This window comes from Canis lupus, chromosome 29 (genome assembly GCF_048164855.1).
Source record: "Canis lupus baileyi chromosome 29, mCanLup2.hap1, whole genome shotgun sequence".
NCBI classification, from domain to species: domain Eukaryota; kingdom Metazoa; phylum Chordata; class Mammalia; order Carnivora; family Canidae; genus Canis; species Canis lupus.
The window spans coordinates 13181080-13324513 of NC_132866.1; the positions used below are offsets into that span (position 1 = coordinate 13181080).

At 48.5% G+C, this 143434-nt stretch overlaps 2 protein-coding genes and 1 long non-coding RNA gene across 5 annotated transcripts; 1 reads left to right on the forward strand and 2 right to left on the reverse strand.

The window, feature by feature from the left end:
* Nucleotides 1-61804: 61804 nt before the first annotated feature.
* LOC140620803 (uncharacterized) lies at nt 61805-80958 on the reverse strand. 2 transcript variants are annotated; one of them, XR_012020517.1, is made up of 3 exons: nt 79966-80958; nt 63366-63516; nt 61805-62448 (listed from the first exon to the last, which is right to left on the reverse strand). It is a non-coding gene; the product is annotated as an uncharacterized lncRNA (long non-coding RNA). The 2 variants fall into 2 exon arrangements; XR_012020518.1 differs by lacking the exon at nt 79966-80958 and adding an exon at nt 69845-70435.
* Nucleotides 80959-85402: 4444 nt separating this feature from the next.
* On the reverse strand, nt 85403-92412 carry EMX2 (empty spiracles homeobox 2). Of its 2 annotated transcripts, XM_072805155.1 has the most exons (3): nt 91236-92389; nt 89160-89344; nt 85403-86922 (listed from the first exon to the last, which is right to left on the reverse strand). In XM_072805155.1, exons 1-3 carry the CDS (start codon nt 91642-91644, stop codon nt 86755-86757), a joined length of 762 nt encoding a protein of 253 aa, XP_072661256.1. In that variant the 5' UTR covers nt 91645-92389; the 3' UTR covers nt 85403-86754. The 2 variants fall into 2 exon arrangements, with proteins under 2 accessions (XP_072661256.1, XP_072661257.1); XM_072805156.1 differs by lacking the exon at nt 89160-89344 and having other exon boundaries at nt 91236-92412.
* Nucleotides 91643-104386, forward strand: LOC140620623 (uncharacterized). The gene is made up of 3 exons (XM_072804748.1): nt 91643-91750; nt 92242-92791; nt 103002-104386. Exons 1-3 carry the CDS (start codon nt 91643-91645, stop codon nt 103148-103150), a joined length of 807 nt encoding a protein of 268 aa, XP_072660849.1. The 3' UTR covers nt 103151-104386.
* Nucleotides 104387-143434: the final 39048 nt, after the last annotated feature.

The window sequence follows — 143434 nt, forward strand, 5'->3', positions numbered from 1 at the left end:
TTGAGGTTGATGTGACTAATGGTCAAGCTTCAGGAAAACAGAAGTGGGACATGAGGTCAGAAGTCCAGCCTCAGTGGGTGGGTGCCAGGGCTACCTGCACCCTAGCAAAATGCTCCTTGGAAGGGCTGTGGTCACGATGATTCTCTGCCTCTCCTTCAGTATCTCTAGCATTGTTTCCTGGCCTTCTGTTTTGCCAAATACAGTCATGGAGGCAGACAGAGAGAAGAGCCATGAGACCAAAAATGCCTTGTAAGCATCCTGTTAATCTGTCAGTTGCAGCCAGATCTGCCTGTTTGGGGTCAACCGTGGAGCCTAGGAAACTCAGCCAGAGACCTGGATTCCTGGGATGGTCCTCTCCCAACTCTCTCTCACAGGGGATTCCAGTGACCCAGGCTGTGACCACTTCTTAAGGAGTAGCCATTTCTGAGAGCTTGGCTTCCCTGTCCCTAATGCCTCCCAGCAGGTGACTTGGAAGCATAGCCCCAAGCCATTAAACTTAATATCCCTGAAATGGGCCATGGCAAATCATTTATTAGTATCCTCTGCTGTTTCCCGCCCAGGCCCCCAGTGCATCATTAGGCCTCATGAAGCCAAGAGCCATCACTTTGCTTGTGTCCCTGTTGTAGTTTCTGAGAAAACAGGAAACCTGCTTTTTTTCTTACTACACAACAGCCTTGGCCTTTTCTGATGTTTTCATGGTGCCTGGAATGGCCTGTGAGTGTCATCCAAATGGAAAGGGCCACTGGGGGAGAGAGAGCAGTAATCACCCCACACACATACTCTCCCTTTCTCTCTCTCTCCCAGAGGCCAGTCGGGTCTCACACACATTCCACAGCTGCAGGTGCCCACTCCGAGAAGACCAGAAAATCTGAAGATCTGTGTCTTAGCTCAAGAGCCATCTCCCTCAGTCCACAGGCCAACAGAATTCTGCCTTTAGTGAATAATAGCATTACCAATCCTGAAGCAAAAAGGAAAAAAGTCTCTAATACTTCGCCTTAGCAGCTGATAATGTAAAACAGGGTGGCATTTGGAGGCCTAGGACGATGCCAGTCTCTGGGGAGAGAAAGGTGTTAACTTCTAATAGCTTTTCAGTAATAGCCAAGCATCTGCAGTCCCCTATAAAAAGGGGGGTTTTTAAAAATTAATAGAGCTGTATGTGCTTCACACTGAGGAGAATGCCAGATTAATAAGTGCATTAAGGGCCGCTTTGGATTGGAAATAATTATGGATGATGACAAGGAGCAGAGGGGGCACGGGTGGCGCTCACAGGAATGCATTTTAAAAAGCAGTTTAAAGAGCCTTCAGATGTTGGTATTATCCTGCGTGACCAAATTAAGAGCAAATGAGAAAAGTTTATCTGGCATTTTGGAGTATTGAAAGGCTTAGTGTTATAAATTATACAGGATGAGGATAGGAAATGGTGAGTAAATTCAAGTTAAATATTATTGGCAGTTTAAATAGCAACTGCTTTATAAGCATTAAATATTTTAATTTGGAATTAAAAGTCCAAACCACAACATTCCCCCACTGCTAAAAATATTAAAAGATTTTTTCAGTTATTTATTTGCCAGCACAATAATTAGAAATTGCCTTGATCGGGAATTAATCTCTACCATGTCCAATTTGAGCTATCAGTGTTGCGTAAACGTGGTTCGTCTGTGCCTTAGAATCGATTTAGAACTCCTAAGACAGGAAACGTCGAAACTCTTCCAATATCTTCATCTGCAATTGGAAGAGTCCCCTGTAGTCACAGCTTGGTTTCAATATTCAATCCAGCCTCATGTCAGGCCTCCTTCCTGGTGATGCTTCATACAGTGAGAGCTGGCCAGAAATAGAAACCAGGAAACCCTGGGTCAGGATTAGGCATGTCCAAGCAAATGCCAGGTTAGTGAAGGAAAGGTGCTTATGCCATGGAGGCAGCTTTCCCCAGAGTCCCAAAACTATAATCATGAACACTCATCTTTCTGATGATATGTTGTCATTGCTTTCCTAGAAGGCAATTTGGCAACATTTCATAAAATCTTTCAAAAGATACACACTTAATTTAGTTTGTAGTAGTTTGTCCTACTCAGATAAGAGCACAAAAATGTCTGTCCAAGTATATTTATTGCCTAGTTACTAATAATTAAAAAATTAAATAATCTAAGTGCCAAATAATAGAGAATGGTTTTAACAAGGCACAACATACCCATAAAATAACATATAATATAATTATTTAAATATTTGATGCAGATTCTTGATTTCCACTTAGAGATGGTAAAAGCATCATTTTCACTCTTATAAGAAGAAAAAAGCCAAAGATACAAGATTAGTGTATTTCTCAAACTCATCAGAGGGCTGAGGTCATAGGAGAGCCAAATAACTAAAAACCTGGAGAGAGACAGATACCTAGAGTAAGAGATATGACAGGAGCAAAAGTGCTTACCTTGGTCAGACACAGCCAGACACCCAAGCAGAAAAGAGAGAGAATGAAGCAGCAGAAATGTATGAAGGCTAAGAATTTTCCACAATTAATGACAGACACCACACTACAGATCCAGAAAGGTCAGACAACACCAAGCAAGATAAATATAAAACAAAAGAACACCAAAACAAACTACATAGGTATATGGAGGGAGGGAGAATGTCAAAGAAAAAATTCTGAAGACAGCCAGAGGAAAAAAATCTCTTAACTATAGAGAAAGTTTATGATAATTACAACAGACTTCTCAAAAACCATGCAAGCAGAAGATAATGAAATGACATCGTCAAAGTGCTGAAAGAAAAAAAAAATTGCCAACCCAGAATTCTAGACTTAGCACAAGTATTTTTTTAAGGGATGGAGTTTTGCTTTTTATTATTTTTAAACACTTTTTTAGAGTAATCTCTATACCCAATGTGGGACCCCAACTCACTACCCTGAGATCAATTGTCACATGTTCTACTGACTAAACCCCCGCACAAACATTTTTTAAATGAAAGAGGAAAAAAAGACATTGTCAGACAAACAGAAACTAAGAAAATTAACTGCCAACACACCTACTCTAGGAAAAAAAGCTAAAGTTCTTCAGGCAGAATGAACACCATCAGACAGAAACTTGGATCTAAACAAAGAAATGAAGGTCGCAAGAAATGGAAAAGAGAAGACAACATAAAATTTACTTTTCTTAATTCTAATTGCTTGAAAAGGTAACTGGCTATCTAAAGCAAAAATAGTAGCAATGTTTAGAATGCATAAAAGTAAAATGTATGACAAATTCAGCACAAAGAATTGGAGGGAGGAATTGGGAAAATACTTTTGGAAATCCTTATGCCATTCATAAAATGGTATGTTATGAAGGCAGACATAATTAGTTAAAAATACATATTATAAACCCTGTTTTCAATTTCAAACAATTGAAAAGAGGCATAGCTAATAAATCAACAGGAAAGAAAAATGCTAAAGTTTTTAAGTGTCCAATTAACCTATGAGATATAAGAAAAAAAGAAAAAGAACAGATAAAACAAAAGAAACAACTAGTAAGATGGTAGATTTTAACCCAAAATATTAATAATTATATCAAATGTGAGTGGTCTAAACATACCCATTAAAAGACAGTGACTGTCAGATTAAATAGAACTTTATTAAAATTAAAAACTTTTGCTCTGCAAAAGACACTGTTAAGGAACTGAATGTACTGGTCACAGAGTAGGAAAAATATTTGCAAATTACATCTCTAACAAGATATTTGTACTCAGAATATGTAAAGAACTTCCAAAACTCAACAGTAAGAAAACCAACAACCCGCTTAAAAATGGGCAAAAGATATAAATAAAAAATATTCAAAAGATTATATAAATGTATACTAAAATTATATAAATAAAGGTTATAAGTGAAAACCTCACTAAAGGGGATTCACAGATGATAAGTAAGCATATGAAAAGATGCTCAACATCTTTAGTTACTAGAGAAATGCAAATTAAAACTACAATCAGTTGGCATTATGCATTTATTGGAATTACTACAATTTTAAAAATTAAAAACTAATAATATCAAATGCTAGTGAGGTCACAGAGACCTGGAACTTTCATATATTGCTGGAGGAAATTCAAAATGGTACAGCCACTGTGGAAAAAAATTTGGCAATTTCTTATAAAAGTTAAATATACACATAACATATGATTGAGCAATCCCACATATAAGTATTTACCTAAGAAAAATGAAAATATATTCACATACATCCCAAAAACCCAGCACATATATGTTTAAAACAGTTTTATTTATAACTGTCAAAGACTTGAAATAACCCAAAATTACTTCGAGTAGTAAATAGAAGAAAAAATAAACCTGTGGTGCATCCATGAAATAGACTACTACTCAGCGATAGAAAGAAACAAACTATTGATGCATGCAAGAACATGGAAAATTTTTAAATGCCCTTGCTAAGTGTTGCAAAGTCATGCTCAAAAGGTGACATAGTGTATGATTCCATTTATATGACATTCTGGACAAAGCCAAACTATCAAAATGGAAAACAAAATGGTGGGTTGCCTACAAAGGAGCCATTTGAAGGAATTTTCAGGGGTGATGACCTATTTTGTATGGTACTAGAGTGATGGATACACAGCTCCATGAATGTGTCAAAAGCCATAGAACTATGCCCCAGAAAGAGTGAATTTAATTGGATGTAACTTTTAAAAATCAAAATGGGAAAAAAAAAAAATAAAATAAAATAAAATAAAATAAAAATAAAAATAAAAATGGGAAGGGTACCCCAAATAGAAGGCTAAATATAACAAATAAATCTGACCATATTAAAAATGAATCATATCACCACAGAAAGGGGGCAAGGAAGATAGAACTAATGTAAATCACTTCCCAAACAATATGTTGACTGGGTATTTTTAGGCTAAAGACAAAATAACTATACACAAGTACTGTCTTTTAGCTACAGTGGGAGTTTGCTAATCTGAAACTGCTTTATGTGTATAGAATAGTTGAACAATTAAGTAAATATATGCTAGATCATAGGAGCCAGGTTTCTCATGTTGGAGGAAGCTACAAAGAGGGAGAGTGAAAAAGCTAGAATGAACCCTGTGGTGTCGGATTAGAATAGCAGGTTTTAAGATACACTCAATGGGTGTTTTTAACAAATGAAGATAAATAGGAGTGTATGTGCAAAATAGTATGAATATATGTATATTTCCATCCATGAGCATTGCAAGAACCCCAGATGCTCTTGGCAACCCAAAGCACAAATGTCCCAAAGCACACAGGAAAGAATGAGGAGATGGTGGGCAAATCTTTGACCTTCCCAAAGCAAAGGGGAGAAGCAGTACAAAGCATTAGTCCAGCCATTTCCTTTATGATAGAATAGGGATGATAAAACATAAATTTGACGTGTATGTTCAGGCCCAAAAAGAAAATTGAAACCTTCATTCAAAATTTTTTACAATCTGAGTCCTCATCTCCAGGAAATAGTGGTGTTTTTTTTTCCCAGAGATTGATATTCATTTATATTACTCACTCTCTTTGGGAAATGATTCCGCTTGCTCAGATTTACAATAAATTTAATTTTAGCCCCAATATTCTAAGATTTCCAAGACAAAGCAGATGGCAGAGGCAAAGGCGGGGCTTCCCTAGAAGCAGAAGGGAGGCAGAAATGGGCCACATGCCCCAATTGGAGCGACTCTCTCATTACATGACTCCCAACACAGTGGACACAGGCGATGGCCCCTTGGAATTTCAAATCCAACCTCTCAGAAATTCATTTTTCTTTTGAAACAATTTCTGGCAGCTTTTGATCTTCTAAACTGAAAAAAAAATCAAAGAAATCTGTTTCTCTGGAGTATTAATAGCAAAGGAATTTCTGGATGCTGCAGAGTAGGAAAGGAATATAATAGCATCTCAGTTTTATTCATCTTCAAAGCAAACTAAATATAGTTTTAAAAAATAGAAGCAGGATACCCTACAGATTTTTGAAGGGATGGAATAAACCTCTTTGCACAAGAAAAGATGACATGAGATTTATCTTGAAGGACATTCACTGGGCTCTTGTCCATTTAATACCGACAAGGGGGCTGTCAGAGGGGATCTGTACTTTACAGCAGAGGTAAAAATACCCAGTCGTTTGGGGAACTTGCAAGCTCACCTACTTTCGGCGATGTTGGGCACTGCCTCCCTTACCCTGCTGGGACATCAGTGCCATCCATCCCCCAAGACACAGGACATAACATATTTCAGACTTTTCTTATGAGCAAATAGTCTACGCAATGTGCACAAAACCTGAGCAAGTATCTTCATGCTCCCGAACTCAGTCTTTACTGCCCTTATCTGGTCATAAGCATGGGGGTAGCAGAGGAAGGCATGTTTGTTTTTAGCCGGGGTGTAGATGGCAAGGCACATGTGTGTGCAGATAATAGCTCTGGATGTGCAACTATGAGCCAGATGCTTCTCTAAGGCACTAGAGATATGACAGTGCTTGCAAAGAAAGAAATACAGAAGCTAATTTCTTTCATTTTTTTTTTTAGAGAAAGAGAGAGAGACAGCATGCACTTGGGAGGGTAGAGAGGCAGAGGGAGAGAGATTGGATCTTAGGTAGGCTCCATGCTGGGCCTGATGAGGGGCTCAGTCTCACAACCTTGAGATCACGACCTGAGCCAAACTCAAGAGTCAGCCACTTACCCAACTGTGTCACTGAGGCACCTTCATAAGCTAATTTCTTTTTTTATTATTATTTAAAAAAATTTTTTATTGGAGTTCAATTTGCCAACATATAGCATAACACCCAGTGCTCATCCTGTCAACTGCACCCCTCAGTGCCCGTCACTCAGTCACCCCAACCCCCCGCCCACCTCCCTTTCCACTACCCCTTGTTCGTTTCCCAGAGTTAGCTGTCTCTCATGTTCTGTCTCCCTCACTGATATTTTCACTCATTTTCTCTCCTTTCCCCTTTATTCCCTTTCACTATTTTTTATATTCCCCAAATAAATGAGACCATATAATGTTTGTCCTTCTCCGATTGACTTACTCCACTCAGCATAATACCCTCCAGTTCCATCCATGTCGAAGCAAATGGTGGGTATTTGTCCTTTCTGATTTCTGACTGTGGTTTGTACTGAGAAAAACAAGTGATGATGATATGATGGAGAGTTCTGAGGGGTGGAGACGTAATTTAGAGATGATCTGTCAGAGGAAGAGACCTCCCGGCTGACAGCTGAAAGGCAAGGGGCCAGCCCTTCAATGAACTAGGGATAAGGTTGCTCCCATAGGTAAACAGTGAGTGCAGAGGCCCTGAGGCCTTAGAGCAGTGCCTCCCATATTCTGTATCAGTATTTTCCTTTCCAGCACACACCTACAGTGCCCTCATGCAACCATCCAAGAGTCACTGCCTGATGGCTCTCTGTTGAACGGTGACTTGGACAAGGCCAGAAGTGCCAGGAAGCAGCCATGAGCCAATGTTCAATAGGAGTTAATGGGAAAGCACCTCAGCTCCCTCATCCCTAGAGTGGTGTGTTCCACATCCTCTTCCAGAGCCTTCTATCAGGATTGAGTACCAATGCCTTTAGCAATAACCTGCTGAAGTGAGACATCCTTGGTTTGCTATCTTTCCCCAATCAACCACTGCTGCTTCCTAGAATCACTGCCCAAATCAACTCCTTGCACCTTAATTGCTAATCCCAGAGCCTGCTTCTCAGGGATCCAGACTAAGACAGGCTGAAAAGGATTTAGCTGATCAGTGGAAGGAAGATTGGCCTTTGAGGATGCCAGGGGCCAAATCATGCAGGACCTTGAGAAGATTAGTGTTTCCTCTTGTTTTACAGCAGGGAGTCTGTCTTCACAGCCCAATGATAAATTACTTTCGGACAAGGACTGGCCTTGAACTGCTCCTGTGTCTTGACCAATGCCACCCTCCCTTCTCCTGACCCTCCTCTCCCATAGAATCCTGAGCTCAGAGGATTTAGAGACCATTTATTCCAGAGTCAGCTCCATGGGGTCAGGTTCTTTGTTTTGGTCATGTCTGTATCCTTGACACCTACAACCATCTGACACATAGTATATATCTGATAAATATTTGTTGGGTGAATGAATCCTACAAATAAGAAAACCAGGGGTCAGAGAAGGTGAATGACTTGCATCGGGTTGTACCCAAGGTCAATCGGAATATGGGGTCTAGAAGCCAGTCTCTCCTGCTTCCAAGAGGCTTCCATTACACTCTATGGCTCTCCCAACACAGGGTTGATCTGGTCTGATCCATGATCATTTGAGGTAGACTGAGGGACACCCTCCACCAAGGGAGTATACAGGAATTGGTCATCACCTGGGACAGTTGTGAGGCCAGGCAAGGGCTCAATTAACAAGTGCAGACTCTGGAGTCAGGTTGGTAGGCTGGATTCTGATTCTGATTCTGACCTCAACATAAGCTCTGTGACCTTGACCAGAGGCTTTAGTGCTCTGAGTTGCTGATACAAAGACCAGCTCTTGTTCAGAGTAAAAAGAGTGATGGTGGAATCAGAGAAGGGACAATCTGACTCCTGCATTTTCACCTGGCTACTTGCCCCTAGAGGAAGCCTGGAAGAGCCAACAGGAGAGTCCCCCAAATTTTCACATATCAATAACCTGAAATATAAATACAAATTAATTTGTAAACAATTGTTACTGATAAAAATAATCTAGACAAAATATAGCTGATAAGTATTCAAATTGGACAGGTTAAAATTTATTATGGATTTGGAATTAACAAAATGTGAAAATGATCTGATCACATTTTTATCACAAGGGCTGGGGGGAGGGAGGGATGACTTGAGAGAGCAGAGAGACTTTTAGGGCAGTGGGACTATTCTGGAAGATGCTACAATGGTGGCTACGTGCCGTTATACATTCGTCCAAATTCATAGAACGTGCAGCAACAAGGGTGACCCCAAATATAAACTGTGGACTTCGGATGATGATGTGTCAGCTCAAGTTCACTAACTGTAACAAGACCACCACTGTGGTGCGAGCTATCCCTCCCCCTACCCCTACCTACTACACTCTATCCACCTGCTGCGGAGGTGAGGAAGCTGGTGCAGGGGTAGGGACGAGTGTTCATGGAAACTCCTCTTTTTCCATTCGGTTTTGCTGTGAACCAAAAACTGCTCTAAAAAATAAAAGTTAATTCATTTATCGCAAAACTTATTCCAGGAAAACCCCAATTGGGTAGAAACAACACCCATAAAAGAAAATCCCAACAAGGACTGCCATAATTTGTAAAACTTTCTAAGTGCCAAAAAACTGATCAATGAAGCAAATATCCACTGTAAAATGCACCTGGAAAAGAATTGGTACCGACAAAAATGGAAGAAAAGTAGGGCCTGTTTAATCATATTCAGTAGAAAAGTCATCAACCCATTAAATTGGCTTGATGGAGTTTGCTCTAATCTCTCAGCATAAGCGCATCTGTTTTTGTATCATTTGGATTTTTGTTAAAGTTTGTGTTCAAAAAGCTGCAGTCAGAGAATTCTAGGCGTCAACCTGGTAGTCTACACGTCCACAGGGTCAAAATAGCAAGGTCACAACTCCCTATACCCAACCCTGGTTGCAAGGGAAACTCATCCATTCACTCAAGGATTATTTGCTGAGGCTGGGCCTGCTGGAGACATGGAGTGTCTGCAATTGGATGATTTTAAAATCCCAGTCCCTGAGAGGCCCCGGATTGAGCGGGGGAACTGGGACCCGGGAGGAATGCTTAGCAGCAGCTGCAGAGACACTGCACAAGTGAGTCATCTGCTCCAGCAGGGTGCTTGCATGAGGCTTCACTGAGGACACGACATCTGAGCTGAGTCTTGCAGGATGAGTCTAATGACTCCAAGATGACAAAGGACAAAAAGACCCTTCTCTGCTGGCATCGGAGCCCGTGCATACACTGAGGGAAGGGCCCAGTGCAGGGCGTGAGGCTGAAGGCCAGGAGGCCAGTGAGGAGGCGAGGCGACGGTGCAGGGCAGGAGGATGGCAGGGGCGAAGAGGGAAACTGAGGAAGCAGAGGGTGGAGTGAAGGGGACGAGGTAAGACGCAAGGCGATCTCCAATGTCAGTGGGGGTGAAGTGCCTTGAACCAAGCGTGGAAACACAATGGAGGTGAGAGCAGGACGTGCACAACCATTTTGTTTGATTATTTAGAAAGATGTTGGCATCAGAACCCTTCCAATTACATCTTAAGGATTTAACAAAAAGCGACAACAGCAACAACAAAACCAGAGCTCTTTTCATTTTCGAGGTACCTGGAGAGGAACAGAGAGAGGCTACCTCCCCAAGGTTGCACTTAGAAGGCCCTAGGTTGGGGTCCCAGCCCATCTTTTCAGCTGAGGCTCGGAGATCGGGTGGGGCACAGAGCCATGAAGGAAGGCTCCAGAAGCCAGGTCGGGGGCTCCTGCAGCTCTGCTCCTCTTTCCACAGCCAGGAGCCTGAGGAGTAATGAGGACTTAGCGTTCTTGGCCTCCACTCCTGCCCAGCTGTCCGTTAGCTCCGAGAACATCGCGAGCCTCGCTCCTAGCAGCCAAACTCCCCCTGAATCCGCCTGCCCTAACCCCCTAGATCTTGTCCATGCTCAGGCTGGGCAAGTGCCCCGGATGTATTGGTTCTCTACTGCTAGAGGCTCTTGCCCTCCTCTGGCAGTCACTCACCGTTCACTACCTCCAGGTGCATCCGACACAACCTCGGAGCAGATAAGAGGAGAGAGTATACAAATCACCCGATTTGCTGTTGAGACCTAGATTCTAGCACAGCTGTGCCATCAGCCAGCTGCGCAGCCTTTGCAAGATCTCTTGGCCTCTCTCAACCACAGATCCGTCCTCCACAAATTTAAAGTCATACTGTTGACTCCATTGACATCAAAATGCCATATGAATGGAGGGAGGCAGTTAGCAAATCCACATTGTATCCTGAAAAACCTTTATGGGAATTCAAGGGACCCACAATACTCTTCATCTGTCACTTTATCTGCTGTAAGATAACTCCCGTTGCCATCACCAGCAGCTACCATCAACAACCCGGAGATATGGGGCAGGGCAGAGGGCAAAGCAGGCAGATGGACAGGACTGAAGAAGCTTCCCTCCTGTTTGTCCCCTCAGACCGTCCCTCCGAGCCTATGCACTCACAGCGGGTACAACCAGAACAAACTTGGTTATCTGTTGCCCAGCCAACACATTTGAGAAGTAGCACATTTAAAAAGGAGTAGGAGAAGGAGAAACAAAAACCTAGCAAAAAGGATGAGACAGAAACACTGAAAAGTAGGTGCAGAGTTCCACTATCACAGCCTGGGGACACAGAGGAAAGTGCATGAGCCCGAGGCCACCAGGGTAGAATTGTCACTGCTCCCAGAACAACCCCAAGCCACCAAAAAAGAAAACCAGAGACAGGGCGTAAAATTGAGAACAGCATACTCTGGTTAGGAAACCATGGCCTTTTAAGATATTCATATCCTTTAAAGTCAGCAATTCCACTTCTAAAACATATATCCTAAGAAAAATATCAAAAAAAAAAGAAAAATATCAGATGGGGCGCAGAGGCATATGCATAAGATTATTCATGACAGCAGTGTCTTTCATGGGGAAAGAGCTAGAAACACTCTAAGTGCCCTTCGGAAACCAATGAGCTAACACAGCATCTTCTATCCTCAAACCAGTTTCCAGAAGGGTTGTTGTATTTGGGTGTCCTCCACTCCACGGCTTTTCTACAAGGATCCATTCATTTTGCTCAAATAAATACATTTTCTTCAAAAAAGAAAGAAAGAGGGGAGTCTGGGTGGCTCAGTCAGTTAATCATCCAATTTTTGATTTCGGCTCAGGTCATGATCTCCAGGTTGTGATCTTTTGAGATCAAGCTCCACACTGGGCTCCACGCTCGGCACAGTGTATGCTTAGGATTCTCTCTCCCTCTCCCTCTGCCTTCCACCTCGTCGTGTGTGCACACTTTCTAAAATAAATAAATAAAGCGAAGGAAGGAAGGAAGGAAGGAAGGAAGGAAGGAAGGAAGGAAGGAAGGAAGAAAAAGAATATCACCCTAAACATATCACCCTAAACAGGATATTGGTGTCTGTTAGCATCAATAGAAAGTAACCATTCTAGGAATCACAATGCAGAGAAAATCATGTCATTAAAATGTGGCTAGATAAGATTGCCTGCTTACGGCTGTGAGCTTGAGGACTGCTTACTTAAAAAGTAAGAAAGACAGGGAAGAAGGGATGGAGAGGGGAGGTTGGGAAAGGAAATCATCAAGAAAGCAGGGAAGATATTAGGAGTGCCGTAGAGAGTGCCAAAAACATCCTCCTAACAAGCTGGCACTTCACCCTTGATGTAAACAAGAGGCTTGAAGTATAATTGAAATTCATGATTTACTGTCTCACTATGTGGGTTAGTATTATTTGAGAGTTGTTCTAGAAAACAAGTTTATGAAACAACAACCCAATGAAAAGTATTCTTCCGGTCTGGCTCCTGGTTCAAATAAAACAACTATAAAAAAGACAGTTTGGGGACCATGGGGGAAACCTGGTGATAGACCAGATGACCCCAGGGAATCAAGGTTCATTTTGTCAGGTGTGGTACTGGCATTATGTCTGCGTAAGAAAATCTCTGTCTCTTTTTTTTTTTTTCAACCAATGCATGCTAGAGGATGCAGGGGTAGAATGATGCAATAACTGGATTTGCCTCAAAATATTTCAGCAAAAGAAAAATGAAATATTTAATAAAGGATAGACAAAGCAAACGTGGCAAAACCTTGATAATCGTTGGGTCCTGATGATGGGTAGTTGAGGGTTCATTGCACTATCCTCTCTACTTCAAGTAGTTTGAAAATTTGCATAATAAGAAGTAAACAGAACAGATAAAAACAGAAACACCCCACTGTTCATGGGCCACCATGGCTTCCATAGCCCATGTCATTTTGAGAAGCTCAAGGACTGTCCTCCGAGAGTCCAACCCCAACTTCTGTGCACTATAATGAACACTTTATACATAGGAAATTTGACCATTTTAAATTACTGTGAGACTCTATAAAAATAAATAAAAATAATGATGGAAATCCATACGTCATGACAGGGAAGGTGTCCAAGAGAGATTGCTGAGTGGGAAAACAGGCAACAGAAGAGTGTGTCTGGCCAGAGCCCATTTATGTAACACTGTAAAGGCAAATCCCCCAAGAGTCTATAGGCGTAGAGAGTCTGGAAGCCAGGACGCTGGAATACTTATCTCAGGGTGGGGAGGTTCTGTTTTCCTTTGCTTTTATCTTTATGCTTGGCACTATTGCGTAAAATTTTATTTTTTATAATCGACTAGATATCATTCTTACAATCAGGCGAAAGGCTATTATCATTTTTGCAGGAAAAAAAAGAAATCAGAGAGACATGTCTACCTATATAATGAAATTATTTAAATATATATAAGGCTACTTAATGGAAAATTAAATTTCCATTATTACCCCTGTTGCCTGTGACACTGCACATTCGCTGTCAGTGTCTGGCGAAGGTGCTAGAACAGGACTCCTGTAAGCTGATCTCAGCACAGGGACGTGTGCAGGTCGCAAGGAAAAGTGTCGGTTTCCTTGACTTCACCCCTTCTCTCATGACCTCCCCTCTGCCTGGAGCACTGTCCTGGCTCTTCTGTCCTCCTCACTGGAGACTCGGCTCCAGGAGGGCTGGGTGCAAGGCCTGACCTACCTCTCCGCCTGGAGTACTGCTTCTTTGGCAGATGGCCACGTCCAGTGCCCCTGTGGGCACTGATCTCCCATCCACAGCATCTGACAGCCAAGGCCTCGTTCTGGGAGCCAGGAGCACAGCAGAGTGGACAGCAACCCACACCTGCTTCCCGTTCCCACTCTTATCAGGTGGATGACCTGGGGAAGTCTTTTCAACCTCCTAAGGCCTCAGTTGTCACAGCTGCAAAAGGGGAATAAATGGACCTAGTAACTAATAACTACGCGCCTCTCTGCAAAGTTAAATGAGATAACGTAGTGGATCAGTAACATATAAGCCATTCAATAATGAGATTGTATAAATACATATCATATAAGTCTACTTAATGGAAAATTAATTTTTTAAAATTTTTATTGGTGTTCAATTTGTCAACATATAGAATAACACCCAGTACTCATCCCATCAAGTGCCCCCCTCAGTGCCCATCACCCAGTCAGCCCCACCCCCCGCCCTCCTCCCCTTCCACCTCCCCTAGTTCGTTTCCCAGAGTTAAGAGTCTTCATGTTCTGTCTCCCTTTCTGATATTTCCCACTTATTTTTTCTCCTTTCCCCTTTATTCCCTTTCACTACTTTTTATATTCCCCAAATGAATGAGACCATATAATGTTTGTCCTTCTCCGATTGACTTAGGAAAATTAAATTTTAAAGCAGTTACTCCATCAGTACTATATACATGTTTATTGGTAATGCTGGGGACAGTTTTAAGGGCTTTGAGGCATTCAAAAACCAATGAATCACTATCCACTCTGATATTTTCAACAATTTCCTAAGGAGGTAATCAGAAGTTTGTACAAATCCTTGTACATGAATAAAGATGTTCCTAGTGTGCGACAGTGAACATGAGGAGTTCTTCCTATAGCTGGTCCTGCAGCTATTTAAGATGAGAAAATATGTTGAATAATATAGGAAATTCTCATGATATAGTGCCAAATTTGTAAACATCTACCTGCAGAAAAATGGAATCTATTTTTATAAAAAAAAAAGGTAAAAGTGTATGTGTATATATGAGTATGTTATATATTTATATCTGGACATATTATACATATAGAGAGAGCTACAGAGAGAGAAATAGAGAGCTCCAAAATTCCTCTCAAGACAATCACTCTCAAAATGATCATCGTGGCTATCTCTGGATTAAGGGATTACAGGTAACTTTTTGTCGTTTCCTTCTTTTTATGTATCTGAATTTTCTAAATACTTCGAAAAATAGTATATATTACTTCTGTGACATTTCTAAGTTATTTTTTAACCATTGCCCCCAACTCCCTGTCAATCTGCGTGTCCAGGAGTTAATGATAAAAGGCTGTTCCCAGGCCCCAGCTTCGGGCAGTGAGGGCCTCCGGGGTCATCCGACTTCCCCCCCACCCATGGACCGTCAGTGTCTACATGGAAGAGCCTGGTGTGGTTTTCACCAACAAATGGACACGGTGGATGAACAATTAGCCAGCTCTGGGCAGAGAAACTGCCTCCCAGGAGGCTCACACAGGAACCATGGCCTTGGGAATAAATGGGAACACTCACAAATTAATTCCCAGAAGGGGGGTCAGTTAGAAAACTTAGCATCTAGGAATCACCTCCTCCTCCGGCAGGTAACCTGATAGGCTGGATCTGAAGGTCCAGGAAGGGGACTAGCAGGTGGAAAGGGATAAGGTTGGAGGGCTAGGCCCATTCTCTCCCCTGCCCCCCACCCTCCACCCCTCCTCGACCCACTCCCACCTCTCTGTGAGCTCCTCCTCAATGTGCGCCTCAGCCGTCGTCCCCACTGTACAATTTTCTTGTCTCCAAAAAACCCACGGTCTCTTCAGGAATCGTCCAAATAAATGACATTGTAAAATGTCAGAGCTGAAAATATCATTTGGAGGAAACTGGTTCAAAGAGATTAATCAATGTGTCCCGAATCTCCCATCGGGTCGGTCTCGAAGCCAAGAAAAGAATTCACAAGCCTTTACTCTCAGGCCAGGGTGACCCTGTGCTCCACTGTTCTGCTTCCTGCCGTTGGCTGAGAGAAAGTCCAGGGCTGTCCTTAAGGACACGGACTCCAAGGCTGAATCTCTGGCTCCAAATTCCAAGTTGTGACACACACCACCTATGGGGTCTTGCGTGTCCTAGTTTTCTCATCAGGAAAATGGGAACAATAAGAGTAACTACATCATGGGTTTATATAAACAGTAAATGAGCTAAAGCCTATTTAGAACAGGGCCTGGCACATGGTGAGTGTTATGTAAGCATTTGCTATTTTGATAATTTTGTCAGCCAATTAGTTGTGTCTATGAGAAGAAGTCAGGAAAGTGCAGAGACAGACCAAATGATTCAGTAGAGAAAGCACAGAATCTTCTCAGAAAGCAAGAGGCCAGCCACACTTCCATCTTCTTTGGAAACATAATGTTTTCACCAAGCCATTTCCATCCATCCCTGAAGTATTCACTGAGCCAACAGGACAGAGTTCAGGGACATTCACATATATGGTCACCTGGTTTACAGTAAAGGTGCATCTGCAACGCTCGGAGGAAAGATGGTCCATGCACACCACAGGGCCAGACTGGACGTTTGCATGGAAAAGAAGCTGATGGTGACTCCAACCTCACACCATACATTAGAGCTGATCTCAGATCTAATATAGACCTAAATGTTCATGTTAAACAATGAAGCTTCTAGAAGATAACATAAAAGAATATCCTCATAGCTTCAAGACAGGCAAAACTTTCTTACCGGGACACAAAAAAACAATAATAAGCAGAAAGATTGAGATTGATAAACTGGTCTTTGTTAAAATTAAGAATTTCTCCACAATTAAAAAAATCAGAATTTTAAAAAGTGGGAAATCATATTCAAAATGAAATAACTCTTCTGATGATTCATGGTCTTTTGTCATTATTAGCAATCTATTAAAATGTAGCTAACTTGCTCAAAAAAAAAAAATTAAGAACTTCTGCTCAACAAAATTCATGAAGAAAACGAGAAGGCAAGCCTAAGAGACTCATATCCAGAATATGTAAAGAACTCCTGAAACTCAATAAGAAAAATGTCAGTAACATGATAGAAAAAGGTCAAAAGATTGAAAAGATACTTCACAAAAAAAGGGTGTCCAAATGGCCAATACACGTTAAGAAAAGATATTTAGGGGTGCCAGGCTGGCTCAGTCAGTGGAGCATGTGGTTCTTGATCTCAAGGTTGTGGGTTTGAGCCCCACATTGGATGTAGAAATTGCCTAAAAATAACATCTTCAGGGCAGGCTGAGTGTCTCAGTCGGTTAAGCATCTGACTTTTGATTTCAGCTCAGTTCATGATCTCCAGGTCGTGATCTGCACTGAATGTGGAACTTGCCTGGGATTCTCTCTCCCTCTTCCTCTGCTCCCACCCCCATTCATGTACACACTCTAAATAAATAAATAAATAAATAAATAAATAAATAAAATGCCTTTTAAAATAATAAAATAAGACCTTTTAAAAAATTAAAGAAATAAAACTGAAGTTCTTTTTAAAAAAATGTTCAACATAAGTAACTGTGGAAATATGTATTAAAATCACACTGATATACCATCACACACTCACCAGAAGAGTTTAAAAAAAAAAAAAGATAATATGAAGTTTTGAGAAGGATGTAGAGCAACTGGAACTTTCTCTCCTACCACCAATGGGAATATCAACTGGTACAAAAATATTAGGGGAAAAATTGGCAGGAATTTCTAAAGTTGGACATACATGTAACCTTATAACCAAGAAATTCTACTCTTAGGCATACACTCAACCAAGACATGTTCATTTGTGCTCCAAAATACAAGAATGTTCACGGCGGCATTATTCCCAATCGCCCCCAACTGGAAATGATCTAAATACACATCATCTGTACAAGAGAGACATACATTGAATACAAGCCATACAATGAAATAAAATGTTGAGGACGCCTCAGAAAGGGGGCTGTGCAGGCACCCAGAGAGTTCTGGAATTATACACCCACACCCAGACAGGAAACAATGGAGTGGGGAAAGGCTAACAGAACTGAGGATGCTAAAGGATGGAGAAAGGAAGAGACCCATGAGGTGTCTTGGGATGGCCTCCTTCCTGCCAAAATCTCTGGATCTGGGAGGTTTGTCAGCTGACAGCCCTGACAAGCCACCTTCGATCCCCTGTCCATCTTAGACATGTGCCTTTCCAGGGAATCCAACCAAACTCCGTGCAGAGCTTGTCAAAGCAAGGAGCGATGAGGCAGGCATGAGAGGTGGGTGGTGAGTGTGTATGTGTGTGTGTGTGTGTGTGTGTGTTACAGGTGTCTGCTACTGTGTGTCATCAACATTCAAAGGTTAACTGAAATTGTAGAGGAAGCCAAGAAGCCAGGAGCCAGAGAGATCGGAGGCACCTAAGTGACAAGTAGCAGGACGGAGTAGGAGTAGGCCTTCCCCTGGATGTGTGGCCCTTCCATGTGCCTTTGCGGTAGAGACGCCACTCACCTGTGAGAAGGATGGGGGTGTGCCGTGTTGCCTGACACTTCAGTTTGATCCGAGCCAAGCTAACACCATACCCAGAGCCAGGGAAATAGAACAGTTGGAGGCTCACGGTCATGAGTTCAAATCTTGGCTTTGTCACTTACCAGCGACATGTGGAACTTGGGGTATTTATTCAAGTCCTCCAAGACTCCATGTCGTCATGGATGAGTCAGAACAGGATATCCCCCATTCTTGTTGGATAAAGTAGTGTCTGTAACTCAGAGCAAGCACCTGAGGACAACAGCTCACATTCATTCACGGTTTCCTGTGTGCCGGGCACTATGTCTTTCACATGTTGTGCCATTTAATTCTTGCCTCTAGTGGTTCTAGAACCCCCTTCTTTTACAGAAAAGGTGATTGCATACTATGAGCTAATCTTGTCATCTCAGTCATACAACTGGAGGTAGGATTTGAACTTGCCTTTGACCTAGCCACTTTGCTCCCAGCCACTGCCCTACACACTGTCTTCCAATACGGGGGGAGTAGGGGCACTGTTACTTTATTATTAATCACATTTTCATTTTATCAACTTGAATAATTGTCAGCCCCTGTGATTTGGGGGCGGATGAGAGCTTGATAGGAGACTAGCTCCCTGGACAGCAGCAGACAGATGGGAGCATGTGGTCTTTGCTGCACTGGGGGGAGACAGGACCAAGGGGCCCTTCGTCCTAGGGAGCCCTCTCCCCGGCTCTGCCCACACTGGCAGGTCCACCTGTTCCCAAGGACAGACCACTGGTCTCCCGAGGTTAAGTCATCCCAGCCACGCCCTCAGCCCCAGGTTAGGAATTCGGGTGTTCTTTTGGATGGAGATTATCATTGCAACTCCTTTGGGGACATTAATAAATTCTTATAATAGTTTGATTTTAATCTCTGTTTTTAAAAAATGCAATAACACACACGCATGGATTCACACATGGATGCCCGTTGCCAAGATCCTGGTCTATGCTGTAATCATCTCCCAGCTGAAATGCTGTAATTTGCTCTTGGCTGGTCCTCCTTCATCTATCAGATCATTTGTCCTGGTCAAAATTTAGCCTCATACTTGGCATCGACCCTTCCTGGGCCTCCCAGTTCCCAGAGGATCCCCAGTTACCCCCTGCCCGCTCACCAGTTGGGGTCAGAGGCACCCAACCGAAGCCCCAGTGCCCTGGAGATAGGCTCAGCCAACCTCCCTCAGTACTCCCCATTACCCCAGTGTCACTAAATAATCAGTGATGTCACCTGCTCACCATGAACAGTTTTTCCACGATGAACTCTTCAAACCACTCACCTCCTGCCTCCCCAATAGAAACATCAGCCAGGCTCGCTCTCCCTTCACCGGGAGATACTCCCCGTGTGCTCAAACTCCCTTGGCCTGCCTCTTATTTCAGCAACAGCGTAAGCTTGGGAGCAAGATCCGTGGCTGAAAATATCACTTACCAAAGCAGTAAGTCCTAGCATCTTACGTCATTCTCTTGGTCTCACCCGTCACTCCTCTGCAGATGGTGGATCCCGTCTCTCAGGGATGCTCCAGGGGAAGAACAAGAGAAGTTCTGCCTTTTGTTTTGTTTTACCAAAGGGATTCAGTGTTCCCCTTCCCAGAGCCAATGTTCACTTATGTGTGTTTAGCACTAGCTCCCGCCTGCCTTTATTTCTGGTGACCAAATGTAAAAAGCTGACCAGGAGTGCAGGATGCACTGGTCTGCTAGGGCTGCCAGAAGCAATTGTCACAAACTCGGTGGCTTCCAATAGAAACGTATTAGTTCACGGTTCTGGAATCCCAGAGTCCAAAATCAAGGTGTCAGCTGGGCCTGCTCCCTCCAGAGACTCTAAAGGCGAATCCTCCTTTGCTTCTCCCAGCTTCTGGTGGCTCCTGGCATCCTTGGCTGGTAGCTTCATGCCTCTGATCTCTGCCTCTGTCTTCGCATGGTGAGGACACTAGTCACTGGGTTTAGGGCTCATACTAAATCCAAGATGAGTTCCTCTCAAGATCATTAACCAACTACCTCTGTGAAAACCCTATTTCCAAAGAAGGTCGTATTCGGCGTAGACGCATATTTTGCAGGGGGATATTATTCAACCTGCTACACAGGATGTGGAAGGATCTGGAGCCTCCCTTCCAAGATTCAAGCCCTCGAGTGCCCTGTCCTGCATACCTTCCCCACCCTTCTCCATGGACAGCTGCATCATTTCTCTTTTGGTTATAAAATATCTCTTAAGCGATTGGGGGTGTTTGTTAAGTTGCAATTGCTGTCAAAGGAGCAACTTCTTGTCAGTCTCCCAATCTGTGAAATGGGACCACCAATGCCACCTTCGCAAGTTATTGTGAAAAGCAAGGAGCAAACCAAGTGCCAGTCCCTGGGAGGTGCTCGGGCTGTAGGAGCTCAGGCCCCGGCTTCAAGTTCTCAGGCTCAGCATTCAGGATACGTTGAACTCACCCCTGAACAGAGGTAGAGCAGAGCATGAAAGCCAGGTGTGATCACACCTCACTTGAAAGGTGAGGAAGAAGCAGAAAACAACAGCTGAGTGACCAGTGGATTCTATGTCACGTCACCAGCTACCCCAATCCCCTCTCTGGGTGTTTCCCCCAGTGTATCCCATCCTCTGCTGGCCCTGGCAGGTGGCAAGAGTATTATGTCCAACCTGCAGATGAACAGAATTAGCCATAAGTGGCTTGCCGGACATGGATGTTAAAATCTTGGGGATCCAGTTTCAAGACAAGGGCCAGAGTGGTAGGTTTCCCATTGGTTCTGGGGTCAGGACTGGGGTTCTGGGTTGTCAGCGGTGCCCTGAGAGGGATGAATCACGACATCAAAAGAGATGTCAGAGTCCACCTCTTTCTACTGAGTTTTGTTTTGCAAAGACCACCATCCTCCAGGTCTGAAGCTCTGTCGGAGAATGTCAAAACTGCAATGTGAACTGCAGAAAATAAAATCAAACCAGTTGTTTACTTTCCTAAAGACTTTAAAAAAAAGATATGAATTCAACCTACTATTTCTTTTTTCATTTAGCCACTTCTATTTATACAGAGAGACACATGGAACCAGAGTTAGAGGGTGGTAACCAAGCCGTAAAAATAGCATCCCACCCAGAAGGGAGATGTGATCCGAGGGGTCCCTGAGCCTCGGCCGATCCTCTGACTCTCAAAAGACTAGAAGTAATTGGTTTGGAGATTTTTATTTTCATCACTTTTAACTCAAGGAGGTTATGTGGGGAAGGAGGAGACCCTCCCTCGCCACCCCCATCCCATCCTGTGCCAGCAACATCCACACCTTCGCCTCTTGAACCAGATCCCATGGAAATCAGAAAACTGCAGCGGGTGGGGCCGAGGGGGGGAGGCCCAGTTCAGTCTGCCAGACCTTGACTTCCACTAAGCCAACCAACCGGCAAAGAAGCAATCAACTCATCCCCGTCTTTCGTGTGTTCCCTGTCGGTTTTGTGGCTTCCCGCGTGTGAGGAGACGTGGGGTTTTCATATAAACACCAAGCTTGAACGAGGAGCGTATTGCTTCCCCCCTTCCAGAATCCGTGCCCTTCCCCTTCTCGACACTGCCACGATTTCTTCTGGCACTTGAGACACACATATGTTATTTTCAGTTCCACAACTTCGTCGTTTACTGTATCGTCACACACATGGCCCAGGCATTGCAAATTGCAAATAGAAATGCACGTGGGCGTCTACATTTCAACCACTGGACGCTCGCCACGTTTTTGGAGGTTGTGTGTGTGTGTGTGTGTGTGCGTGCAATGTAACTCAAGTGGATTGTCATCACAGCCAAGCAGCATGACAAAATTCTCCAAAAAAGTCAACGTCTTCTCAGCCCAGACCTCCATCCCACCCCAAACTCTTGCTGTTTAGCACCACTCCCTTGGTCCCCTGACATAATCTGTAAATGCTCGAACAGGCAAAATCCTATCATGTCCTCTTCTTACTCTTACTTGATGACAAAGGAGGCTAAGAAGTAAATAAATACACTGATTGGACTTTGCAATGATAGACATTTCCCGACAGGGCTTACTGCAGCGTACTGGAAACCCATGACAAGCTTCTACTCTGGGGACCTTCTGATCGTAAAGAAGAGATTATTTGCAAATGCAACCATGCTGAGCGGGTTGGTGCCCTTCAGGTAGCAGTGAGTTTGGGCCGGGTGCCAAGCTGTGAGAGGGGAGGCCTTTGAATACCCACCCCCCTGCAGGCCCCGACGGCGTCAGTAGGTGCCGAGATCCAGAGGCCTGGCAGTGGCACATGGAGATAGAGACAGATGTTGGGTTTTTCTCCCAAATCCTGGAGAACTTGCAGATACCTTGGCTCTTAGGAGATGATGGAGAGTAAGGCTGGTGACAACAAAACCAGCAACTTTCATTTAATGTGTGCTTCCTAATAAGCCAGGCATCGTGTCTCCTTGTAGTTTCATAATTGCCCCCACTTCACAGACAGGGAGACTGAATCTAAGACCAATGGAGCCTTTTGCAGAGATCTCGTCCCTTTGAGTCCAAGTCTGTGCACCACTACTGCCTCCTAACAAAACATCTGGTGCTTTGTGTGTTTCATACGAGCTGTTGAATCTAATCTCACAAAGCCCTAAGAGGTAGGTATATTCAGCACTTAAGAGATGAGACGATGAAGCTCAGGGTAGTTAAGTAACTTGGTCAGGGTCACTCGGAAGATAAATGAGCAGAGGTTTGAACCACTGTGGTCTAACTCCAAAGCCCGTTTCCTAACACAGGAGTCGACAAGCTCTTGCTGTAAAGGGCCAGATAGGGGATACCTCAGGCTTCCCGGCTCATCAGGTCACTGTCACAACTGCCCAACTCTGACCCTGTAGCGTGCCAGCAGCCATGGATGATGTGTAAATGAAGGGTGTGACGGTGTTCCAACCAGATTTTATTTACAAAGATAGGCAGTTGAGTAGATTTGGCCAAAGGGCTGCAGTTTGCTGATCTCTATTCTAAAATGCTGAGTAGACTTGCCACATCCTCGGTCAAGGCTGGGAAACCCTGGACGCAGGCCTAGAGGCACAGGGACCCACACCTGACCTTTGCCTCCCGTGACCTCATCCTTTATTACCCTTCCCCTTGCTCTCTGGGCTCCAGCCACACAGCCTCCTTGCTTCTTCAAACACACCCAGGCGTCTTATTGCCTCAGGGCCTTTGCCTTTGCTGCTGGCCCAGCCTGGAGGATGCTTCCTTCCAAAGCTCTTTCTGGCTCATTCCCTCACCTCCTTTTCGGTTCTCTGTTCCAGCCTCAGCTTTTAATAAGGCCTTCCTTCCCTGACTGCCCTATCACAGCTTCCAACCCATACACCAGCCAGTGCTTCCTCTCTCCCTCCCCTGCTCCTTCTCTCCTGCACACTCATCGCCACCTGATAACACTGTCATCTTACTAACGCAGCGTGCTCACTTCCTGTCTATACCTCCACCTCCTAGAATGGAAACCCGAGGGGGGTAGGCGTTCTTGTTTTTTCTGTTGTGATCACTGCAATGTAGCCTCTGGTCCTAGCATAGTACCTGCTATGATGAGTGCCCACTAGATGTTTGCCAAATGATGACCTTTAGGGACTGACTAGAACTCATCCTTAGGGCAAGCAGAACTTGGCCCTGACAGAGCTGCTCTGCAGTGTAGGCAATGAAGGATAGTTGGAGGAAAGGCAGGTAGGAACAAGGAGGGGGGTCCCCCCCTCAAGAGGAAACCAGCCTTGAAAGGATTTTACACTCCCCTGGAAGAGGCCTCCAGCCTTTCCCAAGTAGATGACAAAAAACTGATTGGACGACAGGCTTGTGGAAGGTTAATCAGATTAAAACAGCTCACCAACAAGCCCATAAAGAGCCCTAGACTTAGAAACTCCAGTGGCAGCCCTCTCGGGTCTCTTCAGGAGCTTTGTACGATCACTCAATAAACTTTATTGTTGCCCAATAAACTTTGCTTTGCTGCCCACCACTCTTCGTCTGGTCTACCTCTTTATTCTTTGAGGTGGAGTGACCAAGAACCCGGGCACCAAAGGAAAAGAAATCCTGTAACATAGGGACTTGGCTGTGAGGACAGCTGGGCACTAGGGCCCTACCCACCGGAGAGTCAGGGCCCCAGCACCTCCTGGCAGTTGGGCAGCGAATCTACTGCTTGTACAAAGCACAGCGGGGGTGGGTGTGGGGGCACAGCTGCGGGGGAGCAGTTGAACCATCACCATGTGCCTTCCCTATGCTGACCTGAGTCATTGTCTGATGTTTCTGGGGCCCTTTTAACTCACCCTTCCTCTGGACACGATACTCTCTTTCTGGAAGGGAAATATTCATTTGACTCCTTGTTAGAGGTAATGGATGAGTCAGGAGGGAGGCTTGGAGATGTTTCTCAGCATCTCCCACCCACTCTCATCTCAGCCAGGGGTGGTGGGGAGCCACTGGGTCTGTAACCGGACACTTTGTTTTACGAATGAACTAATTTTCCATAGGCATCGTCAAGCTGGGAAACATCCCAAAGGTGGACTAAGCTTTACCATGAGGTGTAATTAAGGATTAGCCATGTCACATGACCCGTGAAGCCCCGGAGACCAGAGATAATAAATCCCCTCTATGGAGAGCGTTCCCCATGGGCAGCGCTGACCCTGACACCTGGAAGGCCTGGCAGGGAATGTGTAACACCCGGGGCTCCAGGCCACTGCCTGTGGCCCTCCGTGGCCACAGCAAGCAGGCTACACTGAGCCAAATAGCTCACTGGGGACACCTTCTATCTTCTTCACTCACAGGATGGTCACTGGCCTCTGAGAACAAAATCTTGGTGTGCAGTTCTTCACTCACAATGTCTGTCTGAGGTCACAACCTGTCACCCCCATTTTATAGATGTGAACACTGAGGCTCAGTCATTTCCTTAGAAACTCCTACTAGTCAGTGACAGAACCAGAATTTGATCTGGCGCCAAGGCCCATGTGTTCAATCACATCTTAGAACCTCACTTGCCTTTCTGAACAAATTCAGAGTTTGTTTTTACAGGCACGGAGCAGGGGATTTAGTTGTTTGATCATAAGGACGAAAATAATCTCTTTCCATCCATGGTGGGCAGGGCTAACGCTTCCTTGCCTGGGGCTTGGTGTGAAAGTGGTGCAAGTGGGGGAGGTAGCTGAGTCACCCAGGGACCCCCACACCTGCTTCAGGCATAGCCCCCAGCCCTAACTTAGAGAAGGCCCAGCGTGGTCATGGGCGGCCTCGTCTACCACCACCCTCTAGAACTGTCCTGCCATCGGGAAAGTTAAGTAAAGACCAGCGTGATGGTTCCTCGAAACATTAAACATAGAATTGCCACAGACACGGCAATTCCACCTCTAGGTCCCTGAAAGCAGGGATTCAAACAGATACCCGCACACCCACGTTCATAGCAGCACTAGTCACGACAGCCGAAAGGTGGGAAAGACCTGAGTATCCCTTAGTGGGTGAATGGATCAAAAGGATGCAGCACAAACAACGGAGTATCACGCAGCCTTAAACACAGTGAAATTCTGGCACGTGTTACGATAGAATTGACCTTGAAGACACGTTATGTCGAGTGGAAAAATCCAGACACCAAAGGACGAGTATTGTATGATCCCACTTACAGGGGAGAGCTAGGGCAGTCAAGCTCATAGAAACAGGAAATATGAGAAGTTACCCAGGGCTGGGGGAGGGACCTAGGGGGTTGTTATTTAACGGGTCGGGGAATGATGACAAACTTCTGGAGATGGATGGTGGTGACCTTTGCATGGCAGTGTGAGTGTGCTTAATGTCAGTGAACTGCACACTTAAAAATAGACAAATAGGGACACCTGGGTGGCTTGGTGGCTGAGCGCCTCCCTTTGGCCCAGGGTGTGATCCTGGAGACCCGGGATCGAGTCCCACGTCGGGCTCCCTGCATGGAGCCTGCTTCTCCCTCTGCCTGTGTCTCTGCCTCTCTCTCTGTGTGTGTTTCTCATGAATAAATAAATAAAAGCTTTATTTAAAAATGGACAAATAGGAGGCACCTGGGTGGCTCGGTTGGCTAAGCATCTGCCTGTGGCCCAGGTCATGATCCTGGAGTCCTGGGATCAAGCCCCAAGTAGGGCTTAATGCTCAGCGGGGAGTCTGCTTCTTCCTCTCCCTCTGCCGCTCCCCCGCTTGCTCTGTCTCTCTCTGTCAAATAAACAAATAAAATCTTTTTTAAAAATGGACAAATTGGTGACTTTTATGTTATATATATTTTACCACAACTGAAACAAACAAACAAGGGGCAACGACCCCTGTCAAACGGCCTCGCAGGGTTGTGACAGCTGGAAACGACGTCCAGAGCTGGGAAGCGTGGAGCCTAGGGAGCCAAATGCTGCTGGTCGCTGTGCTGTGCACCCTAAGCAGCCTAGCAGCCTCTCTGAGCCACCTGTGGCCGAGGGCCACAGAAAACCTTTGATTACTTAACATCTCATTAAATTGCAGGGGAAGAATTAAACTGACCCAGGAGGGTAGGATTTCCCTCCCTTGTACTAATAGCTACGTTTTCGTTTCCATCCACCCGAAAAGCACTTTGCGGACACGTCCCATGTGCCAGACGCTCTGCTAGGCACATACACGGGGGCGCAGCTGGGCACTGACCCTCACAGCGCTGTCTCGGGAAGGAAGGATGGTGCCCCTGCAGACAGGGAGCAGACAGGTTCTGTGACTCAGGCAAGGCCACTCGGCTTGGTCATTAGCCAATGATGTGGCTGAGATTCTTACACAGGCCCTGTCTATCCAAACCCCGTTTGGATTCTTTCAACAAACCAGTATCCCAGAAGAGATACAAGAATCCCACCAAAAATAAAAATAAAACCAAACTCGGGTAGGGTATCATCGAGAAGGAACGGTCGGCTCTCTGTCCCACTTTGGCACCCAATCTCAGGTGTGAACAGATGCCCAGGTGGGGACCGGCGCCCCCTCCAGCAAGGTACAGCCCCTTGATTAACCTTGTCCGGCAGCCACAGGGGTGGCCTCAGCACTTGTTACTCCTATTCCACCTACAGAACAAAAGAAAGCATTGCCTGGGTTCCAATCCAGTTTAGGTACCAACCAGAGGGTGCAAAGCCATGTGAGAGATGCAGTCAGCACCCCGGGCAGGCCTCCATGTTTCACCTCGTCGTCAAGGCACCCAGCTGAGCCTAGCCTTGCAGGTGACCCCGGGCAAGTCCCCAGGCCCTGTTGTCCCTGTGTGGTTACTAAAGGAGTGGACCCCATAACCGCCAGATCCCTTCCAGCCCTGGTGTTCCCAGGAGAAGAAAGTCACCTGCTGTCATGGAAATGCAAGCCTTCCTCCCCCTCCCTCCACCCCCACGCCTTTCTCTTCAAGACTCAGTGCTTCTGAACCCCTGCCTGGGATGGATTTGCACAGATGTGGAACTTCCACTCGGCCCGTACGCCCACCCCATGCAAACAGCACCCCGGCCCTGTCTGGGGGCTCCTGGGTATGCTCTCTCTCACGTCCGCTGGGCCGGCCCTGGGGAGAGGGATGCGGCCTCCCTCTATGCCCAAGGTACTTGACTGTTAATGATCCCCGGGCACACTTCCCCCACCCTGTCCCCGGAGACATTTCCAGAGTTGTTTTATGAGCGAGGCTGGGGAAATCTATTAATGAGAGCGGTAATTGTTACCTTTGGGCACCGAAGGCTGATTTACAACGGTTAATGCCTCGGATTCCAAAGACATAAATTTCAACTTTCCCACCATTTTGTCTGGAGCAAAACAAAACAGAGGGAGATGACATGTCCAGGGTTACAGATGTTTGGCTGCACAGAGAATTTTTCTAAGATGGGGGTGAGGGGAGCCGTTTGATTTAATTGACATCATCGTGTGGCCAATGCTTATTAAACCACATGCACCAACCCTGGTGTGAAAGCATTCAGTGGACGCCCATGGATGTTTCCTAGGAGCAAAGACTACAGCGTGCGGCAGTGACACTGGGCACCAAGTCGGCTCGTACGTGCCCGGAGCTCTGTCCTGATTGGGTTGAGCACTTGGTCAAGGAGGTGGTACAGCTTCCAAAGCAGCTTCTTCACGCTCAGGGGGTGGCTGTGTGTCTGAGCGGCTCAGCCGTGTTCTCGGAGTCCATTGGGGGAAGAAAAGACTTCCAAGATCAAGGAGAGGTGACCCCATCTGGAGGATGATCAGGTGTCTGTCAGAGGCAGGCAGACTGACCCCATTCTCCTTCTAAATGAGGATCTGGGGGAGGTGGAAACTCAGAAAAGAATTCTGTTTTTGGGATTCATCCAGTTGGAGTTTCCAGAAACTCCTGTAAGGGCTATAAAGCCACAGTAATTTATTCCCAATAGGAAAGAGGAAAAACAGCTACGGCATGAGCAGAAAAACACTAGCCCCACCCCCTCCTTGCCTGCTGGTTGAAATCCACCTTTTCACCTTGGCAGACAGATGCCCAAGCCAGGTGAGTCAGTGGCCTCGGCACCACACAGGTACCAGACCGCCTGGCCCTGGCCCACAACCGGCCCTTCCAGCTACCCCATCAGAGACCTGCGGCCGGGACACAAAATAGCACAGCCCAAGTGCAATGTCTAGTTGTATTACAGCTCAAACAGCCCTTGGGATTCCAATCATTCAACAAATATTTGCCTCGTGTCCGCTACGTGCAAGGCATAGTACAAACAGGCCTGAAGGAATTTCTGGCCCATTCTTAGGCCAGTTTTGAGTGAGACTTTAATAACAGCTCATCCCCGTCTCCTGTAGGGTTCTCTATGATTTTTAAACCCTTTATCATATTTGAACATCTCAACAGCACAATAAGGGCTGGACATGCTCATTCTCGCTTTGCAGAAGAAGAATATAATGTTCAGAGAAGCAAAGTGATTTCCCAAAGCCACACAGAAAAGAAAAAAAGACAGAATTGATACTAGAATTCATGTTTCATGGTCACCATAAAGGGACTGGGGGGTCAGTTAACCCATCACCCTGGGAGGGAGAAGCAAATGGGCTTCAAGTGTATCTAGACCACATGCATCCAAGGCCTCTTTGTTCTTGAAGGTTGTCTTCATAAAAACAAACAAGCAAACAATCTGCGGGATTACATATGTGTGTGTGTGTGACTGGAAGGAACCCCCTTCCCTGCCCGGGTGAGAAGCCATCAAGACAAATAAATAGGTGCTACTACTGGATTTCATTCTTAATTCTCACATTGCCAGTGGACCGAGACTGTCTAGGCTGGAGAAGGCTGGAGAAGACTGACCCCTTGTTTCAGGAAAGGAGAAACCACACCCAGAGAAGGTGCCACATGCCCCCACTCATCAGGTCAGGGAGGGCTCTCAAATCCAGGTGTCTAGGTCACTATATTTTCCCCTTCATCGGCCAGGATGCTGCAGATACAGGAGAAGAATCAGCTCAGAGTCAAATGTCCAGATTGCTTCAGACCTCTTTTCCCTCTTCTCTTCTGGTCTCTTCTCATTTCTCCTCTTCTCTTCCAGGATGGGAGGCAAGAAGGAAGCACCTGGCCCCAGTACAGCCCCTCCTCCCAAGAGATGGAGTATTTGAGGACCTCTGAACTGCATGATGGGAAGAGAAGGGTCCTAGGCTACAGTGTCTTGGGCTTCTCCCCCAGCCCAAGCAGAGGCCCTTGACAGGAAAGAAACACTCCTGTGAAGCAGGGAAATGGGATAGGGGAAAGAGGCTGGGAGCAAGTTAATGACCAGCCATGGGATTTTGGGATCGGCATCTCTGATGCGCAAATAGAAACTCTCTCCAAACTAAGCTGGTGCCAGGTTTCTAGTCTCTAGAAGCTCAGATGCAGGGTGGAAAAAAAAGCATGTGTCCACTGCATCTGTATCCTGCACCCACGGCAGACCCTGCTAATTAATTGCAGTTTTGTAATCCACTAATTATGAGCAGCCAACACCAACCCGATGGAGCTGACATGTAAAGAGGAGCCTACTACTGTGCTGGCTATAAAGCTCTGGCTCTTGGATATGCTTCACATCCCTTTCTTTGGTAAATGAAGGTCACCACCTCCACCTGATTTTGATAGGGCTGTCAGTCAAGGGGCAACCCTTACTTCTTCTAAGATGGCTGGCCAGTCAGAGTACTCCACATCCAATCTTTAGCACCTGATTGGAATGTGACCCCAATCTGGCAGGTACGAGCCGACTTGGTGCCCAGTGTCATTGCCGCATCCTGTAGTCTTTGCTCCAACTCCTGCCAAGAGTTTATTCCAGAGAATAAGACAGGTGAGGGAGGAGGGCACTCTCTTTGTCTGGGACTGCTGGTTGCCAGGAAGATGTAAACCCAAGGCTGATGTTGACAATTAAGAATGAAGACAGCACTGGAGGAAGCAGAGAGAGACAAGGGAGAGAATGACAGGTCCTGGTGACATCTGAACCCTGGAGGAAGCTGGGTCTACCCCTCATGGACTTACCAGTTCTGTTGTACAGTGGGAGTTAGAACATCCCATGGTCTCTGCTGGGGAATCCCATAACTCAGTTTTGCCTACAAGCTGAGGGCACTGAGCCCAGTATGGATCCGAGGTGACTGGCTGCCCCGTTCATCCTGCTGTGTTCTATGGGCACATCTGCATCCTTGCACCCTCTAGCTCTTTTCACAGACTAGTTCCTCATAAGGAACAGCTCAGATAGCTCATCCTGTTTGACTCTACAAACCACATTAATAGTGACCCCCAGGCACCCACAGAGCTTGGGTCTTCACATGCAATGTACCAATAAGCAGGTAAAGAAAAGACAGGCCAGGGTATAACCAAGTCCTAGCTCCGAAGAACAAAATTTCATTAGTGGACAAGAAAAAAAAAAAAAGGTAGCAAAATCCATAGGCAAGTAGTTTCATGGCGCCATTGCTTTATGCACCCAATTTAGTTGGCCATGAGTTCACAGCTCCACTCTGGGGATTGGATTGTGTTGAGCTCCCCACTGCTACTTGCCTGTCCAAGGTTGCCGGCTAACCAATCTCAGGACATTGTCACGTTGCAGCATTGCCAGCTACTGATCAGAGCATTTTGTAATACAGTCAAGTTTGAATGTGGCAGAAAGAATTAACAAAAAGGACAATCATGTGCCGGAAGCATTTACAAATTTCATCCAGAAGAGATGCACACAAACCCATGCTTCTGAAAGAGTGTTGCTTTAAATCTAGGTCTTCCTGATTCCAGAAAGAATGAGATCCACATCCAGAGGAGTGTTCAAGGAATAGTCTGCCTATAAAACTTTGAGTTAGCTAGTATTCTTTGGATTAGGGACATAAATACAAGTCAAAAAAAGAAGGAATGAGGTATTGGTAGGCTCATATAGTTGAATGTTTGAGCAGACTCGGCATGGCTGAATCCAGATACTCAAATAATATTCTAAGAAATCTGTTTCCTTCCATCTCTAAACTCTTTTTTCCTCTCTGATGGCATTATTTCAGACAGACTTCTCCACATGACTACTAATAATTTCAGGCTTCAATACTAGTAGTAGAAATGTGCCTCATTCCCAATTTTACCAAGAAAAATCTCTGCATTCAACTTCATCAGATGGACTCAGGTCACCTGCCCCATCCCTGAACCATTCACCATGGTCAATGGGGAGTGGAATGCTCTGATTAGCCAGACCTGATTCATATGCTGGTCCTGGATCAGGGAGCGCTGTCAATCTGCTCCAACCTAATGGTTTGAGAATAGAAAGGGACAGTTTTCTCTCAAGAGAAAAAAAAATGGGTTATGCTTCCCAGTGGAGGTTGACATGAATGCTTGTGCCAGTAAGAATAAAAGCATCATTTACAATTGTCTCCCACCATAGATTCTACGATTTGCTGGGCAAGGCTTCTTATCAACCTTCCTTTTTGCCATGCGCATGTGCCATCACACCCACTCACCCTTCTGCATTCCCAAGACAGAGTCCTGCAGCCATGGATGCATACATAGGCAGGTGACAAGGCCTAAGTAGGTCCACTCATTTCCATCTACATTTCTGTAATCCAGGGACATATACAAATAAAATTCCATTATTGGCAATGGGAAGAAACCCTAACAGCCACCCATCCATCTCTTACCCCATCAGTACATTCTAAGAACTCATAGCTCTCAGCCCTGGGCCACAGCCCACTTTCATGGAGGAGTTTTCATCAGACAGTGGATGTGTTGGTCTCTTTGGACCCCAGACACCTCCGAACCTCCTCTCACTCTGAGATCCTTCCATCCCAGAGGCGCCGAAGGCTAATTCCCTCTATTTTCACTGAAGATTAGTCACCTTCAATTGTCGGCTGAACATTTGGTATCAACTTACCCCTCATTAATATCAGGAAGAACCAGCCAACGTGTTAAGAAGAGCACATAGGACAGTGAAAGACATCGCATACAGAGCCACATGTTAAATGAATGGAGTGTTACTAAGTCCCTTTTATGTCATTGCATTTGGCAAAGCCATTGTCTTAAGTTCTTGGCATGATGGGCCAGTAAACTTGCTGGTACCTATTACAGACAAAAACACACAACTGCCCCCTCTCAGATTCCAGAAGAATACTTATCTTCAAACTCACTGGCCAGAAAAAGGGGAGAGAAAGTCACAGGTAGGCAAGGCAGTCCAAGCACTGTTGTGGAAGTGGTGACCTCAGAAAGGGCACCTGGCCTGGGAGAACCCCAAAGAGCCATGAGCACCTGAAGTTCAAGTGGCCTTCGTGGGATCCTCATACGAATTCAGGGCTGGCTGAAGGGACAGGACAGAGTGACATGTGGGGTGTCCCAAGAGCAGAGACTAATCTCAAATCAGATAGGACCTCTTGAGAAGCAGTGAGAGAGAGAAGATCCTTTGAGAAAAGCCTCAGCCAGGTCATCATGAATAACAATTGCCCCTTACGAAGCGTTCACTGTGTGCCAGGCTCTGTGTTGAACACCCTGCGCTCATTAGCTCAGTGAATCTCTCCACCATGCAAAGTCTGGGACTCTCTCTGTGCCCATTTTTTCAGATAAGAAAAGAAAGGTTTGGAGAGATTTCATCCTCACTCTGGGGCACACAGGTAGTTGAGAGCAGAGGTGGGTGCTGCCGGAAGCTGTGGCTCTGCATTCTTCCCGGGGAAGACACTTCATTCCCCATTACTTTAGCATTAGTTGTATCTGAAAACCAGACCATTGTTTTTGACCTAGAACCTTTGAGAGTCTCAAAGGTTATAAGCTCTGCTTTTTAAGTTACTCTTCTACCTGTCAAAAGTCAACCTTCATTAGGAAGACCAAAGAAAATGCAGGCAGGGGCTGGGCCACGTTGTCCCACCAGGTGTGCATCACCTCCTGCTTTCTGAGGCAAAGAGTTCTGAGGCAAAGTTTTCCAGAATGTCCCCTGCAGCTTTTCCTTCCCTGCCTCCTGCTTCAGCATACCATGGTTCAGTCCTTCATCCCTCACACCTGGACAACCCAGGCTCGCCCTGCTGGACTCTGCCTTGGCGCCCCCCAATCCATCCTCCGTTTCATTAGCAGATGGCTTTGCTACTTTGGCTCAGAAACCTTCAGTGGCTTCCCAGTGCCCATGGGAAATTGTGGAAATGCCTTGCCCTGGTACTCAGGACTCTTTCTTCTCCAACCTTAGCTCTGTGGCTCAGACTTCCCCACTTCCAGAAGCCCACAGAGTATCAGTCAGACCCTTGCCTGCAGCCCGTGCTGACCTCAGAGGGGCTGGAGAGAGAGGCATTTGGCAGGGACACTGACAAGTCCTGGAAGGAAGGTTGAGACTTTTCGCACACTGTCACACTTCATGCTCGCTCCCCACTGGTCTTCAGAACCTGTGTCCAGGAGGCAAGACCCAGACTCTTAGGCTCACACTCACAGAGGCTAAGAGGTTGGGAAGACATTCTGGAAGCACATAGGAAAAAAGAGCACAGTCAGAGGCTTTATTCTGAAATGAATGTGCTGGGGCAAGAATAAGCTTTAGGAGTGATGTCACCACCCCTGAGAAGGAAAGTTCAATAAAGCCACCCCGTTTCCGGCTTCCATGCCCCCTTCTCTTCTCCATCCCTCCTAGAGTACATGCTTCTGTGACTACTCCCAGTGCCATTCTGGAAGGGATCCCCCCTAAAACCCCCACTATAGTTTTTGGGGCCAGTCACAGGCCTTCCCTGCCAATCTCACAGCAAAGGTGTGAGCAGATGATGGCCATGACTTATGTCACCATGAGAAACGAGGTTCGACCCAAAGCCTCCTGAAGAGGAAACCCCACAGATCACCCAGAGAGTGTGGTCTACACCACCTAGCCCCTGGGGAGGCCAGTGAGGCTGGCTGCTGGCTGCTTCCCTCTGCTGTGCAGAAATGACAGCTGAGTGGCAGCACATTGGCAGAAGAAGGGGCAGGCCTGCATTACTGGGGGCAGGGGAAATAGGAGTGTAGACCCAGGATCACCCACCTCCCAGGTACTTTAAGCCGGAACTAAACCGAAGTGCCCAATAAAAAGACAGCCTTGGGTTTAGCATGGTCTTTGAGTCTTGCAAAAATCATGTAACCTTCACCCTCACCCACCCCCTCCCCACTGATGAAACTCTATATAACCAAGTAAAATAGATACAAGTTAAAGGCAGAGCTTCTCTGGTTGAAGTGAGGGATAGAAGTCTCCAGAGAACATTTGAAAAATGATCATCCACACAATACATACATCTAACTTTAAAGAATTAAGACATGAAAAGAGTGAGTGGTTCTTGCCCCAGCCCCATTCCCCAGAAATCATGCCTTCCCGTGCCCCCTGGGTCTGCCCCCTTGACTATACACCATCTGCCTCTCCTCCCTCCAGATGCCCCCCCTTCCCTTTTCTCCATCGTTCTGAAGCCTTGATTCCCCTGTCAGAGGCTGGTACAAGCCCAGATCCTCTGTGAAACTGTCCCATCCTCTCCTTCCCTATCCACACCTCCCACCCCACCTACCCAAGTCCCTAGCATGATGATTTCCAAGGTGTCAGGAAAATTCTCCTCAGCAAAGAAACTCTTTCACTTGTGCCTAAAAAGACACACACAAGCTTTGTTTCTGAGCATGAAAAAAAATAGTAAATAACTTACACACCCATCAGTAGGAGGACTGCTCTGTAAAATGGGGAGTGTCCCTATAGTGGAATAGTATACAGCAGCTAAAAAGAATAAACCAGGTGTCTATGGGCAGTAATTGTGATATAAAACACACTGAAGGTAATGCTATGTGCTTTAACAGGGATTTTGACACAGGCACAGATTGAAGGCTTAAAAGAATATCGACCACCTCATAAGTGTGATTACCCATGGAGAGGGCGCTAATGAGGCAGGCCCAGACAGAGAGGGTCAATAGACTTTAGCCCAATCTTTTCATGTCTTAATTTTTTAAAGTCTCATGTATGTATCATGTGGATGATCATTTTTCAAATGTTCTCTGAAGACTTCTATCCCTCATTTCTTTTTTTTTTCTATCCCTCATTTCAACCAGAGAAGCTCTGCCTTTAACTTGTATCTATTTTACTTTGTTATATAGAGTTTCATCGGGGTGGGGGAGGTGTGCAGTGTGAGGGTGAAGGTTACACTGATTTTTGTAAAAGATTCCCCTCTGGCTTTCTTCGGTATGACTCCTTAGGGGATCTTGCTAACCCTGTGGCTCATGGGCATTCATGAGGCCTTCCCCACCAGCCTGGAAGCCCAGGAGGTCAAGGACTGTGCCTTGTGCCCCCCTAGTGATATCTCATGGTGTCTCATCTCACCTTCACTGGAAAGGGAGAGGACCCAGCCTCAGGGAAACCCTGCGGTGGTGGGGGTGGGTGCCTCTCACTCACAGCCACAGTGCTTGCCCCAACTAGAAGGAGGCTTAGAAAAACTGTCTGGTCCGAAAAAAGTGAGCCCAAGAGCCATGGAGTTCCCCCCATTGACAAGAATAGCAATCCAGAATAAAGCCAAACCCAGACAGTGGAGATGAACGAGCCTAGAATGGGCCAGCTACAACTCCAGAGCTGGCTAGTGAGTGGCTATGGTCCGTTTACATTGAGCCTGTTGGCTTTGGAGGGAGGGGTGAAAGGAAGAAGGAGTGGATGGAGGCTCCATTGCCTTCCAGAATGGACCCCTTGGACCCAGCATGGAGCCTTGTACTCAAGAGACATTCAGTAAGTATTGGGTGAAGTCCAGTTGACCATCTGGCCACACTACAACTAAGACGAGCCTCACCCAGAGAACCTGGCAGTCTTTACTCCTATTCTGTAATTATAACAACACCAAAGGAGTCCCCAAGTTCCCTTTGATGGAGATTTCCAGCATTTTAGCCCCATTCCAGTCCATAATACTCACCCTCTTCCCAAAACCCGCCTTCTATGGGTGACTCATGCCAGAGGCTGCCATGTTGCTGAAGTGGCGGCTCAGGTCTGCTTAGACATGGTCATCTTGTCAGCCTCCTCCCTTCCCCCACCTGCTCCACGTTCACCCCACTGAGGTTTCAAGGCCTGCCACCAGCTGTGTTTTTTGAACACACGCCTCAGAGACTTCCAGATCTCTTGGGGGAGACCACTGTTCAACCACCTTAGAATATAGATCATTAAAATTGTGTACATGATGAAGGGTCACCAGGGAGCCAAAAGATGCTACTATAATTTGTATTTGCACACTGAAATGGAGAGTGCAGGATATAGAAGGTATAAAGAAGGTTAGCACAACTCCAGAATGTAATTGTTTTTGTTTTGTTTTGTTTTTTAACCTAGGAAAAGTATTTTTCTTTGCAACGTAGGGCTCGTCGGTTACGTTGAAAAGTTTCCTCCCCACCTACTGGGACCACCAAGGAAAGCAGAAGGAAGGCAATTAGGCGTCTGTGTCAGTGAGTGCTCTGAAGGCAGATGTGTCAGGAGCCAGAAGGAAAGGAACCCCGCCTTTTTTGCAGTTCCTACTCATTTAAGTTTTCCTGGCACATTTAAGAATCTCTGGCACATTTGCTCATTGACCCTTTGAGTGAGAAGCTTGTCAGTTGTGTCTTGATTTTTATTTGAGCCAATGCACATGTTAAAATACCTACTTGCGTATCTGTTCCGTGTGCACCAGACTTTTCCAAATCCAACCCGATCTGGTCCCTGACATTTTACTGATCACAAATGTGGGTCCCAGAGAGGACAAGTGATCTATCCAAGATCACACAGCAATGATGTGGCACGGCCTCTCCTCTCTTTTGGTCCAGCACTTTCCATCACACCACCTCGAAATATTTGAAGCTTGTTTCAAAACTTCCCATGCCGTGTCGCAAAAGGCGACACTCCCCAAACGATTTCCCTGCCACCATTTCCTCTGGTGTCCCAAAGCTGCTCAGTTGCAAGCATGGGCTAAAGATAATCCCAAATAATTTTTAATTAAAGATCATCATTTAAAATGTATAATTTTGTAAGTCTAATGGCGATGAACTACATTAGGGATTTTGGTGACACATGTCACAATTAAGTGTTTCCAGCGTTGAGCCAATTAAGGGTTAACAGGCTGCAAATACCTACTTTGCACATTTTTGCTTAATGAATTCGTAGTGGGAAACTATTCTCATTAGGTTAATTTGTCAACACAATCAAGTTATATCACCAGGATTTTTCTTGGAGTTCACAAATTTAAGTGCCTTTGTATCATGGTGCACGCTCTTGCATCTGATTACAGGCTGCTGCCGGAATAAAACACTTTGTCATGAAAAGAAGGGAAGTTGATAGAAGATTTTTGGGTGTTGGTCTTAATTCTCACCTTCTAGACATAGGCATGTTTATGTCGTTTTATTGAGCTCTCTGGGGCTTTCTGTCTGTATTTCCCTATTAGGTTGTCATGCCGGAGAGTAAAACACGCATCTGTGTACTGGTGGAGGGAAGGCTTCAGCCCCTAAGACGGGTGTGATGGCCGTTGGGAAAATATACTCCTCCCTGAACTCACGGAGCTGGAGAGGGCTGTGGGTATTGCCCTCCGCAACTTGAAAAAAACACGCAGCATCCCTCCAAAGGGCTTCTTCTTCCTTCTGATAAAGTTGCCTATAATCTTGGCAGAAAAGAAAACACTCTTTGTAAGGTTGTCTACATACTAATTAGTGTATCTAGCAGAGGAGCAAACAGTCCATCCTATTGCCAAGCCTCCCATAGGACACAAAATATCATTCTCCACCCAGATTCATGGGTACCCGACCTTGGTTGTGTCCAGAGCGAGTGTTCCTTCCACTAGCAAAGGGAGAGGAAATAACCTACATGTCCAATCACGAAGGATTGAATGGTAAAGCCACATAATGAATAGAACATAAAGGACCCTTTAAAAATGATGCCATGACTCCAATTGTATTTATTGACACGGAAACCTGTCACAGTTGATGTTGATTGACAAAGCATGTCACAAAGTGGAACTGTGTAAGCGATGATGAGATTTATTTTCAAATGTGTATATGTGTTGATGAACACTAAGAAAAGTCTAGAACATATTCAAATCTAAGGGTAGGGGTTCTCTCTCGGGAGCAGCCTGATAGGTAATTTTTACTTTCTTCCCTGTTTTTTCTTCTATGTATTGTCTGATTTTCTTCTGATAAGTATGTACGGCTTTGGTGATCAGAACAAAGCCATTTTTATTGGAGACGGGGGGGGGGGGGGGGGAGGGAGGGAATCCCAGTGGCCTGGGAGTCATGGTAGGAGAAAGAATCCATAAACCCTAAGCTAAGATGCTAAGCATGAAAAGAAGTGCCGTGATTTTTTTTTTCATCTCCAAAGTTATTTGTTCTACTTACACAAAACACCACGTTTGGGTGGGAGGGACTTGATCTGGGTTTGCATTTGGTTTTAATTTAATAAGGAGCCTCTTCCAAATGTAGTCAGCGCACTGCAAATGGGGAAAATGACATGAAGTTCAAAAACTCTTTATTTGACTGTTTTTCACTCCATTCATTGCACCAGGCGCGGAGTGAGCGCTCACCACGGGCGAAGCTCCTTGCTTGGGACTGGGGTCACAGAGATGAATCAGACAGGCTCTGCCCCCAAGCAGGCCACAGTCTCATCCAGGGATCCCATGAGCATAAGTGGGCGGCCGGGGGGGGTTCCATAAAGTGTGGGAAGGCCGTGTCTGAGGGGGGTGAGTGTGGCTACTGACGGAGCACAGGGGCCGGGATGGACTGGCCCAGCCAGAAAGATACCGGGAGGCTTCCTGGAAGAGGAGTCCTAAGGGGAGGAGAACTGAAAAGCCACACTGAGCCAAGTAAAGTGTGGGGGAAAGGTGGCACGCTGTCCTCCCTTAGGGGTGTCACTGGTGACCAAAGATTGTGCCCATGCTGCTCCGTGGCCGGCCGAGGGCACGACAGCAGCGGGCTCTCTTGTGATCCTCCCCCGGAGGGGCTGCGGCGCGGGGCGGAGTGTGTACTCACTCTGAGACCTGCCCACGAAGTTGCACTCTTGCACGAATCCCGGCTCTCGGCCGCTTTATCTGTGTGCATCTCTCCTTCCAAAAAGCAAAGGGCAGAAAAAAACTGTGAGTATTCAGACTTTCCAGTCCAGATTCTGAGTCAACAGGAGGACTCTGTATGTATGTGTCCAGGGACTGTGGGGCCTCGCCCGCCCCCCCAGGGCCCCAGGGCGCCCAGATGCTGAGCCTTGGATATTTCGGGCACCGCTCTTTGTGGCTGGCCCTCTCTCCGCAGTAGCCAGGTCCGGCAACGCCCGATTATCAGCATCGGACCAAGAAACACGCCTCTCCACTTGCCATTCCCAGGGGTGGGAGGTGACTCCTTGCAAAGAAGAAGAGTCCCTAGGAGCCATAATCACAATAATAATAACTGCTGCGATATTTTTTGAGCATGTGCGTGTGCCATGAATGTTACTGGCCTCATCAGATTTGACTCAACGCTCACATAAACTGAAGAGTTGGGTAATCATCACGCCCATTACTCAGAAGAGGATGTTAAAGGTTAAAAGGTTGGCTCGCCTAGCCAGTGTCACACATGAGGAAGGCAAGCTTGAACTCAGATCCTCCTAGACCAAAGCCACAAAAATGCCACACGGGCCGCACGGCTTGCCCACCGCTGCGGGCAGTCTAGGCTCCCCCTGAGAAGTCAGGCCCTCGGGGTGAGCAGTGCCAAGCTGAAGTCCATCCTGTGCCCTGAGAACAATGCCACCCCCGGTTATTGGGCTCTGGAAGCTCCATGACCCACCTTCTGGAGTGGAATGGAACAGAATGGCACGGTGTGGCATAGCACGGGAATAAGGGAGGTCAGTGCGGTGCAAGCGGCAAGGTTAAGCACTACTTTAGGACGCTTTATTTCACTTGTGCACCTGCATGCGCATGGCCAGGGGCAATGGTTGGCAGGTGGCCTTCCCGCCCCAGCCCAGCCTTCGCTCGCCAATTCCACGTTCTGATATAAGGCCCCATCCCCGGGAGGAGAAGGCACCCTTCTCCAGGGTGCACAGAGGATGCTCTGCTGTGTGCCGGGCTGTGTGCTGACCGGGCTGTGTCTACCCAGAGGGCAAGCCCTCTCCCTCGCGCTCACAGAGGTGCCACATGGGCTCATGTCTGCGTGCACCTGGGCTGGTTCCCATCCGTCTCCCACCCTTCCTCACTCTGTTCTGGGCCCCTGCGGGCTGACCCCTTCAAATGTATCTCCTTGGCTTTTTCGCTCCTTGGGTTGGGCCTGTGGGTGGCCCTGTATGAGATCACAAGGCTGGAGGAGCGAGAGCTTGGGTGTTTCCTCGCCCTCCCTCCTGGCTGCAGCCCGAGCCCTGCCGCGCACCACCCCTCGGATGGAGGCTACTCTTCCCAGGCCCACAGCTCCTGCCAGGACCCTCCTCCTCGGCTCAGCTGCACTCTAGTAGCACCATCCCTCACCTTGCCAGGTGAGTCCTGGGGGTGGTAACGGCTTCCATTGTTGCTAGTGTCCCGGTGCCTCAATGGCCAATGCTCATTTTCAGAACACAGCCCACACCTCTGTAAGTAGCCCTTCCCTAATGCCCCTTTATCTGAGCCATTTGGAAGAATTCATTTTCCTACTGGGCCCCTGACTCCTGCTGACCTGTGTGTGTGTGTGTGTGTGTGTGTCCTGGGTCACAATGTAGAATATATTTCTCACTGTGGGTTACAAAAATTGAAGAACCACTGGCCTAGGGGAATTCTAATGCAAAACAGCTTGGGGAATGCAGGCCAAGCTTTGGGGGGTGGTGGGGAGGCCAGGCAGAGAAGGAACTTGGTGAGAAGCAGCTCAGGGCTGGGAGTCAGGACAGGTGGGGCTGTCTCTGCCTCAGTTTCCTTGGACAGGGTATGAGCACGGAATTCCGTGATCTATGGCCAGCCAGTGCCAACAGCGTAGGATTCTGTTCTGGGAACCGATTAATCTGTACATGCCAAGACCCACAGCGAAGGACATCAGACAGATCTTTAAGAAATTACCAAAGTGGCACCTACAGCTTACTTGCAGGGAGGGATTCATAGTCTCTCCCCGGGTCTTCCCTCTGCGGATCGAGTTCTTTCATACCACAACGGCCTCTCTGCTTTTGTGCCGAAACCACACGACATCATGTGTGTCCCCTCAAATTCCCCCATTATGAGTCATTGTCTTCCCCTGAATATTTTTATACCTAACTCATGATCGAGCTGCCTTGCCAGATGTGAGCAAAGCTATCCATGGCTGCCCCTCACGCAGGGAGGCAGGCGCAGAGGCTACGGGTAAATCCTGCAGACTCTTGATGAAGCCATGGGTCCAAGGCCCAGGACCACAGGACAGATGCTCCAGGGGAGGAGGAGCCCCAGCCCAGCACCCGGCCACTGAGGGTGGATCCAGGGCCCAGGAGATGAGGACACGTTCTGTAGGATCTCCCCCAGGAGTCTCGGGATTTCCTGGCCACAACAACCAGTGTGGCTTCCCTCAATGACAGAGCACACTGCTGCAGAACTAGCACTTGGCTCCCCAGATTTGCAGGATGGAGACTGTGGTTGTGTCTAATAGATAGTTGTTTCACAAGGAAGAGGGGCCTGGAGTGGGCCTGGATCCCAGGACTCTGCGGAGGGCTCCCAGGCTGCAAGCATATGGCAGAGGGAGAGACACACTTTGGCCTCAGGAGGACCTGCGTCAATATTCCATGCGTAGGCCCTTAGCTCACCCTTCAGCCTCTGAGCAGCCACGTCCCCATCCATAAAAAGAGGCTGATGGTGCCGCCTGCAGAGCTGCAGTGAGAATCAAATAAAGCATATGTATACAGTACCCAGCACTTAATACACAGTCAATAAATATTTGTGTTTAAACATGGAAGTGCAAGAGTGAAACCACCTATGATTGAATCTCAACTCGGCCATTTACGAGCCCTGTGACTTGGGCAAATTACTAAATCTTGCTGAGCCTCCATTTTTCTCATCTGTAAAATGGGGAAAATGATTGTACCTACCTCCCAGGGTGGACTTGCAGGAGAAATTAATGAAATGAGACAAATAGTAAGAGAAACTGCGTTGCCAAACAATGCTCATACATTTTAATCTTTTTTTTTTTTTGAGAGAGAGAGAGACAGAGAAAGAGAGAGAACACACTTGTGTGAACAAGGAGGAGAGTTGCGGAGAAGCAGAGGAGGAGGGAGAGAGAGAATCTCAAGCAGGCTCCATACAGAGTGTAGAGCCCAACACGGGGCTTGATCTCATGATCCTGAGATTATGACCTGAGCCAAAACCAAGAGTCACAAACTTAACCAAATGAGCCACCCAGGTGCCCCACATTTTAACGTTTTAAAATTCCTGCTTGGGAATAATTTCAGACTTAGAAAATTTGCGAAAGCAGTACAAAGAATTTCCATATGCCCCTCACCCAGCTTCCCCCAATGTTAACCTTTCCTCAACTTCTTCTCATTCTCTCTCATATATACAAATCTATGTGCATAAAAATCTAATTTTTTAATAATAAATTTATATTTTATTGGTGTTCAATTTGCCAAGATACAGAATAACACCCAGTGCTCATCCCATCAAGTGCCCACCTCAGTGCCCACCATCCAGTCACCCCCTCCCGCCCTCCTCCCCTTCCACCACCCCTAGTTCGTTTCCCAGAGTTAGGAGTCTTCCATGTTCTGTCTCCCTTTCTGATATTTCCCACTTATTATGCTGAGTAAAATAAGTCAATCCGAGAAGGACAAACATTGTATGGTCTCATTCATTTGGGGAATATAAATACTAGTGAAAGGGAATAAAGGGGAAAGGAGAAAAAATCTAATTTTTGTTCTGAAACTTCTGAGAGTCAGGTGGAGGCATAATGTCGCTTCATCTCTAAATATTTCTGTGTTTATTTTCTTTTAAAAGGAAGGAAGGAAGGAAGGAAGGAAGGAAGGAAGGAAGGAAGGAAGGAAGGGAGGAAGGAAGAAATTTACCTACCCAGCCACAGTGGAACCATCAAGATTAGAACATCAACACTGATAAAATAGCATCTTCTACTCTGCAGACCTTTCTCAGATTCTAGCTACGGTCCCACTGCTACCCTTTTCCTGGTCCAGAATCCAATCCAGGATGACACATTCCATTTTCTTGTCATGTCTCTTTACTTTCCTTGAATCTGAAACCATCTTTAGTTATTTTTTTTAATTCAGTTAGCCAAAATATAGAAATCATGAGTTTCAGATGTAGTGTTCAATAATTCATCTGTCGCATATAACACCCAGTGCTTTAGTGTTTTTTGATCTTTCATGGTCTTGACCATTTTGCAGAGTAAAAGCAGTTATTGTGTGTTATGTCCTTCAATTTGAGTGTGTCTAGCATTTTCACGATCAGGCTAGGGTTACACATGTCCAGCAGGAATATGATGGTGAGGGTGTCACGAGCATCAGAGCTTCACATCGGGAGGGACACTATGTCGATCTGTCCCTACTAGTCTGGTATCTGTGGGATCTGCCAGATTTCTCTCTTGTAGAGTTACTGCTTTCCTGCCTGTAATTACTGAGTATCTTGCGGAGAGAGACTTTAAAACTATATTAATAACGTTTCTCATCATAATTCCAACCAAGACTTTCAGCATCCATTGATGACCCTTGCCCGAAACAAGCATAACTTTAGTAGATGCCAAATATTAATTTTTGGTTCCAGCATTCTTTCTACACCTATTCTTTGAAAGCTACTGTAATGAAAAGCTTCTCCCCACTGATTGCATTTATTCATATATATATATATATATATATATCACAAGTATGAATTCATGGAGTCTTACTTTATGACCTATGAGCTCATGAATTGTTGAGATCAGCATTAGAGTTTGCAGGAGCTGACTCAGATTATGGCCCAAGATCCACAGGAATGCAAGTGTGCTTTCTTCTATCATTAAAAATGCCTACTATTAATTACAATGGTGCTATTTACAAGCACTTTCTGTGCTTCAGGCATATGCTAAGCATTTGACTCATATTCTCATTTCATTCTCACAAGGACTTGATGAGGTGAGTCCCATCATTTTAGATAAAGAATCCTGATGCTTTGGGAGACATTAATAGGCCAAAATCAACAATAAGTGGAAGAATCAGGACATGAGCATAATCTGTCTCCTGAGTCCTGGCTCTTAAACACTTTCATGCAGAAACTGCAAAAAAAAAAAAGCAGTCGAGAGATGGTTTTGTCTTGGCCCCGCTCCCCAGCCTGGGCAGCAGCCCCAGATACCTCCCTCTCACCCTCAACCTCAAGGCCCTCCAAAGCTCTATATAAGCCTCATTGAGGGTGTAGGGGCCTCTCAGCTCTCCAAGGCTGCCAGGGGTGTCCCTGGCTTCCTAGAATGTCAGGGTTTGGGGGTCTCTAAGATTCTCCTACAACCCCCTCCCCCAACACAAGAGGGGAATAAATGGAGAGAGAGAATGTCACTTGTCTAGGGTCTCACAGCATGGCCAAAGGGTCCAATGACAGTGTCAAAACTAAATCAAAGAACAGAGGCAGCATTTCTGCAATGATGGAAGGCTGCAACATTGAAGCAGAGACCACTGATGGTTGCGCTCAGACTCAGCTTTCCAGGCCTAGCCTAGCTCATGGCCCACGAAGGATTCCAATGCTCGTCCACCACTCTGACCCGACTACTCTCCAATTCCTCCTAGCCCTGGGGTTGGGGCTCAGTGTGGCCCCACTTCTAGCCACCTCTGACTACAGGGTACTGGTTTGAAATTAGGACCAAGTGCCTTTTTATTCTATGGTGTCAGAATTACATGACCATTTGTGTATTTGTCCATTTTAAGTGTTCACTTTGGTAGCATCCAGTCCATTCACATAGTCATGCAGCCATCGCCACTATCCATCCCTAGAACTTCTTTGTTCCCCTAAACTGAAACTCTATACCCATTAAACATGAACTCCCTTCTCCCCTCAGCCCCTAGTAACCTCTGTTCTACTTTCTATCTCTGTGCATTTGGTGAGTCTCGGTCTCTAATATAAGTGGAATTGTACAATATTTGCCTTTTTGTGTCTGGCTCACTTCACGGAGCATGATGTCTTCAAGGCTCATGCATAAGGTAACATATACCAGAATTTCACTTCTTTTTAAGGCTGCATAGTATTCTAGTGTATGGACATACCAACCACATTTGGTTTATCTATTTACCCGTTGGACATTTGGGCTGTTTTTGCTGCCTTCAGCCCTTTGGGGGGCATATACCCAGCAGTGGAATTGCTGGATCACATAGTAATTCTACGTTTAACTTTTGAGGAACCACCATATTATTTTCCAAGGACCAAATGGCTTTTACACATCAGTGTCCACGCATGCTCCCCCATCCCCCACATCTACTCCCTGTTTTATTGTAGACTTCAAAGCCATTGAATGGATAATAATAATGAGCTTCAGCTTCCATCTCTCAGGGGATTGAGAGAGCCCCTGAAAGCACCACTCTGCCAGAAAGGCTTCTAAATGAGGATCCCAACTGCCTCACATTTCGGAGAATGGAACTCAGTAATATCTGATGGTGACTTCGACTGTGAGCAGGGAAACACCCTTCACCTGAACCAGGATGTGGACGAAAGTGGCACTCCACCTGGGCACATGCAGAAGGGACAATGGATGGAAAAGCACAGAGAGCCACAGCCACAAAAATATGTATCTGCTCTGCCCCTCTGTCTAATTATGATCCAGTGGCTCCACACCCCCTGGGGACTGAGGACTTGTTTATTTGAACTGACATATCTATTATTACTCTTTAGGTAGTTAGGAGAATCATTTGCAGTGTTCATTAACAAGTATCACCTTATGGATTACTAAACGGCAGCTCTGCTTTAGCTAATGAGCCCCAATAGTGTAATACTTTACATATTTTATAGTGAGACAATTAAGCAATGTCTTGCTTTTATAGCAGACCTTAAAATAAATCATTTGGGATACAAAGAAGATACAGAGGTAATGGTACCCATTGTGTGCTTGTGGTTAAAATTGGAGAAGATACATTTTCCTCTACCCGAACTCTCTTTGCACATGCATACACTCAATCTACAGCAAGAGAACAGATTTGCAGAGCTTTCCTGTCCAATTTCTCAGCTTCATCACTACAGAGTACTTAGGTGTTCTAAGACAAGAGAGGCAGAGAAGGAAAAGAAAGGAGAAAAGAATTGAGCTGGGTTTTTGTCTTGATAGGCAGGAAAGGATGAGAAATGCTGGTATGTACTGAATGTCTACCTGTGCCAGGCATTCATATCCACACTTCATTTAATTTTCATGAAGTCCTGCAAAGTAGATGTTAGCATCCCTGCTGTATAGATGAAGAAATGGAGGCATAGAGAGATTGTTGCTTGCTTGAGGTCACACAACCTGTAAGTGGCCGTGCCAGGATTGAAAACTAGGTCTACATTGATTCCAAGACTTGATGCCTCCAGGACTGTGTCAAGGGCAGAGGCATAATGCCCATCATCACTACTTGTCTGTTACTTCTTTAAATGTGTTTGCCTCCCCAGGAACAGGGGGGCAACCTCCATAGTACACTTTTTTCCTCCATTGTCCTGACCTGAACCTCCTTCTTGTGCCCAGATGTCTCTTTGGCAAGACCCCTCTACCCTGACCAGGACTTCGCTTTGGTCCACCTGCTACCACTAACCAATCAGGAAGACGTGAATGACTGACAATGTGTTTATAAGTTTAGCTATCAGATTAAATGAAGCCATTTCTACCCTGAAAGGCTGTGAGCAAAGAATGCGAGGATTCCAGACTGGGTCCTTCATGCAATAAAAGGGAGACTTCAGCAGAGGTTTTACATAAACCACCACACCACCACCTAGGTCTCAGGTCTACTACTCTACATTTCCCTCCAAGCACCAAGAATGGACACATCTGGGTGAGCTGCTACTCTGAGCAAGGCCCATTGCCCCCTATAAGCCAAGAAGCAGCAGCACCCACAGATTCAAAATTCATGAAGGACATGGCTTCCCTCCCTGTGCAAAGGCAGGTCCTTTTCTTGCCTTCAAGTCCTTTTCAAACTGGTCCTTTTCCAGCCATTCATGGTGCCTCATGGCTGCTTCTCTGAGCAAGGACATCACCTCTGAGGCTGGTCCTAGTCCTATTTACTCTAATGGTTCTCTAGGGGCTACGACCAGCCTTCCACTACTGCAGGCCGCCTGCCAAGAGAGAGATGCTTACCATGGATAAGGAAGGCCAATGGGGAGAGCCTCCTCATGTGATTATATATATATATATATATATATACTCATATTTATATATTTGATCTGCCATAACAGTTAAATACTATGGAGCTATGAACAAACAAACAAATGAGCAAGGTGTCTCTGAACAGGAATACAAAGATCTCTAAGACATATTTTGAGATGAAAAAAATGACAGAGTGATTTATTACCTTTTGGGTAAAAGAGTAGGAAATAAGAATCTATACTCACATTTGCTTGTATCTATGTCTTAATCCCTAAAACCATATACAGGACATCAAGAAAAGTAGTTATCTCTTCTTACAGGTACATTCTTAGGGAAGGTCAGCAACCAAGAGACAGCTATTAAAATGGCCCAAGTCTGGAACACTGATAACACCAAATTCCGGTGAGGATGTGGAGTGACAGGAACTCACATTCACTGCTGGTGGGAATGCAAATGGCACCGCCACTTTGGAAGAAGTTTAGTGGTTTCTTATAAAACTAAATATACTCTTACCATACAATCCAGCAATTGTGCTCCTTTGTATTACCCAAATGAATTGAAAACTTATGTCCATGCAAAGACCTGAACATGGATATTTATAGAAGTTTTTTCCTAATTGCCAAAAACTGAAAGCAACCCAAAGGTTCTTCAGTGAGTGAATGGATAAATAAACTGTGGTACCTCCAGACAATGGAGTATTATTCAGTGCTAAAGAGAAATGAGCTATTGAACCATGAAAAGCCATGGAGGAACTTAAATGCCTATTACTAAGTAAAGGAAGCCAATCTGAAAAGGCTACGTACTGTGTAATTCCAACTATATGACATTTTAGAAAAGACAAAAGTATGGAAACAGTAAAAAGATCAGTAGTTGCCAGGGTTTGGAAGGGGGACAGATAAAAAGGCAGAGAATAGAGGATTTTTAGGGCAATGAAACTACTCTATATTATACTGTACTGGTGGATATATGTCTTTATACATTTGTCCAAACCCACAGAATGCATAACATCAAGACTGAACCCTAATGTAAACTTTGGACTCTGGGCGATGATGTGTCAGTGTTGGTCCATCAATTAAAATAAATATGCCAATCTGTTGGGGGTGGGTGTTGATAATGGGAGAGGCTGTGCACATGTGGGAGCAGGAGGTATGTGGGAAATCCCTGTATCTTCCACTCAATTTTTCTGTGCACCTAAAACTGCTCTAAAAAATAGTCTGTTTTAAAGAAGAGAAAGTAGGGATGCCTGGGTGGCTCAGTGGTTGAGCATCTATCTACCTTTGGCTCAGGGCGTGATCCTGGGGTCTTGGAGCAAGTCCCATATCAGGTTCCCTGCATGGAGCTTGCTTCTCCCTCTGCCTGTGTCTCTGCCTCTCTCTCTCTTTCTTTCTCTCTCTCTCTCTCTCTCTCTCTGTGTGTGTGTCTCTCATGAATAAATAAATAAAATCTTAAAAGAGAGAGAGAGAGAGAGAGAGAGAGAGAGAGAATGATGAGAGAGGGAGACCCAAGTGGCCTTTGGAGCAGGCACTTAAAAAAGGCCTCTCTGATGAGGCCACACCCAGAGGCGGGACTCCTTATGAGGGAGTGGCCACATTGAGATCTGAAAACAAATCATTGTACAGTATAAAGCAAGTAAGAAGACTAAGACAAGAACATGTTTATGAGTGTGAGTAACAAAAAGATCAGTGAGGGTAGAGTGAAGTCATTAGGAGAACGAGTGGTTGACAAGGTCAGAGATGTCAGCCAGGGTGCCATCATGGAAAATCTAGAAGACACTAGTAAGAAGCCTGGATTTTTCTCTAAGTGTGATAAACTTTAAATCACTGGAAGGCTTTACTCAGGAGAGAGATCTCACTGATCCATCTCACTGCGTAATGGCAGGAGCAGAACTGGAGCACCAGAAAAGAGGTTATTTTAGAAGTCAAGGAGCAATGATGATGACCCAGACAAGGGAGGAAGCAATGGGGATGAGAAGAGTCAGATTTTATATAAATGGATATTTATAAGTACTTGCTAATGGACTGATGCAGAAGATAAAGGGAAAAAAGAGTCAAGTGAAACTCAGCATCACTATTCCTAGCATGCTGCACTGCCCATAATGGGAACTAATTACTAGTTGGATGCTTGGTTGTCTACTGGTAGGTTGGCTGGCTGGTTGGTTATCTGGATGATTAATTGACTGGAGAGTTGGTTGATGGGAGAGAGGGACGGATGGATGGGCACTTGGTTAATACTTAGGTGGATAGGCCGTTGGTTGCACAAGTAGTGAAATAGATAGGTAGATGGGTGGGTGGGTAGATGAGAAGGTGAATGGCTGGTTTATGTTGGATGAATGGGTGGTAGAGAGGTTGATTTGCTCAGTGATAGGCTTAATGTATTTCCTGCTCACTACACAGCCTCTCCTTCCAGGATCCTTTGCACTCACCCAACTCCCTTGAACCTAATTCCCTGCCTTGACCAACACCCAGTGCTTACCATATTACTCCAGTGCTTGCTATTTCCCCATGGTCCTCAGGATCTTCCAGGGCAACTGAGGGACCCATGCTGGGCTCCAGGTCTAGGAAGATTTCAGTGCAGTGGCTGGATATGCACAGTGGGCCATAGACTCAAGCAGAACCCAGCTTTGTTTTTGCTTTTTTGTGGCCATGTGGCCTAGGGCAGGTGACTCTACCTCAACTCCACTTTGGTAAATGGAGCTAAGAACACCTGGCCCACCTACTCACAGCATCATGAGAATCACATGAGAAACTACATAGAGGGTGGGGTGTCCAATAGATGTCAGGGCTTATTCTCATTAGCCTGCTATTGTAGTTAAGGAGCAAGAGTTTCCTCTCTGGAGCACGCATCTCCCCTTTTGTTGTCTTCACCTGCTGCTGCTCACAGCTGGGCTAACGTGGACCTGCAGCTCAGACCTCTGCCCTCATAGTAACCCATGTTTCTTCGACACACTCTTCTTTGCCTCAGATCCCCTGATCTCCACTCATGGAACCCATCTTGCGTGACTTTAGACAAAGCTCCTGCGATGCCATCTGTGTTCCGGTTCTGCTTTTGAAAAGTAAAACCCGCCTGCTCCTCCAGGATCTCAAGCCCAGCCCATAGCACAACATCTAAACATAGTAAGTGCTCAACAAATAAATAGGCATGAATAATGCCTCACTGGTTTTCTAAACTATCTTTTGCCTAGGTGTATTAGTTACTTCTGACGTATAACAAACCACCCCAAAATGTGGTTTGAAACAACGAACATGTACTAGCTCTCAGGATTCTGTGGGTTGGCTGGCAGTTCCTCTAGTCCGGGTGCCTCAGCTGAAGCCAGATGGTGTAAGATAGCCTCACTCACATGTCTGAGACTTCCAGGATGACCAGCCCCTCTCTCTACATAGACTTTCATCCTTAAGAAGGCTAGCTAAGCTCCTTCACAAAATGGAAGATGAGTTCCCTACAATAATAGGATGCAAGCCCAATGCACCTGCACTTTTTAAGACTCTGATTATATCACATTTGCTAATGTTTACTGGTCAAAGCGAGTTACACAGCTAAGCCCAGAGTCATTCTGGGAAGGAACCACACATGAGCATTGTCACAGGAAGCATTAAATGTATTGGGAGCCATCACTCCAACAACCTATCACACTAGGCAGGTTGTTAAAACAGGCTTGATTGAGGCCCCACTCTAAACACTCCTCTAGGAAGCAGAGCATTGAGGGACGCCTGGGTGGCTCAGCGGTTGAGCATCTGCCTTCGACTCATGTCCTGATCCCAGGATCCGGGATCCAGCTCCTTGTAGGGACCCTACTTCTCCCTCTGCCTATGTCTCTGCCTCTGTGTGTGTGTGTGTGTATCTCATGAATTAATAAATAAAATTAAAAAAAAAAAAGAAGGAAGCAGAGCATTGAAGACCACCAGGGGAGCCAGGGAGAACATGAAGTAGCTGAGAGCTGTCAGGCCTAGTGGGAATTCTGAGAAAGGAACTGGAACTTCTTACTAACACAACACCTCTCACATACACACCAACTTTTGGCCACTATATTAGCCACTGACATAGAATACTGCATAACAAACAACCTCAAAATAGCAATGACTTACAAAAAGTACCCATTTTTCTTTTTTGCGGGTCTGTGACTTACCAGGAGTTGTGCCCTTCCACGTGTGACTTTCTGGGGTTTAGACCAAAAAGGCAGTGTCTACCCAGGACACACAAGGTGCAGAGAGAGCACACCCAACTACACAATCGCACTTCAATCCTTTCGCACATCACATCTGTGAACATCCCATTGGCTGACAGAAGTCGCATACCTAAGCCCAAAGTCAAAGGGCAGGGAGATTTCCCCTGTCCACCAAGAAGCCATGAGAAGGGTATAGATGTAGAATATTCCTAGATAAAAGTAAGAATTATATTCAGGTTTTTAAAAAGATTTTATTTATTTATTCCTGAGAGACATGGAGAGAAGCAGAGACACCAGCAGAGGGAGAAGCAGGCTCCTCACAGGGACCCCGATGCAGGACTCGATCCCCGCATGGGGATCACCCCCTGAGCCAAAGGCAGACGCTCAACCACTGAGCCACCCAGGCGTCCCTGTATTCAATTTTTTAATCTACCAAAACCTCTTTATCTCATCCCAACTCACCTTTCCATTCCCCCCACCCCTGTTCCATTGCTTCAAAGTTGTAGGTAACAATCACCAGACTTGCCCTGCCAAGTGACCAGCACTTTCCCTGAAGTTTCTCTATGCTCAGGTCCACAGGAGATGACATGGGGATAAGATCTTATCTTCCCATAGAGGAGAAAGCCCTGGGGCCACGGAGCTACCTTTATCAAAGTAGATGTGCCCAGTCTTCCCTATTGTGACGCTTACCACCATTTCTGGTATCCCAAATCACCAGCATCTTAGAGTCAAGGCTGAAAACAGGGCTATTGGCTGAGCTCCATATCTGACAGAGACTCGTGTCCAGGACATATTTTTATCATTAAACTCCTTCTAACAGTTAAAACAGCAGAACACTTTTGAGGTGACTGGGCAAAACTTCCTCAGGAAACATGCTGATTTCAACCACCTGGGCAGAGCAGATGCCCTGATCTTCTTTTTATCTTGCTGAACACCTTTATTGATTTATTACCTTCTCCTAACATGTGTAAAGGGAGATCCTATTCATTTGCTCACAGAGCTTCCCCAGGCCCTAGGAATTGAGGTCGAGGGGAGGTTAGAAAACAAGAAGATTTTTAGGGTGCACCTGCTAAGTGCTAGAAACAGGGCCAGGAGACTCAGGTGTGCAAGCAATGACAAGGCATGGTCCTTGTCAACACAGAGCACACACGTGTGAATCATAAAGAAAAGAAGACAGTACTTGGCACAAATGACAATCCTACAGAAGTTTTAAGGAAGAAGAAATTCCTCTGGGTTGGTTGAGCAGAGATGGTACAACTTGAGCTCATCAATGTTTAGGATATAAGGGAACTAAACATTAGAAAAATAAAATGGTTTGCACAATGAGGATGGTAAAACCAGAATTGGAGCTCAGTTCTCCTGAATGTGGATTCCAGACATGTCCATTCTGTCCTAATGCCTTCTCTCACTGCCAGCTTGCTAGGGTTGTCTTCCTTAGCCTTGTCCAAGGTTACATAGATGGAGATGGATTAGAACAAACTCCACAATGACTTTCAAAACCTAGTTTCTAGACCTAGCTTTATCACTTCACAGTCATTCAGTCCGTGGCAAGTCATTCTGTTGGAGCCTGGTTTTTTCACCCTTAGAAAGGGTGTAAAAATCAGAGAATACCAGAATTACAATCAATCTTGCTGGTCATCTACTCCAACCATCCATGAGATTATTGAGTCCCTTTCCAGTGGAGGAGGTGGAACCTATACTAGAATACTTCTGATGACAGAGAACTCATCACTCCCTGGGGAAGCACGTATCATGTTTGGACAGTTTTATTGGGAAGCCCTTACTCATAGTGAGCTGAAATTTATCTTCCTGCTTAGTCTCTTCATAGATCTTTGATCTGCCCCCTTTGAAACAAGCAGAACCCACTGGCTTTCTCTTCCACAGGATTGGACTTTCTTCATCTGAGGAACTGATTCAGAGGACCCCTGAGCCTTTTCGTCTACCTGTCAGGCATCCCCAGTTCCTGCCATCACTTCTCACATGACCTGGTTTCAAGTCCCTTCAGCAACTTCATCTCCGAACAGAGATCCACTTATTTTCATAGTTCCAAAAGCCACAAGTGGGAGCCATCGGAAAGTTTGTACCGGTCCAGAGTATGGAAATCCTCCCCCTTCCCAGCAGCAGCATTTCTATCCTCACAGTTAGAAATTGGAGCAGCATTTCCTCCCAGACTTTAGGCTTATACTGGACTTTCTTTAAGCCAACTAAGTCTGTTTCACACATGTCAATAAGGCACACTCCCTTGGCTTCTCATTAGGTGGTTGCATGCAGATTAATCCAAACACTGAATCTCACTTATCTTTGTTATACTTCAATTTTCTTGATTCTGCTCTCTGCTCCAAATGTCAAAATCTATTTGTGTCTTTTAGAGTTTCTTTTTTCTTTTTGTTGATTTTACTTGCATTGCAGTGGTTTTACTTTAAAATTTTAGAGCACATTGGCCCTAAAAGAGCTAATGATCTAGCCCTCTCATTTCTTTATGTATTTATTTCCATTTTCTTTGTATGGTTTTTTTAATTACAGAAAGTAGAGCAAAAGTTATGAATGCATATTTCACAGAAAAGAACTACTAGTGGTTTATATATATCACTCTGATGCATAATAAGAGAAATAAAAATTACCCACCAAATATGTTAAGATCAAGAAGTTGTCAAAAGTAAGAAAGAGGCATGCTTTTACATTGTTGGTGAAAAAATAGAAAATTCCATGAGAATGTGGAATTTAAGAAATGAAAGGAGCATAGGGGGAGAGAAGAAAAAATAAAACACGATGAAATCAGAGAGGGAGACAAACCATAAGAGACCCTTAATCAAAGGAAACAAACTGAGGGTTACTGGAGGGGAGGTGGTGGGGAAATGGGGTAACTGGGCACATGATGTGAGCACTGGATGTTACATAAGACTGATGAATCACTGACCTCTACCTCTGAAACTAATAATATCCTACATGTTAATTAACTGAATTTAAATTTTAAAAATGAAAAAAATTCCCATAAGAATACTGTGAAAATGTTTTCTAGACTACAAATACAAATAAATGACTATATATGTGTATCTACATGTATGTATATATATGTATATATATAATGGACATATCATTTGACCCCTCATTGACATTTTAGGAATTTATTCTATAGATAGACTCAGATGTGTATGAAATTAATTAGGCATGATGACTCACCCTACGACATTATTTATAAAAGGAAAATTGGAAACTACATAAATGTCTATCAATAGGAAACTGGTCAAACAAATTATGATACAACACACATGGAATATCATACAGTTGTTTTCATAAAGAGGGAATTTCTACCTATGGCCGTGATGGAAAAACTAGCCTTTTCCCTTCATAATCAATGAGAAAATTGGACTGAAACAATTGTTTTCAGACATTGAAATATGGGCAGTGTAGGACTGTGATCCCAGAGAGAAGGGAAATGAAAGTGATGAGTGGTTTCACAATATCAACTTCCTGCCTGGAGCTGGGGGCGGGGCCGGGGGCTGGGGAGGCACTTGTTATACCATGGCACAGAGAGGGGAGGCCCAAGCAGAGTATAATGGACTTGCACAAAGATTGGTGTTCAGAGAGGTTAAGATAACTGGAATTTGTGGAGCAGAATTCTAAAGAAGAAAGAACCATGCAGAGAAATTTTCTGGAAATCTTTATGGAGACCTCCCGAGTCTTTGAATAGTAAGTGTTTAATGTACAAAATGAGACTCTACAAAACTGTGCAAAAAAACAACTATCAGGGTAAGAAAAACTCAGGAACTCACACAGGATTTGGAGATATGCAAGTACCAACTAACCAGATTGGAGGAAATGCCTTCAGCATCGAAAGAATCCTAGAGACCCCCAAAAGCCCACGCCTTCGGAATAGAGCTAAAGAAGTCCTAAACTAAAAGCTGTTCTAGACACATTCTAACAAATTTTAAAACAAGTGTTGAAATGAGCTATTTCTCCAAGAAAATTAACTGTCTGGAAAATAAGACACACTTTTAAAGAGAACAAAATCCACATACTCACCTGCCTAATAATCACATGTTCAGTATCCAATCAAATATTATGAGACAAGCTAAGAGGAAAACAAAAAATGTCACCAATACCTAGGAGAAAAAAATCGAGCAAATAGAAATAGACCCACAAGTAATCTAGATGATAGAATGAGCAGAAAACAATTTTAAGACAACTATATTAGGGACGCCTGGGTGGCTCAGCGGTTGAGCATCTTTCTGCCTTCGGCTCAGGGCATGATCCCGGAGTCGCAGATCGAGTCCTACGTTGGGCACCCTGCATGGAGCCTGCTTTCTTCCTCCTGTGTCTGCCTCACTCTCTCTGTGTCTCTCATGAATAAATAAATAAAATATTTTTTAAATAATAAAAAAATAAAACAACTATATTAAATGGTTTCAAGGACTTAAAGGAAAACATGAACATAATTAGAAGAGAAATAGAAAATAGGAAAATAACCAAATAAAATAATTAAACTGAAAAATACAATATATGAAATAAAAAATTCACTGGATAAACTTAACAGCAAAAAAAAAAACTACGATAACCAAGACAGTATGGTATTAGAGTAAGAACAGATGCATGAAGTCCTGAAAAAGGTCTATGAATAGTGTCCAATTAATTTTTCACAAAGATACCAATCTAAGTTTATGGGGAGAAGAGTCTTTTCAACAAATGGTGCTGGAATAAGTGGATATTCATATAGGAAAAAAAATGAATCTTGACCCTGAATTCACACTTTATACAAAAAAATAAGCTAAAAATGGATCATAGCCCTGGACACAAAAACTAAAGTAATAAAATTTTCTAGAAGAAAAGAGAAGAGAAAGACTTTTGTGACCATGACATAGGCTAAGATTTCTTAGATGGGGCACGAAAAGAACACTAACCATAAAAAGAGGAAAAATTAAGTAGATTTCATCAAATATAAATCTTCTGCTCTTCAAAAGACACTATTAATAGAAAGAACTGGGAGGCAACGGACTATAAGAAAAGATTCATATATATGTGATATATATATATATATATATATATATATATATATATATATATATCACAAAGCATATGCACCCAGAATATATATAAAGAACTTTTACAACTCAATAAACCAAACAACCCAATGATAAAAACATGGGCAAAAGATTTGAACAGATACCTCACAGAAGAAGATGTACAGATGGACAACAAGTCCATGGAAAGATGCTCAACACCATTAGTTATTAGGGAAATGCAAATTAAAAGTACAATGAGATTCCACTGTACAACCACTAGAACTGCTATTTAAGAAAAAAAAAAAGACAATGCAAAATAAGACTTGCACAAGGTGTTCTGCTTGTGCAGAAGGACTACTTTGGGGACCAGAACCTCAATTAGACTTTCAGGAGGGGTCAGCCCAGTTTAAGTACTTGGCCAAAACAATACCTGGAGGTGCCAGTGCCTTGAGACTCAGAGAGCAACAAAAGAATTTTATGAACCAATCCATAAGTGAAAATTCTAGACATTTTATGACTCCATTACCTTGAATATAGTCATTTCAACAAACTAGGAATGATTTGCAGGGGATTCTGATATCGCCAATCCCCCCCTCACTTGACCCTAGAATAGCTAAGCGAGGGGCACACTGTGGGAGTTAGAAACAAACCTGGCCTCCAGCTCCAACTCTATCACTGAGTGGCTGAGACCTTGGGCAAGCTATTTACTGTCCAAGCCTCAGTTTCCTCATCCATAAAATGGGGGGTAGGGTGGGTAAGACCATCTACCTTCCCAGGGTTGTCATGAAAGTTTCAGTAGCACATGGCACATAATGTATCAGTAACTGGCTGTTGTTACTATTATTGTTAAGCCTATTAGACTTCCTCATGACCATGAGATGCCCCTGTAGTCTCGCGGTGTGCAGTGTCCCCTGCCATTCTGTGGTCATGCTTGCGCTCAGCTCTGTTCTACATCCGTCCCCTGCTCTGTATGGCAGCAGGAATGACCCAACAGACTGCATTTCCCAGACTCTTGTGTCAGCCAACGGGAGGCACCAGTGAGGAATTGGAAGGCAGGGAAAAGAAGAAGCCAGGGTGTTTCTGCTTCTACCTCTCTCTCTGCCCGGATGTCCTCTCCAGTAGCAGCTCCTCCATAGCTCTAGCTGTCACCGAACAGGGCTGCCTGATTCCAGATGGCACTGGGCTCCAGTAACACGGTGTCTTCCTTCTGTTTCTCCCGCTTCAGGTAGGAGTGGCATCCAGCCCTGACTAATCGGAGTTACTTCACCAAACCCTGTTTGTTACAAATTCCCTGTATTACATTCCCTCTGTTATAAATACCTGACGTGGTTTCTGTTTTCCCGGCCAGCCCCTGACCGTACAGGTGGTTGGTCACCTGGCATGTAGTACCCTTGGGACTCGCAGAACATTAATTGCCATTGCCTGTGTGCTCACTCAGAGTCCACTGTAAGCACCAGTTCTCTATCAATCGCTTTGCTGGGGAAGCTTTGCATTCCTCTGATCCTTTCAGTAAAATACCTGCTGCTAATTACTTATTACCCAAGGGGATGGCTTCTCTCTGTTTTCAAGCTTTTATGGCCAGATGCCTGGCTCTGTGTGTTTGTTTCTGGGATTTGCCTCTGATAGAGGAACAGGAGAAATATTTTATCTCTTTCCTTTAGTTGAGAAGAGTGACTTCCTGATGGAGATCTGGGTCAATAGTGGGTTTTTTCTTCCTTGCCCTCAGGCAGGAGCCAGGTCCCTCCCTATGAAACACCTACACACCTCACCTGACCTGCCCAGGTCGCCCCCACACTGACCGCACATGGCAGCTCAGGCCTGTTGCTGTTGAACAGTTTCCCACACAACATGGTGCAGGGTCAGTTTGCATGGTCCTGGGTACTATGGGAGACACACGGGTTTGTCAGACGAAGGTAGCCACTTCCAGAAGCAGATACAGAATTCTCAGGGCCCAGTGCTAAATGAAAATGCGGGGCACCTTATTCAAAGAATATCCAGACAATGACAGCCGAGTGTTAACCCAAGCACATAGGTGAGGGGGCCATGTGCTCAGCTCTTTCCCCACCTCCCCTGGCTCAGCACCATGGAACTACAGGCTGCTTTAGGGAGACAGATGTAGGGACACCTAGAACAGTGCTGAATGAGATGGAATAAATGGCCAGCTGTGGGCTGTGCACAGTCCCCAGAACGTGACTGCTCCAAAGATAAAGGGCTTTTCTCCACAAATGGGCAACACGTGGGGAGGGTAGTAAGGGAAGAAGAAGGGACATGTGCTGACCTTGAAGTTCAGCCAGGGCAAGCAGACCTATTTTACCAAATTATCCAGCCGGGAGTCTGATCTCTACACGATGCCCACGTCATCCACCCCACCACACCCCCAGCACTGTTTTGGTCTTCAAAGCTTCCACAGCTCAGTCACCTTCTTCATGTGCTTTAGACATGTGACCTTGTGCTGTCCAGGAGCCACCCAAGACCTGACCAAGCTAAGAGGAAGAGAGAGTCCTTTAACCTGGGCCAACAGCCTATCAATTAATCACAACCTATCTGTGTAGGAAAAAAGAGAGTGAGCTCCATATAGAGACATGGGAATTGTCAGATCTACAGGCTGCATGAAGTGGCCAAAGGTGGACCCTGGGGACAAACCCGGCTCAGGGCTGGCACCTATGGGAGCCACAGACAGGGTGAAGCATGAAGCATACCGCTGCCACCTGCTATGTGATCCCAGGATAAAAGATTTCATGTCCTTAATCTTCAGTTCTATCACCTGAAAATTGGGACGATATCTATTTTATTTGAGGATTAAAGCTAATGTAGGTAAAAATGCCTCGCCTAGAGCATGTGCACTAATGGATTCTCAAAAAACGGTAGTTTGTATATATGGATACATGTGTCACCTATATGGCTCAACCCATATGTACATATATTGATATGAATCCGTTATATCTGTATATTTATGTAAATATTTCCTGTGTGTCTGTAAATATGGTCGTGTAGCCATTATACTAACCAACTTTCTCCAACCTCCCCCTACCAAGTCCAACAGCCCCTTCAAGCCAACTCTGCACAGTGTTCTTCCCTTGCCCTGGGGAGAAAATCTCAGGCAGGTGCCATCCTTCTCTGGTCACTCTTTGAAAACAGTCTTGCAGCCACTTTGAGTCCCAGGCACAATCTCATTTCAGTAATTAAACTGTCAGGCCCAGGGTCATAATCACTCACTGCCTACCATCACCCAGTATCACCCTCCTCCCCCACCCCAGCTCAGGCCAGCTGTAGCTGGGGAGGCAAGGAGCACAGGGCGGCCTCTTCATGCCCCAGCCTTGTGCTTCTTTTCCCCCCAACCTTCAACCACTCAGGAGCCCGCCAGGTTTGGAGGAGAGGAGAGGGAAGAGGAAAAGAGGACTTCCTTGTTCAGATGTAATCATGTGCTGCTGGATGTTCAAAACCCACTCATCCTCTTGAATGGGTGGGGAGGAGGGTGCTTTTTCTGGGTTTTCGTGAGACTTTCCTGCTGGGAACTTCTCTCCATCAGGCGTCCCTGACAGTTATGGGGAGGGGATATCTATGAGCTTTTCTCAGCAATTCTAGAAGCTTAGCAGGAAACACACATTTTCCAAGGTAAATCTGCATGGGTCACTGAGACATGGAGTTTCTTTCTTTTGAGCTGAAATTTTATTAGTACTTCTTATCTCCTGCTAATCAACAGGTCTGTTTGGCAGTATGTGGCTTTGATTATTTGTAAATGGAGACATGCATTCATTCATAAGCCGTGGAGTTTAGTCTATACATGGCCCAAAGAAGTAAATTATTATAAGAGTTCCACAGGAGAAGTTTCAAACAGGGAAATGGGCAGATCAGACCCAGATTTTAGAAATACCTTTGCAGGTGCAGTGGAAAAAAAGGGTTAAAGTGATCAAGAATGGAGGTGGGAAAGCCTGACTGCTCTAGCCACCTGGGAAGAGGCTGGTGAGGGACCATTGTGTATCATCCATCCACTTGTCCGTCCATCCATCCATCCATCCATCCATTCAACAAGTTTACTGAGCAGCTATAATGCACCAGGCCCTGCCCTGTGTGTTGAGGACTCAGCAGGGACAAGCCACAGAAACAAAGCCTGTCCTAACCAGGCACGCTATCCGCGAGGAACTAGTTGTTACACCATCACACAGATGAATGTGTGGTTAAGGATTGGGATGGGCACCAGGAAGACAAGTCCAGGGTGCTAGGACTGTAGGACAGGGTCCTGATGTTGATCACATTATGTTTTTAAGGTCTGGGGAGATAAGTAGCACGCTGGAAGAATGCATCAGCTGTAACCAGAAAGTCTGCCTCTCTTGATCAGAATGAGATGAGACTGGGTCAGCCTCTTGCACCCCCACAAGGTCCCATTCTCATGAGGGTTCCAGCAGCAGGATACGTGTCATTTAGTATTCAATAAGTGCATGAATAAATAGACACCTACAACCTAGTCTAGCATTTTATCTGTTTAACAAACACTTAAATAATAACTAATTTACCATGTGCCACACACTGCTCTAAGAGCTTTACGAACATAACTCAGTTAATCCTCATAACACCCCTTAGCTAGTAAATATTATGACCAAACCCGTATTACAAACCATGACCCTGAGGTTTAAACAGCTTCAGCCTGGCTCCAGGGTCTGTTTACACACAGACTCTCAACAGGCTCTCAACCCACCGCTCCCACACCAGCAGCATCCACGTCACCTGGGAGTTGGTTGGAAATGCAAATTCTCAGGCCCAGCTAAGAAGGTCAGCACTCAAAAAGTAAAATAAAATAAAATAAAATAAAATAAAATAATAAATAAATAAAATAAAATAAAATAAGTCAGCACTCCTTTCTCCACAAGCCCACGGGCTGACTCAGATACCTGCTGTAGTTGGAGAAACCCTGGGCCACACCTGCAGAATTTACCCAATCACAAGAACTACCTGTGATCTTGTTAAAGTGACAACTTCTTAACACCACCCCGCCAACCTACTAAATCAGACTGGGTGGGAGAGGCCCTGGGAATCTGTATTTTTTAACAAATTCCCCATGGGGCAAGTTTTGGAAACATTCATCCAGGTTTTAGAAATTCACCACCACACTGGGAGAAAACAGAGAGGGCTGGACACCGAGTGTGAGTGTGGGTGTGCAGGCCGGTGGGTGTGGCTGCCCAATGGCAGGTTTATCTTTCCTGAAAGTCTGGTCAAACGCAGCTGCGGTTCCATCCAGGAGTTGAGAGGACAGCAGGTCGCAAGCAAAGTCGCAGGTGTCAATCTCCCTGGCGGGACCCGGGGTGCAGGCTGTGCACAGCTTCCTAAGCAGAAGAGCAGACTGTGTCTCCCGCAGGAATGTGAGCGCCGCCCCAGTCAGACACTCGCAGGCCAGGCTCGGAAGCCCAGTGCTCCGGGCAAAAGTGCCTTTATTGCTCTCTTGGACAAGCATAGATCATCCTTGCCAGGGATTTCCTGTAATAAATACCTTTGTCATCTTGACCAAAGAAGCTGTTTACCTGAAACGCCCAGGGCTGAAATATTACCTCTGCCCCACTCTGTGCAGTCACCTGGGCTCTTGCAGTGTTGGAGTTTGGGGGAGGCCACCTATGAATAGTGTCATGTCCCCTCCTGCTCCTGGATTTCTGTTTTCACCTACAACTGAAAACCAAGAGGGGAAGGATGAAAAAAAAAAATGGGTATAAGTTGGCAGAACTTTTAAAATTAGCATTTCTACATTAAAAGGATAAATCCGGTCATGTGGCTTTTAACACAACTTTTAACTTATGATGCACTCCGGAATGTTCATGATGCTCAACCGCCCAAAACAGATGGAAATGTGCTAGGCTGGGCTGCAGAGGCCTGGGGTTTAGGTCCTGCTCCTGCCACCAGCTACCAACCAGTGTGGCCTTGAGCAAGTCTTTGAAGCTCCCCAAACTCAGATTATTTAACTGTCAGGTGATGGTAATCACACCCCACACGGCCTACCTCTTGGGCTCTGTAGGGGGCTCTAGGAGAACATGGCAGTGAAAACTGCTTTGCAAACTGTAAAGTGCTGTCCAGGTATAAGGGGTTATCGTGGCAACAGAGCAGGAATGGGCCCCATGCAGATCCCACAGCTGGAAGTGTCAGACGCAGAAGAAGGGGGGTGGACAGTGAAAAATCCCAGGGTGAGGGTGGGAGACATCCGCTCTGTGGGAACAGCTGACTTTCACAATGAAATCCATGTCCTCAGCTTATCAGTATGACACCCATTGGGCCATAGCCAAATGGACCCAGGGAATCATTTCTCTTCCCAGAATGAGTCCAACTCTGGCAGTACATATGTTACAGACGTAAGAGGTCACATGCAGTGTCTGCTGAGGCCGGCTCACGCTGGCTTACAAGAACCACCTGGGTACCTCTTCCCCACTCCCACTGTCAGTGACATCACTTTGGTAGTATGAATTGGCCATGGTGGAAATGTTTACACCACAGGATTGGCAAACACTGCAAGTTGGGGTGCTTGCTTTCTTTTTTTTTTGTCCCCCCCAGCCCCCCCCCCCCCCCCCCCAGAGAGCAAGTTGTTAAAAACATACCAGTGCACCGCTAGGTCGCAGCAGAGATGGGATATAGCTGTTGGAATCTGAAGGTCACTGCAGAAGTCAAAGTGTGGACAGGAAAGTTCTTCCTCCACTTGGGAGTAGGGGAACCACGAGCCCATTAAACTTCAGATTAGTATAGGGAGACCTTTCAGAGGAAAGAGCATTTATTTCATAAACCACTTACACAATGAGGGATTGCCTTCTCTCTATAAGACACTGAAGCAAGCCCCAGTCCCCTAATGCACATGCTCCAATATTAGACCCAGGGCCACCACCTCCAGGCAGTCTTCTGATATTCCTTACCATACTCTCCCATACTCTACAGGGAATTCCAGAGTCTTCTCAGCTCCTACATAAACAGTAGAAGGTAGTTTCTCAGAGATCGGGTTCTGGAGTCAGAATGCTCCAATTAAAAACTCCGATTTGAAGGACACCTGGCTGGCTTTGTAGGAGGAGCATGTGACTCAATCTCAGGGTTGTGAGTTCGAGCCCCACATGGGTGTAGAGATTCCTTAAATAAATAAATACATGGGAAAAAACATATTCTGATTTGACCACTTACGAGCTAGTCATGGGACAGTCGATGAGCCCATCTGTGAAATGAGGCTAAGACTGGAGAATTGCCACGAAAGGGCAAATAAATGCTTGGGAAGTACCTAGCACCGTGCCTGGCACACAGTGAGCTCATTAACCCTGATGACAGCAGTTCCTCCGAACTACATCATTTCACGTTTCACAGACAAAAGCAGCGTCTCTGCAACTGGATGAAAGTTTCTTGAGGACAGGGGCCTTGTTTTCTCCATGTCTCAGTTGTCCCACAGGGGGAAGGCCTAACCTGTAGGAAGTCCCCTGGAAATCATGTGGGATTCAGTGGAACGAAAAGCAGGCACGTTTTTCCAGAACTTGGCCTCATCTGGGAGAAGCTGCCCGGCCAAGACTACACCTGTCCTGGAGGCAGCCAGTGTCCAGTGCCTGGTCTATACTGGCATACAAAGAGCCCACCCTCAGCCTTGGCTCAGGATACCTGTGAGGGGCCAGCCCAGCTCCAGGTCCCCATGGCATCCACCAGAGGCTCTGTTACAATTGCGCCGCAGCCCTGTCTCCCTCTGCCCAATCCTGCCTTCCTCACTCCTTCACAGGTTTGGTTCCTAACCCACCGCCCCCCCACCACCCGAGGAGAGGTCCTGCATGCTCACCTCTGCTTCAAACCCAAGGCAACACCCAGCACGTCTGCACCCCCATCCGAGCCAGGACCACTCCTCAGTGCCCACCTCCGCCATGTGGAAGAGTAGATGAGATTTCAGACCTCTAAGCTCACTGTCCTTTCTCCCACCGATTCCAGCACATTCTCAGATGACCGCTTCCCCACCTGTATGCTGGCCACAGCTTCACTAAGGGCTCCCCTCGAAGGTCAGAGGTTAGCAAAGCAACCCCCACCCTGGCCTCCCCACCCCCACCCCCGTTTCTTCCCTGGTCCCATGTCTTTCCCAGTGTTGATCCTCCGTCTTGTTCAGACCTGTGTGAGATCAGATTCAGAAGCAGACCTTGAGATAAGAATTCATTTACAAGGGATTTAGTAAGGAAGTGCTTCCGAGAGAGAGGAGGGAAGCAGTGGGTGAGGTAGGGCAGGGAGGAGAGAGAGGAGAAGTAGGGTGCCATTCCACGTGAAGCCCCCGTGCCAGCTTGATCCCCCAGGAGCTCTGCAGAGTAAATCACACTCTGGAGTTTGTCTGGGTCTCCAAGCGAGGGAGCCGGGCTTCCAAACTCTTGCTCTAGTCCAACACTGGCTATGGACCACCCAGGGGATGTGAACTCTCAGGCATTTTCAGCCCCGTGCTTGGGCAAATAAATGGCTCGAGCGCCTCAAAGAGCCATTGGAAGCAAACCACCCAGAAGCAGGCGGGCGGTCATACACACAGAAGGCAAAGGGAGCCCATGGGTGTGGGCAGAGCTTCCGCAGCACCCACTACAGCTTTGCCACTGATCCCTAACTCCAGAACGGAAAAACGAAGACTTTGGGGGGATCCTGCGCTGTCAGAAATCTCAGCCCTGCCTTCTCCTTGCTGTGTGACCTTGAGCCAGCCTCGGTACCTCTCTGAGCCTCAGTCTGTAGGATCAAGATAATAAGGCAAACAAACCATCGCTACCTCTCAGCGTCCTTGTGTGGTTTAAATGGAATTATGTGGGGCGAAGTGTTTTGCAAACCACAGGGGCTGGATTCCTGTCCTGCAAAATGCAGTCTGCTGTCACCAACATAATCAAGCCCCATTCCAAAACTCAGCTTGGGACTTCCTCCCTTCTCCCCAGCGCACTCCCCCTTGCTGACTTCATTTGCTTTCTCTCCTTAAAGGCTTCTATGTTTGCCCTGCAGGCTGTTAAAACTCCTAATTCAAAATAACCCGATAAAATGCTCTGGGGGGCTTGCTGGTTCCAAATAGATATACAAGGAGCAAGTTGGCCTGAAACACAAAACTTGGAATTCCAACTAGGACAGAGGCAGAAGAATGGCCCCAGATCGCTGAGCTCTCTGCAGCCAGCTCATTAAATCGTGTTCACGGGGACACCCAGCCCCAGGGACGAGGCCTGCTGGTCAGGGGCTGCCAGAGGGGCTCCTGGGGAGCAATCTCCACACATCTGACCTGGAAGCCAGCCCAGAGAGGACCCCTGGCCTGGGGTTGCAGTGCCCCCACCCACACTGCCCATCCTGCAGCTGAGGGCCCCTTCCCTTTTTCCTGGAGCTCTGCCTAAAGCTGACCCAGATCCATGGGGCGGCAACCCAATGCACTCCCACCCCAAAGCGCTGCTTATGCCTTGTGGAGGAAAATGCACCAGATCCCCAAGGGCAGGTGAAGAGGACCAAGAACCTGCTGACTTGATCCATTTTATCCCGATTTCTATCAGCCTGCTGACACGGAAGCACCACGGCAGCACAGGGACTGGCCTGGGAGCCCAGGTGTTTGGCCTGAGGCCCTCCCTGGCTTCACGGAGGACTCCTGGGCGGGTCACTTCCCTTCTCAGGGCCTCAGTGTTCTCACCTGCACAATGGGAGTATTATGTCTCCCATCAGCAGGGTTCTGAGGAGCACAAGGGAAGGAGGAGGCTGTCGGTGAAGGTGGAGGTAAGAAGAGGCTCAGCAGCGGCTTCCGATTCAGGATCACCTGCCGAGGGTTCTGCACGCAGTCCCCCCAGCGAGCCCTGCGGGATAACCATCACCCCCTCTGCAGATGAAGAAACAGGCCGGCTGGCTCCCAACCCCTGCTCTTTCTGCCTTCGAGGGAAGGCCCAGAGGGGGGCCCAGGTCTGGAGATATCAGCAGGCAAGCATTCCATCATTCATTCACTCAGTCAGGCATTCTGGAGCTCAACCACAGGGTGTGATGCAGGGAGCGTTTTCCCTCCTGCAGAAGCTTGGCTTCCCTTCGGTCTGGGGTCTGATCTGCGGTGGCCTCTACCATTTAGGTCGGGGCCACAGGACAGAGCCTGGGCAGAGGTGCCCCTGGGGGTCCTCGACCCAGCTGCTGTTGGACTTTTGCTGGGCACCTCACCAAGGCAGAGAAGACTTGCCCGTGAACTAACGGGCCACGCTGCAGATCAGCAGGTCTCAGCCTCGTGACAGTAACGACAAGAGCAGCAGTAGGCAGCTGGTGCCAGGCACAGAGCTGGGCACTTCCGATATACGCGCTCCCTCTCCTCTGCCTTCCTGTGAGGGCATTTGCTGTTCAAGTTCGCACAGCCCGTGAGGAGCCCTGCAGGGCTGGCAGGCCCGGACCCCCGTCTTTCTGCCTCCAGATCCCATGCTCTAATCTGCCACCACTCTGACCCTGACAGGCTGATGATTTTGAGCAAATCCCTCCACTCCCTAGGCCTCGGTTACCCCATGTGCAAATGACTAGAGCAGGATCTGCTGAGCTCTCTCGCAACTCTGACCATCAAGGGTCTTGATCTGAGAGACACAAGGCAGAGGGTGGCCGCCAGGACCCAGAAAGGACCTCCTACCAGAGAAGGGGACACAGAGTTCGGCTGGGCCGAGCCTCTGCTGAATGGAAGGGAAAGCCTCGGAATGGGCGTCAGCCTGGCCAGACAGCTTCTCCCTGGAAGCCAAATTTCTCAATGACGCCCAAGTTAAAGCCCCTTTGTGACATCCCCGTGGCAGGCTGCTTGCTGTAAGGGATCCCTGCACTAATGAGCTCGGAATGTCAAATTCCATCAGTCAGGCAGCGTGGACAGGAAGCGATGAAACGTCCCGTTCAGGGAGGAGGTAGGGCTCTCTTGCCTTTTTCTGTTTTTTAGTAACATTTGTCACTGCTACACATGAAAATAAAAACCAGATGGAATCCTGAGGGAGAGAGGGCCTTCCCCACCCCTGGGCAGTAGGACAAAGCCCAAGGTGGGCACCTAGGGTCACTGTGGCCCAGGAGAGGCTGCCTATCAGCTTCTCGGCAGAGCAGCCTCCTGGCCGGGGACACCTGATGGCAAACACCTGGCTCTTACCTGCCTCCTCCCTGCTGGGCCTCGGGAGGTTGTAGAGCAGGTGAGGAGCTGAAGTTTCCCCAGCTCTTCCAAACTCCATCCAGACCGTGAATGCTCACATCCCCTTTCTTCCTCCTGGTGTCTCTCTGTTCAGCCCCTAGGTACACAGCTAGGGTCACTCACCACACTCGTGTGAGGCCTGCTTGTAAGCTCAGGACACACTGGACGAAGACCCAGCCAGGACCACAATGTGAACCTCACCTCCTCCAGGAAGCCTTCCCTGACTACCTGCAAAGTCATTTTATACGTTATGACCAAGGTACCTAACTTCCCACTTAGCACCAATTTGCCCTGCTTATTAAATATGTCATGTGTGGCTTGCATAGATCCTCACTCGGGCTGCTGGCAGCTCCTAGGAGATACGAAGCACTTGGTACTTGCCCTGGGGACCGCCTTGGTCCTCAGCGCAGTGCCTGATTGATTACCACTGCTCTACAGATGTATGTGGGCAGAAAGCAGTGACCGCGTCACTTGGCTACGCTGTAAGCGCTCACATGCCTGTTGAAGGGCTCGTCTCCCGACCACCTACTATGTGCTGTGCCCTGGGCAGAGTATTTTAACTGCATTAACTCAATCCCACAACAACCCTAGCAGATGCTATTCCTCCCACTTTACAGATGAGGAGAAGAGAGCCATGACTTGGTCAAAGAAAGAAATAAAGCAGGAATTTGCACTCAAGTCTGCAGGCCCCAAGCCCCTACCCTTCACCACTTCCCATGTATGTATGATTGGAGGCTCATCACGCCTCTGAGGGGGGCTGAGAACAGCTTCCGATCCAGGAAGGGAGAAGGGAGGATAGAGTGGAGGGTTGACCACTGCTCCCTTCTCAAGCCTCAGTTTGCCACACAACTCATTTGGTTTCCTGCACATGGTGGTGCCAACTGACTGGATCTCCCCCCTCATCTTTGACAGGCTGCGACCCCACAAAACAGGAGAGGCCAGCGGCCAATGTCCTAGAGGCCCCAGCAGAATCTCCCTGGGCCTTGATTTGCTCATCTGCAAAGTGGGAGGGATCCTGCGTGCTCAGAGGGTTGATGAACAAAGAGAAAGAGGGCTGACCTTAGCTTGGGGACCTATGGAGGCTAAGATGGGATCTAAGCTGGGTCATTCCTACTGTCCCTTTTTTCTCTAGATCAGTTCCACCTTGTAAGAGCAGCAGCACCCCAGGCAGCCACCACCAAAACAGCCGGCCAACAGAGTGGTGAGCAGGGCATTGGTCAGTGAAGGAGGAAGGAGGACCAGCTCTTGGAAGACAGTGCAGCCAGGCCCCTATTCCCCCAGCAAAGCCCTGAGCACTGCTCTGGATCTCTTCCTATATTTTCTCCACTTTCCCCAAGCCTCTAGTTAGAGAACATTCCAGATGAACTGCTTGTCCCCAAGCCAGGAAGCTCTCCATAGGTTTCAGTCCAATTCATCTCAGCCTTGGGGGCCTCCAGAATAGGATTGCCAGGCATCCTGTATATCAGAATATCTTATACCTGCTAAACATGTCCCACACCCCGTGTGGGCCAGCAGGATGTCCTCCACAAACAAGATTTAGCTTTTTTTTCTTGTTCTTTTTTTTTTTTTTTCAGGATCAGCTTTTATCAATCAATAAAAAACATTCAGCCCTTTTAGAGCTCTTTTCTTAGTTTATCTGGGCATCCTATATTTTTATTTGCTAAATCTGGCAACATCATTCCCAGAAGCCAGGTATTTAGAGACCACTAACCACACCACACACCACACCCTGGGGGAAGGCAAAGTGGGTGGTTTCTACACAGATCACATAAGCAGTTCTGTGTGTGTGTGTGTTATGTGTGTGCCTGTGTGTGCCCCAAACCCCCTGGGAGTGTGCTCTGCGTGTAGGTAGGTATGAGCCTGTTTGGCACAGGGGTTGAGCCATCATCCTCATTCATCGCTGAACAAATCATAGTGGGAGAGGGGGTGGAGGGGACGACTCACCAGGATTTTCCAATCCTCTTTCCTGTTGGAATTGTTCCTTATAGACGAGGATCCCTCCTGTGAGGTCCACCTCTGAGGGTCAGAGGCTCCTCCTGAGGACCTCTACACATGCTGTTCAAGGAGCACCACAGACCTGTGGTGAGCAGGCTGAGCAGATCCTTTGGTCCAGCTCCTTCACTGTGCAGATGAGAAGCCCAGAGAGAAAGGGACTTGCCCAAAGTTACATACCCATCAGAGAAAGGTCTAGAACGAGAATCAGGGCCCCCTGCTTTGAGTCCAGGACTCCTCCTACTGCACAAACTGACTCTTTCTGAGAGCAGGACACAGTCACAAGAAAGCCGAACTCTCAAGCAGTCACTGGCAGCCACTTGATCCCCAAACCACAGAAATGATTATAATATTGGCTAGCATTTACGGAGCTCTTACCTCTTACTGTATGCTGGGCTCATTTAATTTACACGGCCAACTCCATGTCACAAGTTTTATGATTGCCCTCATTTATGGATGAGCAAACTGAGGCTGAGAAACTCGCCCCAGGTCACAAAGCTGTTAGGTGAGTGGCATGCGCTTTGGGCCCTGGTAAGAAGCTGGCATCCTCAATAAAGAGCTCAATAAATTGGGCTCCATAGACCATTCGAATGCCTCCGCAGCTGGCGGGAGGGAGGGCCCGTGAACATGGCCATCATCAAATCCCCGGGGTCCAAACCTCCTCTCTCCAAGTCAAAGGCAGCTATATGGTCTAGTCACCTCTCCTCTTGCCCAAGTCATTCATTGCAGCTAAGGTTCTTTTTTTTTTTTTTTTTTTTTAGATTTTATTTACTTATTCATGAGGGGCAAAGAGAGAGAGGCAGAGGCAGAGAGAGAAGCAGGCTCCCCACAAGGAGCCTGATGCGGGACTCGATCCCAGGACTCCGGGATCACGCCCTGAGCCGAAGGCAGACACAACCACTGAGCAACCCAAATGCCCCTGCAGCTAAGATTCTTCAACCCACCTGACTGCGAGATCTTCCAAGACTCACGCCCTAGACAGGAGGTGGAAAGTGATCATGTTTCTAACTTGTAAGCCTTGCCTTGCAACTCGCCCCTTGAGACAAGACACTTTCTCCTCTTTCCTTCTGAATGGCTCTTCCCTATGCGTCCCCCACCTCACCTCCCCCCCCCCCCCCCCCGCTTTCCCACCATCCTCAGCTCAGGCCAGCCACTTAATTCAGCAGCCATTTGTTCCAGCGCCCCTGACACCACACAGGTGTCCTGTGTGCGTACCTGCTTTCAGAAAAGTAAGTAGTTTTTTGGTGGGCAGCCAGTTAAGGGGACTGGATCCGGACAGAGAGCAGAACACAGCCCCCTCCCCAGGGGACTGCCCCTGGGCATGTTATCAGGTGCTCTTGAAACCCAACGCCTGGCCCTGTGGGGCAGCCAGGTGCGCCCCAAGACAAGGCTGGTTTTCCTCTCCAGGAAGAAGCTGCCTCTGTGGGGATGGGGGGAAGGGGCCCTGCTTCCTCCTGCCAGGTGGGATCTCCCCTCCGAGGACCCTCTGGCTGGATCTGCTTGATCTCTTCTCCCCCTGCCCCACTCCATTTCCCCCCCATTCCTCCTCATATCCCTCCTGACATTTCTGGATCACTGGGAGTTAACCTCCTCCCACCCTCCCCTGCATTCTGCTCCCCAAGCTTCCTCTAACTGCTGCTGCCCTGTGAGGTCCCCCTTCCCTCTAGGCCAAGCCCCTCATGCCTCTGTAGAGCTCTGTAGAAGATGCAGCTGGGCTTCATTCAAGGTCAGACAGCGCCTCAACTAAATCCCTGCTGTCTCATGTCTGCTGTGTGACCTTGAGCAAGATGCTGAACCACTCTGAGCCCAGGTGTCCTCATCTATAAAATGGGGATTAGAGAGTCCTCATGTCTGAAGTTATTATCAAGAGGATTAAATGAGATAAGGCACGTCAAGTTCAGAGCCCAGCACGGAGCACATTTAACGAGCATCACTGCCAACACTGAAATCCTAATAGTATCTTACAGCACAGCCATGTTCTAACGTCCCCCTGGTCTTGACTCTTCGTTTATGGTTTCCCTAGTATTGACTTATTGCAGCTTTATTTTTACCTTATAATTTGTTTGTACGTCATATGTATCATGAATTAAGCTTAATTATACTCCCTGCAGGCCACCTCAAATGTTTTTTGTCATGAGATACACAGACCCACGGACACCAACAGAAGTAACGGGGAGGGAGAGAGGGAAAAGGAAGAAGAGAGTAGAAGGAGGACTGGGAGGCGGGGTACTGAGCAGGTCTGGCTAGAGCCAGGCACCGAAGAGGAATGAAGATGAGTGAGGCCAGCCCTGCTCCCACATGCATCTTAGAGTCCATTGCAGAGCCTGGATTTACCCACTTAGAGAGAGGTAAGCATTTGGGGCAGCAAGGTGGAGAAAGGGTGGCAGGCTTTGTACAAGCAAAGGCTCCAGAGGGCTGGCTGGGCAATCCAGGTAGACTTCCTGGAGGTGGAAGATGTGGAGCCTGCCCTAAAAGCACAAGGAAGGTGTCGTGGGACAGAAAGGGGACAGAGGGAGGCATTTTAGGCCCTTGTGAGCAAACACTGAGATGAGGAACTTAAAGGAATCCCCAGCAGGAAAACACCCTACCCTTCCCCGTTGCCTGGACATAACACACACACACCCACATCCCCACACACATAGACACATACACACCCATACACACACACACACACACACACACACACAGCTCTCTGGAGGGGCCTCTCCATCCCCTCAGCACCCACACTGTCATCCACACACACCCAACAAAGCTCCCAGGCCCTTGGCTGCAGCCTCATGGACCTTCTCAGGCCAGGCCTGGCACCTGCTGCCACCTTGGCATGCGACTCATAGGCTGCTGGGAGGGCCGAAAACACAAAAGAGGGTGGAAGAAAGTGAGGGCTGTGGGGAGACACGGCTCAGTGAGTCACCAGGACATCCCGCCTCGAGGGTCTAGACTCCAGACAGACACCACAAGGGCTCCTCCCTCTCGTGTCCCTCCCCCTTTGGGCCTCCTGTCTGGGGCACATGGAGGGGCTGCTGATCTGTCCCCAGAGGATCAACCCAGAAAGTCCCCCGGCTCTGCTCCCCCAGAAGCCTTCGAGGCCCCCACCCCACCCCCAACACCCCACCCACCCCCCAGCACTTCCCTGCCAGCCTGGCCCTACCTCAGCCCAGAAACCCATTTCCACTCCACCTTCCCAGCACAGGTAACCAAGGGGCTCTCGGGGCTCAGGGCTCGGGGCTCGGGGAAGAAACTCGAGAGCTCGGCTCCTGTTCCCCTTGAAACAGAGAACGAGGTCAGGAGACACATTTCCTAACTTTCAAAAAGAACTGTTTGGGATAATTAATCAACACATCACCAACACCAAGGGATTGTTTTATATCAGAAGACATATAATTAAGGAAACAATAGCAGGCTTGTTGTCTATTTTGTTCCTAAAGAATGCTAATTATGTTTAGCACCCTGACACATCCAAAGGTTCGCCCCAATTTTTAAAAATCAAACAGAACTTGGCTGCGAGGCATCTCTTCGCCTCTGCTTAGAACAGGGAGGGTCAGGGAAGCAAAACAGGCCTCCAACAGGTCTTCGTGGACTTTTTCGGCCTCTGATTGCTACCCCAGCGAGGACACTCGCCATTGCTAAACTGCACTCACTGTTGCTCAATTACACCTTCGGATCAGCACCTAATTTGCTTAGGGTGCAACTGAGCTGCTGTGGGTGGATTGGCTTTGCCAGGACACTACTTAGCAATGCAGCCACCGCCAGAGGAAATGGGAAGCCAGGCTCAGCAATGCTTGGAGAGGCTGGGGCCCCGTGGCCATCGTTTCCAGGGCCCCAGACCCTGCTAGGCCACAATGGAAGCAGCCCTTTCCCAAGACCCCTCGAGCCCTGCTAATGTCTGCAGTATGGCCAGACTGGCAACCTTAAGATCTTTGCTCCCGCAATGTCCACAATAGCCAAACTGTGGAAGGAGCCTTGGTGTCCATCGAAAGATGAATGGATAGAGAAGATGTGGTCTATGTATACAATGGAATATTCCTCAGCCATTAGAAATGACAAATACCCACCATTTGCTTCAACGTGGATGGAACTGGAGGGTATTATGCTGAGTGAAATGAGTCAATAGGAGAAGGACAGACATTATATGTTCTCATTCATTTGGGGAATATAAATAATAGTGAAAGGGAATAGAAGGGAAGGGAGAAGAAATGTGTGGGAAATATCAGAAAGGGAGACAGAACATAAAGACTCCTAACTCTGGGAAACGAACTAGGGGTGGTGGAAGGGGAGGAGGGTGGGGGGTGGGGGTGAATGGGTGACGGGCACTGAGGGGGGCACTTGATGGGATGAGCACTGGGTGTTATTCTGTATGTTGGCAAATTGAACACCAATAAAAAATAAATTTATTATTTAAAAAAAAAGATCTTTGCTCCCTACGAAGGAAAGGAGAGGCACCCACATTTCTTCCCAAGATGCCCACACAGGGATCTTCCTGGAAGGAAATTCTCCAAATGGGAGGAGGGCATTGGCATGTGCAGATGGGCCTGCCCCCATCCCAGATGGACTGCCTCTCTTCCTCATAACCCTGGGGTGGGGAGCCCAGACCCATGGGAGCATAGGTAAAGGCCATATCTACTCACAGATCAGCTCATGAGCTCATGGAGAGCAGAATTACTAAGGAATCATAGTGTTGTGGTTAAGCTGTTACAAGACTCTTATGAAAGACACAACCTAAAACTGTTACTAGGAAAGGTATGAGGTCTGGGATTTGCTTCAAAACAGCAACAGGATGGTGAGTGCCTGGGAAAGAGACAGAGAACAAGATTGACCTTGAATTTATCATGTGTATGAGTCTGCTCAGGCTGCTATAATAAGTGCCACTGACAGGTTACCTTAAGCAACAGAAATTTCTTGTCTCATACTTCCGGAGGCTAGAAATCCAAGATCAAGATGTCAACAGGATTGGTTCCTTCTGAGGCCTCTCTCCTGACTCGTAGATGTCCGCTTCTTCTTGTGTCTTCCTCATATCGCCTTCCCTCTGTGTGTGTCTGGATTGTGCACACACATTTCCTCTTTTCTTTTAATATTTTATTTATTTATTCATGAGACACACACACACACACACACACAGAGGCAGAGATACAGACAGAGGGAGAAGCAGGCTTCATGCAGGGAGCTTGACTTGGGACTCGATCCCGGGACTCGAGGATCACGCCCTGAGCCAAAGGCAGGCGCTTAATCGCTGAGCCACCCAGGCATCCCATTTCCTCTTTTTATAAAGAACACCAGTCATGATGGGATTTTATAAGAACACTAGCCTACCCTAATGACCTCATTGAACGTGATCACCTCTGTAAAGACCCTATCTCCAAATAAAGTCACATTCTGGACTGGAGCTTAGGACATCAGCCTGTGAACCTGGAGAGGACAGGATTCAATTCATAACATAATTTTTGGAGATGGAGGGTGTATACCTCAAACTATGCACTCTGCAGTCTATAAATCTGTATTTTTTTTATAATAATAAGAAAGGGAAGCACACAGGGAGGCAATGCTCCAAACAGTTGTCATGCCACCAGATGAACTCCAGGGAGATGAGACTTATTCTCTAGGCCTCAAAGAAAATCCTAAAACTCAAATCTGTTTCAGAAGAGACAAAGCAACTTTGAAGGTGGTGAACTTCCCAGCCCTGGAAACATCCAAGCCCAGGCTGCGTGATCACCAGTGGGGCCTTCTGTAGGATTCCTTGGAGAGGGGAGCTAAGCTTCTGACTCATGGTTGCAAAAAAAAGCCAATGCTGTGTTGGGCCACAGTGACAGAAGTACAGCAGCCAAAACACTGGTGAGAGTCCTGTTCTTCGTAGGACTGAAGGCAACCACCTGGATCCGGGTGCTCCGTTCCAGGAAGCCTCTTGCAAAGGAGGCATTAAGCATTTAGGAACGACAGCCTTACATCTGGCGAGGGGCAGCCAGGTGCTTAGGGAAGTAGAAAGCATGCCGTGGCACCTAAAAAAGACTGTGGAATCCATTTCCACCAGTTTTTTTTTTTTTGCATCCTCCTAGAAAGATTATAAGCAACTTCAAACAAATATACACGCCCTTTATGTATTTCTTTTAAACTAATGGTATTCTCTGCGTACTCCTTTTGCTTTTTTCAGTGGACCTTTACATATCTTAGAGATCCTCCCATATTAGAACATTCTTTTTAGCTGCTGTATAAATTCTAGTCTGGGGGTAAATTATTTTACCAATCCCCTCCCGATGGATATTTAGATTGCTTCAAATATTTCCCTATAGCAAACAAGACTTACTAATTAATCTCATACATATATCACTTCATAGATGAGTGATTAAAGCTGTAGAATAAATCCATATAAGTAAAAGGGAAAAGGAAGAAAGGGAGGGTGCCAGGAGGAAAAGAGGGAGGTAAGAAATGCCTAGAGAGAGGCGCTGGGCTCCGGGGAATGGCTCTCCACCCTTCCTGGAGACAGATATGGAAACATGGATAAAAAAAAGCACAATCAGACAGGCAGCAGAAAGGATATAGGGTCAGGGTGAGCTGTCTTAGTTCCTATCTCTTTGGGTGACCCCAGCACCACCCCGGTTTCGCGTCTTTGGTAGAAGAGAGCAAGTCTGGGACTGGGAAGGAAGCGCACAAGGGCCTCTTCCGCCCCAGCTGCCCTCCATCGCCCCATTCACTTGCACTAAAGAGAGAGGTTGGAGAAAGCAGTGGGCAGGAGGTCAGGGACAAGGGACCTATGGCGGAGGGAAGGCATAGGCAGATGTGATGTAATGCTTCTGAAGTGCTGGCCCACAGCAAGTATTTGATGCAGAAGCAATGGCTACTCACTCCCTGCTCCCAGTTGGCCTACAATCTAGCACAGGGGCCAGGGAAGGGGTCAGAGCTTCTGAGATGAGCATCGGGGCCAGATGCAAACTCCAGAGGCTCCTGGCCTCATCTGTTCCCTTTCCCGGGGCCAGGAATCTAGTAACTTCTCTGGACTGTTCTTCCTGGGGTTTACACTGAATTTGCTCTGAAGAAACCTGTTCAGACAGATGATGGACAGTGAGCAAATGAGGACCTAGGTCATGAGGCTGCACATACAGATTACACATGTGCATGCTAGTCCAACTGCTCCTCTTCTGGCCTATAGTATATTCTAGATAAAAATCTCCTTCTCAGCTGGGAAAACTCAAGGTTGGGGCAGAGGGGAGCAGGTTGTATGAGTGGCAGGAGGGTGGGCAGAGAAGAAGGACCTTGAAAGTGCTCTGGCTTTCCATAAAATTCAGCACTGACCACCCCACCCCATGCCACCCCAACACACACACAACCAGGAGGCCCCTGGAGCTGAGGAAGACCCTCTGGGTTGTCCCAGATGACCAATAGGGAAAGTGACATCTCCATCAGTATGACATGGTTTCCGAAGCTGTGGCCTCCACTTGAAGCGATCCACAGCATTAGTCACCACTTCTGTTTCTCATGAAGACACAGGCACAGTCATTTAGAGCAGAGGCCAAGAAGCGGTGCAGGGTGAACCCTTTCTAAGGCAGACCAAAGGGGGCCAGGGAGGCCAGGAGAGCTAGGGCAGCAAAGCCAGCTGCACCCCCAAACCCTTACACGGCTCCCACCAACACACAGCCCTGCCCTCCTGCTGTGCTAACCCTATGCTCGCCTACACACACACACTCTTGCAGGCTCTCACGAATGTTCCCAAACACTCATGCACTCCCAAACATTCACATGCACACATGCCCTCGCAGCTCATTACTTGGCTCCTCCCCCTCCCAGGCCTGCAAACATACTTGCGGTTACCACCCCTCTGCCTGACTCCAAGTAACTCCATAGTGGCAGATAACCAGGGCTGTGGCATCCAGAACCCCAGGCTGGAACAAGGGCAAGGGGCAGTCCCTCGCTTCCGCCCTGTGGGCACCCAGTAAAGGAAGGACTAATCAGAACAAAGCTGACTCTCAATAATAAAGGCACCTTCAATAATATCAGAGCCAACACACAGAAAGCCCATCTGAACTCAAGTGTGTGGAATACAGAGTGTGCCGGGCTGCTGCCTAAGGGGGCGGAGGGCTGAGATCCAGCTCACACCTCACTCTCCTAGGTACCCAAGGAATGCCTCTTCCTCAGCTTTGTAGACACAGGAGGGGCTGCAGCCTCCTCGTCCCCATAGCCTTGTGTCCACTTACACATCCATGTGTGTGACCCACCTGCTGTGTAAGCACATTTCAGGTACAGCCACCTGTGCATGCTAGGTACACAATCAAAGTCAGGCACAAAACTCTCTTCCTTAGTATGTTCATTCCAAGGGGCCCAAGCACAGATCCTTCAGCTTGTCCTTGTCCTGGGCTGCGCTGCTGATCAACCCCCATCCCAGGCTGGCACCCCATAGGCAGGGCCGTAGGAAACCTGCCTCAAGAACAGGATCCAGTGAGCAGGATCCCCCACAAATGACTCCACCTGTCCCCTGTTACCCGGCAGTAGGATGAGGCCTCTGCCCACACAGTCCTAGCTGAGGGGAGAGGCTGGGCATTGTGGGGCCCTCTAGGTGGCTGAGAACATGGCCTGCCCACCTTTGGAGTCTGCAGTGGGTGCCTGTGGGTATCTCAGGAGAAAAGGAGGCACTGTCTCCAGGAAGCCCTAACTCCTACCCCTCAGGACCTTGCAGCCTCTTGGAGTTAAACAGAGGGGAGGCTATGTCCAGGTCCACCATTTCTAAAGAGGCCAGGCCCTCTGACAAGGCTGCAGGTACTGATCCACCCCCTTGCCCCCCTAACCCCCCCACGCCCCCCACAGGTGGGCCCAGGGAGCCCAGGGGAAGGACAGGAAGCAGGCCTTGAGTCTCCTGGCTTTAATGACCTCACTATGTGGTGACTGCTGACTTCCTACTTTCCACGAACTCCCTGCGGGAAAGGGGCTCTCCCACCTGAAGAGACCTCATACTGGCCCAGGAGTCCCCACGTCTGCCCAAGTACCCTGAAGACAAGCAAGGGGAGGGGGGAGGACAGAGGATGATGCCCCAGCCAATAACCCCCTCCTACCTCCACCATTCACCCGGGACAGGACAGGGTCCAGCACAGAACCACCTGCCCACTGCTGGGGGTCAGGGGTGGGGTGGGGGGGCAGTCCTGGCCGCCTGCCTGCCCCCCAGTTCCAGACTAGCTCCTCGGGTTTACCGGGGGGAGGGGAGGAGCATCCACGCTCTCTGGGGAGCAGAGCGGAGCCCCGAGAAGTGACCCCGTTTCTGAATGAAATTGAGCTGCCATTTTCATCTTCTTCCCAAATGTCAGCAGCGTTAGATCAGATTAGGAGCTAATCTCTTGCCAAAATTCATTTCCGAACAAGAGAGGTGGCCGCGGGCGGGCGGGTGGAGGTTGGTTGGTTGTTTCAGTATCCCTCCCCCGCCCCCCCAGACGCACACACTCTCCCGCCGCCGCTGGGGTGGCAGTGGGGGGTGGAGGCCGAGCAGCCCGAGGGGCCTGGGGCAGGTGGCCCGCGTGGGGATGGCAGGCCAGCCGCCCGCCGCGAGCCCCGCAGTAGCGCCCGAAGCAGCGCGATTCCTCTCCGAAAGCTCCGAGGGCTCCGAGGCCCCAGGATGCGCCCCCGGAGCAGAGGGGGCGAGGCACTAGAGGGCCGCAAGCCCACACCGCATCCGCACCCGCATCCGCACCCGCATCCTCCCTGCTGAGACCGGGGTCCCTCCCCAAACCCCTCCCCCAAACCCCCATCCTCCCACCCCGCCTGCCAGGGCGGTAAAAGGGAAAGGCAAGGCAATTGCACCTAAAGAGAGAAGAGGAAAGGGGGGAAATAAATGCCCAAACGAACTGGTCAGTACCTTGCAGGCCTCATTTGACAAGTGACCAGCACACAGCCGCTGGCCTGAATGCATAATTACCCCCACGCGAAAATTCCCCATCTAATTTGATATTTGGTTCTTTGCAGAAGCTATAGCCTTCGTAAATAATATACAAAGTAAGAAACCTAATCCCGCCTGCTAGAATGTTTAATTCATCATTATGCGAGCTAATTGGAAGGTGATTATATGGTAATTGCTCATTAGTGGTGTATATTTATCGCTGTACCTTATGTCAAGGCCATGGGAATTGTGTAGAGTCTGTTCTCTCATTTCAAGGATCAGTTTCAGAAGCAGGAGCGAAGCAGGCAAGATCAAGTTCTTCCTGACGTCAGGTCCAGCAGAGGGCTATGGAGACCCGTGCTATATATAGGGCCTGAAGTGGGCTGGGGGCAGGGGTGGCCTGGGACTGGGCTGAGGCTGGGAGCCGGGAGGTCCGGGGCAGCCAGCCCACCACCAGGAATCCCCGGCTTCCCAGGGAAAGAGAGGAAAGATGGGGGCTGGGGGCCTGGATGCTTGTCCAAGCGCTAGCGCATCCCCCACTCCAGGCACCCCCTGGGCCCTACAGGTGCGTCTGGACCTCTGGGCTTCTGCTGGGAGGAGCCCTTATCCCTGCGCTTTCTCTCGGACTCCTCCCCGGGTGTGCCGAGGGGCAGCAGGTGTGGGGTAGAGAAGGGGACGTGGAGGCTTGATGTGGACACTGGGTAGGAGATGGGGAGCGAGAAGGTAAGGTTTGATTTGGAGGAGCTAGAATTCGGAGCGCTGGAGGCTTGGGCTTCCTCCTCCAAACGATCCCACAAAAGTGGGCCGCCTCCTACCTCCCAAAATTTTCTCCCAATTCCCCCAAGAGAAGCGGGGCACTGGCCCGACGTGAGAGCACTGTTGGTGCCTAGGGAGGGGAACCGTGAGTCGCTATGGGGGAGGCGGCAAGGCCAGGGCGAAAGAACCCTAGAAGCGTGAAGAAAGGCGGGAGGGAGGTGAGCCCAGCCCGGCCCCAAGGCCAGCGCCCGAGCTGGGAAATTGGGAGAGGCGGGAAGGCAGACCTGAAATCCCGAGGGAGCGGAGGAAAGACGTGTCCTGGGTCGGCGGGCGGAGGTGTGGGCAAGGACGGGGCGTGGGCCTGCGGCCGCAGCTGGGAGGACTGGCCCGGACGCTAGAAGCCCAGCCTCCCGCCGAGCATCCTTGCACGTGGGCGTGATCTTTGGCGCGCTCTGGCGCCCCCTCGGAGGAGTGCGACGCGCCTTGCCCTACCGGGACCCCGGGCCGGGGCGCCCAGCACCCCTGCTTGCAGCCCCCGGGGCCCTCCCAAGCCCCCTTCCCGCTCCCGCTGGGCAATAGGCACTAATGAACAAAAGGCCAATTAGACGCCGGGCGCGGCTGATGAATGGACCTTTCGCTTTCAAGCGTGGCACCGCCTCGGGTTTCCTGGCGAACAGGGTCGCGCCGGGAGAGGCCGCCTCCCCGAGCGGGGTCACGGCTGGGGTCAGCGGGTTCTCAAAACTCCCACTTCCCGCTGGCTGCGGGTTTGGTTGGAGGAGGTCAATCTGGCGGCCAGGCCCTGGGCCCACCAGCCGGCCCGCAGCTCGGCCCGGCACCCCCACCTCGCAGGCCCTCTCCTCTCCGGCCTGCCCGCCGCTGCTCCCAGGCGGCACCCAAGTAAGTCAAAGGCCCGCTGCAGAAACACGAAAGGCCGGCCTAGAAAAAATGCGCAGTTACCAAAAACGGCTGTTGTTTACCCAACTCCGGAGCGAGTGGTGCACCGCGGAAACAATACGTGAACTCGAGCTTCTTGCTAGACACACGCGCCTAGATCCTGAGACGAACAAATGCTGCCCTGGTGCTGGGCACGGACGCCGTCACACGGGGACCTCCACCCAAACACAGAGAATTGTTCCCACGGGTCACACACACGCACACACAGTGAGGCCACTCCCATTCCCTGAGATTCACAACTACAGCAAGACTCCCAGATACACACTCTTGGACCAGACCCTGGCACACAGATTCCCTAGACAAACCGCACTTCTAACCCCCTCACCAGACACTACAGTCACCCAGCTGCACCGTTCTCGCCCTGCCTCAATATGATCTCGTTGCACAAGGCAAGCTGGACACCTTGACACGCTCACTCTAGCCACACAGGTAGCGGCCGCTTCGGCCTCGAACACGCAGTTGGCGTATTCAGCACCTAAGCACCCTGACTTGAGTCCTGGCTCAGACACACAATTACATCTCCACACGGACACAACTGTTTCACAGACCTAAACACGCTACCATAGCCTCTCGCTCTGGCTCCATCCACCCGCTTATTCCGACTTGAAAGAGCCCACAGGCGGGCAGCCCAGCCCAGATGCCCCCACTGCGCAGTGGGCCCGGGGCCCAGCCGCCAGAGTCCCTCCCCAGCCGGCCTGCGCGGCGGAGACTTTGTTTCCTGCGCCTCTGAGGCGGGGACGGGGAGGAGCCGAGGTTTCCAGGGCCTCGCGCAGGCCCGAGCCCCCTTTCTGCCAGGCCCACTTGGCGTGGCTGTCTGCCTGCCACAATCCGCCCCTAGCACAAAAGTGGCCCGGCAGGTTCCGGGCTGCCGCCAACGCTCCCGCTCCAGCTCGGCTCGGCTGCCAGGAGCAGGGCTGGAAGGAGCTGGGGGCACCGGACACCCAGAACGAAAAGCAGAAAGGGGTAACTGTCCCGGGGTCCAAGGCTGCTCCCACCCCCGGAGTTTATGGTGCCTTGAAAAAGCCCGGCCGGCGCCCACAGACCCGACCCTTGGCTGCGGAGGAACAGGACCCCAAGCTAGAAACGCACACGGAGCCCACGTGTACCCCGCAGGAGAACGTGGCTGGAGCACACATGCACTGTACGCTCCGCTTTACTTCCTCAGGGCAACGCATCTGAAAACCCACCCCCAAATCCACTTGGCACAGGGGGGCTACTCAGGAAAGGCCCGCAAGCAATCCACAAGGGAGCAAGATGCAGATCCACTGTAACCCACGCCTCATTCGGGGTAACAGGCGGGCCGTAAGGCAACTCGCATTTGGTTCCACCATGTGCAGGCAAGAACGCAGAACCTGCCCCTCGATGCCCGCAGAGCCCTGCCAGGGGCATCCAGGCCTGGTACCCGTATACCACGCAGGAGTACACAGACCTGGGGCACACGGCTCCCACGTACCCCAGCCCAAAGGGCTCCCTCCAGTCCCGCATGCGCTCACTGGGAAGGGGACTCAGCCCCAAGACACACGCGCCCCGCACCCTGCCCCGCGCCCTGCGCCCCGCGCCCAGATAGTCATCGTGGGATGGCATCTCGCAAATATTTATATTCCTCAACGCCACGGCAGCCCGCGTCCACATTAGACGCTCTAATCCTGCCACTTTAAATAGATGAATTAATAAAGCAAACGAGCGGCTAATAAGCTGACTGTCCTGCCTTTTTGAGGCGGGGGAAGGACTCGAAAGTGCGCCAAATTTGTTTGCAGTGGATCAAGGCGAGCCGCCTCTGCTTCACTTTCTTTATCTTAATTCCGACTTGAAAAGATATAATTATCTAGTTTGAACAGAGCTGCTATCAAATCCTTCTTTGGGCCGGGAAGGGGGGCGTTGGAGTGGATTGCGGCTCTCTGAGCCGCTCGGTGCAGCCGGAGATAGCGCGTAATGAAGATGTGGAGGCCTGAGATACAAAGGGCATTAACCTCATTAGCATGAAACCTTTTCTTCTTACCATTGTGGGACCCTTTCAGCCGCCTAATCCCCCCTATTTTCAAAGCTTGGTTTGTAATAAAGCTTTTAGTTTTTTTTTTTTTCAAAGCTAATAGTATTCTCTGATGATTTTATTGCTGTTACACTACATAGGACGTTTACCAAAAAAAAAAAATCTTCGTCACCTTACCCCTTTCTTTGTACTTAAAAAAAAGTATATAGTTTCTGCAAAATTAAGCCTTTTACTAAGATGGGAAAATTTTTTTTTTCTGGAAAGGCCATTTGGAATTTTGACATGTCTGTGCTCCGTGTTTGAGGCATTCTGGGTTTGGGAAAATGAGTGGAAAGAGAAGGTGACTTGTTTAAGAAAAGGGGAAGACGTACTGTAGCAGTGACTGCAAAGTATTGGGAACTGCCATCCGACAGAGAGCTCTCGCTGTCAAAGCGGTGGGAAAACCAACTTGAGTTTCCAGGATACCCAGGGTAGCACCTGACCCTTTGAGAAGCAAGCCTGGATCTCCCTGGGCAGGTTGCCTCACCCCAGCATCCTCCTGCAACCAAGTGTCCCCCATAATACACACACCTTCCCAGAACAGTCTGCGAGAAAATGTGCCATGGACAGCCAGAGTTCTCCAAAGGAACAGAGACGGAGAAAAAAAAAGAAGAGACAGGCAGAGATAAAGAAAAAAAAAAAAGACAGAAACCAAGAATGAATTCTACTTTAGAAGAGAGGAGGGGAGGAAAAAAAAAAAGAAAGAAAGAAAAATTTCCATAGTGCCCTATAGTCCCCACACGTGCACGGAATGTCTAATCTTAACTTTTCAAGGCAGGATGTTAACAAAGCTTGTATTTTTGCCCTGCATTGTAACTTGGCCTTATCACAGTGTAAAGGGTGGGGAGATTGTCCTAAATTATGTCCAGGCAGCCCCCCTGGATCCGTGGATTAAGAGATTAAAGGAGACCACTGGGCCAGGCCTCCTCTTTCCCCTTCATATTCCTGGTATGATAATTGCTTAAACTGATTTGCACTTTCACAAAAGCTCGCAGGACGCTTTGTAGCTCGAACAGAACAGACGAGGTTTCTCTATCAATGGAAATAAAACTGATTAATGCAGCCTATCAGGATAAGAAGCAAATGAAGCATGCAAAAACAACCTCGTACCCCCAGAAGGGGGAAGGAGGAGGGAAAAAAGCTAAGTTTCCTCCAAGACTGGTTACAACTTTTTCTTTAATGTTAAAATTAAGAGTTGAAGGTTTCTCGGAATGCTTGCCTTATAAGGCTGCAGAGACCCTTGGGCTTGCCTCCTCACCTCCAGCAGACTGGGGCCTGAGAGAGAGGAAGGTAGGAGGGAGGGAGGGAGGGAGGGAGGGAAGGAAGGAAGGAAGGAAGGAAGGAAGGAAGGAAGGAAGGAAGGAAGGAAGGAAGGAAGGAAGGAAGGAAGGAAGGAAGGGGAAGGGAAAGAAGGAGGAATGTAGGGAAAGGAAGGAAGGAAAAGATTGGTGGGAGGTGGGGAGGAGCTTGTACTTTGGGGTTTGAAGTCAGAAGCAGTTTAAAAGTCCCAGGATTCTGATTCTGCTAAGTGCTTCCTCCAATCCTAGGGGAATATCCTTCAACGCAAAACTTACATGTCTGGATTAAAACAACAACGACGACGACGACGATGACAAACTAGAAGTTAAGAGAAGTAAGCATTTTTAACCTGAAATTCAAACCAAACTCCCTCGGGGAGCCTTGCAGTGGGCAAAGATCTGGTTGGAAAACTTTTCTCCCATTCCTTTTCTGAAGGACTTAAGTTTTCCTAATCCTCTCCCTTTTGCACCCTCATCTCCCTTTAAAATGCCCAAGAATCCATCAGTCTGGCCCTTTGTGGGTGAGGAGCCTGGGTTTCTTGAGCCTCATTGGAGAAGGACCACACTCAAATTATAGATACTTAAAAAAAAAAAAAACTCACTTCAATTTCTCAAAACGACTACTCTGAGGGCATATTGATAAATCTTTATTGACAAAATATTGACATTGACATACTTCTTGGAAGTATATAGTGTGTTAGAATTCTAACAAATTAACACAAAACACAAAAATATTTACATTCTGGTATAGAAGACATTAAGGAAGCATTTGTCACTCTCTTTAGTAAGTCTATGATCTTGGAATAGAAACTCAGTGCTTGAAAACTTGCCGCCATGTCCTTGGCCACACTTAACATCATCCCCGCTAACTACAGTCCTTCAGTTTTTGCAACAGATAGATTTAAAGTTTGGGAATGGCCTTTACAGCGAATGGTTGAATTTGGCCAATCTCTCCAACCACCAAAAGGAGTTTACTTCATGGTTTTAAGCCTTCGGGATGTTAGGAAAAGGGAATGTTCAAGAAATAGAATTAATTTAGGGTTTTTCTTTCCCAGCACAAGTCCTGACTCCTCTCATGGGCACCCTCCCCCGCCACCCCCAGCCCCCCATCCTGCTCCCCATTTCTCTGTAAGAGGACCACTATCGCCGAGCCTACTTCATTTACCTTTCACAATCACTTTGACGTCAGAAGGTATCAAAAAGTGTTTACAGACTGCACATTTCTCAAAAAAATAAATCAAAATAAAAAGCACATAGAACCTGTCTTTAAAAGGAAAAGAAAATTACAATTCATTTTCTGTCTTTAGACACCATTCGCCCAACAACTGCTACATGCAATTCAAGTTTTTGAACAGGTGTGGGATGGGGCTGGATACGGAATTTCGATTGCTATTATTACTGATTATTTTTAAAGATTGGGGGGGGGCGGGAAACTCTGCGAAGTGCAAAAGAAAAGTCCTGTGCCTGGTTGGGGTTTTCTTTTTTAGCATCATTATATCATCATCATTTTTTTTTTTAATCAGGACTGCGATAAACGGAATACCTGCCAATCATCTTGTCTCGCTGGGTTGGTGTTTGACTGGCAGCTTCCCTTGTTCAGAGCGCCTTCGGGCTGTGCCACATTTGGATCTCTCTCTCTCTCTCTCTCTCTCTCACTCTCTCTCTCTCTCCCTCTCTCACTCAGCTGCCTCTTTAGACAAGGGTTGCATGTTGATCAAGAAGCCTCCGTCCTCTGCCATCTCCACGCAGCCTGGGATCAGGACCCTGTGCCCTCGCTGCCCAAAGTCTGCGACGCGCCAACGCTCTCTCCGAATCCCTCTTCCTCTTCTCCGTGCATGTGTGTGCGGTTTTTTGTTTTGTTTTGTTTTGTTTCATAGGGTTTTTTGTTGTTGTTTTTGTTTTGTTTTCCTTCTACCCCTCCTCTCCCTGTCTCTGTTTTGCTCCGTGTTGTCCGTTCAGTGGGGTGCGGTTTATGTCTTTAATCGTCTGAGGTCACGTCTATTTCCTCGGGACTCGCCTGCTTGGTGGCGATCCTCCACCGGTTAATATGGTGCGTCCCTTTTTTCTTTTGTTGCGAATCTGAGCCTTCTTCCTCCAGCTTCTGTCTTTTGAACTTCGTCCTTCGGTTCTGAAACCATACTTTTACCTGTGGCCGAGAGGCAGATGGGGCACGTTAGTTCCTCCACAGCGCCCTCCTCCCGCTCCCTCCTTTGAGCGCGCCTGCGAAAGCCCAGTCCCCCAGCTGTGCATCCAAAGGGTGGGCCTCCCCAAGGCCTCCCTTCTGGGAGCCGAGCCCTTACTGCTGTCAGCTAGGAAGCCTGGCTTTCGTACCCTTTGGGGCCCTGGCAGGGTGCTTCCTCGGGGCCAGGTGGCCCAGGGTGCACAGGGCCCCTGCTCCCTTGCCTTGGAGGGGACTCCCACCTCCTGCTGGGAAGCCAAAGTCTTACAAACCCTGGGAAACCCCTACAACAATAATAAGCAAGGTAAAATAAAAAGAGACAGGTCCCTGACTCCCTGTACCTAGCCAGTGCAGGGAAGACCTCGTTCCCTGCCGCAGCAGCTTTCTTGTGCAAGGCCCAATGTGCTTCCTATTTTGCCTGTTTCCGCAGCATTGCCTAAATATAGCGCCTCCTCTGCAAGGCCTCGGCCTGGGGTAGGCAGTCAGGATTTGCCTGAGCTTCCTCTTCTTTGCCCAGGACTCTTGCAGGTGAGCAGGAGTTGGGGGGTGCAGGAGTACTGGAAGAAGGCGAGGGGATGGTGGGATGCAGAGGCCTGGGGACCAACCCAGCTGTACATTTCCAGCTAGGAAAAGACGCTCAAAAGTGAAAGCTTCTGAAAGACCTTTGGATAAAGAGGAAGTGAGAGAGAAACTAAGAAAGAGGAGAGGAGAGGAGAGAAGAGATGGAGCACCCTCATCCCTCCCTTCCCCCCCCCATCACCCCCAGGACCCACCAGGCCCAGGCTCCCACTCTGGTCACATCACTTCCCAGCAGAGTGGGGCTGGTGGCCTCATCTCCCCAGAGCAGCTGCTAAAGGTGTGGGGAGCAATGATGTGGGGCTGCGCTGCAATCCCCATCACCCCCTGGGAGAGCTGGGCAGCGAGTCCCCACTCAGCCACCAGAGGAGACACCAACGTTGTTGTCCCACCTTCCCACCAGTGTGGTACAGTGAGGGAAAAGCGGGTGACTGCACCTCCCCTGCCCCCAGGCCGTCCAGTCCCCAAAGCAGCAAGCAGCCCAGGCCCCTGAAGCCCTCGCCACTCCCTCCTTTTAGAAGGCCGGCCCAGGTCCCGGCTTGCTCTCCCCAATGCCCCAGTCCCCCAAAGTGCCCCATGAAAAAGCCGAGCTGGAACAAGGCTGAGTTTAATTTGCTTTGAGTTTGCTAATTGAGGGGGAGGACGGTTCATTTCTCCCCGGCGCTCGCCCAAGGCGCGCGTCGGTGCGCTCCGGGCTTGACACGCACACAAAGACTCCAGGCAGCGTGGGCAGCGAGGCGGACAAAGACCACCGCGGCCTCGGCTATCCAGGAGAAATCAGCCGGGCCGCGCCTTGTGCCGGGCCCCGCACCAACCCGCGAGGCCCTCCTCGGTTTTGTCCAGGGGGACGTTTTAAAACAAAAGCCTCGACCTCTTTGCGCCTCCCAGGAAAAGTGTTACAACTTAATCTGCCCCAAAACGTTACTGTTTGTCGGGAACTTTGACCCCGCCCTGCAGCTCCACGTACAGTAGCGCCTACTGTAGCCCTAAGCCCCCTCCCCGACCCCAGCAGGCCAGAGCCAGGCCCGCCTCCGAGCCCCGTGGCGCCGCAAGGATCTGTCCCCCGAGGCAGCCCTTCTCCACAGCCTTCAGCTCTGTTTCGTTGATTTAGGGACGCACCTAGGATGTCTGGCCTCTGCCTTCTGATTCTCTGATCCCCTCAAGGGGAGAAACCGGAGCCACCGGTGTGAACCTTGGGTCTGCAGTGGCACAAAACCCGCGCTTAACCCACTCGGAGACACCTCCAGATTTGAACCTCATGCATCCACTCCGCCACCGCCCCTCACCTCCTGCCTCTCCTTCTTCCAGTACTCAGCCGAGTCCCCAGACTTTAACTGAAAGTGTCACCAAAAGTGCACAGGTGCCTTAGCCAGGAACTGTAAGTCATGCCCAGTGGACAGAAGGAGCTACTCCGCCTGTCTCCCCAGAGCCTGGGGTAGGTCGGCTCCTGCAGTCCCTTGCTGGAGCCCAGGGAAGCCAGGCGCCTCCAAACTTCTACATTATGAACTCCAGCGTGGAGCCAGCTCCCCGGCTCTTCGCCAAAGGCCCTCTCCGAGCTCCGCACTTGTGTGCTAGCTGCGTGGGGCCAGAGTTGTGGGCTGGGTTCGCAGGGTGCACGCCTCGCTCACCTGAGTTTCCGTGAGGCTGAGGCTGTGCGCCAGCTGCTTCCTCTCGGCGCCCACCACGTAGTGGTTCTTCTCGAAGGCGTGTTCCAGCCTCAGAAGCTGGGACGGGGAAAAGGCGGTTCGGATCCGCTTCGGCTTTCGGGCCAGCGCGTTGTGCAAAAGGAAGCTCTCCGGGCTTGTGTCGTTCCCTGCCGGGGACATAGCAGAAGTCCCGTTAGAGGGGGCCGTCCTGGCCCGGGCCTCGCGCTTCTCCCGAGCCGGGCTGGTGGGGCACAGCGCTCGTGGCCTTCGCGCAGCCGATGCGACACGGCCCGTGGGGACCCGGGGGTGCGGGAGGAGGACGACGGCCCAGCCTCCCTGCGCGGAACACCGAGCCTCTACCTGTGCGGCACCCACCCAGCAGCTGCCTGGCGGGCCAAGTCCCCAGGCTCCTGACCTCCGCGGGCTTTGCAGCCGCCCTGGCGCCACGGTCCTCACCACCTCGGTGCCGCGCTCTCCAGGCAGAGGAGGGGCAGCAGATCCAGGCCCGAAACTTTCTCCTCTTTCTAACCCCGGGGAACTTTAACCCTTGGGTGGGGTGGGGGGTGGCCCGCTATCCAGAGTTTTCTCGGGGACTTAATTTTAAATTATTTAAGGCTCTTCCCCTCCAGGAAAGTGCAGCAACCGGGCGCGTGCTTGCGGCCCGGCCGGGACCGAAATTTCGCCGGCGGGTGCGCGGGTTTGCCGGGGCCACCGCGGCCCGAGGACCCGGCTTCCTCACTGCCCCGCTCCAGAGAACTAGCAGACGCGAGCGAAGGGATCGGAACCCGGGGCTGCCGAGCCGCGGGCGCCCTATGGGACTGTCCGCGGTCCCAGAAGATCCCGGCTACTTCGGGCCTGCTGGGGGCACCAAGAGCGAAGCCGGCAGAGAAGGAGGAGAGGAGCCAGAAACTTTGTGGGCAGAGCTAGAGTAGTTTCGGGTTCACTCTGGAGGGTGGCTAATCGATTCGCTAAAAACCCAAAGAAAAACAAACGGACAGTTTAGGCGAGAAGGGAGGCAAATCCGGCCCCAAAATTAGGATGAAAGGTCGTTTTTGTTTTTGTTTTGTTTTGTTTGTAATTGGGGGGTGGAAGTGGCATCTCCCGGATTCTAGGCTCTGGCAGGAACGCAAAGGGTTAATGGATGGACCAGCCGCGGAGTATTGATCGGCTGTCGCGGGGAGGAAGGTCTCTTCCCGGTGCTCCGACCGCTAAACTAATTACTCTTCCCCTTTTCTGGAGTTTTAACTTTTCTCCTACCTCCACCCAGAGAAAGAATAAATAAAATTTAAAAAAAATAGCAGGAAGGGAAAACACCCAAAGAGATCTTTTTTGTCCAGCCCGTCTCCCGATCCGGTTCGTTTCTTTTAAAACAAAAACAAAATCAGAAACAAAACCCAGAGCGAACCCGCCTCCCCGCCGCGGGCGCCCCGCGCCGCGTTCGAGCCGCCGAGGTCACTACCCGCGAGGGTTCCAGGGCCCTCCCCGGGCCGACAAAAAAAAGGGGGGAAGAACCCCCTTAGACTTCGCCCTGTGGGCGCGGGGGTCTCCTCGCCGCCCGAAGAGGGTCGGAAGCCGAGAAGTCGCAGGGCTGGGCTCGAAGGCGCGAGGAGTGGGTGACAAACTGGGTCTTGCGCAGGCGACGGCGAACCTGGCGGCCGGGCCGTGGCCGTGCGCCCTCGGCGCGAGGGCAGCCCGGGCGCCGCGGAGGAGGCGGAGAGCCTGGGTGCCCCGCGGGCTCCGGGACTGCGCGGAGGCCGGCGCTCCGGGAAGGCTGCCCAGCCTGTCCCCAACGCGAGGGCGCCCCGGGGACAGCTCCTCCGTCTGCGCCCCCTCTCTAAGGGGTCCAGCGGCCCCAGGCCGGCCCCCCAGCGCGGCCGCAGCTCCGGAGACCGCGGCAGGCGCACCGGGCCCGGCCCCTCGCCGCCCAGCTCCCGCACCGGGGCGCGCGGGCCCGCAAGCTGCAGGCACCTCCTCCCAGGCCTTGCCAAGCGCCCACCCGGCGCAGGCCGAGGGCAGCGCAGGACGCGGCGCGCTGCAGCCCCGCGACGTGGCACGTACCTTGGAAGCGATGGCCCAGATACCGGTAGCGGTGGATGAGCCAGGGGTAGAAGGTGGACGGGTCCCGCTGCTGCGAGGCGAAGAGGGGGTGTGGCGAGTGCGAGGAGGGCAGGGGGTGGGCGGCCAGGGCGTGCGGCGGCGGCACCGGGTGCACGGGCACCGCGGGGTTGGGCGGGTGCGAGACCGCCTCGGCGAACACCAAGTCCGGGTTGGAGTAGACGCCCCTGCCGGCGGCGGCGGCGGCGGCGGCCGAGTGGAAGCCGTTGAGGAACGGGTTTATGGGGCTGGAGTTGGCGTAGCTGAGCGCCGCGGGACGGATGGGGTCCTCGGAGCGCGAGGCGGGCAGGGGACTGTCCTTGGCCACCAGCGACTCGATGGTGAAGCAGCGCTTGGGCGCCGGCTGGAACATGCTGCGCCGAGGAGCGGGCGCCCGAGGCTCCCGGCTCCCGGCGACCGCGGCGCGCTGCCTCCGCCGCCCGCTGCCCGCGGCGAGCACGGACGGGAATTGGGGACTTGTTTGTTTGGGGTGGGGGTGGGGGGAGGAAAGGAAGAAAGAAAGGAAAGGAAAAGGAAAGGAGGGGGGAGGGGGGAGGGAGAGGAGGCAACGCCGAGGATCCCGAGAATCTTGCACCAAACGCGCCCAACCTGGAGAGGGGGGAAAAAAATCCTTCCAGAAGAATTTGCAGGCGCGGATTGGGGTAATTTTTTTTTTTTTTTTTTTTTTTTTTTTTTTTTGGCGAGATGGCGTGGGGGGATCGGAGTTACAGGCAGGGAGGAGGGGGGGGAAAGTTTCTCGGGGGAGGCAAAAAAAAAAGTTTTCTCTCCTCTGCAAAAGGCGGGCAGGGCGCCCTAAGTCCAAGGACAATCCATGGAAGTGTTCGCTTCTTCACAAGTTGTGCAAACGATTTGTTAGTTCATGAGCCTAATTAGTGCGGGGATCACATAAACAGCTTCCTCCGAAGCCTGGTAAATGGCTTGATGATTGGTCGCTATTACTCGCCCTGAGGTGGAAGGGGGGAGACTCTTTAAAGTGCGTCAGAGGGAGGCGAGCGCCTGGGAACCCGGAGGCCTGGATCCCGGCCGAGAGTGGAACGGAGTCGGCGCCGCGGCCTCGGCCGAGCTCCCGCGCCCGCCAGGCCGCCCGCTCGCCGCGCCTTCGCCCCGCGCTCCTGGCCCCGCGCTCCGCGGCGCCCGCTGCGGCTTCGCCTCCTCCTCTTTCGCCTCCTCCTCTTCCTCCGGCCTCCTCTCCTCCTTCTCCTCCTCCTCCTCCTCCTCTTCCTCCTTCTCCTCCTCCTCCTCTCCTTCCTCCTCCTCTTTCCCCACCTCCTCCCCCTCTGCCACCGCCTCCTCCTTCGCCACCACCACTCCCTCCGGGGCACCCCGGTCCCTGCAGAGTCCCCGGCCCGCGCCGCCTCTGCCGCGGCCCCCTGGATCCCGAGCCGGTGGGACGCACGGACGCACGGACGGACCCGCGGGTCCCTGCGCCCAGCTCTCGGCCGCCGCCCCCCGCGGCCCCGCGTCGGGGAAGCGGGGCTCGCCCCCGGAGCCCCGCGAGGGTAAGCAAGGCAGGGGAGGATTCCGGGCCAGGGCTAACGGGGCCGCTCGGCTTCCCCAGTCCCCACCCCCCGGCAGAACGCGGGGCGGTTTCCCAGGTGAGGAGGGCGCCCGGGCTCGGGGGTGGGGGCGGAGGGGGTCCTGCAACCGCGCCTAGCCTTGGGGTCCCAGGGTCGCCGCGTCCGCGATCCTCCACCGGGTTCCTTCGTTTGCAACTTGAGACACGAGTCAGCGACCCTGCCCGGGGGACGCGCTTCCCACCGGCCCCACGGGCTCCCGGCTTCTTTCTCTCTGGGAGGGTGCTCCCCTCCTTCCCCCAAACTGTTCCTTTCTGTAATATGTGGGACCAAGGGGTCCAAGGTCAGGGGAAAGACGGATGTGGTGTTACTCTTATCGTTACGCTGTCGGTATCACTTGCGTTAGTTTTGGCATTATTATTATTGCTGCTGCTGTTGCTGTTGTTGTTGTTTTATTATTATTATTATTATTTCTATTATTATTCCGCCATCTGTCTTCCCAGGGGCGGGTTGCTGAGCAGGGTTTGCAGCTAGGGACTGCAGATCGCGTCTCCGGTCCCGGGCCGTGTCCGCATTTTCGAGCTCGCCTTCGGTTTTGGGATGATTTTAGGGCCGAGTTCCCTCGTCCCCATTGGCTCGCGCCGCGGCATAATTATGATCACATCCCCCAGGCTGCTGGCGCTGCTCTCTGTTTATTGGTGGTTAAAGATCTATTATCTATTCATCAGCCGCTTCTTTTTTTTTTCCTTTTTTTTTTTTCTTCTTGCCAATTGCATTCTTCCTAAGTGAAGTACCAGCAGGTATTTTGCACGTTTACAATTAATGAGGGAAAAAATCCGGCATCCTTTAAATCTATCACTTAGAGGTCCGTGCCATTTCTCTTAAGGAGGAAGAAATGCCAGTGTTTGGTGACTAGGTTGCCGTGAGACCCAGGAAAAGTCGATTTGGGAGGGGGAAGAAGAGCAAAGTCCTGAGAGGGAGATGGCTACCACCACCAGCTTCATCAGTGGAGGGTCTGGGTCTTTGCACTTAGCCCCCTGCTTGCCCAACCACCCATCTCCCTGCCCTGGGATCTCCCTTGACCCTCTCTGGTTTCATCTGATGTATTTTTATGTTCACATCAATCTCTTGACTTCTTTATTCCAGGCATAATTTGTTTCGGGGTAGGGAGGGAAAACCCTTTAGGAAAACTCTCCAGGCAACAGAAGTTAGAAGTGTGTTTTCTGGGGTTGTCTGGGCACCTGACCTTAACTAGCAGAGATCATCTGCCGCACTCCCCACCACCACCACCAATTTTCCCAGAGCATGCACACATGCACACATTCACACACAAGACAGGTGTGGGCCTTGGCTTTGCCCTCATGCCCTGAGAAACCTGACCCTGTCTCAGACTTCAGACCTCTGACGCCAGCTCTGGGCTGGGGTGGTGGCTGGGTTTTCACCCTTACCAGGTTCCTGTGGTTTTGCTTTGCAGCATCCCCCTATCCTTTTCCCCAGGCCCAAGGATGCAGGGTGTTCAGTCCAGCCTCTTGTAATGGGGTACATTTGGAGATGTACCTGCCTGCCTGTGGCGTGAACCACCGACCTCCTCCAGAAATATCCTCTCCTCCAGAAATATCGTCTCCAGTTCAGAAATCTCTCCCTCAGTTAAGCTGTAGGGACACAAACCCCACCATGCCCAGGCCAGCAGGGAACCTGAAGCCACCTGAAAAGGCAGTTGGCTCTTGCTAGCCAGAAGCCTGGGGGTGGAGGGTAGAGGTCAGCCCTCCATTTCTAAAGCCAGAAAAGGACACCCAATTTAGGTGGGCTTACATCATGGATCCTGGAACCAGGGGGAAAGGTCCTCCTTCTCCTGGGCAGGCTCTCCAGGAAAGACGAGGGTCCGAACTAGGGGCACTTAGAAGCCCTGCCCTGGCTGCAGGGTGGGGAATGACAATTTATTCCACAGTATTCGTGATCTTGGCTAGGGGCATGAGAGTAGATGACCTTGAGGGCAGATGGGTTCCAGTTAGTGTCTGGGAGGTGGAGTGAGGCCGCAGTGGCGTGTGAAACGTAGGGCGTTTGACCTTTTTTAAAAGTCAGAGGCTAGGCGCTCAAGTATTGGTGGTACTCCCTTAAACTCTTTCCTACCTTTGGCTAGAAGCAACCAGAGTGCCGAAGGGAGTGAACCACAGTCTGGAGCCCAGACCCCTCCTCTTCCTGCCGCCGGAGGCAGGAACGTTTAGCCCTGGGGCAAAGGGCCCAGATTGCTTGGAGCCTCCTCTCTGGTCACGGTCACGCAATATCCTCTGCAGGCCACCCGCCTCTTGCAAAGTGCCCAGAGATTTGCCTCAGGGTCTCTTGTGGCGGCAGGTGGGCAAGGGTGGAGGAGCAGCAGGGTCCGTTTCCTCTGGCCCAAGTGCTGGGGGCCCCAAGTCTCACTCAGACCCACAGGAGGGACAAATGAGTTTGAGCCTCGTAGAAGCCGGGGAAGCCAGATAATCTATGCTAATTCATGCGGCCAGAGACCTGAGGAACTCGGGAAGGTTCGAAAGGCGGCCCGACATACAGGAGAATTAACGAGGACAGTAACTCATTAACCAAGACCAGTGGGAGAGGCTCAACAGGGCACTGGACACTCTGATCTGGACTCGGACCCTGGGCCAACTCTACCCCTGCTCCTTGCACCGCGGCTGCCACTTACTTTCCTCGAGCCTTAGGCCTTTGCAGAATCCGGCCCCTCTTTGTTCCCTAGCTGCCCTAGCAGGATGGGGGTTTGGTGAGGTATTGGAGTATGCAGTGAGCCATGAGGGGATTTCTGAGGCTCCCTCTTAGGGCAAGGGGCTCTTTTTCCTACATGCCCCAAACCACCTCAAGTGGGACTCTGTAGATTCAGGAATCTCCACTAAACAGGCAGTGGGACTAAGAGACACAAGATGAAGGTTCGAATCTGAGATGTGTCACTTACTGTCTGATGAGGGATCTGGGGCAGACACCCAACCTCTCCCGACCTCCATCTTGTCATCTGTAAAAATATGGCCAATGCTGCCCCCAAGACAGTGGAGCCTAGAAGTCAGGCTTGTTTTGAAGAGTGATAGAACCCTTCTATTTCTTGATGATGGTGGCAATTACAACTCTAGGAGCATTTTCCAAAACTCATAGAGCTCTACACCATAAAGGGTGAATTTCACTAGATGTTAGACCTTAATGAATCTGCCCCACCCCAAAACAGCAGTCAGATCTGGGTGACCTTGAGCAAATTACCTGACCTCTCCGTGCCTTTCTCTCCTGTGAACTGGAGATAAATAATAGTATCTTGGCCCTTGGGGTTGTTTAAGGAGATAAGCCAAGCAAAGTGCTTAGGCTGTGATTAGCACATCATGAGCTGTAATAAAAGTTAGCTCCTGTTCCTGCGTTGCTGTTATTATTACCTGCCATCTCCAGGGCTTGTTCCTGGGCTTCAAAACTGAACAATATAGTTGTGCAAGCATAAGCTATTGCTGGTCTCACACTCTTGCCACTAGCTTCTCCATGCTCCCCCAAAAGGCCAAGGACTTCCCTGGGCTGGTGCTGAGGTGAGAGAAGCCTGGATTCCTGGCTAGTGGGAGGTATCAAAGGGCAGAAATGTGTGTGTGTGTGTGTGTGTGTGTGTGTGTGTGGAGAGGGGAATCTCCCACAGCTCTCTGCCCTGAGTTTCCTCCCTGGGGTGTATTCACCGCCTCCTGCAATTCAGGATAGACGCCCAGGTGCTGCCTGGGATCACTACATTTGCGACCACCTTCTCGAGGAGTCTCGGTTGGTTTTCTTATCCGTGAACAGGAGATAGCATTATCCTAACAGTTGTTGAGGGGTATGTGAGCTAATGTTTGGCGTAGTCACCGTTCGTCAAATATTATTGTTAGGTCATGGCTTGGGGTGGTCCAGCCGGCCTCGTGCACCCCGCGATGTCCAGGGCCCTCCCTGGGAGCCGGTCGGGGGTCCGTGAGCCCTCCAGGAAGCATGAACGTCGGCGAAGGGTGAGCCCCTTCCCCGGAGAGCCCCTTCCCGGGCCCAACACAAGCAAAAGGTACCTGGGGATGGTCAGGGCCTCGGGCTCCGTTAACAACTCCTCCCACCCACCGTGATTCCCAGTAACCCGGCCTCTTCGAACGCGCAGGGAGAGGGTGGGAAGACGAAAAGAATTCATACCTTTAAAAACATGTTTTTTAAAAATTGTTATTAGAGCAAAATCCCTCCCTGGCGTCCTCCCCAGGCTGCTCCCTGGGCCGGGATCCGCGTGCGCGCAGCGGCGCCTAGTGGCGAGGGCCGGAGCGGGCTGCATAGCCGCGGCGCCCTGAGCCCCGCGCGCCCTGGGGAGTGCTGGGGTGCGCCCCACTGCCAAGCTCCTGCGGGGCCCGCCATCAGGGCCGGGAGAGGCGGTCTATGGAGGCTCACTGACTACACAGTAGACAGGACGACGTGGAAATGGGTCCCTCCTCCCTCCATCAGCTCCAGCTCTTGCAATCTCAGCTCCTGGAGGAGTCGGGCTTCTTTCCGAAGAGTGCAAGGAAGGGGGAACGGGTTCAGTTCTCAAAAGGACCAGGAGGGCCGTGATCACCTGGGCCAGGGCGATGGCCAACTACTGCGCAAACGCACCCACAAACCCGTGCCTGAGGTCCCAGATCCCGCTGCCCAACCGCGGTGGTTCAGAGAATGGACCCCTGTTCCCCAGCGCTGGCCCCACGCGCGGTGGAGTCGGAGGAGCTAGGGGCGCGGGGCGCGGCTCTTCCGGCTTCGCGCCCCCTCGTGGGCGGCCAATGATCGCTCGAGACTGGGGTCCTGGTGATTATAGCCCAGGCGGCGATTGGTCATCAGACGAAATTAGGTGGCCCCGCCGCCGCGGGCCGGGTGACAGGCTCCTTCTTCTTGGAGCCCGGGGACCTCCTCTTGTCTCCGGGGCAGGCTAGCCTCTCCGGTGAGGTGAAGCCGTGGCATCCTCGCAGGGGTCTCTGGAAATGCGAGAGGCACTCCCCAGGTAACTGTTCAATGCGTCCACCTGGGGGCCAAGCCCTCACCGCAGTGTCTGGACCCTGGCCTCGGCCTCTGCTGTCCCGGGCGACTGCAGGAAACTGGTGCTGCCCTTCTCTGGATGTTAGCAGGGGCTTGTGAACCCCTGGGGCTCCAGAGATCTATCCAATTTTAGATCTAACATTTCACAGCCAGGAACTCCGCACTGGTTGGAGCTACAGGCAGGACCTGACCCTAGAGATTTACCTCACTCATCAATCCCTCAACACACAGGCTGTCTGGACTCACTACTGAAAGCAAAGAAACAGAATCAGAGGAGATGCCGGTCTCTGTCTCCCTCAGCTGCCTTCAAATGAGTCTAAGGCCAAGCAAAGAAGCGTGAGGGACAGACTTATGGACACAGACTGGCAAGCGGGGATTAGGAACCACTGGCCTTGCTCTAGGGACTGCTCCGCAGGGGTGGAGATAGTCCTGTCTCTCCTGCACTGCCCCCTCCCTGTGTAGATAGAGTTGTCACACTCCCCTCCTCCCACCCCTATAACTATGTCTCTTTTGGGACTCAAGGGCACCAACTGTTGCCAGGTGCTCCAGGAAGCTGGACAAGATGTCCAAAAGGCCACGGGGCCAGCATGGAAGGTGGGGGACACACCTTCTAACTCCTCTACTGCCTTCTTTGGCATCTTTTGCTTTGAGACTCTGCTCTTGCCACCTGTGACCGACCTCGTAAATTGGGGCTCGGTCCTTTTAGGAGCTCCTTGAGATTGTCAGCACTAAGGAACCATCAGACCTGGGGATGGCTTCTGAAACACTGGAGCCCCACCAGACCCTCTTTCAGGAATTTGTGTCTTCTCTCGGTATCTCTCCACTTTTTTTGGACTCTAGGGGCCTGCGGTAGGGCTGAGAAAGGGATCCTGCCATTTGAGGAAAGAGGGAGACTGGAAACTTTCTCTTGAAGGCTGCAGCTCTCCTTGAAACCTGGAGGGGATGCCTGGAAGGTTTAGAAGTTGTAGCATTTAAAAGCCCGTTTTCTCACATTGGTAATCTCAGTGAACTTCAGAATCTGATGTGGAAGGAGCCATAATACCCGTTTTCCAGATAAGAAAACTGAGGCTCAGCGCAGCTCTGGTGGCTCAGCGGTTTAGCACTACCTTCAGCCCAGGGTGTGATCCGGAGGTCCCTGGATCGAGTCCCACATCAGGCTCCCTGCATGGAGCCTGCTTCTCCCTCTGCCTGTGTGTGTCTCTCTCTGTGTGTCTCTTATAAATAAATAAAATCTTTAAAAAAAAAAAAAGAAAGAAAGAAAAGAAAACTGAGGCTCAAAGAGGTGACACAAAGCATTCTCACCTCCTAGCCGACCATGCTGTGGCCCTTCCAAGAGGGGCCCTGGGACCGACCCGTCCACCCCCACCCCCCAGTGTTGCCAGACACCTACATTCAAGCCAATGAGAAAAGAAAGCGAAGAGCCCCACCCCCCACCCCCGCTGGCAGACCGGGGGCGCCCCAACCGTGGCGGCAGGGAGGTTCATCCAGGCTCCAGTTGGCGGAACTCTGGCGCCTGCCTGGAAGCCACTTGCCCACCGTTGTCATCCAGGCCACCTTTTCAGGCCTCGCCCACACACCCTCTTTCTCTTTCCCTGGTCCCTTCCCGCGATCCAAGCTCAGGGCCGACATCGGCCTCACTGCAGCCGGGGAGCCAGAGAGCTGTCAGGGCAACGCTGGTGGCCCGGCGGCGGCGGAGACTCCGTGCGCCCCGCACCCTGGGGTGGCTCTCGTGGGGGACTCGGAGAGGCCCTGCGCCTACAGAGCAGCGCCTGCGGTCGGAAAGGGCAGAGCGTGGTCCCAGCTCCCCTCCCAGGCAGCAGGGCGGCCTGAAGGCCCCTCATCCAGCTACCCCTGCCTCCCTAGCTCCTCCGGCGAGCGCGGACCCGGCTAGGGGACAGAAGAGTGCCCAGGGACAGGGAGCTTCCGAGGAGGCCCGCAGAGACGGCCTCCCCCCACCCAGCCCGGGTCCTGATGAGACCCACTCCTGGAGCCTGGGCCCCCGCGGCCTTTAATTACAGGCGGCGGCCAGGCTGCCCCCAGGACTGGTGGGAGGGAGCCCCTCCAGCTGGGGCCCCGCAGCTGCACCCCTGCCCACCACATTCACATTCCGGGACTCCTGGCGCCCGGGGGTTGGACGCATCGGGCCCGGCTCCCGCGTTTGCGTCCGCTCCGCGTCCGAGCGCGGGGACCGGCTGTGCGCCCAGCATCCGCGCGGCCGGGTGGCCAGCCAGCCCCTGGCGGCAGGCGGAGTGGCGCCCGAGGGGACCTCCGGGGCGGGCTCCGGGGCCTCCGCGCGGGGTCCGCCCGTCTGCCCCACCCGGGCGGGGACGGGGAGAGGCCGGAGCGCAGCCGCCCTCCGCTTAGCCGGCCGCCCGCGGCTCGCCGGGAGCAGCGCAACAAAGGGTGGCATCGCGGCGGCGCGGGCAGGGACCTCATTGGTTCAATATTAGCTTTTCATTCCAGTCTATTGTGCCCATCTGAGATAATATTGACTCTGAGGTGAGAGCCCACAGACGACAGAGCTTGCCTGACGCTCCGCGGCAGGGCGCTCGAAGGGAAGAGAATCAGAAATGGAAAGTTAAAGGGACGGCAAACAGAAGCCGCCGGCGCGGAGGCGCGCCCCGGGACGGAGGACAAGCCCGCAGCCGGGCGCTCTCCGCGGCGCGCCCCGGGCCTCCGACCCCGGAGCCGGGGTTCGGGAGGCCGCGCCTGGGGCCCGGCCCGCCCTGGGGAGAGCGCTGCGCCTTCCCACCAGAACCACCCTCGCTTAGCACACGCTCCCACCTCCCAGACGCTGGATTTTGAGGTGCCGCCTCTAGGTAACTGGAGAAAAACTGGCTCCCATTCACACGGCTTTGGCTTGCCAGGAAGCCAACGTCGGCCTGTAAGATATTTTCCCCTTTTAAAAGATGTAACTCTTCAGGGTAAACTTCTCTGTCAAAGCGTTTCTCCTATTTCTCCGGCATGAGAAGAGTAAACACTCGCAGCAATTATCATTAAGCTGCATTACTTGGAAGTGCGCGGTTAATATCAAATTTCTAACTGTGCGTTTTGCTTTGCTTTGAATCGTCTCCTTGCAGCCCATCCACGGGTTTCTTAGCTGCCTTTCTGACCGCAGCTTTAAAGGGCCTCCGAAACGTCAAGTCTTGCATATAAAGATTCGTTTCAATTTCCAAATTGCCTCTAAATGCCGACATTCGAAAATGGCACTTTAAGTTCTTACGTGTCTGAGACAGAACACTTAGGTTGACGCTGGGGGGACCGAATGCCAAGTGCTCAGGGCTTTCAGGCCACGTAAGGAAGGATGCCCTAGGGTCTCATTTACGAAATTTGTGTCGCCCCACCCCCCTCATTGGAGACTGACCTCTATAAGAGATAATCTGTTAACTCCATTACTCCAATAAGGAGCTAGTCATCTGAAATCTTTATGTCCACCCCAAGACACGTGGGCTGGTGGGGAACTGGGATGCGGCAAAGACTGGGGCTGGTGCCACCAGCATCCAGAACCATTGTACACCTGCCTCCTTCTCAGGCTTCCTGGGGGCTCTGGGATATTTCAGAGGAGGACATTCTGTTTAATCTATGTGACCCATCATGTATTACATTGTATCTGGTCCGTTTGGATTATGCATCATTCCTATTATTATATATAATATATAAATCATGTGCTATATATTACATATTATTTAACATAACATGGATTATATGGTTTCATCATATTACATGCTGTTTGACGTATATTTAACATCTAGTTCTTATGTTATATTATATTACTTATTAACGTGTGTTTAATTACACAGTATGTATTGTATGCTGTATACAGTTCTGGATGTATAGGCACATATACATACATTTATTATATATGTGTCGTGTGTGCAAAAAGTACTTGGGGGAGCCTTATAATCTCCCTGAAAGCGTATATTTGATTGTTTAATGCAACGTTACAGAGTTCTGATCGAAACCACCTTGACGCCAGCTCTGTCTTTATGACAAATACCCGGGGGTCCAATTTTGGCCCTGGGGACGGGAGGGAGGACGGTCCCTCTCTGGAGCGCGCTTTTCCAAACGCCCCGTTCCCCCGGGGGACGGAGGAGACTGACGTTCTGGACCTTGCCTTTGCGTGGCGGTGGCTGTTTTGGTTTTGAGAGAGGCCGTTTAGAGGCTCGGACGGTCCCTAACCTGATGTCATGAATTAAAAATGAATTTGGGGAGTGCGGCAGATGCTCCGCCGAGGCCTGGCGGAGGTTCGGGGCTGCAGACGCCGCAGCGGCGGGCTCGGGCCTCGCGGGGGGTGCGGCGGCGCGGGGCGCTCTGGCTCCGGCGGGTCCCGGCCTCGGCCGCCTGCGGGCCGCCGCCCTCCGGGGCCCGCGCTCCGAGCAGCTGCCCGGGGCCCGAGCGCCCGCCCGGCCGGTGCTGCCCGCGGCCGCCCGCTTCTTCTAGGGGCCGGGGTGAGCGGGAGTCGCCAGCTCCCGCAGGACGGCGGCGGCGGCGTGGGCCGGGGAGAACCGGGTCGGGCATCTCACAGGTCGCACGCGTGCGCCCCTGGAAGAGGCAGGAACCGCACCCGAGCCCCCACGTCGTGGTGGGAGGGGGCGCGGACAGAAAGGAAAGGAAGAGACTGTGGAAGCCAGGTATGGCCAAGACAGCTTCAGACCTGAGAAACGCCCGAACTTTCCAGCTGGGGAAGCGGCAGGCGGCTCCTTCCACTCCCAGGCCTGGGAGTCCGGGAGAGGGGCTGGGTTGGGTTGGGATGTGGGGGGAGCAAGAAGACCTAGCGGCCAGACGGAGGTTCCGAGGCTGCCAAGGTGCGTGGGCCATTTCTTAAAAAGAGCCCCCACCCCCACCCCCAATGGCTACCTGGTCTTGTGAAATAAAGCAGTGAAAGTTGTAATCACACACACACACACACACACACAGCTCACCAAGAGATTTGGGTTTCCCATTTCCAACAAAAACCTGAGCTCTGGGAGACCGAGCCCAACTCTGATCTGGGTCCAATCCCCAGCCTTCGGGAAAGATTTTGGTGGAAGTCACAGGGGTGGAAGATTGCAGGTTGGGGCCTCCCTGCTCGGTCCCTGGGGGGGCTCCTAGGACGAGCTGGGGACTGGGAGTGGGAGAAAGTCTTCATGTTGCTAAAAATAAAACAGCCGACCTTCCCCCTCCCCAGTGGTTGCAGTCTCCAGGCCTGGCTGCATGGCGAGGCGTCTGAACACGCAGGGGATGCCAAGCCTTCCAGATGAAGAGTGGATCACAGTGCCAACCATGTGGACGTGGATCTCCCCCAGATGGGCTTCAGCACATCTGGCCCATCTGTAGCATTTTCTCCATCCAGGTGATCCATCTTGCCTCTGCCCAGCTTGGTGGAAAACTTGATTCTCATTGTGTAAGCATGAGAGTTCCATATTTCTGCCCCTTGCTCTGAGCCCTGCTGACTGATTCAAGGGGCAGCTGCTCAGGTGTGCTGGGAACAAGATAGGGTCTATTTCATTGCTCATTTGCTGCGGGGGCATCTTGCATGAGACAGTCCACTTCTATCACTGATGGCACCTGTATAGATGCTGTGCTACGCATCCATTACAAGGTTCTATCTTATCCAGTCTTCTCAGAAATTCATGGAAATATCAGTCTATTCCCACTCTCCAGATGTGAAAACTGAGACTTCAAAAGAAAGGGATTCACCCCCAAGATCACACACACACACACACACACACACACACACACACACAGTTAGTTAGTAAATGAAGTTAGTAAATGAAGGGGTTTGGATTCTAACCCAGGGCTGTGTGATTCCAACAACTTGTCCTCCTCCCCCTAGCCCCTGCATCCTAACATAATGCTCCTCTTCTCCCCAGTGAGGAAATCAGGATAACACTTTGTGAGAAAAGGGAGAACACTTTGCTCCGAGTCCCCCAGTAAGTGAATTATCACAAAATACAGATCCTAGATCCCACATTCTCTCCGGAGCATTTATTCCAGATCTGGAACAGACAAGAGAGATGGCATATGGGTAGCATATATGGCTTGCAGACAGCCTGCTCACACCTTGCTTCAGCCACCTTCCCACATGCCCAGCGAGGTGGATACTGCTGTTACTAGCCAGTTAGAGAGGCTCAGTGAAGTTGAACAACGTGTTCACTGCCCAGGCAGTTCACGCAGAGCCCTGGCACTGGCCCGGGCCAGCCCATTCCAAGCCTCCCAGCTCCGCACACCACATATGGGACCATTTAACCAACAGAGTCAGGCCTTGCATTCTGTTGTGAAATTGCTAGGTTGTTTTCTCTTTAAGTGTTCCTGCAAATATTATTTGGGGGATTCAAAACTTTCTCTTCATTTATGCCTCTCTTGTACTCATTCCTTCTCCATGTGTGTACCCGGCTGTGTCACAGAGCCATCAAAGAAACAAAACAGGGAATTGCTTCTTGCCTGTGTTCAATGATATTCAGAGATGACCATGTATAGATTTTACCTACACTTATATATTTTGCTCTATAATCATTTGCCCTATGCTCATCACTGAAGCTCAGATGTATCATAAAAATTCAAATTTACGTATGTGTGTATTTTTCATGATTTTAATGGAATTTTTAAACCTTGGTTTAGACAGTGTTTCCTATTTGCTAAGATCCAAAGGGAAGAGTTTAAAGGAGGAATCTTTTGGTCAAATGATTCCGTATCCAAAAGCATAACCAAGAATCCAGACAGGAAATTACTTGAGAGGTCTCTAACCTGGAGGGGATGTACCAAGTACCCTGCCACCAGGAAGAGCCTTGCCAGGGAATGGCATAAGCCTGCAGACAGCCAGGGCTCCATCTCCATGCCCATCTGAACCTCACTTCCGCAATTCTCCAGGAGCCATGTCCTTCCATTCCATGGAAGAGCTTTGTCTCATTATTTATTATAAAATTACATGAATATTTTCATACAAGAACAGAATGTGTGAAGAAGTAAATAAGAGCACTTGAATTTCCCCTAGCCAGAGGCCACCACTGTCAAACATTTGGGGATGTTAACTTTTGACACCTTGAAAAAGAAAAGAAATTTGATTATGTCTACACATTTTCATTATTGCTGTTCCAGTAAATAAAGAAAGAAAAGAAACACGCCATGTAGTTCTGTTTTTATGAAATGCATAACTGGATGTAGAAGTCAGAACAGTGGTTGCCTCTGGCAGAGGTCTGGGTACAAAGAGGCACAAGGAAACTTTGAGGGGTGTTAGATATGTCCTCTTTCTTGACTTGGGTGATGGTAACATGTATGTATATAATTGCCAGAACTCATTGAACTTAAGACTTGTGGACTTTACTATAGAATTTTATACCTCAATAAAGAAAAAAGAAAGAAAAGGAAGAATCTTGGGCAAATATCATAGCCAAAGACCAAGCTGGGGAGGTAAAGGAAAAAAAGCATAAGATGCTCAGCTAAGACATACCATACACAGAACCTGGACCTTTACAGAAAGGAATACCAGACTTGGCCCCATAAAGCAGCCGCCCCCAGCAGCCCCCTTTTGCAGGCCCACGGCTAAATCCAAGAGGACCGGATCCTTAACAGGGTAAGCAATCTTAAGATCTTGCTGGGACCCACCATCTACCAAACTCTCTCTTCTTTGATGCTGTTTCTCCTCCATGTTTGTAGTCAGGAACTGCATTTCCTGATAGAGGCCTGGTGTCCCTTGGATCCTAACAAGAATCTGTGCTGAGTCAGGAAGGAAGCTGGAAGGCCTAAAGTTTCAAATAGATTATGTTCCAAAAGTTTCTCTCTTCATCACTGTCTAGGACTCAGAATGTTGTCCCTCACAGCAACAGTGTTAAAAATGGTAAACAATAGTCAAGGTTTCAAGTTTCTCCACCCCTCAAAAATCTATTGGCTGCCTACTCCTAAGATAAAGGATTGTAGGCTTGGTAGGAATACAAGTGTGTTGAATTGTACTGGTTGTACTGCTATGAAAAGCAAATTCCTTCCCCCTCTCCCCGCCAAAATGTGCCTGCTCTCTGCCAGACACTGTGTTAGCATTTGGGATTCAAAAATGAAAAATCTCATGATCTTTCCCCTTAAAGCAGTTCACTGTCTAGTAGAGGAAGATGACCTTGTAAATAAATAAGATTCATAGATGTGGTGACAGAGGTTGTCATAATTAAAGAAAACAAAAATAGAAGTGAATGCTAGTTGGCAGAGGAGAACACATTTTGAAGCGGTGTGAGTTGTTGGGACAAGGAATTAGATGAAGCTCTGTAGGGACACCCTTCAGGTCCTGGGGCACTTTGAAGGGTTGTGGTCCTAGATCTGATTCTACTTCAAAATATATGTCTTTCCTTCTCTTGGCAGAGCATGACAGTTGGACCTCTCAGTCATGTTTGGGGTTGGTTGGTTTTGACTTTCAAATTAGAAGGGAGCAGAGGTGGGCAATACCTAATATTCCAAAGAGAAAAGTAATGGGAATTTAGAAGATGTGTAAACCTCGGAAAAGGATTGTCACAGGTAAAACTTGACCCAGTGGTGAAACAGGTAAAAGCATCAACCCCAACACAGGGGAAGAAGGAAAGGCCATTCCCCATACCAGCCACCAGGGGGTGAAGTTGGGCCAGGATAGCTTGGTTGCTGTGTTGAAAACAAAGTGGGTTAGTAGACTGTGCCCACAGATGTATGGCACCACTTAAAATCACATATTTAGGGGCATCTGGATGGCTCAGTCGGTTAAACATCTGCCTTCAACTCAGGTCACAATCCCAGTTCCTGTGATCAAGCCCCACATGGGGCTCCCTGCTCAGCAAAACCTGCTTCTCCCTCAAAAATCAATCAATCAATCAATCAATCAATCAATCAATCATGTATTTATAGTATTTGGGAATCATTTAGTCATTCAATCAATATAGCGCATTTACCATTTATAAGGAAATTTGCACCTGACCAGCAATTAACAGGGCTTAAACAATTTAGTGGATCATGATTCTTGCTCTCAAAGATTATTTGGGAAACTAGATAACTAGTATTTAGTGTGCCCAGATATAAAATCCCCTATGTTTTTTTCCTCCTGATGCTGTTCTATCACCAAGTTGGGGGTAACAACAATGTAGGATCTACTGACTTCACACAGTTGTTCCAAGGACAGAATGTGATTAGGAAGCAAACATGCCTCTGTAAAGTTCCAGCATTAGACAAGCATTAATGTTAAAATGGTTTGCAGCTATGTCCTTCTCTTGCTGGTCAGTTTTTCATCCAACAAATATATACTGTGCACGGCTGCCAAGCAAGCACTGGGATGGGCGCCGAGGACATAGAAGTAAAGAAAATACAAAATCTCTGCCCTCGTGGAGCTGACATTCCCCAATAGGACAATCTGCTGACATGAATAAAAAGATTCATCAGCCACGTGATAGAGGCAGAAAGCTTAAGGCTGAACAAAGCTGAGAATATATATATATATATTCTCTATGTAGGATATTGAAAAATTGGAAACAACCCATGTGTCCTTCAGTGGAGGCCTAGTAAAAAATTGTGTTGCTTCCATACTACAGAAAATCATGTTACCATTAAAAAGATGGGAGTAGCTATCTATATGTAGTATTATAAGAACATCTCCAAGACCTGTTACAGGGGGATAAAGCACATTCCAGAACAATACATAATATGATCCCATTAATGTTTTAAAAAACATTTACCTAATATACAGTTACATGTATATACTTAAATGAGATCTTAGAGAAAAATTCTGGAAAGATACACAAATGACAACAGTGCTACTTCAAGGGAAGAAAGGGGAACAGGTGGGGGAATGGTGTGCACCAGGCACGATTACTGACTCCAATGTATGTATACAACTATACAATGTATACTTCTTGATGGTTTCGCTTCTGACAATGAAAGTACATTGGTGTATGGCCTGTGTAATTAAATAAAGTGTATGCATGTGGGTACAACTGAGTTATAGCAATATGATTATGGATGACAATTGTTGCTCTTTTAATCTCCTTTAATGTTGTTTTAATATGTCTATAGAGAGATATATACACGTAGATGAGATGATGCCAAAACATAAAAGGTGGAATTAAAACATGGTGCCCTGGCTCAGAAATCTTGCCTCTCCCCACCCCACCTGCAGTTTATAGTGAAACCTTTTTTTTAAGAGCATCATGGGATGTTGGATAAAAATCCTTGATCTCCTAGTTCTGAGGCACATGTAATTATTTCACAGGTAAGTAGCCTCAAGGATCTTTTCGATAGATATGACTTCATTATGAGAGCATCATGCCTCTCCCAGCAGTAATTGAGCTTTGGCTGGAGCCAATGTGGGGGTTCTGGTATGTGCTGGGTGACTCCCAATCAGGTTCCCCTGGCTCCCAACCCAAGCCAAGTGAGCTGGCCTTGGCTTTGGCTGATCTCTGAAAATCAGCTTGTTCATCCTGCCCAGATCTCCTCCATTGCTTCCCTCTCCTTCTCTCTCTGGGATCGTCGGCAAATCTGGGTTCCAATGGAGGGAGCTGGCCTGTGTAGCCTATAGTGTCATTTATACTCCCAAACTTTATACTACCCAAATTCATTTCTACTGTGGCAGATTGTTACAAGAGCCCACATTCATTCACATGCACCTGCCATGCGCTGAGGACAAACAGAAGCAGAAAAGCAAGGTCTCTGATTTTAAGGGGCTGCTCTTGGTGGAGTCAAATTCTGGGGAAGTTGAAGCCAATGAAACTACTAGAAAGGTGGGCTCGGAATAGCTCTCTGGATACCCTCCTGCCATTCTCTGCAGCCTCTGGCTCTATGTCTCTTGCACAGAACTGGCCTCTGCTCCTCCAACCCCTTTGTTCTGAATGTAAGCTCGTAGTGTCCCTTAGCCATGTGGCATTGCTTCAAGTCCCAGAGACTGGCCCACACCCATGCTATATTGGGGGAAGAAGAGTCTCAGGGTGGGGACAGGGATAGCCTGAGGTCAGGGTGAGATCCAAAAACCTGGAGTGGGTACCCAGGATCTTACCAATCTACTGATTCAGCAAACCTTTCCTGAGCACTTGCTGTATGGCAGGCATTATTCTAGATTGATGTAGCACAAGTGGGAACCAATGCCTCTTGGGGCTCCCAGACCAGGTTCTGGTGGTTAGAAGCCTTTCCTGGGCAATGATAACCTCTGTTGGAGAATGTTCAGATCTGTGCACTTCTCCTGGGCCCCTTAAACAGTCAACTCAACCAGTCTTAGCTGCCAAGGAGAAAAATGCTGGCAGAGAAGACCCAGGCATGCTAGGCACTGGGGTCGGGGCTGGGGCCAGAAGTCATCCTAGACCACGCAGAAAACTCCACAGTGTCCATGGTCAAGGCCAATCTCCAGCAAGGGGAACTTGCTTCCAGGCACCGAGGGTGGGTGGGTGTTTTTCCAGAAGAGAAGCAGCAGTGTGGCAGGAGCAGGGAATGAAGGCCAAGCTGACCCAACCTCTCATTCCTTCTTCCCCACCTCCCGGCTGTATGACCTGGCCAGTGGCTCAGCCTCCTGAGTCTCAGTGGTTTCCTCTGGAATGGGAATAACAGTCCGCTGATTCTTCTTTCAGGAGATGATTCTGGAAATCAAATGAGGTAATCGATGGAAAAGCACATTATAAAGCAGTTTACAGTACAAGCTGACATCATGGACTTTGAGGCCCACCTCCACCACCCCACCAGGAATGCCCTGTGCCACCAGCTTTGTGAGGTCTCCCCATATAGCAAATCCAGGAACATTCGTGTGGGTGGCAGAAGGAATCCCTAGCCGACTCACCACTCCTCAGCTCAGAGAGTCCTTCTATTTTTTTTAAATAATAAATTTATTTTTTATTGGTGTTCAATTTGCCAACATACAGAATAACACCCAGTGCTCATCCCGTCAGGTGCCCCCCTCAGTGCCCATCACCCATTCAACCCCACCCCCCGCCCTCCTCCCCTTTCACCACCCCTAGTTCGTTTCCCAGTTAGGAGTCTTTATGTTCTGTCTCCCTTTCTGATATTTCCTACCCATTTCTTCTCCCTTCCCTTCTATTCCCTTTCACTATTATTTATATTCCCCAAATGAATGAGAACATTTAATGTTTGTCCTTCTCCGATTGACTTACTTCACTCAGCGTAATACCCTCCAGTTCCATCCAAGTTGAAGCAAATGGTGGGTATTTGTCGTTTCTAATGGCTGAGGAATATTCCATTGTATACATAAACCACATCTTCTTTATCCATTCATCTTTCTAAGGACACCGAGGCTCCTTCCACAGTTTGGCTATTGTGGACATTGCTACTATAAACATCGGGGTGCAGGTGTCCCGGCGTTTCATTGCATCTGTATCTTTGGGGTAAATCCCCAGCAGGGCAATTGCTGGGTCGTAGGGCAGATCTATTTTTAACTCTTTGAGGAACCTCCACAGTTTTCCAGAGTGGCTGCACCAGTTCACATTCCCACCAACAGTGCAAGAAGGTTCCCCTCTCTCCACATCCTCTCCAACATTTGTGGTTTCCTGTCTTGTTAATTTTCCCCATTCTCACTGGTGTGAGGTGGTATCTCATTGTGGTTTTGATTTGTATTTCTCAGGGGGTCCTTCTAGAACCACAGACGGCCTCACAGGATTTCCTTAGGAGGCAAGTGGGCAAACTGGCCCTGGCACTGACTGAGCTGTCCCATTACAACGTCCGGCTCATGGCCCCACTTGAAACCCATTAAGCCAATGCCATGCATGGCCGACAGGTGGCGACAAATGGCATTTTTCAGGGTGCTTCATGGGTTCCATGGGGGTGAAGCTCTTCCTCAGCAGGAAGAAGGAACCTTGGGGGCAGTGGGAGCCTGGGCATTGGGACACCCAGAGCCGCTGGTCTTCACGTACTGTCCACCTTGGGCAAGTTGCCTCACCCCTCTGGGCAGAGCTGTCAGATGCGCGTTGCTTTTTATTATAAAAGCGATACATGATCATAAAAAATGTAAATGTGACAGAAGAGGAAAGAGTCAATGAAGACGCCTCCCCCATTCCACTGCCACTGAGAGTCCGCTGTAGAAATTCTTCTCAATACACCAATAGTTTTGCCTACTTTTTTTTTTTTTTTTGCCTACTTCTTAAACAGAAATTGAGATCACAAGGATATTGTCTCTTGGACTTTTTTTTAATCTTCACATAGGTAGGTCTGCCTCTTTCCTTCGACCAACTGCAGAATGTTCTACATCTCTTGGGCCATTTTGTAATATTTCCATTGGATCAGTTCCCTGTCATGGGTCAAAAATATTTCTCCGCATCCTCAATACGTTGAGTACTCTCTTCCTTTTTAAGACTTTGATAGTGATGAGGGAAAATATTATTGTCTTCTCATTTTAAACTGCTAGTTAATGAGGTTGAGCTTCTTTTTTTTTTTTTTTTTTTGGTACATTTAGTGGCTATTTGTATTTCTTCTTCTGTAAAATGTTCATTTCTGTCTCCTGATCTTTTTATTGATGTGATGGTCTTTTTCTTATTGTAATGCAGCCCTTTATATAGTAAAGCTTTTAACCAATTGCTTGTCATATCAGTTATAGTATGTCCCTAGTTTGTCTTGTGTTTATAGTGTGTATCTCCCATACCAAAGATTTGAATATTTATGCAGGTAAAATTGTTAGTTTCTTTTCTTTTCTTTTTTCTTTTTTTTAAGATTTTATTTATTTATTCATGAGAGACACACAGAGAGAGAGAGAGAGAGAGAGAGAGAGAGAGGCAGAGACACAGGCAGAGGAAGAAGCAGGCTCCATGCAGGGAGCCTGATGTGGGACTCGATTCCGGGTCTCCAGGATCACGCCCTGGCCTGAAGGCGGGCACTAAACCTCTATGCCACCCAGGGATTCCCCTAGTTTCTTTTCTTTATGGATTCTGAGGCTTGTCTATTTTCAAGGAAGGCTTTTCACATTTTTAAGATTATGGAATTATTTTTATCTTGTTTCTTTTGCAACTTTTATAATTTTGAAAAATGTGTGCATCTTTAAAACATTAGGAATTTTTTTTCTGTAAATGTGACATGAGGTGAAAACCTATTTTTTTCCCCTCTTGAATGGGTAACTGATTATTCCAGCACCATCGATGCACCGAATGTAGCCTTTCTCCACAAATACAAATTACAATCTCTTTCACATCACTTACATTTTATTCCATTAGCCTATTTTATTCTAGTCTACATTCTGTTTTATTTCTTTATCTATTTGATATTTGTACATTAGCATACTGCTTAATTATTCTGACTTTTGTAGTATCTTTTCAAGTCCAATGGGGCAAGCCCCGTCTCATTTTTCTTCTTTTACAAAAATTGTCTATCCTCATGTATCTGCCCTCTGTAGGCAGATAATACTAGATAATATTGCGAGTCAACTTGCCAGTTATTTTAATCAGAAACTTTATTGAAGTTGCATAAAATTTATAAATGAGTTAACTTGGGGGGAGAACTGAGATCTTAACAATATTTCGACATTCCAAGCAGAAACATATTTTATTTAGATTTTCCTTTTGTTTAAGATTTCATTTATTTATTTAAGAAATCGAAAACAATGAGAGCATGAGGCGGGGGAGAGGCATATAGAAAGGAAGAAGCAGACCCCTGCTGAGCAGGGAGCCAGATGTAGGGCTAGATTCCAGGACCCTGGGATCATGACCTGGGCTGAAGGCAGATTCTTAACCGACTGAGCCACCCAGGTGCTCTATTTAGATTTTCTTCAGTATATTCAAACTTGCTTCTAAACAGGTCTAAGGCATTTCTTACACAAATTAGGGTATTTCCAATTTTTTGGTGATTTATGCTTTGTTTTGTTTTTGCTGTAGCGAAAGGAACAATTTTTATATTTTCAACTGGCTATTTCTATTATATGAGAAAACTGTTTAGTTTGTGTCTGGGAATCCTTGCAAATTCTCTTATTGTTTCTATTAAGTAATCTGTTGAGTCTCTTGGATTTTCCACTTAATAGCTGCTTTACTTATTACGAAAGGGAAACATATCTATTGTAGAACATGAAAACACACAAAAGGAGAGGGACAAACAGGACCTGTAAAATCTACTCCTTAGGAAAAGTTATTCTTAGCACTTGATGAATGTCTCACCCCCCAAAAAGATACACTATACACATATACTGTATATATTATATACATTTATGTATATGTATATATATATACATAAAATAGTATAACATATATGACATTGCACATATGTCTACTGAGGCGTATAATGCATAGGTCTAAGAATTAAGTAGGTATATGTATGCAGAGTTGTTCAAATAGCATCATACTATGCATAACATTTTCTAACCCACTATTCCTATTTAATAAACTATCACGAACCTTTTTCCACAGTGTTGTTATTCTACATTACCATGTCAACAGCTGCATTAAATGCATGAATTTATTTAAGTAACCCCCAACTGCAGACATTTAGAGAGTCAATTTCTTTAATTTTAGAAATCTATAGAGAACATCTTAATTACTGCAAACTCTCTGAGTATTCATGATTGTTTCTTTAGGAGAACTTTCTAGGAGTGGATTTCTGGGTCCACAGGCATGCAGAAATCTAAGGCTTTGGTGACAAGTTGACAAATTGCCCTCCAGAAAGCTTGTACCAATTTATTCTTCTACCTCCACTTTTCAATACATATTTCTTCTTCAGATCCCACTTTCTTCTGTAAACATTTGTACCGTAGGCATTTCCTAAATCTTAAACTCCCAGGCAACGTCATTTTAATGGTAACAGAGTGTTTTGTCAGCCACCAACCCTCTGTTGGAACCCCCACAGTTCTGCTTCTGGGATAAACCCCTAGAGTTCCCAAATTCCAGACCAAGCAGCTTCTTTTGAGAATGGAGAACCACAACTTTGGGCTCCAGTTTCCAGAGGAGAAATAAAATGGTTAAATCAGCCTCAATTTCCTTTGCGCTCTGCTGCAGGAAGGTGGCCAGGAGGCTCCATGAAATGTTAATCATTCTGAGAGATCACTAGCTACAAGTAGCAGAAGACCCATTTGTGCCTGAAATAAAAATGCCCCTTCCCTGTCGTTTTTTATCAGTGAAAAAGGTGTCATATTTCTCCCCATCAGGTGTTCACTTGGCAAGAAACTCCTAATTCAGAAACCCTTCCAGCAAGGGGATAAGTTTTTCTAAGCAGCAAGTGACTACAAACACATCTGCATTGACAAGTCACAACTTATATCCTTCTATGGTGTTTCTGCTCTTTTGAAAATGTTAATAAAAACTTAATGTGGAAAAAAAACAACTTTTTCCAAATATGTGTACCAATGAGCCCGAGGCAACTCATACTTTCTTATAAAATAAAGTAGGTCACTCACATCAATCATGTTGTCTTAGCACATTTTTTCCAAATTAGGAATTCTCAATCCATCATACCACATTATGGCATCTCTTTTCCAAACATTTCCTTTTAATATGCTCTTTAACATGATAAGCAAATCTAATAGAATACATTAGTGTCACTCCTCAGTGATGGAGTGTTTCCTCCTGTTGCAATTCACGATGGGTTCAGGGGAACATTTTTACTAGCTCACCCTCTAACAGCAATCACTTGTTGAAAATAGGACGGTGTCCCCAGAGCTGCCAAGGCCACACTTGGGTGTTGGTCCACAGACTCCTACCTCACTTCTGCACATGTTATATATGTAGAAAACCCCAAAGATGTGTGTGTCCCAAAGCAAAGTAATAAACCCAGATTCTGTATGGGAAAGAAGCATTCAGTTAGCCTGTCGATTCAGGAGGGTTGCACATGCACACATACTGTCCTATATAGATCAAAAGCTTGTACTGGGCTTCGTTTTAAAACCACATTGCTCACAGCACAGTGCCAAATCTCCTGGATCACACAGAAAGGGAGGATCCTTGGCTTCATGTGTATGAGATTCTCCAAAACCAGTTACCATCTTTTTGTAAGTGAACTTGGACCTCGAGGGAGATGCATGCTTTGTTTACAACCCACTTGAGATAAATATATTTGCATGTTCCTATATTTGACAACATCTACCTGGCAAAGACAGGGTATTTATTTCCACTCGGATCTCTGGTTCTTGGACTCATGTGTTCAGTGTTAGCACTTGAGTTTCTTTAGGGATTTTTTATTTGGACAGAGTTTTGGAATAAAATATTTGGGAAAGTTGGGGATGGGAGAGGTTTGTAGAGCGCCCAGGAATTCAGCTGTTTCAGGCTTTTGGCCACCCAACAGGAAAACATCTGAGTAGAAAGGGGAAAGTTCAGTTTGTTTTCTGGACCCTTCGTCTGGACACGTAGAATCCTGTGGACACTGGTTTAGATTCCCCAAACTCTAAGCCACAGCACTCCCTCCTCATGTCTTGGGGAGGGAGAAGTTAAGTTTTGGATTCTGCTCAGCATAGCTTCCTGACCGTGCCCCATTCTTGGGCAGAGCTCATGACATGAGGCTGTGTGTGCCCAGGAAACGTCATGAACTCATTTATTGCAGAAAATGAGGCACAGCTCCTGCCCTTATGGAGCATGAAGTCAGGCTTGATATCAAGTCTAACATGATGAGGAAAAGAAAAAAAAAATGCCCAGGTTGTTTGGAGGAGGTAGAGATCACTGCCAGGTGGGGGTAGACGTAATAAAAGTCTGACAAGGAGATAATCTTTGAACCCAGCCCTGACTGGTGAGTAGGCTTTGAATCTATAAGGTGAGGGAGGGGCATTTTAGGTCAAGGGCTTCTTGAGAGTAAAGGGACAGGCATAGGGAAAGCATGCAGGGAATGGGATGCATGAGAAATAGTTTGGGACCAATGGGACGCAGGCTGCATAAAAAGAGGCAGGAGGAGAACTCGAAGGAGGAGTTTAAAGCAAGTGTGTGAGGAGTCTTGAGTGCCAAGCTAGGATGCAAAGGCTCTGGGCAATGCTCCCTCTCCCATGCCTCAAAATCATTCTCACTACATCAGCACATTTACCAGGAACAGCATGTGATTATTAGGGTGACAATATTGACATTGGCACATTGGAACCCCCTCAACCTTCCGTCTCTTTCACACGTCTCCTGCTATACGTAAGCAGTAGCTACAGCAAATTAAAGTTTCCGATTGTTGGAGACCCTGAGCAAAAGCATTGCTCACAGAGGTTTAGGATTCTCCCCAGTTTCAGTGTTTTCCATGAGTTGATTAAAATGTGTAGAAGTGGCCTGTTTCCTGCTGGCCCATGGACCCAGAGGGGACTCTGCAATGCCAGGCTTCAGTTGCCTTGGAAAATTCGTTACTTTGTTCCACAGACACCTACGGGGCAACTACCATGTGCCCTGACATTGCTCTATTAGCTGGGGACAAAGTGAGTAAATGGCACCAACGGGGTCCCTGTCTTCATGGGGCTTACTTTCTGGTGGGAAAGACAAAAAGTGAATGGTAATTTCAAAGTGAGGAGGAAAGAAAGGAAATCGGCCCCAGCCACTGGAGGGTGGAGGAGCGCACCCATGTCAGAGAAGGTGGTCAGAGCAGGCTGAGAAGGAACCAGCTAGATGGGGAGAAACAGGCAGGCAGAGGATGCAGCAAGTGCAAATGTGTGGAGCTGGAAGCAGCCAGTAGGCAGGGGAGAGGCAGCAGGTGAGGCTGGAGGGCAGCAGGAGCCGATCTGGGATTCGAGGTGCAGTGTTTTAAGCTGGAGGGTGGCCAGGCTGTGAATGTTGGGGGACCCACTGTAGAGCCCCCATCCAACCACCATCTGCTCCGGCCCCGCCGTCGCTGACTTTCCCTACAAAGTCAAAACAAGCGCTCGGAGTGCATCAGCTTTTATTTTTACAGCAATCTTTGTACCCAAACCACCGTAGCATTTTTAATAACAAACTGGCAGGGAGTCAGACATCTGTACTTGAAAAAAACAGCACAAGCCAAGTATTTCTAAATGTTTTATATTTACTTGTAACATTAGAATAACCATGAGGTTGCTTTTTGCATAATCGGAACCATTCTCATTAGGGTTCGACAGATCTCGTCCTTCATGGGCTTGGGTGGTGGTTTTCATTAGGGCACTGACATTGATCTGATGGGAGTGAATCTTTCCTTGAACGTTTATGGAAAAAGGGAAGAAGTTGAGAGAAGCCAGGACAAGCTAGGAAAATAAGAACTCCGCAAAGATAACAATTGGCTTGGAATTGGGGTGCCATGGAAAAAGGCCAGGCTGGGCAACCTTGGGCAGGTCACTTAACCTCTCTGAGCTTCCATCCATTTGTAGGCAAAATGAGAATAATAACAGAACCCATTTCATGGAGTCGTGGTAGGGTCTAGATGAAATAGCACGGGTAAAGGGGCCTGAGCAAGGCTGTGTTCTGGTTGCCTATCTTCAAAATCAGTATTTAACATGCAAGACGGAAATGCTACCCTCTACGGATTTGTGTCGTTTTTCTAATTAAGGTTGTAAGATTCATCAAATAAAAATACACCATGCCCAGTTGAGTTCAAACTTCAGGTAAACAACAGTTAGGCAGTAAAAGGATGGCCCATGCAATATTTGGAACATACTTACAGTACATAAGTATTTGTTATTTATCTGAAATTAAAATGTAAGCATTCTGTATTTTATCTGGCAACCCTGTTCTAAAGATTTAATGGTCCTAAGAAGGGAATAAAGGGGAAAGGAGAAAAAATGAGTGGGAAATATCAGAAAGTGAGACAGAACATGAGAGACTCCTAACTCTGGGAAACGAACAAGGGGTGGTAGAAAGGGAGATGGGCAGGGGGGTGAGGGTGACTGGGTGATGGGCACTGAGGGGGGCACTTGATGGGATGAGCACTGGGTGTTATTCTATATGTTGGCAAATTGAACACCAATAAAAAACATAACTAACTAACTAAATAAATAAATAAATACCTTAAGAAAAAGTGTTTTTGAGACCCGGTCCAGGGTTGGTACCCTAAAGGAGCACCTGTATCGGAAGTGGTTTAATATCCTTGCCAAGACTGTGTCTTTCTTGCTCACTGAATCCCCAGCACCTACAACAGAACCTGCCACACAGTGGGTCCCCAATAAAGACATACTGAATGAGCCGCTGAAAGACTGTGAGACCTTGTTGTAAGTCAGACTGGGTAAGAAGGTATATTTTAAACATGTCTGTGGATCAAGCATGTGCTTTACCTGAAGGAGGTTAGAAGACAGACCCTGCAGCTGCTCCAGCCCTCACTCCCCACCTCCAGAGTAGACCTGGAATGGGAAAGGAGGCCAGGCTCCATGCTCTCGTCTTCCCTTTCAGCGACCTGCGACCAACATGAAGCCAGATCTGTGCAGCATACTTCTCGGCCCCTGCCCTGAACCCCCCTCCAGGGCTCCCCGCAAAACAACGTGGGCTACAAGAATATTTCACACCAAACTCACTTCATACTTCATTTATTTTATTAAAAAAAGAAGATGAAACGTTGGGTTCAGCGTCCGTTCTTTTCTCCCTCTTCCTTCTGGCGACCAAAAAACATCTGGGCTGGGAACTGGGGAATGGTGGGCTTTCAGGCTGGGAGAGGCTGCGGGGTGGTGGCGAGGGGGGCAGGTAGTCAGGTGTGGCCCCTCCTGGGCTTCCCAGGCCCGGGAATGTCTGCATTCCCTGGGAAGTCATGAGTGCAGAGGATTTCCCCAGGAATCTGGGCTGGGCTTGTAAAGATATGATCCCAACATCAAGAAAAGAAACCAGCCAGTAAATTCCTGGTTAGTTCATTTTCTAAGACTTCTGAATGTGTTTTGAATTTTCTCTAAATTAAGATAATCATAAAAGGTTAAGATATTTAAACAGAGCCCCACCTGATCCCAGGGCTTGATTTGTATGCTTAATTAGTTCCCGAACATATGGTTCAGAGCTTCTTATAAAAACAGGGTAATGACTCGAGGTATATTTGGGTATTAGATTGAACGATGTTAAAGGGACATTCAGACCCATCTCAAAGGCCTTAACCTGCCCTTGATCTGTGCTGGAAGCTTTTGTTGACATCTGTTTCAAAGAGATATCTAAAAAACTTTCCAGTGGCCTCATGATAAAACAAAAATCCATACGGAGATAGGTATCAGGCATTAAAATACTTAGGATTCAGCATGGCCTGAGGAATGTGCGGCCCCAGAATATAACAGTGGGGTGGGGGGAGCGTCGAGGAGGGGCTCATGCAAAGAGGCGACAGGGCCTCTGGGAACTATTGACAGTGCAGTGCCTGGGCTCAGTATGGAGACAGAGCAGCTGAGTCACAAATGTCCCCAGGGCCCTTTGTTCTTTCCTGGGTTTCACTCCCTGATAATAAATCAGGTGCTCCTGTGTATGGCGCATAATTCAGGTCACCCCCAGCTCCCAGGCAGTCCGGCTGTTCCCCACTCCCTCCCAGAAAGATACTTTTAGAGACACCCCATCCCTCAGGCGTAGAAGCGAGGTGTGGCACGGACTCATCCCCAGCCCCTGGTCTAGTTGTATGGCCAGGCCCGCCCTTCACCCGCATGGTCAATAAGGGGAGATCTCTCTTATATTTGCTCTGCATGACACGGCTTCCAGACAAGTCCCAGCCCCAGCCACCACTCAGATTTCTGCCCTCAGCCCTTCCTAAATAGGCACCCTGGGTCCATTCTGTTTGTGAAAATGTGGGCCCATGGAGGAAATGGCTGTCTGGGCTGGACAGAGCCAACTGGGACCATCCCTTGGCTGCATGGATGGGGCCCATCTCCGACCTCAGGGCTCCGTGACTCTGCCCAAATGCGTGCATTCGTTCATACAATCACCTGCCCCCTCAACGAACACACATCGAGCACCCAGTGTGGGGGGCTAGGTGGAAGACCAGAGCTGATTCCAAGGTAGCCTTGGCCTCCAGGAGTCCAAGGAGACATACGGCAGATGTTGGAAGACGGGGATGATGTGAGGCTGTGCCCGGTACCCTGTTACCCTGCAGAGACGTGTAAGCAACACGACACAGAAAAGCCGAGACAAGAGATCAGCTCAGGCAGGGCGGCAAGGGCAGCTTCACAGGGGACGTGGCGTTTGCCTGGGCTCCAAACACGTACCCATTTGGACGATGCTAAGCGGGGGGGGGGGGGGGGGGGTGGGGGGGGTGGGGACGAGGCAGACCGGAGGGTGGAGGGAATGGTGAGAGCAAAGCCCCAGGGAAAGGAAACCATCGTGCAGCCCCCAAACAGCGAGTTGCTTTCCAGGTGGACACACGCCACGCATCTGACCCTCAGACATCCTTGTGAAGTCGAGAAGGCAGGTGCAATCATCCCTGCTTTACAGGTAAGGAAACCCAGGTGCGGAGAGGTTCTATACACGTGCCAAGGGTTCACAGCTCGGATGCAGTAGAGCCCGACCGCATTCAACCTCAGGCTGAGACTCCCCAAGTCCATCTCTGGCCGGAAGGTTCAGGAAGGGTCAGATGGCCAAGGGTCTGAAAAGCTGCAGAGAGCTGAGCAGACCGCCCTTTCCCCCTGCAGTCTCGGGGGGCCGCGGAGGACTTGCCACAGGGCTGGGACATCCTCGGGGCAGCCGGGGGCAGGAGGAGCCAGAGCAGAGACAGGCTGGGTCCGGAAGGTGAAGGAAGGGCCAGTTCCCTAGAGGCCATTCCATCCAACCCGGACCGGGAGCCAGAAGAGAGAGGACAACAAGGATTTGAGAAAGAGGAGTTACACTTTTTTCATGCAGAAGGCAGGTTAAGAGGCTCCAAGGACCAGTGCAGCTCTGTATCCAGAGGGCTGGCTCCGATTCCCCCGCAGTCGGCTGAGACGGAGACCTCAGTGACAGCTAGGGTACAGTGTCTACCATGAGCCACCTGCCGTCACATACATCCCTTCATTCCATCCCCATAACAAACCATGGGAAGTGGTTTATCCTCCCAACTCCATTTTACAGATGAGCAAACTGAGGCACACAGTGGTTAAGGAATGTGGCCACAGTTGCTCAGGGAGGAAATGGCTTAGACTGGTGTGTGAACACGTCTCCCCCTTGTTCAGGCATCTCTGAGCCTGAACCCCTGACGACTACCCCTCCACCCCTGAGCCTGAACTCTTACTACCCACGAGCTTCCCCACTGGGTCTTACATGCCACTCGGATGGTCATGAATGGGGGGGCTCTCATTGCCCATGGAAGTACGTCTGCTTAGCAATCCTCAGCCTGCAAAACCCTCTCCAGTCTGGCCCTAGGTTCCGTGTCCCCCCTGTTACCTTCCCCTGGGTCCCCAGGGATCCTGCTGCCACAGCCCAGCCGGCAGGAGGCCAGATCCAGGCTATGATATAGACAAACAGAGAGAGTCCCTGTGAGCTGGAGACCCCGCCTGGGGCGTCACAGCAGGAGACCTCAAAGCTGGTCCAAGCTCCCTGGGACCTAGATCAAAGCCAGACGGGGGGGGGGGGGGGGTGCCACAGCGGCGAGGAACAGAAATGAGCAGGGGTGGGACTGGTCCGATATCATTCCTGTGGCTGCATCCAGCTGGGCTGGGGCTTCTTTGAAGGCCTGGGACACCCCCGACTCAGGGTACAAGGCAAAGGCCCCCTCTCCTCCCTGGGGTCCCACGTTAGGGATGGGGGGACCCATGACCTGGGGGTTGAGAAGTTGTCTGTGAATAAGTGAGAGTACAGTCTCCCGGCCTGGCTTCGTTGACCTCTCCTCCTGGTCCCTTCAACATGCTACCTGTTGGTGGCACCTCTGGAGGCTGTGTCCCCATTCAAGCTCTTGGGTGTAGCTGCTTCCATTTTTCTGCATGGGTGTGGATCCCTCGTGGCTCAATCTGTTAGGCTTATCATGGCTGTGAGCACAGCACCGGGCACATTGTAGGCCTTCCATGAATCCCTGGGAGCTGCCTGCTGGAGAGACACAGGCTTTGTGTGGCCCTAGGTCTGTAAAAGCACTCGGAAGGGGCCTTTACTGAGAGCCAGAGTGAGACACAGCAGGGGAAGAGCACTGTCCAGGGAGTCCATACTCAAGGCTCTACCCCGGCTTTGCTACCAGCTTCCAGAACAAATCACATCAACTCAGCTTTCCTAAAGAAAGGCTAGCTGGTCCTAAAGTTTCCCCAGAGCTCTGACCTGCCAAGTTGGGGCATCTATCTATGCACCCTCATCTTTACCTTGCCCTTGAAAGATGGTCAAATGCAGCTCCTCCTCAGCTTCACCCACCGGCCAGCTCTTGACCAGGTCTTAATCCTGGGTCACCTCCTCTGAGAAGCCCTCCTTGACCACTCAGCCCACAGCATCCCCCCTGCCCCAGGCAGTCTCTACTATCACCCTGTTTGTTGTCTCCATCTGATCTTTTCCTGTCTGGATGTTTTTCCACTAGTTTATTAACTGTCTCCCTGAGGAGGATATAAGTTCTAGAACATCCGGGAGCCTGTCTGAGCTTTGCCTCTGCTGCTCCCTGCCCAGGAAAGAACCTGCCAGAGTAGGTACTCAGCTGATGTTTGCTGAACAAGTGAATCAACCATGAGCACTTTTCTGTGTCATTAGCTATTCTTCAAAACCATGTTTAAAATGGTTATAAAATACCTGCAAGTGTGGGCGCATTAAAATCTATTAAACCAATCCTCTATTGTGGGACATTTAAATTGTTTCTAATTAATAACTACCACTTATTAAGCACTGAGAGAGTCCCTTTCGTTTCCCTACTTACTGTCCCTCTCCTGTGGTAAGCACGTCAGCTCCGTGGGAGCAGGGACCCTCTCTTCTTGTGCGTCACTGTCCCCACCCCCAAGGACATGACCTGACATGCTGTGCCATGCAAAGATATTTTTATTAAATTAAGGGCTTTCCTCCCACCAAGAACACTTTCAATTATTTTCTTCTCCCTACAGTTCTGCACTTTGAAAACTGTTTGCCAAACTAATGTGCTTTATTAGGTACGAATAGCTTCCCTATTTTAAAAAGTCCGTTCTAGCTGCAATCCTGCCATTAGGGCAGCTTCCGATCACCACGAGAGAATCAGCGTCTCTGTGTCCAGCTGATGTCATTCCAGATCACTGCAAAGGAATGTGAAGCGTCACTCAGCCCGAGTGACTTTGTTGGGAGTCACTACACCGGTCCATGAGACTCTTAGAAATTGCAAAAATGCTCAGGAATCCACAGAACAATCTCTGCTAACCCTGGAGCCCTGGAATCACCAAATTGTCCATCCTCGGGCCCACCAGGGGTGCTGTGGTGTCCTAGGGACTGGCCAGCTTTGATCTCTGCCCCTTTACCCCACTGCGGGCCATTGAGGAGACCTACAGACCAAGTACTGAGACCAAGCAGGGAGGGAAAATAGGACAGCTTCTGGGGAGTGGTCTGGCCCCCAAAACCATGGAGGGCAGAAACCTGGCTGCACATAGAGGCCTCTCTGCAACTGTATGAAGCAAGTCCAGATGGCACAAGATACCAAGAAACCCTGGGGGTGCCCCTCTAAGGGCAGCCAGAGTGAGGAGGGCACGGTGCCCTTCTGGATGGATGGCCGGATGAGCACAGAACCACCAACCTGTAAAGAAGGTATGCTTTAAAAAGAAAAAAGAAAAAAGAAGGTATGCTTAAGACTGTTACATTATGGTAACCTGAATGTGCTTCCATAGTAGTAATAGCACGTCTTGGAGGTACCCTCTGACTTTTCAAAGGCTTCCCAGAGACAGTATCTCTTTAAGCCTTATTCAGGAGGAAGAAAGATATGGTGACAAATTTGAAGCTAACCAGCAAGGTAGGGGTGGAGAGGCCAGGATGGGAGTCTATTCACATCAGGCTTCCTCCCAAGGATGCAGATGGGGACTGTGTACCGTGAAGGGGCTGTCAGAAGTTAGGACCAGGATCACCCCATCCAGTTGGGCAGATTGTGCACTGCGTCAGGGCGGCCTCACTAAAGGAGTACCAGGCACATCTTGCAGAGCGTAGATCTGTCTATTTATTCCATTTCTCTGGATTGCAATAAAGTGTCTATTCTAAATAAAATCAGTTTATTATGACACTTTTCCAAAAGACAGAAGCAACATGTTTTGAGGAAGCGGCCCTTTTCCAAAGACGCTCAGAGGTACCGTATAATTGACAGCAATCCCGAGAGAAGCCACTTAACTTTGGGAAGCCTCTTCCTCTCCGGGCAAACAGAAAGGAAGAGTGGTGGTCTCACCACGCCCAGAAAATAAAGCTGCCCTAATGGCAGAGGGGATCTGGGAAAGGGAGTGTGCAGGTTAAAGGAATCTCCAAATAAATATGACAAAAGACAAGCTGAGAGGATAATGGATGAAGAGCATGATCCACTGATTGACAGATGCAGAAAGGGGCATTGACCGTACGAAGGTGGGTTGTGGACACTTGTCATTGTTCCCACACAGCATCCCAACCCCATTCCTCCTGATCCCCGGCTGATCTTTCAGGGCACTGTGGCCTTTCTCCACTGCAAGGTATCATGGGGAGACCCAGGCTCCCCCCCTACTATGGAAAGCTGAGGAGGCAATTCCTGCTTCTTCGCACCCCTGCGGCCACGGGGCCGGGCATAGGAATGTGCTGGGCCTTTGGAAATTGGGCTAGCTGACAGATTCCAGAGATGGCACGCAGATGCAATGCTCAACTTCATGTAATCAAGGGAACATGAATGAAATCAGCACAGATTATTTTTGAACCCACGGGAATCACAAACTGATAGTAGGCACTGCGGTGAGGTTGCAGAGAAACGCATACTGTCAGGTGCCCACCGTGACATGTCAATGGCAAAGCCTCTTTGGAGAAGAATTTGACAGCATTTCTTACTTTTTTTTTTAAGATTTTATTTATTTATTCATTCATTCATTCATTCATTCATTCATAAGAGACACAGAGAGAGAGGCAGAGACACAGGCAGAGGGAGAAGCAGGCTCCCTGCGGGGAGCCCCATGTGGGACTCGATCCTAGGACCCCGGGATCACAACCTGAGCCGAAGCCAGATGCTCAGCCACTGAGGCACCCAGGTGCCCGAGGGAGGAGAAAATAGCACAGCTTCTGGGGGGTGGTGTGGCCCCAGGTGCCCGACAGCATTTCTTAAAAAGCACCTATTCTCTCAGTACTCATTTCCAGGGATCCGCCCCAGAGAAGAGGTCACAGGTGCACAAAGACACAGATACAGAAATATTCATCATAAGAGTGAAAATTTATAAATGAACCCAAGGTTGAGAAACAGGGCCAGGAGATGTAAACAGGAGTAGCTGGCCAGCCCATGGGGTAGCCGGGCAGGGGGTAGAGACACAAGTGGTGCTGTGTGCACGGACATAAAAGTACGACAGAGACACATCTGTAAATGACACCGGAAAAGGCAGATCCCTTTTATGTTTCACCTCCGATGAGCATAAACACAAAAGAGGATCTTATTCCAACTGTATCCGTGTTCTGAATACAGGGAGAAAGGTCTGAATAGACATTTTACAAACCGTTGACAGTAGTTGAGCCAAGGAGGAAAAGTGCAATTTTGCTGAATTTTTACAAATGCTCACAAACGAGCCTCCCCTCCCTCTATCTGTAGGTTCCTGGAAAGCCAAATGGGTAAGCCCATTGACTCTGCGGTTGAGCTGTCTTGAGTTCAAATCCTTCTCTGCTTTCTCTTAGCCCCCCATCTCTCAAAGCCATAGGAGATGCTAATAAATGTTTGCTGGGTGAATACTTTTGCTGATGACTGTCTTTCTGAGGTCTGCAAATATGAAAGAGTGTAGGCTAGGGACCAGACCTTACTATTTTCACATTTCCTCCAAGTCAGTGTTTTTCAAACTCTAGGTCATAATCAACTAGTGGATCATAAGTCAATTTAGGGGGTAGCAACCATCATTTTAAAAATATAGAACAGAAAATATCCAAGTATAGGTAAGAACAAGCATTGTTTCATGACATTCATTTCAGGGATGTGGGTATGAGGTTGCAATGTAAAATGTCTTTCTTACTGTTGAGCACAGTCAAGATTACATGGGGAAACCCTGTGTCAAATGCAGCCTTCCTGAATAGTCTGGGCGTATGGTACCCAGCCCATTGCTGCCCGATTCCATGCTCAGCGTCATGGGCCAGGGAGAGGCAGTCTCCTGCAGCAGCCTCATGAGCCTCTATGGTGGGACAAAGTGGGACCACATGGTAGCCGCCTTCTTCCCTCCCTTCCGGGAGTCTTTCTTGAATCAAGATGGTTCTGATGCTTGGGAGACCAGAAGCCTCATGCCCTCTATTAGATTCCCAGGGCTGCCGTAACAAAGTACCACAAACTGGATGGCTTAACACAGAGGAATTTATTCTCTCACTTTTTAGGAAGCTAGAAGTCCAAGATTGAGGTGTCATCAGGATTGGTTCCTTCTGGAAGCTCCAAGGGAGAGTCTGCTATGCTTCCCTCAAAGCCACTGGTGGCTGCTATAAATCCTAGGCATCCCTTGGTTGATGGCAGTAAAACTCCGATGTCTGCCTCTTTATATCGCTAGGTGTCTGTTTCCAAATTTCCTTCATCTTATAAGGACATTGGATTAGGGCCACCCTAGTCCAGTATGACCTTGTCTTAACTTGATTATATCTCCAAAGACCCTATTTTTTTTTTTTTGAGAGAGAGAGAGCACATGAGCAGGAGGAGGAGGGAGAAGCAAAGGGAGAAGGAGAATCCCAAACAGGTTCCACGCTCAGTGCAGAGCCTGACACTGGGCTCAATCTCACAACCCTGGGATCATGACCTGAGCCAAAATCAAGATCATGACCAGAGCTCAACCAACTGAGCCACCGAGGCACCCCTCCAAAGACCCTATTTTCGGGGCTCCTGGGTGGCTCAGTGGTTGAGCATCTGCCGTGGCTCGGGTGGTGATCCTGGGGTCCTGGGATTGGGTCTCAATCGGGCTCCCTGCATGGAGCCTGCTTCTCCCTCTGCCTGTGTCTCTGCCTCTCTCTGTGTGTCTCTCATGAATAAATAAATAAAATCTTTTTAAAAAAGACCTTGTTCTCAAGTAAAGTTGCATTCATAGGTTCTGATAGATATGAGATTTTTGTTTGTTTTTCTTTTTTTGGAGGGGGGCAGGGAACAAGAGCCAACCCTGGGCCTCCAGGTCCAGAGAGTGATTAAGGAACCACATTGATGCTTCAGTCAGGGAGGAATCAAGATAGGGGCGCTAGCGAGGTTCTTCTCTGGCCCGGGTGCTGTGAGCTTCAGCTCAGGATTCTAAACTCGAGACCCTTGGACTAGAAAGGATAAGCTCCAGGCTTGTTGAGCCTGTGTCCACACTTTTGGAAAAGCCAGAGTGGCTTACCTAGCTGACAATAAGGCCTGGGCCATTATTATGGACACTGAAGTGTTTTGCTCGAAAGATAGCAATTAAACCCACTACCTTCTCAGTCTATAATGGAAAAATGTGAAGTTGAATTATTTTCCTTAAGTCTGACAGTTGAGATCAGCTGGGTCAATCCTAGATTCCAGCACTGGACTCTGTTCAGTGTTCTTTGTACATGGCCTTGGTCTTAAATACCTACTTCTAACAACGGTAGCGGGTGGGGGGCTTGCAGGAATGAGGGAGACTCCAATTCCTCTATAATCTTCATCAGCCTCCCCTCAAGGATGCTTCAAATTTAACAATAATAATGTTGTTATTTGGTATAGACAAGCCCTCAACCTTACGAAAGTGTGAATATGAGCATCTTTAGAAAACTTTGCAAATATCTTGATGCTGTAGGGCATGACCAAAGCTGAGGCAGTAGGCTTGACATGCAAAGGTTGCGGCATCAGTACATGACCCCTAGGCACCCCTCTTTCCAACCAGATTGTCCCCCCCACCCCTTCCAGCATGGAATTCTAGACGCTAATGGAATAGTGGCAATGCCCACTGCTGTCTCCTCAGCGCCTAGGACATGCTAAGCACAATACACGGATCGCCTCATTTTTCCTCCTAACAGCCCTTTGAGGGGAGGGGGGAGCTTCTATCTCTTCCAACAGATGGGGAAGCTGAGGTCAAGGCCGGCCTCCAGGCATGTTTTGGGTCTCTTTAACCTGAATGTCTCTGGCAAGGCAAGGAGTCCCCTGCTGTCTCAGGCACTGCCATTTTCTGTTATAACCACATTCACTCAAACACACTCGTAAGACAGGTTTCTTCTTCCCAGCAGCATTGTTGAGATATAAGTCACACACCGAATAATTTGCTCACGTAAAGTGTACAATTCAGTGGTTTTCAGTATATTCGCAGCTATGGGCAACCAGCACCAAGGTCTGTTTTAGAACATTTTCATCATCTCATAAAGAAACCCTGAATCCTTTTAATGATTAGGTTATTAATGATCAGACCTTTCTATCACCTCGACCCCCCAACCAGCCTGCGACAGTCATGACTCTACTTCTGATCTCTATAGATTTTCCCCTTCTGGGCTTTTCTTATCAATGGGACCATGCTGTGTATGGCCTTCGTGTTTGACTTCTTTCACTCAGCATCATGTTTTCCAGGTCTTTCGACACAGTCCCATGTATCGGTGCTACGTTTCTTTTTAGGGGTGAATAATATTCCACTGAATGGTTGGATATACCACGTTTTGTCTGTCCGTTCATCAGCGTGGGAGATACAATTTTCTTGCTACTATGCTGTCAATCCCCGTTATAAGTGCTTCATCTTTACTTAATCCTCACAACAACCCTATGAGTCAAGTGCTGTTATTACCTTTATTTTATAAAGAAAGAAATTAAAGTGCAGAGAGATTACCTGGTTTGCCCAAAGTTGCACAAGTAGTGAATCCCTGCTTGGCCACTGAGTTGGTTTGTAATTTCCAGCGGTACCTGATTCTCCTTTGTGTTGGGGTCTTCAGAGGCAACTCACACATGCCTCCGCTCACTCACGTATCCCTTCATGGAATCCAAAATTGTGCACCACATGCCTCCCCTCCTCACTGCCTACCTGCCCACTCCTCACCCTCATGCCTATCTTGAACCCCACCCAAACTGTTCAATCACTCCCTCAGTCAGGAACATTCCGGAAAACTACTGTGCAATACAGACAAACACCTTTATTCAACAAATGACGTTTGGTCAACAAACCCCTTCAAGGCGTGTCATTTGAGTCCTGTAAAATCCTCATTATTCGGGACCTCACTAATTCAATATTTGTGATCTTTTCAAGAGCCTCTGCTGGGCTAGAGTATGATTCAGTTAGCAAACTTTTCTTCACTATGAATTCCAAATTCATAGTGTAAACAAGATGGTAGGAGGTATGTTTAAACAAGGTGTTTTCAAACCTCTTCAGAAATTGCAGAAACATCCAAGAGCCACCCAATAGGTGAGATGCAAGTCACATACAACTGTTACCCACTCTTTAAGCAGGTCCCTTAAAGATCCAATAGCCAGCCTTGCTAAATGGGATAGTGGTGAGACTCTCAGTATTCAACACACTGTGACTGCCTCCCATGAAAATATGTGGTGTATCAGACTCATTCTGATTCTCTGAACCAGTCCTGGTCCTCAGCCTCACTTCTCTCATGGAAAATCAGACTCAGCAGAACAAGGAGAGAGCCCCAAATTCCCTCTTGGGCCACACTGGGCCCAAGAGATACATTTAAGATGGGTCTGGGGAAGGACCAGCAGGAAAGGGGTTTTGGAGAGAACTTCCAAACTTGGAGATGCCTCCTCCCCTTCACCAAAGCATTATTCTTCCTACTGAAAATTCCACTTAGCTGAAAAGTCTTAGGAAGGTGTGACCACCACCTGAGACAAGCACTGTATGCCTTCAGCCTGCTGAGTGCTGGTGCCTTTGATGTAGGCATTTCCTGCAGTCCAGCAAGCAAAGAGAAGTGGGAGAGGCCAGAGTGGGGCATGTCTGCTGACCAGAGTGTTTCCAGAATGAAACCTTCTACTTCTTTCTCTGGACTGTGAGATATTGTGGGTTCAGGTTGGCCCCACCGTATCCCAGTTTGGGAGTTAACCATTTTAAAGTAAGAGAGAGATTTCAATCTTCCGCAGCCTTCTAGGGGACACCTTTTATCCTGTTTGCAGAGCAGCATCTGTGACATTCTTGAGGGTGGCGGGGTGAGGGTGAGAGCATACCCAGCAAAACACAGGTTTATGACCCACTGTGCCATGGCTTCCAGCAGCCCCATTAGTGTGGATTCAAGGACCAGTGGGCAGGCAAGTCAGGGAACTGTCTCCCTAACTGGCTTTGTAGCTGACTTCTCTCTGGGCCCCTGTCTCTCCTGCCGCAAAAGTGAAACATTTGGCTAGAAGGGACTGCAAATAGCTTTCAACTCCTTCCCTAATTCTGATATTTTGGTAGAGGCTGCCTGGAGAACTGTGCTCAGAAGGATTTTGAGGGTTTGAAGGAGAGCAAGGACTGGGATCAATTAGCAATGTCTGCTACGACCACGGGAATGAGGGTGGTGGTACCATTTCTTTGCCATACATTTGCCACTGATATCCAAAGTCTTTTGGCTCCAAACTTTTAGAAAATCCAAAAATTTTAGGATTCCTCTTGACTGTGCTATTTTCTTTGCCTTCTCCAAGGATCTCTTTCAAAGGGCCATTCCCACTCCCTGGGAACTAACTATTAGTCTTCAGCCAATTGCTTGAAGAGTTAGGCCATGCAAGTTTGGGACAACTGAGGCCAGAAGAGGCCAGTTTCCTGAGACTAGAAATAAGCCCCCAAAAGAGTCTTTCTCTGTCAACACTGAACTGGAACCCACAGAGCAGCGAGCACAGCCAAAGCAGATGACCTCTTCCCAGGTGATGCTCTACGAAACCAATGTAGAATTGTAGCCTCTATCTACATGGTTTAGGCATGGAGGACTAAGAAAGCCAAATACCATCTGTAAAAAGTGAACATAATTTTGAACAAGGACCTGCTCGGAATGGGGTATCTTTCCGTCTGTAAGGCAGAGGGGTCGTTGCAACAGTGCAATGAGGTAATGCGTGCCAAGTGCTCAGCACGGAGCCTGGTACCAGTAACCAATACCTAATAAAAGCGATCCAGCATTCATGGGATTATTCTCTAAGATCACTCTTTGGTGGCATTGGGTCTGAGGATATTAAATCTATTCTGAAACCAGCCCTCCCATCGGCAGGGCGGGAGCCTGCTATCTCACCACCGGGGCCCCGCGTTGGCCAGTTCCAATAACACGATTAGTCATTTTTCATTCCTGAGATGTCTACCCATGGGTGGGTGCATGTGTGCATGTGTGAGTGCGTATGTGCCTTTCAGAGCAGGGGAAAATCCATATTCTCTCTCTTCTGACCGAATTAATCAAATAAATCTTCTGTAAGGAGCTGCTAAATGAATCACAGATGGCTCTGCCCTTTTACAGGTTGCAGAAAGCACCCGTTACAGTTCTTTTAATTTATCAGAGGAAAAAAGATGCCCTCGTGTGCCCCTTCCCACTTGCAATAATAATCAGAACCAGTCTATTTTCCGAGGGTCCGAGACTCATTTTCCAAAAATGTGTATCAATAGATGTAACAGCGGGAAGATTATTTTGCCAAGTTCCAGCCTCCAGCACAGCAAAGGTGCCCTGGCTGGGGAGAGCGTTTATAAAACCACATTTAATAAAAGAGAGTGTTATATTAAGTATGTTTGCTAGTGTATTTAAGCATATGGTTTCCATATCAGGCGTAAAGATGGCAAACACATGCTTTACCTTCTTTCTAACCTTTCCTGGAGACGTCCTTTCCAGGGGGTGGTGGGATGGGAGGATTTGGGGTGGATGTGAGCGTGTGTTTTGTTTTGCTTTTTACAACGCAGGCTCACATGGAAAAGCACCAAGGAATGTTCAGAAAACATGTGAAGACTCTGCCTTTTCTATTTATGTAATTAGCCCAAGAAACTTGCTTTGCGTACTTTCTTCAACTGCCCCAACATTCTCCCAGAGCTCTGTTGCCTCCTCCAAGGCGCTGGGGTCTGGCTGACTTGAAAGTGTGAATCAATTTCAGCTGCAAAGATCTTGAGCTCCTGGATTTTAAGCGTGAACCCCTTGGTGAAGCAAGAGCTCCAGGATGGCTGCCCGGCTTCGTGTCCACGCGTCCCTGTTCACCAGTGAGCCTTCCGACGCCAGGATTCGTCTGCCCAAAGATCCCCATTTGGTACTTGGGTTGGGTACTGGGGATTTTACCTCTTTCCTTTATTTACATCAGAGGCAACAGGCTGTGGCCTGTAGGCCTGGGGTCCGCAGAAAGGCAGCTGGGAAAGGTCTCCATGGCCCACCACCTTAAAACAATCTAAACAATCCTCCGATTCAGAGACAATCCCAGAAGCCAAAATGCCAAACTAAGAAGGGGATTGGGTGGGGGCATCTGCACCGGGGCCGCCCTGCCCACCCCCACCGGCCGAACAGATTTGCCTGAGCGAGTTATAAATCTACTAGTACCATTTCTTTTTCGTCACTTGCCTAATCCTGTGCCCTTCGTTTCATGTGCTGTAATTATTAACATCTGCTTTCTGAGCCTGGGCCGCGTGGAGTTTGCAAAGACAGTTTTCAGGCTAGAACAATGGTGACAGCTGTTTCATTTAGCCTAGGGCCAGCACTTCCTGTTCAGTCTACATCTGCCCTCCTGTGTCCAATTTCTGTTTCGGGGTTTTGTGTTTTGTTTTCTGGGTGTGTTTTTTTTTTTTCCCTTCATCTGACCTTACTATAAGTTTAAGAAGCATTTCTAACTTAGCACTCCAGCTAGTATTTCTAGCACATATGCTTATTAGATCGGCGACAGCCAGAGAAAGATAGGAGAAAGCCAGGATTGTGTCCAGCAGCTAACACGGTGGAGGGGAGAGGCAGAAAAGACGGCTGACCAGGGATGCGGGGAACCAGACTTGAAGGAATTCCTGGGCCTTATGGTTGTGGAATAGGCTGACCTCTCTGGAACTTAGACACAGGGAAAATGGGCTTAGCTCATCCGTCCCCTGGCTGGGTGTGATCTCCACAGCTTATTAGGTAAGGGGTTACCCAAATATCCTCCTGAGGGAGCCGTGTGTCTGGGTGGCCATCAACCCTCAGCGGCCCTTCTCCTTTGGGAACCAAGCAAACTCATCAGATGAGGCAAGATTCTGAGGCCCCACATTCACTTTTTCCCACTGAGTCACCAGCATTGAAAAAAAATCCTTTTAATTTGCAAGGGGAGGTCCGTGGGGGTGGGGAAAGGACGTGCTGTGGATAAGAGAATGAAGGAATCCAGCTTTGGATGATCCGCCTGGGCCCTCTGAGCATATATATGGCTGTGTGTGACAAAAGGGAGTGGAGAATGTGTCCTGCTCCTGCCCTTCCATCCTCTCCCCCTCCTAGTTCCATCTGATGCACGTTTGGGGTCCCCAGCTCGGCTGAAACGCAGATGTCAAGTTATAATCTGAGATCTTACCCCAAGCATGGGGTTAGAGACCTCAAGCTTGGGGAAAGCTGCTCTCAGGCATTACTGGATCTGATCACCAAATCGGGTGGAAAGCAGTCTCTGTATGGGTAAGAACTTGGAGCGATGAGTCCGTGTCCTGTGGGTGCCCAGGGCAGAGCGCAGGTGCCAGGGGGCCAGTGTGACCTCTCTAATCAGGACTTCCCAAGGCTGCCTGTGCTCCCACCCATCTCAGGGCCTCAGGACTGGCAAAGGCCCTAGAGATCTGCTGCCCACACCCTCATCTTTATTTTTCTCAACAGAGGAAGAAATTGAGTGGCAGAGGGTGGAAGTGCCTCCTATGGTTGCAGCTTGGCCACGCCTGAGTCTATCGATAGAGAAACAAATAAAGGTAAATCCATGTTGCTTCTGGGAGATTGTGGCATTTTCCACATTTCTATGTGAAATGTCTCTTTCAATCCCAGACCCCCTCTGCCTTCCCAAGTGGCTCACATCAAAATAACTGGAGGCCGACTCCCAGACGAGAACCGCAAGCGAGTTAGAGACCCCAGCTGCGGCACCCCTGCTCCAGCACCGGTGCTTCTGGCTGCCAGGGGAGGGGACAGCTGACCCCGGTAGCTCTGGAAGTTTGTGCTGACTTGGCACATGGGGTCACGGAGGTTCCTGGCACTCAGTCGAGGGCCCCATCTCTTCGCAGGGGTAAGTGGGCAGAAGGAAGAGCTCGGGTGTGAAAGAGATGCACCTGAGATAGGATCCATCCCCCCAGCATCCCTGCCAAGTATGGGGGTGCAGAAGGGAGGAGGCCCAGGCCCGAGGATACCCACCACTCCCGACCCTCTACCCGAGCCTGGAGGAGCCGAGAGGCCTGACCCAGGCAGGCAGAGGGGTTACAAGGGACTTCTCCTAAGCTCTGGAACCCAAAATAGTGGAGGGGCCAGATGGGGCTGGGCCTGGGCCCCTCGGCCCTGCAGGAGAGCCTCCCTCTTGCACCCACTCTTCCTGCCCACCAGCCCAGCCCCTTCCCCGCCCCCCTCCTTTCTCACTCACTCCTTTTCTTCTTAAAGTTAATTGCAACTTTTTTCTCAGCGCTCTGATCTGGATAAGCCACATCTCATTAGAAAAAGATTTAGCGGGAGCCAAAGCAGGCTGGAGAAGGAATCCCTAATCAACAGAGAAAAGATTTGGGTGTAAATGCTCTCTCCCGCCACTCTCTGCCCCCCCTCGATCTGTCTCTGCTCATTAATCTGAAAAGAAAGTCGCAGCGCAGCGTCTTGGTGTTCAAGTATCTGCTGCGGCGGCAAACAAATCAAAGTGTTTGGGGGGTTTTCTTTTGCGGGGGCGGGGGTGTCTGTACAGAGTGCTGTGGTCGTGGGGGTATCTGCCTAAGGCATTTTGGTTGTTGGAAGGAGTGGATGAAGCACCTCGGTTGGGAGAATATAACTCTTTGAAGGTGTGTGTGTGTCTGTGCCTCTGTGTGTGTCTCCGTGTGTGTCGGTGTCCGTATAAAGTGCCTTGGTTGTTGGGGAAGGTGTGAGTGAACCCTTTGTGTGTGTGAACCCTTTGGTTGTTGGGGTGTGTATGTGTATGAAGCTCTTCACTTATTGGTGTGTGTATACGCTTTGATACTGGGTGGCCACGTGAAGCCCTTTTGATTATTGAGGAGTGTGTGTGTGTGTGTGTGTGTGCGCGCGCGCGCTTCGGAAGCACATTGCTTGTTGGGTGTGTGTGTTTGTGGACGGGAAATGCTTTGGGGTTGGGATGTGGTCAGCTGGCCTGGAGGGAACCCTCCAGCTGTCTGCACGAGGGTGTGCAGTGTTGGGGCTGCTGAGGGCTACGTGTGTAGGAGCCCTTCAGAGTGCGTGTAGGTGTATGTGCCATATGTGCCATGCTTCTGTGTCGCACCCCAGACCATTGGTCAGGAATTACCAAATGGAGGTACTGGCCTCAGAGGTGGAGCGCCCGGGTAAAGACAGCATTTCTTTTTTCTTTTTCTTTTTTTTCATTTTATTTTTTTTCACAATTTTGTATTTTTTTATTTATAAATTTATTTTTTATTGGAGTTCAATTTGCCAACATATAGCATAACACCCAGTGCTCATCCCGCCAAGTGCCCCCCTCAGTGCCCGTCACCCAGTGACCCCCACCCCCGCCCACATCCTCTTCCACCATCCCTAGTTCGTTTCCCAGAGTTAGGAGCCTCTCGTGTTCTAAAGGCAGCCTTTCTGTTCAGGCCACGGAGTTGAGCCAGGTACGATGAGGTAACTTTCTACGCTGGGAAGCAAGGACGGCACCCCGGGGGGCCCTGGTGACCAGAGCCCCGGGCCCCAGACCCCCCAGGAAAGGGAGGGCACAGTTCCTCCAGCTTCCCTCTCACCTCGCTCTCCTCTCCCCTCTTGGCCCTGATTGGCCTTCAGTCTATCGTGCAGTTGTTATGAACACTCCCACCACCCCAAGGACAAGGTGGACGCAAATATTTGCAGAGCATGCAAAAGCTCCGTGTGTGACCCTGGAGGAAATGAATCTGGGGAGGGAGAGTTTTCAAAGGCAGCCAGTGACCCGCTCGGGGCAGGGAGGAACTGGGGATTTATCACCTCCACTGCTGAGCCCGAAGGCAGACCCTCCAGACCCGTCAGGGTCCCAGCAGATTATCTTCAGGCTGCACGTAGATGGTCTGCCCCAGAGCAGCCGTAAACAGACCTAAAAACACAGGGCCGTGTGCTCAGAATGCTTAGCAGGGCCTAGTACAGGGCCTTCCACTACGGTAGCCACTTGCCCCGCGTGGCCAGGGGGCCCTTGAGACGTGGCTAGTCCACACTGAGATCACCTCTAACAGAATCCACACCAGAGTTTGAAGACTCGGAGTGAAAATCATGTGTGACGTATCTCATTAACAGTTGTATGGGCAGCCCGGGGGGCTCAGTGGTTTAGCGCCACCTTCGGTCCAGGGTGTGATCCTGGAGACCCGGGATCGAGTCCCACGTCGGGCTCCCTGCATGGAGCCTGCTTCTCCCTCTGCCTGTGTCTCTGCCTCTCTCGCTTTCTCTCTCTGTGTCTCTCATGAATAAATAAATAAAATCTTTAAAAAACATTAAAAATGGTGCACACGCATATGTCAAGTACTTTGACGCACCTGATTCCTTTATCTTTTTTTAAAAGTGACCACTAAGAATGTTTCAGATTACATATGTGACTTGCATTTGCGGGCCCTATCCTATCTGTGTTAGCACGAGCCTCTGATGTCATACCCTCTTTCACGAATATTGTAATTCCCATTTTACTGATGAGTAAACCTGCCCAGCGGTTGAGTGACCAGACCAAGAACACCAGCTAATGAGCCACGGAAGCCAGAATTCACATCAGGAGAGACCAGTGACCCTGGCCCGAGAGTCTCCTACTTGCTGAGACTCCTAAAACGACACGTACTGTTGTTTTGACAAGATCTTCTGCAGAAGTGTCTAGTGCCAGCAAGGGCCGCAGGAGATCTGGAATCTGGGAAGGCAAACCAAAAGCCTGGGACTTGGCGATGAGGTAGGGGGGGTCTCCCAACACTAGCCAGGGAGGGTAAAGTGCAGGACAATTCTTGGTGCCCGGTGCCTGGATGGGCTTTTCAGTTCTCCGAGGGAACTTGGGCTGGCCCCTTCCCCTCTCTGGGCCTCAGCGTCTCCATCTGTGAACAGAAGGGGCTGGATTAAATGTTCTCTGAGGTTTGTCAGGATCTGTGGTGCATCTCAGCAGATTCCTCCCTCAAGCTGGTTGAGAGGGAGCTTGAGAGCAACGTGCCAGGTCCTTGGGCAAGTGACACCTCTCTTGTGCCATCTGTGAGATGGGGACCAGAACAGTGTGGACGTGGGGATGCTGCTGGGAGGGCCGACGAGGTAAGGTGGCCGGCGGCCTCAGCCCAGGCCTGGCACACAGAGGGCACCGGATAAATGCAGCTCTTGTCGTCCCCGTGCCAGTCAGTACCCAGGCTGACCGGCTGGCTCGGAGAGTTCTGGGTCAGTAGACTCGGGTTCACAAGCAGCATCTGCCTTGGAGCCTCCCCCTAACCTGACTCACTCAAATGCTGGATTTGATCGAAGGCAGGCTCACCTCCTGCACTTGGCTTCTGAAGGCTTGGTTACAGCTGCAACTCCATTCCCTGATTACAGGAGTAACAGAAGCACCCAGAAAGAGGGCGGCTTGGCCGGGGCCCAGGCCACCGTACTGCAGCGGGAGCCTCAAGGTTCTTGGAATAGAGCATCTTCTGGCACGTTCGGAGGAAGGCGGGGAAACTTCCACCCATCTCCCCACCCCACCCCAGGTCGTGTGTTCATGTGTAGTCCCCTCGGATGTCGTGGTCAGATGTCACTTTTCCAGCCTTTGGAGGAGAGATGCAGATCCGGGGCCACGAACCTTCTTCACCCCCTGTCTCCCACCTCCCTCGCCCTGGGAGGACTCTGACCTTGGTTCTTCGCAGACAGCTGTTTTCAGTTTTTCACCCCTGAAGCGTGTGGGTAAACACCCTCCTTTATTAGATAAAAGCTTTATCGGCTCAGCCGCCTCATCTTCTACATACAACCTCTTTCTCACAAATGCAAGTCTGCATTAAGAGTCAGTCCAACCGGATTTTGTACCCTGGGTGGTGATGCTGGAATTCTTTTTTTCTTTTTTTTTTTCTTAATTGAAGTTCGATTTGCCAACATACAGTATAACACCCAGTGCTCATCCCATCAAGCGATGCTGGGATTCACTGGGGGGAACCTGGAATTCCCGGCCTAGGCGCCCAGCTGTCTCTGGCGTTCGCCGGCTGCCATCTGCTGGGCAATGCTGGTATGACATGGACCCCAAGGCGGGACCGTCTCTCCAGGGGTGAAGAGGTTCATCCCTTCAATTGAAAAATACTGATTGAGGGGAAACTGTGTGCCAGGCATAGTTCTAGGCGCTTGGGGTTCATCGGTGAGCAAAACTGGCAAGTATCTCTATTTTTCTGGAGCTTACGTTCTTGCAGGGAGTGACAGGCAGTCCAGGAGAAGCAATAGAGAATTCCGTTAAGCTAGAGTGTGATCAGTGGGGCGCCTGGGTGGCTCAGCTGGTTAAGCATCAGACTCTTGGTTTCTGCCCGGGTCATGATCCCAGGATCCATTCTCAGTGGGGAGTCTTTCCTCTCTCTCTCACTCTCTCTCTCTCTCTCTCTCTCTTCCCTCTGCTCCTCCAGCAGCTCATGCACTCTCTTTCTCTAAAGTAAATAAATAAATCTTTTTTTAAGTTATCAGTGCATTAAAAAAATTACAAAGTAGAACATGTAAGGGGGATGGATGGGAAGTGCTGGGTGGGGAAGGTGAGTTGCCACTTTAAATAGTTTTCGGGTCAGCCTATTGAAGGTGACTTTTGAATAAAGGATTGGAAGAAAGGAAGGCCTTTGGGGAAGGGGAAAAAAAACATACCTGGCGGAATGGATGGGAATGCAAAGGTCCTGGCTAGGACTGTGCTTTGTGCATTTAGGGAGTAGCCAGGAGGCCAGGGTAGCTGAATAAGAGTGAGCCAGGGAAGAGGAGTCAGAGAAGTGATCAGAATGAGGGAAGAAGGCCAGATAGTGCAGGGTCTTGTGGGCTGTTGGCTGTCTTGATTGACTTGGGCTGCCATAATAATGTATCATGGTGGCTTACACAATAGATATTTACTTCTTAACAGTTCTAGAGGCTGAGAAGTCCAAGAACAAGGTAACAGCCAATTCAGTTTCTGGTGAGGGTCCTCTTCTGGGCTGTGAAGGGTGACTTGCCCACTGTGCTCATGTGGACTTTTCTCAGTTCCCTGCTGTCTTCTTATAAGGCACTGACCCCACCAGGAGAGCCCATCCTCATGACCCAGTTTAACCCTAGATACCCCCCAAAGTCTCCAAATGCCAGCACAGTGAGCATAAGGGCTTCCACATGTGAATGGGGGGTGAGGAAACAAACATTCAATCCTTATGGATTGGCTTTACTATTGGCTTTTACTTCAGAGATGCCATGAATGGTGGCGTGTTGGGGTGTGTGTGGGGAAGTCAGGTCTGTAGCATCACGATGCCAAGACATATGGAAAATGCTCTCAAACACACAAGCCACTCTGCTAATTCTCTTCATTCATTCAGTGCATGAGATGGGGAAAATTAAGTCAAGCCATGTGTGTTGAGGTGATGTGTGCATGTAGCCTGTCAGTATGTGCATGGGAGTAAGTGTGTGAGTGTGTGTGTTTGTTGTGTGTGGGTATGTGTGTGTAATATGGAGCAGCTACTCATTGAGTGACTAAATGCTTCATTCTTCATTTTGGTACCTACTCAAACAAAAAAAAAATCAATGTGTACCACAAACATGCTTTCTTTTTTTTATTTTTAAAGATTTAATTATTATTATTTTTTAATTTAGAGGGAGTGAGATTGGGAGAGGGGCAGAGGGAAAGAAAGAGAGGATCTCCAGCAGACTCTGCACTGAGAGGGAGCCCACCTTGGGCTCAATCCCATGACCCTGAGATCATGACCCAAGCCGAATCAAGAATTGGATGCTCAACCTACTGAGCCACCCAGACATCCCAAGCAGGCTTTCTAAGTATCTGCTTGCTGAGACAAATGAGGCTTTCATTAGGGCCCCTCACTTTCCTTCCCCATAAGCTCTGCCCCAGACCCTATAACACACCCTCTTGGCATATTTACCTACAGTAGGTTGACTTGCTCTTCCCTCAGTCCTGAAAATGTATCTAGATATCTTTCCTTCTGCAATCTTTGCTGCTTGCCCCTCTTCTTGGGAGTGGAGCCCACCCTTCTGCTAGCTTCCTATGGAGGGTACAGAGTTGGGTAAGACCTGCCACAGCCCTGCCCGAAGGAAATGACCTTTTCCTGGAACCCCAAAGTCATGACTGATCTCAATTGCCCAGTGTAGAGAGGTCAGAAGTGTTTGAACTCTGGGGGCCAATCTGGGTGACCCTAACCATGGATTTGCTACTTCCCAACTTGGGGATGGGGGGTGAATTATTTCATGTCTCCCAGCTTCTGCTCCAATGAGCAGATCAATACCCATCTCATGGAATAGTTGAGGGGACTGTCATTCACGTCCCTCATATTTACTGAGTACCTACTATGTGTCAGGTGTTGGTCTAGGTGCTGGGGGCACAGTAATGAACCCCATGGAGTATATGTTCTAGCAGGATATAATGTTAACTGGTGTAAGATGTCAAACTTGCAAAAGCAGGTGTTCAAGTTTCTAAAAGCACATATTCAGTACACTCCCAGGTGTTGTGTGTGTGTGTGTATGGAGGATACCAAGAGATAGGTACTGGAGATACTGTATAACATCATTTATATTTACTTAAAAAGTACAAATCATGGTGTATAAATATTTTAACATATATCTATTTTTTTAAAGATTTTATTCATTTATTTACAAGAGACACACAGAGAGAGAGAGAGAGAGGCAGAGACACAGGCAGAGGGAGAAGCAGGCTCCATGCAGGGAGCCTGATGTGGGACTCGATCCCGCGTCTCCAGGATCAGGCCCTGGGCTGAAGGCAGATGCTCAACCGCTGAGCTACCTAGGGATCCCTAACATATATCTAAATAGTAATATTATTAAAACATTTACCAGAAATATAAATATTAACAACTTCCAGATAATGTTCTCTGGTGAGGGAGAGAGAGAGAGAGAGAGGGAGGGTGAGAGAGACCAGAGAATGGAATTTGGAACTACGCGTTAACTACCTCTGTAATATTTTATTTCTCCGTAAGAAAAAACCTGAAGCAAATATGGCAAAATAATAACTTCCATTGAATATTGTTAGATTTATTATTTCAGCTACTAAATGCAAATATGAGTCCTAAATTATATGTATTATTTCTGATTTACCTATCAGCAAACTGAGCTCAGTGAGTTATTTTACCAAACAGGAAGTTGGTAATGGAAAGTAAGTATAACTAAATGTGAAGTCTTAGCTCATTTCATTAAACCATCCAGACTTCTGAATGTGGGTTAATACATAACTAGATACTATTTGTTAATATTTTGTGGAGGATTTATGCATCTAAATTTATGAAAGATTTTGGACTACAGATTTCCCTTTTTATTACTCAACTTCATTTTTTAGAGCAGTTCTCGGTCCACAGCAAAATTAAATGGGAAATACAGAGAGTTTTCATATAACCCCTACCCTAACATATCCATGACCTCCCACTGATCTTTTCACTGTTTCCACAGTTTTGTTTTTTCAAGAAGGTGATGTAGTTGGAATCATACGATGCGTAGCCTTTTTCACATTGGCTTCTTTCACTTAAAATATGCATTTACGTTTCCTCCGTGTCTTTTCACGGCTTGATAGCTCATTTCTTTATAGTGCTGAAGAGTATTCCATTGTCTGGATGGCCCACAGTTTCTTTATTCATCCCCCTGAGGGCTCTCTTGGTTGTTTCCAATTTGGGCAATTATGAATAAAGCTGCTATAGACATCTGCATGCAAGTTTTTGTGTGTGTAAGTTGTCGGTTCATGTGGGTAAATACCAAGGAGGGCAATTGCTGGATCATATGGTAAGGGTATGTTTAGTTTTGGAAGAAACAAACTCTCTGTCTTCCAAAGAGCCTGCCCTGTTTTTCATTCCCACTGGCAGTAAAAGAGAGTTCCTATTGCTCCACAATACTTCTCAGCATTTGGTGTTGTCAGTGTTTTGGGTTTGGGCCATTCCAATAGGTGTGTCGTGGCATCTTGTTTTAAATTGCTTTCGTGTGGTGATATATAATGTGGAGGTTAATTTCATAAGCTTCTTTTTGCCATATATGTATCTTCTTTGGGAAGTTCTATTCAGATCTTTTGCCAGTTTCTAAAATCAGGTTGTTTGTCTTCTTATTGTTGAGTGTTAGAGTTCTTCGTATACTTTGGGTAGTAGTCCCTTATCAAATGTGTCTTACACAAATATTTTTTCCTGGTCTGAAGTTTGTCTTCCCATTTTCCTGACATGGTCATTTGCAGAGCAGAAAGTTTTAATTTTAATGAAGTCTAGGTTACCAATGACTTCTTTCATGAATGGTGTCTTTAGTGTCGTATCTAAAATGTCATTTCCATACCCAAGATCCCCTAGGTTTTCTCCTATGTTAATTTGCTCTTCTCTTTCTAGTTTCCTAATGTGGAGACTTAAATTATTGATTTTTAGATATTTCTTCTTTTCTAATACATGTATTTAATATTATGAATTCTCTACTGAGCACTGTGCTTTCACTGCAGCCCACAGATTTGGATAAGTTGCATTTTCATTTTCATTTAGTTCAAAATATTTGAAAATTTCTCAGGAGATGTCTCACTTGACCCATGTGTTATTTACAAGTGTGTTGTTTAATCTCCCAGTGTTTGGGGATTTTCCAGCTATCTGTCTGTTATTGATTTCTAATTTAATTCCATTGTGGTCTGAGAGCAGACATTGTATGATTTATTTTCTCTTAAATTTGTTAAAGTATATTTTATGACCCAAGAACATGGTCTGTCTTGGTGAATGTTCTATGTGAGCTTGAAAAGAATGTATTCTGCTGCCGTTGGAAGACCTTCTTCTATTAAAGCCCTTAGCATATTACTCAGTTTTTAAAAAATTCCTCATCTGATTATTCAAACATTCCTTCTATATCTGATCTGGTGCTGATGCTTGTTCAGTCTCTTCAAACTGTGTTTTTGCCTTTTAGCATGCCATATAATTAAAAAAAAATCAAAGATGATGTACCAAGTGAAAGGAACTGCTATAAATAGGCCTTTCGGGATATAGTGTTAAGCTGGGGTGGCTGGCGGTGGGGGTGGGGGTGGGGAACCGTTCCTTAGTCCTACAATTAGCTCTCAGTCTTTTGTTTTTTTAAAAATATTATTTATTTATTTATTTATTTGAAAGAGAGAGGAGAGCAAGTGGTGGAGGGAGGGGCAGAAGGAGAGAGAGAGAGTCTTACGCAGACTCCATGCTGAGTGTGAAGTCCAACTCAGAGCTTGAACTCATGACCCTGAGATGATGACCTGAGCCATAACCAAGTGTCAGAAGCTTGGTCAGGTGCCCCTGGGTGAGTCTATGCTCCTGGACTGTGAACTCCACTTCACCAGTACCTCTGTTCCCCATCTGCCCTCAACTTAGGTGGGAAAGGATGGCTGGTCAGGGCTGGAGTTGGTATTTCCCCTCCTTCACATGAAAGACTGAAGCAGGCTGGAGCTGAGTATTTCTCCTTCCCTGGGTCGATTAGGCTCTGATAAAACAATAACAGGTTAATCTCAAGGAAATAGCTTCTCTTCAAGGTAAGTATTGTTGAAGAGAGAATTGTCTTTAGAATGTTCCTTTTTCCATCCCCTTGCTGAAAGCACAAGGATATTTTCTCCGATGTTTACTGTGAGAACCTGGTGGAGTTCCTGAAAATAAAAGTCACAAAAACATGCCTCCCTCATAACTGGGCTCCCTGGTTTTTGTTTTGT

Excerpts from the sequence above, each read along its gene's own strand:
- EMX2 (XM_072805155.1), bottom strand. The coding sequence starts at position 91,644 with ATGTTCCAGCCGGCGCCCAAGCGCTGCTTCACCATCGAGTCGCTGGTG. Across the intron at positions 89,345-91,235 it reads TCTGGGCCATCGCTTCCAAG|GGAACGACACAAGCCCGGAG; the intron begins GTACGTGCCACG and ends TGTCCCCGGCAG. Across the intron at positions 86,923-89,159 it reads TCAGCCTCACGGAAACTCAG|GTAAAAGTATGGTTTCAGAA; the intron begins GTGAGCGAGGCG and ends TCTCGGCCACAG.
- LOC140620623 (XM_072804748.1), top strand. The coding sequence starts at position 91,643 with ATGCTGCGCCGAGGAGCGGGCGCCCGAGGCTCCCGGCTCCCGGCGACC. Across the intron at positions 91,751-92,241 it reads CGGACGGGAATTGGGGACTT|GTGGAAGGGGGGAGACTCTT; the intron begins GTTTGTTTGGGG and ends ACTCGCCCTGAG. Across the intron at positions 92,792-103,001 it reads GCCCCCGGAGCCCCGCGAGG|TGGTTGCAGTCTCCAGGCCT; the intron begins GTAAGCAAGGCA and ends CCCCCTCCCCAG.